General features: G+C 37.5%; 9 protein-coding genes and 1 long non-coding RNA gene across 22 annotated transcripts; 5 read left to right on the top strand and 5 right to left on the bottom strand.

The window, feature by feature from the left end:
- The first annotated feature begins 19,053 nt into the window (after nucleotides 1–19,053).
- On the top strand, nucleotides 19,054–23,514 carry LOC122044953 (probable receptor-like protein kinase At2g42960). Its single transcript, XM_042604984.1, has 8 exons — nucleotides 19,054–19,280; nucleotides 19,800–20,473; nucleotides 20,581–20,685; nucleotides 20,778–20,900; nucleotides 20,983–21,153; nucleotides 21,231–21,360; nucleotides 21,429–21,623; nucleotides 23,031–23,514. Exons 1-8 carry the CDS (start codon nucleotides 19,242–19,244, stop codon nucleotides 23,157–23,159), a joined length of 1,566 nt encoding a protein of 521 aa, XP_042460918.1. The 5' UTR covers nucleotides 19,054–19,241; the 3' UTR covers nucleotides 23,160–23,514.
- An 8,820-nt stretch (nucleotides 23,515–32,334) lies between these two features.
- On the bottom strand, nucleotides 32,335–32,988 carry LOC122048059. The gene has a single exon (XM_042609668.1). The coding sequence runs from the start codon at nucleotides 32,986–32,988 to the stop codon at nucleotides 32,335–32,337; it is 654 nt and encodes a 217-aa protein (XP_042465602.1).
- Nucleotides 32,989–39,872: 6,884 nt separating this feature from the next.
- LOC122044952 (GTPase ERA-like, chloroplastic) lies at nucleotides 39,873–55,910 on the bottom strand. 3 transcript variants are annotated; one of them, XM_042604981.1, is made up of 9 exons: nucleotides 55,466–55,910; nucleotides 48,278–48,423; nucleotides 48,010–48,150; nucleotides 47,825–47,935; nucleotides 47,677–47,732; nucleotides 47,347–47,452; nucleotides 47,158–47,259; nucleotides 40,729–40,809; nucleotides 39,873–40,614 (listed from the first exon to the last, which is right to left on the bottom strand). In XM_042604981.1, exons 1-9 carry the CDS (start codon nucleotides 55,875–55,877, stop codon nucleotides 40,528–40,530), a joined length of 1,242 nt encoding a protein of 413 aa, XP_042460915.1. In that variant the 5' UTR covers nucleotides 55,878–55,910; the 3' UTR covers nucleotides 39,873–40,527. The 3 variants fall into 3 exon arrangements, with proteins under 3 accessions (XP_042460915.1, XP_042460914.1, XP_042460916.1); XM_042604980.1 differs by having other exon boundaries at nucleotides 47,347–47,445; nucleotides 47,590–47,715; XM_042604982.1 differs by having other exon boundaries at nucleotides 47,347–47,445; nucleotides 47,677–47,715.
- A 4,589-nt stretch (nucleotides 55,911–60,499) lies between these two features.
- LOC122048058 lies at nucleotides 60,500–60,817 on the bottom strand. Its single transcript, XM_042609665.1, has one exon. The coding sequence runs from the start codon at nucleotides 60,815–60,817 to the stop codon at nucleotides 60,500–60,502; it is 318 nt and encodes a 105-aa protein (XP_042465599.1).
- Nucleotides 60,818–61,395: 578 nt separating this feature from the next.
- On the bottom strand, nucleotides 61,396–69,347 carry LOC122044950 (DNA-directed RNA polymerase III subunit RPC8-like). Of its 4 annotated transcripts, none has more exons than XR_006129871.1 (10): nucleotides 68,821–69,347; nucleotides 68,613–68,728; nucleotides 68,441–68,536; nucleotides 67,675–67,762; nucleotides 66,165–66,228; nucleotides 65,876–65,942; nucleotides 65,702–65,791; nucleotides 64,524–64,621; nucleotides 61,806–61,930; nucleotides 61,396–61,688 (listed from the first exon to the last, which is right to left on the bottom strand). XR_006129871.1 is itself a non-coding variant. In XM_042604978.1 (8 exons), the coding sequence occupies exons 2-8, from the start codon at nucleotides 68,721–68,723 to the stop codon at nucleotides 64,571–64,573; spliced, it is 567 nt and encodes a 188-aa protein (XP_042460912.1). In that variant the 5' UTR covers nucleotides 68,724–68,728; nucleotides 68,821–69,347; the 3' UTR covers nucleotides 64,364–64,570. The 4 variants fall into 4 exon arrangements, 2 of the variants coding, with proteins under 2 accessions (XP_042460912.1, XP_042460913.1); XR_006129870.1 differs by having other exon boundaries at nucleotides 61,398–61,688; nucleotides 61,806–62,408; XM_042604978.1 differs by lacking the exons at nucleotides 61,396–61,688; nucleotides 61,806–61,930 and having other exon boundaries at nucleotides 64,364–64,621.
- A 5,396-nt stretch (nucleotides 69,348–74,743) lies between these two features.
- On the bottom strand, nucleotides 74,744–75,158 carry LOC122048919. Its single transcript, XM_042610431.1, has one exon. It carries the CDS (start codon nucleotides 75,116–75,118, stop codon nucleotides 74,756–74,758), a length of 363 nt encoding a protein of 120 aa, XP_042466365.1. The 5' UTR covers nucleotides 75,119–75,158; the 3' UTR covers nucleotides 74,744–74,755.
- Nucleotides 75,159–83,816: 8,658 nt separating this feature from the next.
- Nucleotides 83,817–86,249, top strand: LOC122048057 (zinc finger MYM-type protein 1-like). The gene is made up of 4 exons (XM_042609664.1): nucleotides 83,817–84,487; nucleotides 84,539–85,061; nucleotides 85,137–85,371; nucleotides 85,447–86,249. Exons 1-4 carry the CDS (start codon nucleotides 83,817–83,819, stop codon nucleotides 86,247–86,249), a joined length of 2,232 nt encoding a protein of 743 aa, XP_042465598.1.
- Nucleotides 86,250–86,841: 592 nt separating this feature from the next.
- LOC122044949 (general transcription and DNA repair factor IIH helicase subunit XPB1-like) lies at nucleotides 86,842–99,897 on the top strand. 2 transcript variants are annotated; one of them, XM_042604977.1, is made up of 21 exons: nucleotides 86,842–87,005; nucleotides 87,142–87,173; nucleotides 87,255–87,333; nucleotides 87,425–87,593; nucleotides 87,676–87,898; nucleotides 87,995–88,051; nucleotides 88,692–88,790; nucleotides 88,866–88,946; nucleotides 89,158–89,245; nucleotides 90,102–90,439; nucleotides 91,206–91,281; nucleotides 91,387–91,580; nucleotides 95,595–95,758; nucleotides 95,845–95,917; nucleotides 96,149–96,262; nucleotides 97,312–97,392; nucleotides 97,605–97,664; nucleotides 98,374–98,457; nucleotides 98,540–98,682; nucleotides 98,780–98,891; nucleotides 99,574–99,897. In XM_042604977.1, exons 1-20 carry the CDS (start codon nucleotides 86,990–86,992, stop codon nucleotides 98,871–98,873), a joined length of 2,265 nt encoding a protein of 754 aa, XP_042460911.1. In that variant the 5' UTR covers nucleotides 86,842–86,989; the 3' UTR covers nucleotides 98,874–98,891; nucleotides 99,574–99,897. The 2 variants fall into 2 exon arrangements, with proteins under 2 accessions (XP_042460911.1, XP_042460910.1); XM_042604976.1 differs by having other exon boundaries at nucleotides 98,780–98,904.
- Nucleotides 99,898–109,009: 9,112 nt separating this feature from the next.
- On the top strand, nucleotides 109,010–116,785 carry LOC122044948. 7 transcript variants are annotated; one of them, XR_006129869.1, is made up of 9 exons: nucleotides 109,010–109,389; nucleotides 109,592–109,685; nucleotides 109,803–109,863; nucleotides 110,182–111,667; nucleotides 111,810–111,821; nucleotides 111,901–111,979; nucleotides 112,057–112,248; nucleotides 112,359–112,497; nucleotides 116,554–116,785. It is a non-coding gene; the product is annotated as an uncharacterized LOC122044948 (long non-coding RNA). The 7 variants fall into 7 exon arrangements; XR_006129865.1 differs by having other exon boundaries at nucleotides 111,749–111,821; nucleotides 111,944–111,979; XR_006129863.1 differs by having other exon boundaries at nucleotides 111,749–111,821.
- A 23,956-nt stretch (nucleotides 116,786–140,741) lies between these two features.
- LOC122048917 (subtilisin-like protease 4) lies at nucleotides 140,742–143,008 on the top strand. The gene has a single exon (XM_042610430.1). The coding sequence runs from the start codon at nucleotides 140,849–140,851 to the stop codon at nucleotides 142,922–142,924; it is 2,076 nt and encodes a 691-aa protein (XP_042466364.1). The 5' UTR covers nucleotides 140,742–140,848; the 3' UTR covers nucleotides 142,925–143,008.
- The last annotated feature ends 1,171 nt before the right edge of the window (nucleotides 143,009–144,179 follow it).

The following is a 144,179-nucleotide window of genomic DNA, read 5'->3' as shown; positions in this document are numbered from 1 at the left end:
AAAGGAGAAGATATTCCAAAAACTACTTTCCAAATGAGATATGGGCATTATGATTTTATGGTAATGTCATTCGGATTAATAAACGCTCTCGCAGCATTCATGGACCTTATGAATTGCATTTTCAAACCATTCCTAGACAAGTTTGTAGTAGTATTCATCGACGATATCCTCATCTACTCATCAAGTAAATAACATCACCTAGAACACCTCCGACTTACATTTGAAACTCTTTGTGAGAAATAATTATATGCCAAGTTCAAGAAATATGAATTTTGGCTAAAGAGTGAAACCTTCTTGGGTCATATCCTATCAACGGAGGGAGTATTAGAGGACCAAAAGTAGGTGGAGACGATACTAGAATGGCCACGACCGACAACAGTTACTGAAGTTTGAAGCTTCTTAGGATTAGTTGGCTACTACAGGAAATTTGTCGAAAGATTTTCCTCAATAGTCATACCTCTAACCAAACTCACCCAGAAAAATTCCAAGTTCAATTGGGATGAAAGATGTGAGAGGGGCTTTGAGACCTTAAAAGAAAAATTAGCGTCGACACCAATATTGGTTCTACCCACAGAAGGTAAGGGTTTTATCGTCTATAGTAATGCTTCGAAAGGAGGCCTAGGGTGCGTGCTTATGTAAGAGGGCAGAGTGATTGCTTATGCATCAAGATAGTTAAAGTCATATGAGCATAATTACTCTTTCCATGACCTCAAGCTGGTAGCAGTAGTCTTCGCTTTAAAATTTGGTGACACTACTTAAACAGGGTTAAATGCGAGATCTTTATCGACCACCAGAGCCTCAAATACTTATTTACTCAAAAGGAACTAAATATGAGGTAGAGACGGTGGATTGAGCTCCTCAAGGATTACGATCTCACTATCAGTTACCATCCAAGAAAAGCCAATAAAGTGGTGGATACTTTGAGCCAAAAAAACTTGGGAAAGATGATTCTTGCTTTAGTGTCAACCGAACCACGCATACACAAAAAATGAAAATGAGCCAGAACCAAGACCCTAATTTGATTAAACTCAAAGCCCAAACACAAGATGGAAAAGCTTCAGAATTTCAAGTAGATGGTGATAACACAGTTTGGATGAGGGAATGACTATGTGCCTAGATGTTGACAACTCCGACAAAAAATACTGTCTGAGGCACATAAATCTAAATTCTCAATTCACTCTAGAAGCACAAAAATATATAGAAACTTAAAAAAAAAAAGCTTTTGGTGGAGTGGAATGAAGCAAGACGTAGCAAACTTTGTAGCTAAGTGTTTGGTGTGTCAACAAGTGAAGGTCGAACACTAGCGACCTGGAGGACTCTTAAAATCATTAGAAATTCCAGAATGGAAATAGGAACACATTTCAATGGACTTCGTGGTAGAGTTATCAAGATCGTGCCAGAGTCATGGTGTTATATGGGTAATTGTGGGCAAACTTACCAAGTCCACTCACTTCATACCAATCCGCATAAATTAAAATCTTGTCAAGCTAGCAAATCTTTGTATGGATAACATATTGCGATTACACGGAGTTCCAATGAGTAGTTTGTCCAACAAGGATCCAAGATTCGTGTCCAAATTTTGGAAAAGCTTCCAATAAGCAATGAGCTCCAAAGTTACTCTTAGCATAGCTTACCATCCATAATGATTAGGCAAACAGAAAGAACCATCCAAACACTCAAAGATATGCTTATAATAGTAGCTACCATAGCAGTATCTGGATGGCTCCGTATGAGGCACTGTATGGACAAAAATGTCGATCGCCCTTATACTGGGATGAAATAGGAGAGAAAGCTCTTATAGTGCTCGAGCAAATACAAGCCACCGTGGGTAAGGCAGAAATTATTTGAGAGCGACTAAAGATGACCCAAGATCATCAGAAAAGTTGGGCAGATGCAAAATGAAGGTCATTAGAATTTGATATTAGTGAGAAAATACATATAAAGGTATCGCTGATTAAAGGTGTGGCGAGAGTCAAAAAATTATGAAAACTGAGTCCTAGATACGTAGGACAATTTTAAATCTTATGAAGGGTCGGTACCCTAGCATATAGACTAGGCTTACCTCCAGCGTTATCGAGAATTTACAATGTCTTCCATATGTCTAAATTGTGAAAATATGTGGAGGACCCAAGTCATATCCTAAAAGAAGAATCATTGGTGACTCAATGAAACTTAAGGGAAAACCTAAAGTATGAAGAGATCCTGATTCGAATCGTGGATTCAAATGATCAAGTATTGAGACGAAGGACTATTCCGTATGTTAAAGTCCAATGGTCCAACCATTCTACCATGATCTATGAAGGCTACTTGGGAACAAGAAGAGGTAATGTGTGTATTATACCCACATCATTTTGAGGTCTAAGGTAAGCCAAGTTTAAAGAACAAAACTTCACATAAGGAGGGAGGAATGTGAAGATCGATCGAATAATGGAACAAGTGAAAAGGATAGAGTTAGTGGGATAATGGAAGCTGGAAGTAGTGGGGTTAGTGGAAGATCAAATCTTCAACCCACCACTATAAATAACCTCACACCTATCGGAGGGAAGGTTGGGCCGTAAGAAAAGACAGAACCCCAGCAGATTCATTTTAAGCAAGGAAGAAGAGGTCATCGCCGTAGCAACTTCTAAGGAATGGGTAAGTGGACTTATTACACAAATTATGGATTTTTCGGAAGCAATAGTTTTTATTCTCATGAAAATTAATTTGTTTCACTTCTTTGCGTAATTTTGGGCACTAGACTGATCATGAAATAAATAGTAGGAATACGTATTTTGAACATGTCTGACTTCTACAATATATTGTTAGGATCCTTTGTACGGCTAGAGAGGGGGGTGTGAATAGCCGACCCCAATTCGTTCGATTCTTTCTACAATGTCGAGTTAGCGCAGCGGAAATAAAACAATAGAAGCGACAAAGAAAGAAATCAAACCTCAAACTCGATGGATGTAACGAGGTTCGGAGATTAGGGCTCCTACTCCTCGGCGTGTCCGTAAGGTGGACGAGTCCGGTCAATCCGTCGGTGGATGAGTCCCCGGAGAACCGGCTAATATAAACTCCTTATGGGTGGAGAAACCTCGCCACACTCTTTTGCAACAGCAAACAAAGGAGTACAACAATGGAGAAAACAAACAAGAACAATAGAAATTGTAATACACTTGCTTGCCTCTTGTTGTCGACTGGAACCTTGATGAAGCAGCAGCTTCTCGGATCCAGCAGCTAGAACACCAGCAGGAAACTCACGCAGAGCTTCGACGAGTTCAACAGCGACCCAACGTCGGCAAGATACTCGACTGAAGCCACAGGGCAGCTTCCCAAACAGATCTTAGGAGGTTTGACTAACGGAGACTCAAATCAAGTGAGGAAGACTCATGATCAACAGCTCGAGAGCTATGAGATCGACAAAAAGAAGACCAAAAGAAGGTCCCTGATTAGTTTCGATCCTTAAAACTTGGAAGGATAGCCACCCCTCATGAGGATCAACTGGTGGTATACGCCACCATAGCTAATTATGATGTGACTAAAATCTTCATCTATACCAGAAGCTCGGTCACGGCTCTCTTCAAGGTTTTCGATTAAATGCAGATCGACAGACATGAGCTTGATTGATATCGATCGGTCACCGGACCGATCGAGGCAAGCAAGTATGGATCGGTTTGGTGACCGATCCGGAGCTTGGTTTGGCCCAAACCAAGTCCCAAGACTTCAAACCAATATCCGGTCAACCTTGACCTATTGGTACTTCATCCCTAACATCCGGTCACTCCCTTGACTGCTAGAACTCCACCCAGTGTCCGGTCAATCCCTTTGACCTACTTGGACTTTCCAACACAGTCCGATCATCCCCGATCCATGGATTTTCCTTGCACGCTTCACTCACGGGACTTTCTCACGGCTTCACTCACCAGATTTCACATTGCCTAACATCCAGTTAGGACTTTCCCCTCTGGCTTCACTCACGGGACTTTCCACACCTGGCTTCACTCACCGGACTTTCCACACCGCCTAACATCCCGTTAGGACTTTCTCATTCACCTAGCTTCACTCACTAGGATTTTCACCGGCTTCACTCACCGGATTTTCCACACCGCCTAACATCCAGTTAGGACTTCCCATTCACCTAGCTTCACTCACTAGGATTTTCACCGGCTTCACTCATTTTCCCAATGCCCAGCTTCACTCACCAGGACTTTCACCTTCACCTAGCTTCACTCACTAGGATTTTCACTGGATTCACTCACCAGATTTCCATTGCTGCTTCACTCACGGGACTTTTCCGTGCAAACTCCTGTTTGGACTTTCCCCGCCAAGTCTCCATACTTGGACTTTTCGTGCCAAGCTCCTGCTTGGACTTTTCCGTGCCAAGTCCCCATACTTGGACTTTTCGTGCCAAGCTCCCTGCTTGGACTTTTCCGTGCCAAGTCTCCATACTTGGACTTTTCCGAATCAGTCAACCGGTCAACCTTGACCTACGGTTGCCCCATAATCTCCCAAACATCTATTCTTGTCCCACATCAAGAATAGAACTCTCTCTGAGTGTCAAACATCAACATGCAACACAACTAGGTCAACCTTGACCTAAGGTTGCCGACAATCTTCCCAAGTCAAACATCAAAATACAACTCGAGTCACGTCAACTCGAGTCGGGTCAACCAGTCAACCTTGACCTAAGGTTGCACCAACAATCTCCCTTTTGATGTTTGACAAAACCATAATCAAGTTAGGTTAACCCGATAACCTAACTTAGGTTTTCAACCATCTTCCAATGTCCAATGTTCTTTCCTTGAACATTCTCTAGACATTCTCCCTCGGTTAACCGATAACCTAACTTGGGTTCTCTAATAATTCTCCCCTTTTGACACACATCAAAAGTATTCCAATGTTCTTCCTCGAACATTCCTTGACAATCTTCCCTAGCTTAGGTTAAACCGATAACCTAACTTGGGTTCTCAATAATTCTCCAATGAACACTCTCCCTTTTGACACACATCAAAAGAATAAGGAGGGTATCAAGGTCAAGAGTTTCTTCCTAATGAAAGTCCCATACCTTTCATTGAAACTCTTATTTTCCCCTTGATACTAAGCTCAACAATCCACTTAGTGATAATCCCATATCACTAATCCTCAAGGAGTAAAACTCCCTAAAAGTCAACTCCCCCTTGACTAATAGTTAAAACTCCCCTAAAGGCCAACTCCCCTTGACCATTGCACCAACAATGTCTTGGAGAGTTTCAAACCTTTAGAAATCTAAAACCAACTTTCAGCCGAAATTTCAGACATGCAGTCGAATTTCAGCACATTGGCACGCTATCAGACCTCACTGGATCGGTCACCAGACCGATCCACAGCACTCTGGATCGGTCCAGTGACCGATCCAGCCCTCCCTGGATCGGTCCAGCGACCGATCCAGACACTGATCACAGGGATTTCTGATTTTCCTTCTCCCGAAATTCAGAAACCCCTAATAAATTTCAGAAAATTCGAAAAATTGTGAAATTTTGAGGATACATTCCTCATATCATACACTACCATGGAAAAATAATTTTCTATGAAAATAGTTTCCATTTTCAAATCTTGATACAAAGTTCAAAAACTTTGAAATAGTTCAAGTTTTAACTCAACTTTGTATCACAATGTTCAATGATGAATGCTATCACTAGGAAAGCTTCATCAAGGTTTTTCAAATCAATTTTAAAATGCTTTTAAAACCATTTGAATTTAGGACCATAATCTTAGGGCTAAATGTACATGACTTGTACATAAGCTTTCCTATGATCCTCCATTTCTTGAATTAGGGTCATCTAGGTACAAGAATTATGCACCTTGATCCTAACTCATGATCCTAATATCTCACACACATCTAAAGTGTATCAAACCACATTCAAGTCAATTTGATGTGAGATATGGGTTAAGGTCAACTTAGGCTAAGTTCTCATGCATTTTCTAAACTACACTTTGATCTCAATATCAAAATGTGTTTTTCATCCTTAAACCAATTCAATTGATTATTAATGCAAGAGATGATGACATGGCATATAATGATATCATAAGTAAAAACATGTGCCAATGTCATGATGTCATGGCATAAAGTTTGAAAACTTAAATAAAGCATGACATATAAACTAGCCTAGCACTATCATGACATTTCAAATGATGATAAAACTAAACATGATGTCATGACATGTCATATGGCAAACAACCATGGTAAGTTAACACAAATAAAATACCTAGATTACCTATCTAAGTATCCTTAATCTCTTAGTTAACTTAAAATCTAACCCTAGATTGCCCATATATCCCTAAGAGAAAACCAAAATCCCAATTATGGTTTTTCTCTAGGTTTCCTTAAATTGTGCCAAATAAGATTAAAATATTCTCACTTTGGCACACTTTACTCTTCCAAGGAGTGAATGATAAAGATTATCCCCTTTCATTTTCAAAGGTTCCCAAAAACCTTGAAAATGCTCCTTGAGTGTCAATTTCCTCAAAGTTGGGTTAACTACCCTTCTTATTGGAGTTGACACTCTCTAACCCATCTATGGGGTAGAGAAGATGCTCCTAGGAACCCAATACCTACTTGAGCTCATTGGGTTCACTAAAAATTCACTAGGGATGACTTCCTAGCAACCCTCCTAATGACCCTCTTAGGCTTTAAAGCCTTGGTCATTTGGGTCTCATCAAGATCAACTCTAGGGGTGACTCCTTGTGACCTTGGTGGTGATCTTCCTAGCCCTAGGTTTTATTCCATAATCGAATGGAACATTGTGGTAAGTGGGCTTGACCACTTGGGACTTAGGTTTGTGACCCAAACCTTTCTTGTCCTTGGGCTTTGGTTTTTGACCCTTAAACCCTAGAGATGACTTCTCCAAGTTCTTAAGAGCCTTTTCCAAAGTATCAAGTCTTGACCTCAAGACTTGATTCTCCTTCTCTAATACCTCAATTTTTGATTTGTCATTTTTCTTTGAGGTATTCCTAGGCATGTGTCTAGTTGTTTTGGGGTTTCTACCTAGGTTCTCCTTAGCCTTAGATGAGTTAATTCTAGGGTTAGCATTTCTAGAATTGTTCTTATCTAGGCTAACATGTTTGGCACCTAAGCATGTGTATCGATTTCTAATGTTATCATGCTTATCATTATTGACTAGTGCAATAAAATTTCTAGCATGCATCTTACTAGTATTGCACGAATGAGACTTAAATGATACCTTAGGGTTTGCCTTAGCTCCCCTATAGAAGTGCTCGGTCTCTTGCCCTTGTGAGGTTGCCTCCCCTCGGACAATGGCTCCTATAGTGTCCCCTTTGCTTGCATTGGAAGCACACGATGTGCTCCTTGCCCTTGCGTTTCGGGACTCCGGCTTCCTTGACCTTTGGCGCCGGTGGAGTCTTTCTTACCCTCTTTGGACACTTACTCTTGTAGTGCCCAAATTCCCTACACTCAAAACACATTATATGCAATTTACTTGAACTTAAAGTGTTTGAGTTACCTAGGATTGAGGATGAATGGATGTTCTCTTCTTCATCCCTCCCGGAGGTAGAAGCTTCTTCTTCGTGCTCCGAACTTGAGCAAGAGGAACTCTCCTCCTCTTCTTCCTTGGATGTTGAGTAGCCCTCAACTCCCAATTTGCTCCCTCCATGATGTGAGCTACTTGGCTCACTAGGCTCCTCTTCATGGCTTGAAGTGGAGCTCTCCTCATGGTACTTGGCCAAGTTATCCCACAATTCCTTGGCATTGTTGTATTTACCTATCTTACACAAAATATTAGTAGGTAATGAAAATTCAATTGTTTTAGTTACCTCATTGTTGATCGTGGATTGGTGGACTTGTTCCTTCGTCCACTTGTTCTTCTCTAGAGGCTCTCCTTCTTTATCCATTGGAGGAGAAAACCCTTCTTGTACACAAAACCAGTTCAACATATTAGTCCTAAGAAAATACATCATCCTTACCTTCCAATATGTGAAGTTGTCGTTGTAGAAGGGTGGAATCGTGATGTCTTCTCCGAATTGATCCATCTATAGCTTTGCTCCCACGGGTGTTGATCCGACGAAGAGCGTCCTCGCTCTGATACCACTTGTTAGGATCCTTTGTACGGCTAGAGAGGGGGGTGTGAATAGCCGACCCCAATTCGTTCGATTCTTTCTACAATGTCGAGTTAGCGCAGCGGAAATAAAACAATAGAAGCGACAAAGAAAGAAATCAAACCTCAAACTCGATGGATGTAACGAGGTTCGGAGATTAGGGCTCCTACTCCTCGGCGTGTCCGTAAGGTGGACGAGTCCGGTCAATCCGTCGGTGGATGAGTCCCCGGAGAACCGGCTAATATAAACTCCTTATGGGTGGAGAAACCTCGCCACACTCTTTTGCAACAGCAAACAAAGGAGTACAACAATGGAGAAAACAAACAAGAACAATAGAAATTGTAATACACTTGCTTGCCTCTTGTTGTCGACTGGAACCTTGATGAAGCAGCAGCTTCTCGGATCCAGCAGCTAGAACACCAGCAGGAAACTCACGCAGAGCTTCGACGAGTTCAACAGAACTCAGCACAATGAGAGCTCAACCAAAGCTCAGCAGGAAGCAGAAAAGATTCAAGAAGAAGCGGCGTTTGGCTCGCAGCGTAGCCCTCCTTTTATAACTGCGAAAGCGAAGAAAACACGGAAGAAATCTGGCCGTTGCGGCGCGGCTAGTGCTGATCGGTCGGGGGACCGATCGGGACCTATTCGATCGGTCCCCGGACCATCGGCTTTCTGACTGCCCGCCTTATGCGGGTTACGATCGATGCGTGGACCGATCAAAGCCCTGGATCGGTCCACGCACCGATCCCAACCTCAGCGACATCGTCTCGATCGGTCCCCGCACCGATCGGACGCCTGATCGGTGCATGGACCGATCACCGCCTCTCTTTGCCTCTGTTGGCGATCGGTCACCGATCGATCGAAAGAGCTTCGATATCGATCGGTCACCGGACCGATCGAGGGAAACAAGTTTGGATCGGTTTGGTGACCGATCCGGAGCTTGGGTTTGGCCCAAACCAAGTCCCAAGACTTCAAACCAATATCCGGTCAACCTTGACCTATTGGTACTTCATCCCTAACATCCGGTCACTCCCTTGACTGCTAGAACTCCACCCAGTGTCCGGTCAATCCTTTGACCTACTTGGACTTTCAACACCAGTCCGATCATCCCCGATCCATCGATTTTCCCTTGCAGCTTCACTCACGGGACTTTCTCCAGCTTCACTCACCAGATTTCCACATTGCCTAACATCCCGTTAGGACTTTCCCACGGCTTCACTCACGGGACTTTCCACACCCCGGCTTCACTCACGGGACTTTCACACCGCCTAACATCCCAGTTAGGACTTTCTCATTCACCTAGCTTCACTCACTAGGATTTTCACCTGGCTTCACTCACCAGGATTTTCCACACTGCCTAACATCCCAGTTAGGACTTCCCATTCACCTAGCTTCACTCACTAGGATTTTCACCTGGCTTCACTCACCAGGATTTTCCCGAATGCCTGGCTTCACTCACCGGGACTTTCACCTTCACCTAGCTTCACTCACTAGGATTTTCACCTGGATTCACTCACCAGGATTTCCACACTGCCTCACTCCCAGTGGACTTTTCCCGTGCCAAACTCCTGCTTGGACTTTTCCCGTGCCAAGTCTCCATACTTGGACTTTTCGCGTGCCAAGCTCCCTGCTTGGACTTTTCCGTGCCAAGTCCCCATACTTGGACTTTTCCAGTGCCAAGCTCCCTGCTTGGACTTTTCCGTGCCAAGTCTCCATACTTGGACTTTTCCCGAATCAGGTCAACCAGGTCAACCTTGACCTACGGTTGCACCAATAATCTCCCAAACATCTATTCTTGTCCCACATCAAGAATAGAACTCTCTCACGAGTGTCAAACATCAACATGCAACACAACTAGGTCAACCTTGACCTAAGGTTGCACCGACAATCTTCCCAAGTCAAACATCAAAATACAACTCGAGTCACGTCAACTCGAGTCGGGTCAACCAGGTCAACCTTGACCTAAGGTTGCACCAACATATATCTGATCTCTGGCCTCTTCTTTATGAGAGATAATTCTAGAGGGCTAATATCAATTAAGCCATGAGGAACATGTTTTAATTTAAGTGCTCACATGAAATCTGTGTCGAGATTTTTTTTTTTGTTATTTTTACTATTACTTCGCAAGAATTTCAGTATTTGTGTTATATCCCTCGCTTGCTGAGTAATTCCCAAATTACTCACCCCTTTACAAACTGTTTCAGTTAAAGACGAAAGTGCTAACGAGAATAAGATCAAGGATAGAGTAAGTCAAGTTCTGGGGATGGTGAACCGACTCCAATTATGGACAAGAAGACTAGTATTCTGCTGCAACTATGAGTTCCTTACTTTAGTTAGGGAAATGTAATTTAATTCGCCGAACAATAAAAACAGTGTACTTTTTATATTGGGAATATAAAGACTGACTTTATATGACAATTATTATATTACCGAGGCTGGTTGTTTTCGAACTTTGGGTTGAAAGCAACCCCGATGTCAATCCCCGGTTGGTCCCTAGTCTTGGGGCATGACAGGAGGACTTCATCGATATTTACAAAGAGACGAAGGAAGGGAGATTTAGGGCAGGGGAGGGTTGGTTCTTCACTGCTCAGCTACTCGTTGGCTGAATCCTTCACTGGGGAAGGAGGGTTCGCCAGACATTGCTATATAATTGAAGGAGAGGAGTAAATTTAGGGCAGGGGAAGGCTGAGTTAAGGGAGGGTTCGAAGGAGAGGAGATTGGAGATTTAGGGCTAGGGAGCTAGGGGAAGAGAGAGAAAGTAGAATAGAGAGAAAGGAGAAAGGAGAGATGCCGATGAGGGTTGTCTAATTTTTGTGCTGACTTGGATGTGTCCATGCAAGCGTCCATGTCAGCCGAGATGGAGTTTCGAGGTGTACATTCGAGATGTATATCATTTATGTTGTATAAAAGGCTAGCAACTGACTTGGCCATACCTAGGATTGAGCATTTGAACCGAATAAACTTAAATTTTTTTGAACCAATCGAACTCATCAAATTTTCTTACGAAAATCAAACAAACCGAGCTGATTAAATACAGTTAATTCAATTTTTGACCTAATTTACTAAAATTTTAAAACTAAATTAATCAAATTTAGATTTTATTTAATTAATTATATTTTAAAATAAAAAATAATCAAATTATGTTTATTCAGTTTAACTGAATTACGAATTAAAAAAAAATGAATTAACCAAACTGAATTTTTAGAAACTTAGGTATCACACCTAAGGATTCCTAGGCATCACACCTTAGGGACATGCTATCACACAATCAAAGATAACTCTCAAAACTTTGATATTATTTCATATCCCATCATTACATCAGTACATATATTTATATAAGGACTCAAGCAACATAAATATTAGTAGATGGACTTATCGTAAACCCAAAGGACTCATAAAAACACAAAGGACTCGTAAAGATACATAGAAAATATAAAAAGACTCATAAATATGCTATAATTTTCCAAACATGGGAAATTAAAGCACATTAAAATTATTAGACATTTAATGTTGGCTTTTGACTATTGACTTCAATCCTTTGATTGATAAACTTTATATAATCTCCCAAGTAGATTTATCATCTTTCAAAACATGTCTAGTTAATAGTGGAGATTTAGAATCTTTATTTTTTCTTAATATACTTTTATCAAAATTTATCACTTGTCTCCATCAACTCTCCTCAGGTGAGAAAAACTCATCCCAAACTAGTTAAAAATGTGGAATCTTTCATAATAGTCTCTATTCAGCTGTTGAAATTCATCATTAATAATCCATGTGCATTTAGAAAGGGGTCATGTCTTCCATTTGATAAGATACTTTTGATAACCGCTTTCCTTTTAAGACATAATCCGATGATCAATAACATCTTCAACGTCATCTTTCATTATTTGAATTGATGGCATATGGGCATTATGTGCATTGCTTGTCATAACATCTTCATGTCCAAAATATAAAGTAAGATCCTCAATGTTAAAGATGTTGCTAATAGCCATTTCTCTTGCTGGTAGATTGGGTAGTTGTGAACCTGGTACAAATTAATGGCATGCTGAATTTTATGTATTTGCATAAGCTCACTAGCTAATTGTTCTGGAGCCACATTAAAAAAGTCATTTAATAGTATAGTGATATCTGAAGAAAATAAGGAAGCTTTAGGAGGAAATACTTCTTTAACTCCTTTGATTATAAGAGCATATATAGTAAAACTTTCTTTACTGAAAATTTTTCTTGGTCCGAATGTAAAGAGATTTTCCACTAATTGTAAAATATTTTGCCTTCTTTTGCTTATATTTCTTTATTTCAGCAGTCATTTGTTTCAATAATACTTTCTTGTTGTTGAACATAAAAACATATGTGCTCTCCTTGCCATAATGATGCACATCTCGATCATATAGCCAAGGTCTCCCAAGAAATATATGAGTTACTTTCATAGGGATAATGTCATACCAAATAGAGCCATTATAATTTTCACAAGAAAGGGAAAAAGACAGTGTTCTATTACCGAAATAGTTGTGCTATATATCAATCCATCCGACCTTGTATGGTTGGGGATGTGGCTACGTAGGAAGCTTGAGGCGCTCTACCATAGATGCTAAGACAACATTCATACAAGCCCCCGCGGGCTGGATCAACCGGTTAAGCGTGACATCCTTGCACAATGAGTCGTAGGGTCGAAGGTCCACGGACGCGCACCAGATGAATAATCTGGGCCGGCTGTGTTAAATTCTGGAGATACCACGCTTTACCCGGGCCAGCATTCACCGTTGATTTACCTCCTCCTAGGATCCCTGTGGGGCCAGGCCTAGGGGGCCGCTGGGCGGCAGGACCCACCTTTTTGCACAATAAGACAACATTCATACAACTTCCTCCATTAATGATAAGCTTACGTGCTTGATTTCTACAACGAACTAATATATGAAAAATAGATGTCTGTTGCCAATCTTCACCTTAGAATTTTGGAATAGTAAGAATATGTCTAACAACACTAGCCAAAGAAGTGTATTCATCTTCTTCCAAATCATCTTCAATATAAACTCCATGATCAAAAATAATTTTCTTCTCCTTCTATTCTTTGATTTTCAACATCATCTTCATGCTCTCTTTGGACTTGATCACTTTTACATTGAGAAATCACAGCTTCAGCATCATTTAGATGAATTTGCATGTCATTAAATTGCTCCATCATGCGAATAAGCATTTCATCATGTTGATTATCAGTTAACTTTCCTCTAAAGCTCCTCTCGAATCTTGTAGACATATTAAAGCTCTAAAGCTATGATACCAAATATGATGTAGCACAAGTGAAGATTGAGGGTTTAGTGGTTTGGGAAGTAGAAATCTAGAATGAAGTGGTAAAGGGATTGTACAAACTTAGATATTACACCTAAGAATTTTTAGACATCACATCATAGGGAGAATGTATAAAGAAATGTAGAAACTTAGGTATCATACCTAAGAGTTCGTAGGCATCACACTGTAGACAAATTGCATACATAACCAAAGATAACTCTCAAAACTTCGATATCTATTTCACATCCCAGTATTACAACAGTACACATATTTATACTAGGACTCATAAGGATTCAATCAACATAAATGCTAGTAGATGGACTCATTGAAAATATGAAGGACTTATAAAGACACATAGGAAAAACAAAAAAACTCATAAATATAATACAATTATCCTAGCATGAGGAATTAAAGCACATTAGAATTATTGAACATTTAATGTTGGCTTTTGACTATTGACTCCATCCCTTTGGAATTGATAAAATTTATATCATCTCCTAAGTAGATTTATCATCTTCCAAAACATGCCTAATTAATGGTGGAGTTTTAGAATTTTTATTTATCCTTTTATAGACTTTTAGTGGAGTTTATCACTTGTCCCCATCACTAAGGTTGTTAAATATAGCACCGGTGATCTCCATGTCATGCTTGCAAATGAAGATAGACAGGATTGGAGCAGTTCATTAGGACCATATTTCAATTCACATGGACTACATGTATGGATTCCATTTGTTGACATGGATAAGGGAGAATACACCACTATAAGGGCTTTTGGAGCTAAATTTACGTTCAGATAGTAGATGATATGGTCGAACGCCGGCCCGGACCTTTAATGTAAATTGTGAGACAAATGCCTCGGGCCCACAAATTTTAGGGGCACCAAAATTTTAAAAATAATAGATATATAGACCATACTGCGCGTCGCGCAGTATCAACTTTCTCTTTTTTTAAAAAAATTATTTTATTTTAAAGATTTTTATTTCTCTATATAAAATCTTAATACATAGATATATCCCCTAAACATATTACAATACTCCGTAAATATTTAAATTTTTTTTTTAATTTCTTTTAACTAAATACTATAATACAATTAGGAAGAAGCCTGAATCCTATAGGTAAAATTTTAAAAAAGAAAATTAGTTTAAAAATTCTAACCCAATTGGGAAGCCTGAACCCTAGAAAATATATCTTAAAAAATATTTTAATTATTTTTTAATTCAAAATTAAAAAAGTAATAAAAAAATAAAGAAATTTTGAATTTAAAAAAAATCAATATTTCGTTATATAAATCCCTAATACATTAATATATCCCCTCAACATATTACAATACTTTGTAAATACTTAAATTTATTTCATTTTTAATTTTTCTTTTAACTAAATACTATAATCCAATTGAGAAATCTGAACCCTAGAAGTAAAATCTTTAAAAAAAAATTAACTTAAAAATTATCACCCAATTAGGAAGCCTGAACTTTACAAATAAAATTTTTAAAAATATATTTTAATTATTTTTTAATTCAAAATTTAAAAAAATAATGAAATCTGATTTACTGCGCAACACACACAGTTCGCAACTGTGCGCGTCGCGCAGTAGATTATATATATTGTTTTATTTATTTATTTATTTATTTATTTTTTACCCTAAACGCTCTCGCTTCTCCTCTCCGTATACCACATCCTGTTCGTCCCTCTGCAATGGCAGAAGTACTACAAGCCGCCTCCGCCGTTTCGCCATCAGCTCTACCTCTACGGCTCTGCGTCACTGCTATTGCTCCCATCGACGACTCAATGACTGCTGATTCACTTTCTTCTGCTCACCTTGATGGCTTGGCCTCCCCCTCCCCCATTTAATCAATACTTTCACTTCTAAAACTGCGAGGCGAGCAATATTCAAGTGACATACATCGGTTTTGAAGATGAATTTTATATTTTGTTTGGATCATTTTGACTTTATTAATATTTGCTTATGACATATTGTTTTGGATGATATATTTTTTTTATCTTTTATTTCTAGAATTAACAATGTTTTTATATTTACATTGATTGAAAAATATATGAATGTCAAACTTTGAGGGCACCATTTTTTGTGCTCGCCTCAGGCCCCAAAATCACATGTCCGGCACTGGTCGAATGGAGTAAACTAGAGTCACGATGAGAAAGGATGGAATGGAGTTCCACCTAATTTGGTCGATCCATTCAACTTGATTAACCTGTTATTGGGAATATAATCAAAATTTTATATTAAAAATATATGAAAAATATCATGGACTTATAAGATAAAAGATATCTCCTTTGGTATGAAATTTTTTAAGTAAAGTCCAAAAATAAATCTATGAGAATTTATGTTCAAAATGGATAATATCACACAATTATAAAGATATGTAAATCTCATTGGTCAACACCTGTATGGTTCGACTATCCAATAATTCTATCTTTTTAGACCTATCTAATTTGATCAACTCGCCAATTTGATTTTCCTAATTTACTTCATCTACTTGACACACTTGGATAAGATTAGTTATTCTAACTAACATTTTTAGTTTGTTAATTGATCAATCATCTCATTTAGTCTAATCCATCTCTCTTATTTGATTAATTTGATGAGTTTATCTATTTGATCAAGTCTTTCTACTGCACAATCTAATTGATTTGCTAGGCCTAATCTAACCACTTAATTTGTCTGTTAGGTTAATCCAATCCGTCTTGCTTGATTTACACATTTACTCATTTTTTTTTTTCTATTTTGATTTTGATTTGATAGTAATTATATTAGATAAAGGTCAAATTATGGAATATATTGTGATCCTGTCCGAAAGCGGAGAAGATAACTAACTGGGAACAGTGGCTCTGGTGTTAACCAAATGAAGACTCCTTGTTGTCCGAAGATAACTCCGAAGCACTCTTGCGTATCAAAAAGAGCGTTAGTGATCGGACTAGAGAAGGGGTCCTCGCGTAGGCCCTTCGACGCTAAGTCAATGATCGGTAGAAGCCGATGAACAGTGAATGTGTATGTAAAACTATGTAGTCTCGTATAATGTGAGCATACCTGCACCTGTAGATGGAGATCCTCCGTTTTATAGTGTTGTTATTTATCTGTACATGAATGTTAAAGCATTTTTAAAAAAGGACAAACTATAAAGATGTTTTAACACCTTTCCAAAAATGGACTCGTAATTTCTGTGTTTGGCTGAGAGGAAGTTTCTGACGTACAGCTTGCATATAGAATATTCTCTGTTCTCCGTTATATAAAATGCCAAAAAAGAATATGAGACAGTTGGGTTGGAGGGCCCACAATATGCTTACATGGCAAGTCGACCGAGTTCCTCCCATGACCCGATCGACAAACGCTTGTGAGGGCAAGCCGATTGGTCCTTCAGCATGTTGTCGAGGACTCATCCCTCATTAGGCCTATCTATTTTCGCTAGAGAGTTTTATCGCACTAGGCGTCCATTGTGTCTGATCGGACTGTAAGTCCGATCGGCTGGACTACTCAACCAAACTAGTTAATCATATTTCTTCAAGTGGCAAAGAAGTCTTGGTTCTGGAAAGTGTTGACTCGTCTTTACTGACTCATCCACATTGAGCGAATCGGTGTCTGACCAGCCCTCGGTCCAGTCGGATGAACTCTCCGCCGCAACAATCAAATACGCAGACTTTAAGAGTTTTGATCCGATTCGAAGGCTCCACATGATCCGCCCGCCGTATCATTTTGAACGGTATGATTCATTTGAATGTTTTCATCCTAATTGTGATTTCAAATGTTAAAATTGAATCATTATATAGAAATAGATCCGTTCCATTTTGTTCTGTTTCACTCGGTCAAAACTCATCACTGCGGTGGTTGATACTTTTTCCACTAATTCTCCTGGATACGAACGGTAATTTAAAACTAGCAGTTCAAGCATGAAACATAAAAAAATTGTCATCTTTCTCCACCCTGACTTAATGGCAGCGGGGAAGGTAGTGGACTGATGGCACACTGCTATCTTGAATAATACACGTAAGACCAAATTTCCAAATCGACATTTTGTTTTCAGTTCCATTGATTTGGACCACTTCTTGTTTTTTATTTAACTGGAATGAAAAAGAAATTTTTTTTCAGCTTTTCCTTTCCAGGTCACAAGTGGTGGGATGAGGCAGACACAAGTAGATAGATAGCTGCATATGGTTTGTGGGGCTTACAGAAACGTACACTAACTATTTTGAACGTATGTTCAGAGACTTAGGGATGTAAATTAATCAAATGGCTCGCCTACTATTTGGAGCTGGATTCGGTAAAAAATTCATTTGTTTATCTTATCGAGCCGAGCTCGAGTTTGATTTTGAGCTCGACAGTTTTATCGAGCCGAGCTCGAGCTTAAGGATATTCGACTCGTGAGCTCGTGAAAATGTTCGTTTATAGGCTCACGAGTTTAAGCTCAAGCTCGGCTCGTTTAAAGGGCTCAAGAACAAGTTCGTTTATAAGCTCGGCTCGTTTAAATTAATCAAATGGCTCGCGTGTTATTTGGATGGGGCTCGATTCGGTAAAAAGTTCATTCGAGTTTGTTTGTTTATTTTATTGAGCCAAGCTCGAGCTTGATTTCGAACTCGACAGTTTTATCGAGCCGAGCTATTCGACTCGTGAGCTCGCGAAATGTTCGTTTATAGGCTTGCGAGTTTAAGCTCAAGCTCGTCTCGTTTAAAGGGCTCAAGAACATGTTTGTTTATAAGCTCGGCTTGTTTAAATTAATCAAATGGCTCGCGTGTTATTTGGATGGGGCTCGATTCGGTAAAAAGTTTATTCGAATTCGTTTGTTTATTTTATCTAGCCAAGTTTGAGCTTGATTTCGAACTCGATAGTTTTATCGAGCCGAGCTATTCGACTCGTGAGCTCGCGAAATGTTCGTTTATAGGCTCGCGAGTTCATGCTCGAGTTCGGCTCGTTTAAAAGACTTGAGCTCGGCTCGTTTAAATGACTCAAGAATATGTTCGTTTATAGGCTCATGAACTCGAGCTCGAGCTCAGCTCAATTACAGAGCTCGCGAACATGTTCGATATGTTGAGTTTGGAAGTTTAATATAACAATCAGTTGCTAGGTTTGTTGAATATTTATTCAAATGAGTTTTCGACCTAGCTTAATAAGTCTACAAAATGAATTTTAAAATGAGCCTTAAAACGAACTAAAAAATGAGTTCTAAAATAAATCTAAAAATGAGCTCGAGCTCGAAAATGAGGCCGAGCTTGCTTAACGAGTTAGACTTGTTAACTATGATAATCAAGTTAATAACGAGCCGAGCTCGAACTATTTACGAGTTTGATAATTTCAAAATGAACCGAGCTCGAACTTTGTGATAGAAGTTCAATTTGAGCTCGAGCAAAAACTCAAGCTTCATATTATTCGACTCAATTCAATACGTTTACGTTCCTATATATACTATTGTAAATTTAACTAGCTTTCGGATTACTTCATACGATCTTCATGACTCTTCCATTCCTTTCCCTAGCAGGGCCATTAACTCGCGTGTACTGTCACGAGAACTACAGCTGCATGTGAGCCGAATGCCTTTTCCACCTTTGACGACGAACAACTTGGACCATCAGAAGCCGTGGCATAATTGCCACAGCATGCACAAGCACAGAGGCCTGCTATGTGGCCCGTGGCCTCTGTGCAGTGCAGTGTGCAGATTATAATAACCATCATCCTGTTGTGGGGAAATGATGTTAAAGATTAACTAAAGTGGCCCTGCCATGCTTCCTCCCATCTCGTGCAAGCAATCGATTCATCCTTTTTTACAGAGGAAAAGGGAGAAGAAGAGCATCCTATTCCTGCCCAACACCCAGTTACGACATTTGGAAAACTTCAAATCTAACTTGGAAGGTATTACGGAGAGTTAAGATTTGGCCCTGAGATGGAGGCAGTAACGCCAGCCATGAAGTTGGCTTTGGAGGTTTTTTTTTTTTTACTGGTCAGCGCATTTAATCACTTCCAATCCTTGGTGCATGGTCTTCTCTACTCCTTATGCCGACCCTGCACTCTCCGCTAGCTTGCTTTATCTTTACTGCTTTTCCTCTCTCACGCAAAGCTCCATCTTCCCCCTCTCACGTTGAGGAATAGAAAGAGAAAAGGTAAACATTTCACCAAGTTGCTCCCTTTTCTGCTTCCAAACTGATGAAAATTATCTTCATTCTCCATCTGTTCTCTGTTCTTCCATTAGACTTTTTTTTCTTTGCCTGAGGACGAAAACCCTTTACTTTGTCACTCAAGGAAATAGGTACTTCTCTTTCTCCTTGTTGCAGGATACTCTTTGGGTGGTTTTTGAATGTACATTTTCAGGGTTTTTGATTCTCAATTTCCAATTGCATTGTATCAATCATCATTGAAGAAAATTGATGGGAGAAACCCCAAAAGTTTGTGCCAAAATTGTGGATAATTGATGATTTACTGCATTTTTCATTGTCGGTTTCAGGAAGCAAAAATGGCATCAGGTGATTCTTTAAATGCTGAATTATCAGAAAAGACGCCGGTGCTTGGGCTGAGACTTTGGGTTGTGATTGGCATTTCTGTTGGTGTTTTGATCGTGTTCATTCTCTCAATCCTCTCCCTATGGGTCACCTCTCAGCGGAAGACTAGGCGGTCCTTCGATAAAATTGTCGTCTCACAAATCCCCAATGTGTCAAAAGAGATTACGGTTGACAGAATTGGCACTCGTAGCCTCGCCCGGTCGCTTCAAGAGCGCGACGGAGCTTTCCACTCATCCTATGACAAGTTCAGTGAGGACTCTGGAAAACTGCTCACCCATATGACAGTGAGCAAATCTAGTGATGCTGATAACATGAGCCAATGCAGCTCAGCTTACCACATTGACAGGGCTGGTAGTTCCTATTCCGGCGATGAAGGTAGCTCAGGTCATGCCAGGAAACCGTACTCACCGTATAGTCTTGTCACCGCGTCTCCGTTGATCGGTTTGCCGGAGTTCTCACACTTGGGATGGGGCCACTGGTTTACACTTCGGGATCTCGAGAATGCTACAAATTGGTTCTCCAAGGAAAATATCCTCGGCGAGGGTGGATATGGAGTTGTTTATCGCGGACGCCTGATAAACGGAACCGATGTTGCAGTCAAGAAGCTTCTGAATAATCTGTTGGTGTCATTTTTTCATAGTCTCATTGCCATTGTGATTTTCAGTGATCCAAAACATTGTCATTTGAAATTATAGTCTAATTTTGCACTTGACATGAATGTTTCAGAGGCCAAGCTGAGAAAGAATTCCAAGTGGAAGTGGAAGCTATCGGCCATGTCCGACACAAAAATCTAGTCAGACTTCTGGGATATTGCATAGAAGGAACCCACAGGTGAAGGCTTATTTTGTTTCTTGAGCACTAATGCCTTTATCTTGTTTTGAGGATGATTATCTTTGTCAGTAGTACTCAGCTTGTTTTTATAGGATGCTTGTTTATGAATATGTCAACAATGGAAACTTGGAGCAATGGCTTCATGGAGCTTTGCATCAACATGGTGTTCTTACTTGGGAACAACGCATGAAGTCGATCCTAGGCACCGCCAAGGCGTACGGGCTCTCGTTAACTGATTCGTGTCGATTAAGGTGTCCCCGGATGGTAATTGAGTGATTGTATGTGCTTGTTTTGCAGCCTTGCCTATTTGCACGAGGCAATCGAGCCAAAGGTTGTTCATCGTGACATAAAATCCAGTAATATCTTACTTGATGATGAGTACAATGGGAAGGTGTCTGATTTCGGGCTAGCTAAGCTCTTGGGTGCAGGCAAAAGCCACATTACTACCAGAGTTATGGGAACATTCGGGTATGCCACTTTTCCCTCATGTGGATTCACCACCAGAGCTAATATTTTGTTCGCTTTCGCGTTCGCTTTCGCTTTAGGTATGTGGCTCCCGAATATGCGAATACTGGACTTCTGAACGAGAAGAGTGACGTTTACAGCTTCGGAGTTTTGTTACTGGAAACGGTGACCGGGAGGGATCCTGTGGATCATGGCAGGCCTGCAAATGAGGTACATTCAGCTATCCTAAAGCCAGGACAATAAGTTGTTACTGATGACAAGTGAAATTGGACGTGCAGGTGAATCTTGTGGAGTGGCTTAAAATGATGGTTGGAAGTAGGAGAACAGAGGAAGTAGTGGATCCTGTTCTTCATGTTAAACCGGCTGCTCGAGCTCTTAAGCGCGTTCTATTGGTTGCTTTGAGATGTGTCGATCCTGAGTCGAACAAACGACCTAACATGGGTCAGGTTGTCCGAATGTTGGAAGCCGACGAGGTCAGTTTGAACTTGTATAAACATCTTAGAACATCCACATTAGTTTCTCTATCCAAAATACATAATTTATGATAAAAAAATTACTTTATTAAATTTAAATATCCACTTTTCACTATATCAGTTTTCCTATTTTTTTCTCTTATATATAATGTTTACGGTAGGAATAGCAACGGGACGGGTTCGAACCAGGTTTGGCTAATACCAGAATCCGCCTCTCTAGAAAAAAATAGATCCGAATCCGGACCGTCCCGTCTGACCCCACTCAAAACCCGACAGGTTTGGGGCTAGTTGGATCCGTTAACCCGTTAAGCTTTAATATATATATATATATATATACACACACACACAATGAGCGGGTTCATTAAAATTCGTAATTCGTCCCAAATCCACTTTTAAATCCGATCAACAGATTTAAGCCCACCCTATAATCTATTTAATTGGAATGGAACGAATTTAATGCGGGTCAGATTTAAATTCGTCCCATTATTATCCTTAAAAGTAAAGCTAAGGAAGGAAGAGTGAGGTATAACTTTAGTCAGCGTTTTGCGGACTAGAGGATCCGTGCTCAAACTTTAGTATAAGAATCTTTATACAAGTTGTTTTGTTTCAGAAAAAAGATACAGATAATAGTCTGAAAAAGATATTAGTTGTTGATAAAGACCAACGAATGTTATTAAGTGGATTGTAATTAGTTGGTATGTTTTTTTACTTCAGGAATATTGATTGTCCACTCTAGATAGAGATGGTAACGGAGCAGATTTGAGTCGGCTTTGGTCAATTTTAGAACCAGCCTTGTCAAAAAAAAATAGATCTGAATCCGGATCCGCCTCTCCTAATTTTTCAACCTATCCCATCCAGACCCTGTTCAAAATCCGATAGGTCCATAGCGGGTTGGACCCGCCAACCTGTTGAACAAAAAAAAAAATACAAATCAACACTAAATTATTATTATTGTATATTTTATATTATATAATATAAATATAAAACATAAATATTATTATTACATATACGGGACGGGTTCATTGAAACCCATAATCCGCTCCGAATCCGTTTCTAAATCTGGTCAACGGGTTTAGACCCGTCTAGTAATCCGTCTAACCGGGTTTGAACCTACCCCGAACGGGACAAATTTAATATAGGGCCGAATTTAAACTCGGCTCATTGTCATCCCTAGTTTAGAGAAGGGTCCATTCTCTAAATTTAGATAATACTATTCATAAATATAAAATTTAGAGAATGGATAGGGTAGCTAATGCAAAAAAATTTTAATTACCCTATCTAAAATTTAAAGTAAAATTTTTAGATGGAGTAATTTAGGTGGATTCTCTTTAGATAATCTAGTTTTCAGTTTCATCTTGAGGCATAGCTTGAGAAATTTAATGTGCCTTGCGTTTTCTTCCCTAAAAGGATCGAAGAAGCCGATGGAACCATGCAGGAAAAATGGAGATTGAGACTGTAACGGAGAGTAACAATTCAAATGATCTGGAAAGTAAAGAAGCAGGTGGATCATCATCGTCAGAGAGATTGATAGTCTGATTATTATTTGCAAAAAACAATTCAGTTATCAGCTTTGCCCTTTTGTTAGCAATTCAAGGAAGTTGTATCAACAACAACAACAACAACAACAGGGCTTGTGACAATGAAGACATTGTTTGTGTTTCTCGAGCTTTGCTACAATTTCTGCTAGCTGCATAATAAGGAGATCTTGGAGAGTCAAATCAATGTTTTGCAATTTCCAGAGTTCATCCATAGTCTTCCCGTACAGATGTCCATGTAGAAATTACTTTTTTTCTTATTTCTTATAAAGTTATCACTTGGTTTCTTGGCGGAGTTTCTTATTGTCCCTCTTACATTTGTTTTGTATCTTCAGTTCATCTTCTCGTATTTTTCGTTTTTGCTTGTCATCTTACTTTTTGTACTTGTTTGTGTGCTGGAGAGGTTTAACCATGAACGGAGTGGATCATGGAATGAGGAGCTGTAGATAGGACCGTAAATGAACCGAATATTCATGAAAAAACTTGATGTTCGATTTGATAAGAATTTGTTTATATTCGTTTAATACACATAAGATCGATTAAATAAACAAGTTTGAACAACTCATTAAATTAAACAAACAAGCTTAAATATATATGCGTTTGACTCGTTAATGTTGTGAATCATGTTTATTAAAAAAAGTTTTACATGCTAAATAAACAAACAACAAACTTTTAAAATAAACAAATAAATTTGATTTACCAAACTCAATAATCAAACAAGTAAAAGTTTCAAACAATCAAACAAGTTTAAATTGAGAGTTCGATAACATCTGAATGAACTAAATTCAAGTCAAGCTTAATTGATAGCTCGATAACATTTAAACGAATCAAGCTCAAACCAAGTTCAAGCTCATCAAAAATAAACTAAGCCAAGCTAGAACAACTATTTTAAAGGCTTGGATCATTTTTGGCTTGGCTTGGCTTGTGTTGGGATTCAATCAAAGTCCCATATTAGAAATATTTGAAAAAGATCATGGGTTTAAAAGGATGTAAGATATCTCCATTGGCAAGAGGCTATTGGAATCCTGTGGTAATTTTGATGTAATCAACCAAGTTAAGTTAGGTTCTGTTGTGTTTTGATCCATGTGTCTAAGTGTGTAGGAGCTTAGAAATCAAGCGGAAGACGCAGCTAGCGAAAAGGATGGCACAGAAAGGGAGTTGGGCTCGGTGCATTCGAGGGACGAGATGCTACGGAAGATACACCGGTGGATGAGAAGGACATGCACGACGTTCGAGAATGAGAAGCCGGAGCAGAAGCGTGCTAGAGGAAGAAGGCCTGAAATTGGATTAGGGTGAATCCTATTTCGGTTGGTCGAAATCACCCAGACGATCGGAGCAGTGGAAGAGCCAAAATGGAGCTGAAGGTGCCTTCAACAAACCATGGAAGGCACATTCCAACCCATAGAAGGCGCCTTCGACTAAGAATTTAGCTGGTGGCAGTGGATAAACGTTTATCCACTGCTGCCTCGCTAGAGGCGCCTTCTACCCTATTAAAGGCGCCTTCCAGCTACGGATAACTTTTCCCAGAGGCTATAAAAAGACCCCTGGACCTAGGAAATAATTAATCAACTCTAGTTTTAATTTCCTAGCAACTTTCTAAGCTTTCAACGAGTGTAAGAGGCTTCTCCGTCTTCAACGAAGGAGATTTTCTTTTAGTGCTTTAATTGGTCTTGAATTAACAACCATCTAGGTTGTAATCAAGTAAATCTTGTGTCTCGTCTTTTAAGTTGTTATTTTCATTTATTATTATAGTTACTTTTAATTAGAGTTGAAAGAACAGGAAAGGTGTTTGTTTTATTTTGACAGGCAATTCACCCCCTCTTGTCGGCCCCGCTGCGCCAACAAGTGGTATCAGAGCACAACCACCTCAGAAGGACTAATTGCCGACCGAAGCACCGAAACAATGGTCAGACCGACAATCTACCCACCAAAGTTCAAGGGGAAATTTGTGTCTTAGCAGAAACGCATGGAGGTATTTTTTTAAAACTAATTTTGAATTATTGTTAATATTAAAATATGGATTTGTAGCACCGAAAGAAAAGGAGGAGTATCAATAGATCAAAAAGGAGAAAGCAGATTTCGTGGCAAATGGACAAGCTGAATTCCATCTACTGAGCGTGCTACCTCCATAATAAGTCAACATAATCGACACCTACGAATCAGCAAAGGAACTTTGGGAGAAGTTCCTGAAACTACACGAAGGTACGTCCGAAGCTAAACTCGCAAAACGGGACCTACTCTGGAACCAAATAAGCAATCTCTGAATGAAAGAAGGTAAATCGGTTGCTCAATTACATGGAAGAATCAAGGAGCTAATTACTGGCTTTAACGAGCCTCAGAGAAATGGTAACCAATCGGGATACGGTAAGGTATGCTTTAAATGCATTTCCGAGAACACCGGAATGGACATCTATAGTAGACTTCTACTATATCTCCAAAGATCTCAAGGTGAGTACTTTATAAAATCTTTTCTCCACTTTCGAATTACACGAATCTCAGTGTGCAGGACAAAGAAAGGGACCAAGTCAGAAATTTGCCCTAAAGGCAAGAACAGACGATCTAGACTCCGAAGAGTCAATTGATGAAGACGAAATAGCTTTAATGGTAAGGAAATTTAATAAGTTTATTCGATCTAATAAGTTTAAATCATAGACGAAAAAGCATTATCGAAACAAAAGGAAGGTCCGATGCTACAACTATAACGAAGAAGAGCACATCAAGGATGAATGTCCTAAACTAAAGAAGAAAAAGAAACACAAGGGCAACAGACCAAAACACAAGAACTTGAAGGTCACATGAGATGAATTATTATCCTCTGAGTCCGAGATCGAGGCCTTCTCTGGACTAGCCCTAATGGAAAACCATTAAACAGAAGATGAAAGCAGCTAAGAGATGAGCATCGATGAAAAGGGAGGATCATCAGAAGAAAGCTGCGATGAAGGGGAAGCATCGAAACATGAGGTAAGTGAGGTACGTGCACTATCTCCCAAATAGTCGTTTAATTTCATTAAGATTCTTTCCAAAGATCTAGTAAAATTAGAAAAAGAAAATGCTAAGTTAAAATTAGACTTAGCAAAGACATGCCCCTTAGATTTGTTTGACAATTTAAAACTAGAAAATAATAAATTGAAAATGCAAATCGAAACTTTGAAAAAAGAACATGCATGTTTGAAATTAAGCAACTTTCAAAAATCAAAAACTAGAAATTATGGTAGGCTAAACTGGTATTTACGATTTCATAGGGGTCAAATTAGAAAAATCCTCAGAAGTTATATACCTTTAAAATTTTTAATTAACCCAGTAGGAAGGAACTTATATTGGGTTCCAAAAATATATGAGTAAAATTCATTTTAATAGGGTTAAATGTGATAAAGGAAATTAAATGTTAATTTCTTTAAAAGGTTTTGTCTAAGAAAGTGGTTGTTGCTCCAATATCCAAGAAGGTCTAGTGTCTCGCAACAGTCTGAAAGTCTATTATAAGATATTTAATTGACTAACTGTTAAAATGATTTACTGTTATAATCTGTTAACAAGTTAGATTTTTTTTTTGTCAAATTTTTGCAATTGACAAAATGTTTTTTGTTAACCCTTTTATTTTTTCAAAATATAAATTATGACTTTATGAAAAATTTTAACCATTCTGTTTACTATTTTTTAAGTACCCCTCAAAATTAATTTCAAAATATTCTAACTTCTTAAGTTATTTTTCTTTTTTTTTTATGTGATCAAAGGGAGAGAAATAGGTACAAATTTTAGGAGGAGATCTTAAACTTTTGAATTTTTCTAACACATTTGCAACATTATAAAATTTTGAATTTTGCAACATTATACTTAATGTTTCTATCATGTTATTTGAGCAATTTCTTTACAATCTTTATTACACTGTTTTTACTCTAACTTAAACTTGGGTTGATGCATATAAAAGAGAGAGATTGTTGGAACCCCGTGGTAGTTTTGATTTGATCAACCAGGTTAAGTTAGATTTTGTTGTGTTTTGATCTTTGTGTCAAAGTGTGCAGGAGCTTAGAAACACAAGAAGTCAAATGGAAGACGCAGCTAGCGAGAAGGATGCCACGGAAAGGGAGCCGATGGGCTCGGTGCATTCAAGGGACGAGGTGCTGCGGAAGAGTACACCGGTGGACGATAAGGACGTGTGCGACGTTCGAGGGATGAGAAGCCGGAGCAAAAGCCTGCTCGAGGAAGAATGCCTGAAATTGGGTTCGGGTGAGCCCTATTTTAGTTGACCGAAATCACCTAGACGATCGGAGCAGTGAAAGAGTCAAAATGGAGCTATGCTGGAGGCGCCTTCAACAAGAGTTGAAGGCGGTTCTGTGACCTTCAGGCGGAAGGCGCCTTCAACAAACCATGGAAGACGCATTCGAGCCCCATAGAAGGCGCCTTCGACCAAGAATTTAGCTGGTGGCAGTGGATAAACATTTATCCATTGCTGCCTCGCTGAAGGCGCCTTCCAGCCATGGATAATTTTTCCCAGGGGCTATAAAAAGACTTCTGGACCTAGGAAATAATCAATCAACTCTAGTTTTAATTTCCTAGCAACTTTCTAAGCTTTCAACGAGTGTAAGAGGCTTCTCCGCTTTCAATGAAGGAGATTTTTTTTTTAGTGCTTTCATTGATCTTGGATTAACATCCACCTAGGTTGTAACCAAGTAAATCTTATGTCTCATCTTTTAAGTTATTATTTTCATTTATTATTATAGTTGCTTTTAATTAGAGTTGAAAAAATATGAAAGGTGTTTGTTTTATTTTAACAGGCAATTCATTCTCCTCTTGTCGGCCTCGCCGCGCCAACAGAGGCATTTTGGGTAGAGCCCAAGAGCAAACCATAAGAGCTTAGGTCCAAAGTGGACAATATCATGTCATTGTGGAGATATGTGAACATCCTTTGGGCACAACAAATGATATCAGAATCATGGTCCAAACCAGATATCAATGTGGGGTGCCCTTGAACGAAGTTGAGGGTAAGCTCAGAGTAGGTTAGGTTGACCGGATACTCGCGAGTAAACCCGGAGTAGGTCAAGATAACTGGATGCTCGCGGAGAGGCCTAGAGCAGGTCAGGGTGACCAGATACTCGCAGGGAGGTCCGAAGTAGGTCAGGGTGACCGAATGTTCGCGGGGATCCCCAGAGCGGATGCTTGTGGGGAGGCTCAGACAAGTCAGAGTGATCAGATGCTCACGAGGAGGTCCAGAGTAGGTCAAGGTGACCGGATGCTTACGGGGAAGGCACGACGAGTGACTGGATGCTCGCGGGGAGGCCTGGACCAAGAGAGTAATGGTGGTCATTCGTTTAAGGGAAGGATTGTTGGGATACAATCAAAATCCCACATTAAAAAAATTTAGAAAAGATCGTGGGTTTAAAAGGATGTAGGATATCTCCATTGGCATAAGGCATTTTGGGTAGAGCCCAAGAACAAAGTCATGAGGGTCTAGGTCCAAAGTAGACAATATCATGCTATTGTGGAAATATGTGAACATCCTTCGGTCCCAACAATTTGGTATTAGAATCATGGTCCAGACCAGATGCAATGTGGGGTGGCCTTGAACGAAGTTGAGGGTAGGCCCGGAGTAGGTCAAGGTGACCAGATCCTCGTGGGGAAGGCTGGGACAGGTCAAGGTGACCGGATGCTTGGGGTAGGCCTGAAGCAGGCGGGGACAGGTCAGGATGACCGAATGTTTGCAAGGAAACCCGAAGTAGGTCAAGAGTAACCGGGCGCGGATGCTCGCGGGGAAGGCTCGGAGCGTTGACCAGATGCTTGTGGGAGGTCCGGAGCATGTCAGGGTGACTGGACAATGATGCTCGCGGGAAAGGCCTGGAGCAAGTTCATGGTGACCGGATGCTTGTAGGGAGGTCTGGAGCAGGTTAGAGTGACCAGATGCATGCGGAGAGATTCGGAGTAGCTCAGGGTGATCGGAAACTCGTGGGGAATGCCCTGAGCAGGTCAGGGTGACTGGATACTCGCGGGGAGGTCCATAGCAAGTCAGGGTGACCGGATACCTACGGGGAGGGCCGGAGTAGATCAGGGTGACAGGATACTTGCGGGGAGGCCCGGAGTAAGTCAAGATGAGCGGATGTTCGCAAGGAGGCCCCAGAGCAGGTCAGGGTGACTGGATGCTCGCGGGGAGGCCCGGAGCGGGTCAGGGTGACCAGATACTCGCGAGGAGATCCGGAACAAGTCAAGAGTGATCATATGCTCGCGAGGAAGCCCAAATCATGAGAGTAATGACGGTCATTCGTTTGAGGGGATGATTATTGGGATTCAATTAAAGTCTCACATTGAAAAGATTTGAAAAAGATCATTCAATTAAAGTCTTCATTGGCATAAGACCATTTAGTTAGAACCCAAGAGCAAAGCCTTAAGGACTTAAGCTCAAAGTTAATAATATCATGTCTTTGTGGAGATATGTGAACATCTTTTAGGCATAACAGCTTGACTCGGTTACTTTATCAAAAAATCTTAAACATCCTAAAACTTAGCTTAGTTTGATTTATTTACAACCCTAGCGGAAGACTTCCAAATGTTAGAGAACTATTTAACCATGACATCTTTGAGTTCTTGTCTATTACCGTTCTTGTAAGAAAGAATTGAGGTCTCTTTCATAGATGAAGAATATATTTTTAGAGAAATATTTTTTGATGCATGTTTCTAGTTGAACCTAGTGGACAATGACTAAGAGAAATAGATTCCCTCAATGTTAATGGATAAACATTGCTATTAGTCTTGTCTAAACTAGGAGATTAGCTAAGCATATACCATTTAAAACAAGGAAAAAAAAATAGAAATGAGTCAATCAATCAAAGTATTTTGGTAGAATAAATGCTTTTGTTGCAATATCTACATCTTGTTTAAGTTCTCCACAAGAGGAGTGCAAAGGGTTAGACATGGAATGGAAAAGTAATCCAATTATGAGATAATGTATTGCTGCTTGATGAACATAGTCATAGATTCTTCCCATTCTTTTTTAACAGCACATAGGAATGTTAGTTTTTAGCTAGCCAATTCCAACTAATTAAACCTCTTTTGCATCAAATATTCTTGCATCTCTTGTGGTGTCACCATCACCATAGCTAGGGTAATGTTATAGGTGAACTAATGGGAGCATCATAAATATATTAAAAGTTTGATTTTTCAAACTCTTTACAGATTGAATATTCATTTGTATTTGAAAAAAAATGATAAATCCAATTAGTCCTAGTGACAAGTCCATATAACTATTATACTTTTATATATTTTTTAAAATTTAATATCCAGCTATTCGAACCGATTAATCCTAATTCAAGGAGAGGATTTTCAAAAAGTTTATATTTGCTTTCCTACTAATTTAAGAATCCAGGCATCAATGCCTAACAATCTTTTGAATAAATAATTACTACTTATTGAATAACTAATTGAGTTATAATTACTGATGACCCATTTGGTAATAACTTATTATTGCACAGGGCACTATGCACTTAGTTTTACATGATGTTTAGTGTTGGATCTCTTTATCACTGTTGTATATTGCATATATAAGCCAAAGCAAAAGCACCTAAAACTGCTTTATTTTCATGCAGCAACTTTTCTTGATTCATATTTCTCACTTGTTTTTTTTCTCTCACAACTTTGTTATTTAATAAAGCAAAATCAGTTGAAAGAAGTTTAACAAAAAAGATTTATTTAATGCTTTACTTTGTGAAATGCTTCATTTTATCCAGTAGAAGGGAAATGGGACACATATTTGGTGTTGTGAAATTGCTTTGCATGGCATCTTCCAAGTTGAGCAAGAGTGATGATTGATTTATTCTATGATTTATCTTCTTTTATATTTTTTAATAGACTATGAGTAATGTCTGGATGGATGAGTATAATTATTTTTTACTACAAAAGTTTAAAAGATTAAAGATGGATTTAGTGAGTGTTTCACAACCAAAAACTAGAACATGGAATTGATTCCTTTTTCTTCTTTTAACATCATCCAGTATTTCTTCTCACTCCCATCTAAAAGTTTCAGGAATGAATCATGAGTCACACAGCACTTGTAGTCTTCAGAATAAATGAAATTGAATTTAATTTAATTTAATTTGACTCAAATATCAGTTCACAAGATTATGTTTTTGGACCAAATATTTACGGTAGGATAGATATTATTACAATGGATAAGGGGTCGAATCTCAATAAAATAAAATAAAAATATTCTCTCACACTGGCTCACTGTAACTTTTAAATTTATTTCCTTACGGATGACCATAAGACTAAATTTTTATCTACTTTTTATTACAATTGGAACAAATATTTATGGGCTGTAAATGAGCTGAGCTGAGCTTTGAGATGTTCAAGTTTGTTTGATAAGATAATTGAACTGAGCCGAACTTAAAATGAACCAAACTTTTGAAATGATTGTTCAAATTTGATTTGGTTTATTTTTTATGAGCTTGAGCTTGTTTAAACCTTGACTTGAGCTTGGTTCGTTTAGATGTTATCGAGCTCTCAATTCAAGTTTGGTTGAACTTGATTCGAACTTGGCTTGAGCTTGGTTCGAGTTTTATTCGTTTAGATATCATCGAACTCTCAATTCAAACTTGCTTAATTGTTTAAAACTTTTAATTGTTTGATTGTTTATTAAATTTGATAATTTAAATTTATTTATTTATTTTATTATTTATTTAGGATATTAAAAATTTTTTATTAATTTAAAACTTTTAATTGTTTGATTGTTTATTAAATTTGATAATTTAAATTTATTTATTTATTTTATTATTTATTTAGGATATTAAAAAAAATTATTAATGAATATGATTAATGAATATTGTTCATGAACATTAATAAGGGCACCACGACGGCTAGTTACTATGTGCTAATCATTATTCCAAAGGCTAGTAGCGGTCCGTAATTTACCTCCTCCGTGTTAATCTTGGGATGAATTTCGCCTTTTGCCACAATGAACATTAACAAATTGAATAAATATATGTTTAAGTTTTTTTATTTAATTTAATGAACTATTAAGTTTATTTATTTAATTAATTTTTTATATATGGAACGAATATAAATAATTAAAACGGAGTGCAGAAATTTTTATTTCATTGTAAATGAATATATTTTGAACTTGAAAAATAAAAAATTATTTCAACAGAGAGTGAGAAGAACTCTGTTTAATTTCTCCATTTGTAGTAGTTAGTTACTCAAGCAAGGGCACCACGACGGTCTGGTGTTCCTGCGGGATATGATAAAGTGGGGAAGACCGCAGCCTTGCATTCCTCCTCGCGGAGAAACCTAGTTTGTTTCGCGATGAACGCTTCCACAGCTCGCCGGAACTCCTCCTCATCTTCTTCCTCCTGCGCAGCCTCGTCTGGCTCCGTCGTCAACTCGGTTCCCTTCGTTGCCCCCCGCCGCAGTCTCATTCTCGCAGATCGGCTCCTCCGTAGCGCCGGCATCTCGATGCAAACCTCCTTGTCCTCGTAAATCACTTCTTCCGGCGACGACGACGGCGCGAGGGAGCGAGGGAGGTAGCCTCCGGCGCGGCTCTCGACGAACTCTCGGTAGATCATATCACCCGTGGAGGAGGAAGGGGAATGTCGGTGTGATTCGGCGAGGAGGAGAACGACGATGGCGTTCCCGAGGAGGAAGACGAATCGGGGGCTGAGAATGACGGCGACGAGGTGGCGGAGGAAGTCGGCGGAGAGGCGAGCGGCGGCGGGGACGCGGGCGGAGGACCAGGAGAGGAGGAGGACGGCGGCGGCGGCCTCGAGATAGCGGAGCAGTGTGCCGATCTGGCGGAGGCGGTGATATCGCCGCATCGCCGTCCGCTTTTTCGCTTGGATGGCGTCCGTTTCCATTCTGCCCTGTCAGATCGAACGGCCGAAATAAATCAACCAAGATAAAAAAACAGAGGAGAGACATTGACGGGAGGATTTTATAGGCACGCAAGGCCAATTTATAAATGTAGTTGATTAGAAGAGGGTAGTATTATTATAATGGAGCAAACTATCAATTTTTAACAAGCGTATATTTTTTTTAAAAAAAAAAAGTTCTTCTCACTCCTGGATCAATTTGATAACTGATCTCATAATTTATCTTTTTTTATATAATTTTACGATCTCATATTATATGAGATATTTGAATAAATATAATCATCTTTTACTACACTTCATGATGACACTTTGAAGAGAATTGATATTTTATTTTAGCATAAGAGTCTTTTACGTGGGAGAGATCATACCTCTAGCGAGGTATTTTTATATCAGTTGAAAATTGAAAATACTCAGCCAAATACTGATTACATCAATTCATGAGAGCTATAGGTGTAGTTATTATAGGGGTGATAATGTTCATCTTAAGTGCTCCAGTATCATCGAACCCTCGCTAGATACAATTTGTAAATCACGAAGATATTTTGCTACAATAATCCTTTACATGAGAGAGATTAGAAATCGAACGAAATTATAGGTGTAGTTATTATAAAAAAATAATGAATCAGGTAACACCGAACTTGGGGTGACTAGCTCAGCCCAATTAAAGTTTTCCATTGACCGTTAGGGTAAATCGAGAAGTACTTGCGACAGACGGTCCAAAAGTCTAGCATCACATTGTTGCACTCCTCATTTAGAGAAAAATCCCTGCAAATATGTCGTAGTTGGAGATCGAACCGCAGGTGCTTGGGTGATAACTTGGCGCCCTTTCGATGCACCATAGCCCCGAAGGCATAGGTGTATTTCGTATAAAAAAATGATGAACTAAGTAACATCGAACCTGAGGCGATCGACACAGTCTCATGTATGTTTCCCAAGTTACTACAAAAAATATGGATCTACTACATTAGCGGCCCCCAGGCGACCCACTACCATTGGGAGGAAAGTGAAGCGGAGAAACCCAAGTGACAAGTGTATGGGTGGGAGTCTATAGAGACGATGAAATCCTCTGCAAAGATTTGACCCCTAATCACTACGGTCTTATCCCAAGTACTTACCACTAAACCGTGCCCTAAGTTATTATATATGTGTTCACTCACTTCCAACGCCTCTATCAGTCTATTTTCAAACTAATATGAAAGAGGTAAATCATAAATAATTATTAATTTTGTACAATTGAATGAGGTAGGGGGAAGGACAAACACTTGAGGGGGCATGCCCCTAGTGCTATATAATATGGTCTATAAAATTTGAATTTTGATCATTATTTATTTGAGTGCTTCTTTACTCTACCATTAACGGTATAGTTATTATGAAAAGTATTCATATGATTTGAGATTTCATTATTATTTTTATTTTTTTTAATATTTTAAAAAATTATTACTTAAAAGAAATTGGATGAAAAAGTTTCCACAGTAGATGAATGTCGTTATTTTGGTGAGACAATTTTCTTACTGGTTAGAGTTTCTGCAATGCAACTCCATCTCTATAACTTTAGTCCAAATTATAAGAGCATCATTTATTTTCATAAAACAATCTTTTTTTAATATTTAAACTTATATTTTTCATTTCAAAAATACTTTTATTAAAATAAATCCATTTAAATTTTTTATTAAAATTTTCATAAAAAAGTTAAATCCAATTAAAGTAAATCCATTTAACTTTTTTACCAACTTAATTAAAATTAGTATACATAAATTACTATTATATTAAAATAATTCCTATTAATTTAATCAAAATCATTTTAACACTTATGAGCTATGGACATAAGAGCATCCACAATGACGTTAATGCTTGAGGCATTAACGTCGTTAATGCTTGAGGCATTAACGTCAACATGGATACACTGTAGCATTAACGTGTTTAATTTTTTGAACATATTAATGCATGCAAATAAAATTATATATATATAAAAACTTTGGTATTAACGCGTGAAGACGTTAATGGCATTGTTGATGCCCTAATTAATAACACAAGAAAAGAAAGTTACAATAATATTCAAATTTGATCAAAATTATAATACATGGAGTATTATTATATTAAAATTAATTAAATTTACTCAAAATCAATTTAATATTGTTGTAGCAAAAATTTAGTTAAAATCTTTTCAATTTAGTAAAAATAATTTAACACTATTGTAGTAATTATGATCATGGCTTCTAAATATTAAATTAATTTTAATTAAATTTTTAAAAATTTTACTTTATATTATAATAACTATGACCATATGTGTTAAAAAAAATATTAGAATAAGAATATTTTTTTTGGATAAAAATTTGATGAGATACTCTTTTAATATTTTTGAAAAAAAAAAGTTTCATTTGACAATTATAATAATAAGGATGTCCTATTAATTTTTGCCCCTAAGACGAATAACCTATTAATATTAGTATTTTGAATAGAAATATAAGCAAGTGAGGGATGGTTGTCTTCATTGCCAAGACCCGCCCCATTGTTCCTTCTCCTATAGAAGAAACCAAAAGTCGGCTCGAGCTCTCATTTCAATAGAAGCTAGATCCTTTAGTCCAAGATCTTTTAAATCAGGAGAGGCTCTACAAGTTTATTGGTGAGTTGAGTTAGACCCCGCCTGTTTAACAGGTGGGGTATAATCTACCTTATTAATGAATGGACAGTAGTTCAGGATTAATCCAGGAATTCTGAATCAAAGGATCCTCGCCCATTTCAACAGTACCAATTTTGAAAACTGAAGTTACATATTTGGGGGAAAATAGGATTAATCCTTGATCTCAATCTTAATAGCAAAAGTATGTTATTTATAGTACATATATTATTCCTGTTTAAAAAATTATAATCATAGAAGAGTTGAGAAAACTAGGAAAATAAAATATTTTTCTCAATATTTTATTGATAAATAAATAGTCTATTTATGGATTAATACATAATTCATTCTCAATAACTCACTAACTCTATTAACACCTCAACGTTAACCACTAACTTCACATTATCATCATTATTTTATTATTTCTCACCTACTAACTCAATTATATTACCACTACTTTAAATGCAATGAATTTGGACAATTTCTAAGACCACTCACTTTCACCATTAATTAAAATGTGTCAACTCATCAACTATAACACATTAATATTTACATAATTTTATCGACAATCTCTCTCTTAAATTGATATTCTAAGTGCTCTAATCAGTTTAATAAGAGTTTAATCTTTAAAACTCTACGTAGAAACACTAAGTAGATTTATAAACTTTTAAAATGCAGGAAATTTGAAAGACTTAGTTAATATATCAATAATTTAATCGTCACTTCTGCAATAAACAAGATTAATAACTTCGTCATTTGTGAGATTCCTTAAGAAATAATACCTCACATTTATGTGCTTACTTCAACCATGTAACACAGGATTTTTAGAAAGTTTTATTGTTGAACTATTATCACAATAAATATGAGTAGTTTCATCTTCTTTGAAATGTAATTCTGTAAGAATTTTCTTTAGCCAAATAACTTGACAAGCACAAGATGTTGCACCAACAAACTCAGCTTTGGTAGATGATAACGTAACAATTGACTGTTTGCTCCCCAATATAAAAATGTACCTAGATGTGCTTTTTTGAGCATCTAGATTTTTACATAATCACTATATGTAAAACCAAACAAATCTGTCTTCTCTTCCTTTTTGTAAAATAGCCCTAAACTCTTTAGTATCTTGCATGTACCAAAAAATTCTCTTTGCAGCTAAGATGCATTTATGTAGCACAATCCATGTACCTACTAATCATACTTACAACATGCATAATATCAAGTCTTGTCATCGTAAAATATATTAAACTCCCTACTATCTGTTTGTAAAGTGTGACATCAATCTTCTTTTCTTTAGTATCTTTGTGCAGCTTCACTCCAAACTCATATGGAGTGCTTACAGAATTGAAATCTTTCATCTAAAACCTATCCAAGATTTTTTGCAAGTACCTTCTTTAAAAAATAAAAATTCCAACAAAAGCTTGCACCACTTAATACCAAAGAAATAATGCATCATTCCAACAAAAGCTTTCAAATTATGTCATCGTAGATTTCTTAGAATTTCCAAATATAGATGTACGATTTCGAGTCAAAATTAAATCATCTACATATAAGCAAACAATCAATATTTTTTCCTCCATCTTCAATCTTAGTAAAAAGAGTATGTTCATTGGGTAATTTTGAAAACCTTCGTTCAAAAAATAAGTTCTATATGATTATACCAAGCATGTAGGGCTTGTTTTAATCTATATAGAGTTTTCTTTAATATATAAACTTTATGCTCATTCTTGAATTTTATATAATCAGGATGTTGATAGATAAATACCTCTTCTTTCAAATCTTTATAGAGGAATGTTGATTTTATATCCAATTGACAAATAGGCCATGAATTTTGGGTTGCCATCGTTATCACCGATCTAATTATATCATGTCTTCCTATCAGAATAAAAACTTCTTTATAATCAACACCAAATTCTTGTTTATATCCATTTGCTACTAAACGTGTCTTGTATTTGTCAATCTAACCATGTTCTTTTAGCTTTATCTTGTAAACCCATTTTACACAAATTATCTTTTCCCCTTTAGAAAGATCACATAACTCCCATGTATTATTCTTTCCATCACTGTAATTTCATCATCCATAGCCCTTCTCCACTTTCGTTCTTTGATAGCCACTTTAAAGATAGTAGGGTCATAATATGAAAAAAAAAAAAAAAAAAAAAGAAGGATTAACCAGGTCAGGTAATGACGAGCCCAGGGTGACCAACCTGACCCCATGGAAGTTTTTCACCGGTCACCTGGATAAATAGGGGAAATGCACATGGAGGCCTATCCTAACAACCAGCATTCTCCGGTCTGCTACCCATTAAAGAGAAAAATTCTCAATAATACATCATAGTTGAGTCTCAAACTCTAATTCTCTGATCTATCGTTGGAGGGTCTAACCATGACACCCTGCTCCCAAGGGCCATAATATGAAAACAAAGCAAAATGAGTAAGTGGATCATCACCTTTATTAATTCCAGGCACCTCATAATTAGACATCCATGTTGGTCTCCTTTGAACACATTGTGTCCTTTATGATTCGGCTTCAATTGGACTTTGATTTGCTATTGGAATATTTTGATTGACTTCCTCATGTTGCTCATCCTCCATAGGTTGTTGCACTTTCTCATCATCATCAAAATCTATAGGGATATTCTCTTTTACGTTATTTTGATTTCATGACCAAATGGCTTCTTCATCAAAAACAACATAACGACTAATAATAATTCTCTCTCGAATTATATAACTTGTAAGCTTTTGATGTATTACTCATACTAAGAAAAATGTATTTTTCACCTTTGTTGTCTAGCTTCTTTCTCCTTTCATCTAGAATATGAGAATAGGCAATACATCTGAAAATCCAAAAATGATCAATAATAGGTTTTCTTCCACTCCAAGCTTCCTCTGGTGTAATATTAACTTGCATAATTAAACCCAACTTTGCATCTTGAATCTGACAAACTCCTTTAATAGCAATCTCATATCCTTTTTCATGTAATTGGCCCACACTAAGCAAATTAGTCTTTAAATTTGGCACAAAAAGAACATTAGAGATAGTATGAGTAGAATTCCTTTTCGCTTGTATTGTTATCTGTTCTTTTCCCATAATAGAAATTGTAGAGTTGTCGTCAAATTTGACAGAACTATGAAAGGATTCATCTAAGTCAAACAATGTCTCCTCTCCACACATGTGATTGTTGCATCCTTTATCTAAATATCATATATTCCATTGAGTTTTCTCTATCTCATGACATATCATCATAAGAGATATTATTTCTTCTTCTACAAAGTTAGTATAATCTCCATTTTATTTCTTCAAATTAGTATAACATTTTAATCTATAATGACCATACAAGTGTCATCGGTAACATTTAATATTGGATTTGTCTGCTGACTTTATTCTATTAGTTGTTGAATAAAGATCTCCACACCCGTTATCTCTTCTTTGAAAATAACTCTCTTGATGTTGATTTTGTTATTGGTTCCTATGATTATTATTGTTTCTACCTCCTCTTCCTCGACCTCTACCTCTTCCTCATCCTCTATCACTTCTTCCAATTGTAGAATGATTTTCTGATAAAGCCTTCAATACTTGCTCATCTTTTTCATATTGATTGATTTTCAGTTCATAAACCAATAATGAACTTTATAATTTATCAATTGAAATTAAACCTACACCATTTGCTTCTTAAACAGTGCAAACAATAAAATTAAATTTTAATGTTATAGATTAAAAACTTTTTTCGATGATAAGAATATCCTCTGTCTTGTCACCAAGGATCCACATTTTATTAACGATTGTTATCATTTTTGAAAAATAATCTGTAATCGATTATGCTAATTTCATTCGAAGCATTTTGAACTTTGAACAAAGTGCTTGAAGCTGCTACCTCTTTATTTTTGTCATACCTTGGTACTTTTTTGTCATGGAATCCAATATATCTTTAGCGACATCATTGCAGAGAATGGTTTCCAAGATTGAGTGATCAATAATTTAGAAAAGATAATTCTTTTCTTTAGGATCTTTCAATTGTGTATCTATTAGCGTAACACCTTTTTTCGGTTCTGCTATTCCAAAAACATGATAGTCTAATATTCTTTGGACCTTAAAAAATTCTCCATGAGCATACTCCAATGATCATAGTGACCATCAAATGAAGAAATGATTGATTATACAAAACATTCAAAAAGCATTGGCTCTCTTCAAAACTTAACTCTGATACTACTGTTAAGAAAAATAACAAAAGAGTCTATGGACACACAAGGAAGATAAAATAATTTTCTCAATATTTCATTGATAAATAAATAACTTATTTATAGGCTAATACATAATTCATACTCAATAACCCACTAACTCTGCTAACACCTCAACATTAAACACTAACTCTATCTTACCACCATTATCCTGTTATTTCTCATCCATCCACTAACTCAACTATATTACCACTATTTTCAACGCAATGAATCTGGACAATTTCTAAGACCATTCACTTGTGTCAACTCAACAATCCACTAACACATTAATATTTACATAATTTTATCGACAATTCCATATTCCTGTGATGACTCTTTTTGATGACTGCTGGTCCATTTCATCTTCCATCCTTCCATAGTTGCATTCGACCGTACAAGTATGCAATAAGTAAGACAATGAGCCTCAGCAGCAATCGAGTCCAATGAGAACTGTCTCTTTGCCAGCTGATTCCACTCACTCGAGTGAAAATGCTCTTTGTTTGCTAACAATTTGCAGTTCAAATTCATGGTTAACTCCATGGTTTTGGAAAAATGACAATTAACACTAATGATCTAGCAAGCACTCGAACAGCCCTGCGTAGAGCCGTCCAAAAAGTGTGACATACATATTTGGCAGTTTACATCTCATAGAAATTACAAGAAAAATAAAGGTAATTTGCACAGTGAGGCTTTCACAGAGCTCTTATTTGACCGCCATAACCATAGTATCGCAGTAGCCCTTCATCCTGTCGCCAATTTTCTTTTACTTTCACTTCCACCTGCACAAGCCATATAAAGAGCAATTAGACAAGTGTGTTTCTTCATCTTTCTTATTTTCTTTTCAGAAAAACGAGAAAATTTTGCAGCAAACGCTAAATGTCATTGATCAAGACCTCGAGAAAGATTTTCTTTTGCAGAAAGTCTTCAATGTCAAGCCTTGCAGCTGTTGCTAGCACCTTCAAAGCCTTACCACCCTATACAACAAATGGATTGGGAAGTGGAGTTTGAATTGAAATAACAAGTAAACTATTTTGAAATGAAAAGATAAAAAATGGTAATTGAATATTGCAGCAGAAAATTTTCTTGAATAAGTACATCATTAACAACTTTCTAGGTCATATTGAACTACACACATTTTTCCTATCTGAATTTGTGATAAGTCCAATGTTTCTTAGAAGTAATGCTGTGCCATTTCATGAATTTTTCTAAGCAAATAATTTGAATCATATATACAAATAACTTTGCTTCAAAGCATCAACATTCATATAAACTTCGATCAAACCGAGTGGCTAGAGGGTGTTTTGGAGCAAATAATCCCAACTGGCATAAGATAGCTAGACAACGTCATGCATCCACGGTGTTTAAGATATGTCAAAAATGAGAAGATAATTAGACGACTTCACTAGCTTTTAGCCACATCTTTGCTTTAATTTGGTATAATAAATTGCACATAGGCATAAAACCAAAAGTAACACAACCTAGGAGATCAATAGCAACATTCAGATAATCTGGGAGCATTAACACAGGATGACATAATAAACAATTGCCATTTTGTTTGATTGACCAACACTGAAGCGAGAGATATAAGAGATTAAGCAACAAGAAAACATTGTTTAAGTAGTAGTCCTTTAAACTAGAGATGCTAACGAGCCATGATTACGCAGGCACAGGTCTTGTCAGCTGATTTAGGTGTCGGGTTGAGCATGACAGAGGCAGGATTTGTCTATTTAGGTGTGTGGTCGGTTTAGGCACCACACACTTGGTTACATGTGGTGCTAGGCATGGCTCGTGACGCCAAACATTGGTCACCTTGCTCACCCTGCCAAGGTCCAAGTTGGCGGGGGCCTAGTTGACCCATGCCTATGTTGGCCTAGGCCAAGTTTACCAAGACAAAAAACATATGAAAAAAAATTAAATAGGAATAAGAAAAAAGAAAAAAGGGGTATTTAAAAAATTAAGTTTTGGTATTTATAGGAATTATTTTAGTAATTTAAAAATATTTTTTAGAGTAAATTTGGTAATTTTAGATTTGCTAAAGAAGAAAAGAGAAAGGAGATACAGGGAAATGGATGAAAGTAGACACTCCACCCCTTAGTCCTACATTTCTAAGTTTGACTTATTTTTGCATGTAGCTTAAGTACCAGCTTACCTCCCCGCATGAGCTTGGCCTTAACACTAGCAATTTCTCAAATCTTTTTCTTTTGTTTAGTTTTTAAAAATTATGGCTGCTGGTCTTGGTATAGCTACCATGCACTCTTGTTTTATAAATTAAGCTGAATTTTGAGGTACTTTAATATTTTCCATGTTCTTTGTTGAGATGCAATCCTCACCTAGAGGAAAGTTCCTCTAAGACCAAATAGATGCGGCACAACAAAAGGATAAAGATACGATCCTCACCTAGAGAAAAGTTATTGATTCTCACAAAAGGAAATTGTAAATTGTATTAACTTTGAAACTTTTCTATTACATGGGATTCTAACCCCATTTTATACTTTGATAACATGATTTATTCTTTATAAAATAAAGAGACTTTTCTAACAAAATCCTAATTTTTCGAATAAAACCTAATAGATTTTTATAAAAAAAAATTAAATAACTTTTTTTTAAGTCTCAACTAATTATAAAAATTAACAGACTTAGTTTTGACTGCGTTATTCTCCTAAACCAAAGAGAACTTAACTCCGTCAAGTAGGAAGGTGGAGCAGTTATGAAGCGGTAGCGCCTTTTTAGCTAAATCAAGTTTATTTATTCAAACATTGCCTTTCTGATATTGATGTGTCTGCTTATTTTGTCAAGTAGGAAGGTAGAATTGTTGTGAAACGGAGACCCCTTGTTAGCTGAATCCAATAGTTGTTTGTTTATTTCTTCAATCATTGCCTTTTTTATGCCAATATGATTCCTTGTTTGCATTATTCTCCTCCAATGAGGAGAACTCAACTCGCATTGTTGAATTATCTTCTTGGATTGTCTTTTTCGAGTGGATGGAACAATTTCTTTGATAACTCGGGCTCGTAGGATGAGAATATTGTGTCACTGATGGGTGTAGGAGTCAACATTAACGGAATGTGACCTATAGTTAATTCAATAGAGAAAGGCTTGAATATTCTCTGATATGGTAGTAAGTCCTCAACATTGAAAATTAGATTAATATTTAAATAAATTAACAACATATGCATTAACACTAATTTTTGTCATAATTTTAAAAAGTACCAAAAGTGGGTTTTTGAGGAGTTTTTAGGGAAGTACTTAGGGTGAATATGAACAAGCACATAGTCCCCTATATTATATTCCTTAAATTTATAATATGTATTGCCTTGAAATTTATAATCCTCATTACTCGGTATGACTTTTCTTCTGACATCAACTTGAATCTCTCTATTGCACTTAGCTACTGATTTAGATAAATAAGAAGTGGTAGGTAAGAGAGACACATTAACAAGTTGACAAGCTTTTGACCCATACACGATTTTGAATGTACTATGATCGGAACATGGTTTATCAAGTTGTGAGCAAATTCAACAAGTAGTAGGTTAGACAATTGAGATCTTGCGATCAGATCCTTGGTGCCGTTGGCCATATGCATATGTGGGGGTTGCAAGTTATGTTCTCAAGTTTCATAGGGTGCAATTTAATGTAATGGGACATTAATAATACCATTTGCTTTTTCTTTTCAAAAGTGCATTGTGTGAGAAGATGGAGGGATTGTCTCAAGGGTTGGGTCGCTTTGATGAGCAAGTTAGGTTTGGACTTTGGTATGCTGGGTTTGACTGGGTACATCTTGATTTTCTTGCCATTGTGTTTGAAAGAGTAGGTATTTTCTCATCCGTCATGAGTAACAAAGATATCATAAAGCCAAGGCCGATCAAGGATGACATGGGCCACATTCATAAGAAGAATGTGGCACCATATATTATCTTTATATGGATCTATCTTTATGGGAACCAAACACCGTTGTGTAACTGGAAGGGAGGTTTGATTTACCCATGTCATTTTATAGGGGTTTGGGAGTTGTTTCAAGGTGGCTTGAATCCTAGAAAGAGCCTATGTGGAAACTATGTTCATACAACTCCCACTGTCGATTACATTAGTTCCTTTGATCTGTTCTTCAGTTTTCTCATTTTCATGGTGCTTGTCAAGAGGGTCAAATTCTTTGTCGTTTTCCTGTTCTAAAGTTAAGACTTCGTATGGACATTTGGATGCTATATGACCTTTGTCATGACAATTAAAACATTGAATATAAAGATTTTCTACTTTCCTAATGGCTTGGGTATTTGTCTCTATTCGCTTGATGACAAATCAAGGATGAGTTGGGCTTAGGGGCTTGCTAGATTGTGATGACGCTCCACAAGTAGGAATCTTATTTGTTGAGGGGCCTAATGGATGCGTGTAAAGAGGCTTCATAATACGCTCACTCTTTAGCCTTTTGACAAACCTCTTCAATCGAGGTTGGGGCAAATAATTTTATTTATCTTTGAATTTCAAGTCTCAATCCATCAATGAAATAGATCAAAATTTGACTAGGCTCTAATTTGGGGTTACAAAGCATTTGTAAATTTTCAAATTTGCTTAGATATTTGTTTACGCTCGTGTTTGATTGTTCTAGATTGATCCACATAGTCTAAAGTATGGTGGAGCATATTTTCTACTTAGAATTCATTTTATTTCTACCCAATGTGTGATTGGTTCTTCCCCATTTGAGATGTATTGATCTTGAATACTCTACACTTATTTCTTTGCTAAACCTTCAAGTTTAAATTTTGCAAATTGCACTCGTTCAATTTTGATCATGCTATACAAGTCAAAGTAATGTTCAATGTCGGCAATCTAATCATGAATGCATTTGGGTCTTGCCGACCATCAAAATTAAGGATATCTAATTTGACTGGGTGGGCAGTATATTTTTATGGTATAATTTCAAATTTAGGTCCAAGTCTAAACCTAGGTCGGGTTTGAGTGTCCTAAAAGTTATCTACTTTGTCAATGACTGATTGATGATTTCAACGGGGAGGATGTATGGGTGATTGTTGAGCGATGTGTGATATGTGATTTGCAGGCTTCGAACTCATGTCCTTTACCAGTTTCAGTATGGACATTAAACCGTTGTAGGTCTGCCACTCTAAATCGGTGGATTTTAAGCTCATCTTCCAAAAGTTCATATTTAATATCTACCACTTTGATAGTGGAGTTTTCCATCATGTTGATGTGGAGGCTCAACAAGGAATGAGGATTATAAACTTAAGATGCATAGTAATTTAAGAAAATAAGTAGGAAATGAATAATGATGAAAAAAGTAGAAATAAAACAATCAAGAAATAATGTCAAAATAGATAGGTAATAAGATGATAATAAACTAAGCTGGAATAATGAGAAAAATAGATAATGCACAATTAACCTACTCAATTAAACAATAATAATTTTCAAAGAAGAAACAATATTATCAGTTTGATGCAAGCCTTCTTGTTGAAGAATTTGCAGCTTGAAATTAAAAGGAAAGTTTGATCTCCTCTACTTGTGATCTATTTTATAGGTGGTGGTTGTGAGGAAATAATTCTGCAAAAGGTCATACGCTGACCCCGAGCGCTTCACACAGTTGAGCTGGCCCTACAACCATCTATAGAACGGTAAATTATGAAACCGAGTAGGCCACCACGTGGGAGGATATTTTACGTCAACTTTGTCGAGAATCGACCCTTGTTCAATTTTGCAAATCTAGCACGTGGTGACCAATTCGGCTATGTTGCAAGGAACAAAGATGATGGAAGCGACGATGATTGGAAGGTGATGATGCACGATGATGATGTGCAAAGATGATAATAGGGCACGAAAATCAAATTAGAACTAAAGAACATAAAAGAATATGCAATTGATGTTGGTGGTGAAATAAAAGTGGAGATAACAATAAAGCGTGAAGGGTGTGGTGGAAGCCGAATCAAGATAACAATCCATTGACATCTTGTACAACAGCTCAGGAGTTGCTCAAACTAGATGTCCACATCAAAATCCACTCCGATTGGAAGGCGAATTGTGATCGTCTCTGCTCTCAGGCCTACGGGAACCACCTCAACTAAGATGCAAATAAAATTGAGGTGTTCTTTTGTCGGAGTGTCCGTGTGTAGAGACCTGCCAATCTCTGAGCCAATCATACTTAGAATGGTCGTTGACCAATAATCAAGCAGCAGTACATGGATCCGTACCCACACCGGTGAGTAACATAGCTCCTCCTCTGCATACAAGAAGCGCCGAGACATCAACTTAAGGTAAAACAAACTATCAAAAGTGACATATGGTCCACCTTGACGCACCCGGTCCCTGTCAGTGTCAAATTTAAAATCCATCCACCCACTGCGATGACTGTCATATTGGTAGTTGACGCCCCACCGCTTAGCCACTCCTATAATTCCAGACTTTGCCCGGGAAGCAGCCTATGAAGCATCCAATCAAATAATATCCCAAGGAATTCTCCACTGTGTCAATGTCCTTAAATCCCAGCAGCATTCGGGCTGACATTCTGTTCACCTCAGGCTGAGAGGGCTGCAGTTTGCCACTCACCGCACCAGTGACTGCCCCCTCAGCTGCAGGCAGTGTAGCCTCTGCCACGTCCTAGGGGGGGGGCTGCTGTGATTGCTGCATCAACAGGGAGTGCTGACGTGCCTGCCACATCCACAATTTGCTGCGATGTGGCAGTCAGCATGGGAGGCTGGTCCTCTCCATTTGTTGGACTGTTTTCCTGAGACAACAACACCTCCCCTGCAGCTCCACCAACTCCAGAACCCACTGCCAGACTTCAAGTCCTATTGTGATTTTAGATAAAGGATTGACATCTCATGTCCTAGGGAGAGGCTAGATTAATCCTGGTCAATCCTTTTTATGGAGCAGCATTCCAGCATTCACATCAAGTTAGATTTTCCAATTCACTGCTAGTTTAGATGAAATGAATTCATCAAAGATTCCATTCACAGGCCACTTGGTGAAAACATGAAAACTTTCTAAAATCTATGAAAACTGATAAGCACGATATTTTCACTAATAAGGCATAAAGACAACTTTTTATCATATGCTGATATAGTTATTCAAAAAACATTCTAAGGACCACATAGGGTTTGAAAAGAGTACACATTTAACACTTGATTGGAAATTTTTATAAACATATTTGCAGTTTTGGAGGTGCAAACTGAAGTTTTTGGCATATGTTAAAACAATTGTGATAACACAATTCTTATGAACATATAAGCTATGTAGGGGTAGTTCTCTCCAACTGGCAAAAGAAGTATTCTAGAAAATCAAGAGGGTGCCAAACACACTAAAAGCACATACGAACATACCTTGCCAATGAGTATTATCTTTTGTGAGTCCTTCTCAACAACAATTTCAACTTGAATGAAGTCTTTAGATGTAGGTCTACTAATGTAGTTCAGAACATTGACCTACACCAAGTGAAATTGATTCATTTATTATTGTCAAGACAAAAGAAGAACTAGCTTGTATATGATCTCAGAACCTTGGAAACAGACCTGGCATGCATATGGAACTTCATTTCTATATTGCATGAATATTTTCTCCCTAACAATTTCTGCAACAAAGAATCTCTCTGGATGTTCACTAGCTATATCCTGCATGCTAAAGAAAATCGCCTGAGATTTTTTGCATAAGAAACTTTTATGCCACTGAACAATGAAAAATGAAGCACCACTTCAACTAACTGAAACAAGCCATAGTAACTTAACTATTCAATTAAGATTTGAAGGTTTAAAAACCTTGGGATAATAAGCAGGACCAAAAGGGAGTTTTGAAATTATCCATTCTTTTACATCCTCTATTCCTTGACTATATTTTGCACTTACAGGTATGACATCATCCACATCAGTAAACTTCTGGTACCACTGCAGAATGTGAAAGTCTAAGGTGAACAAATAAATGGAAAAACAAGTATTAGAACATGGAAGAAAATAACACAAGGATACTAGCTAGCAATGTTTGTAGAAGTGCAACCTCAAGTCTCTTTGCAATTTCCCCTGGCTTGATCAAATCCTTCTTGTTCAACACCAATAGAATAGGAAGGTTACTCCTGAATGTTCCAATGCCTTCTAGTACATCATCAATCTAAAGATTACAGAAGTAAAAGCCAATACTGTTACTCATATCCTTCAAATAATAAAGATTTTAATAGAAATTACCTTTTGTGGCACTTTACTAGCATCGACAACTACAAGCACACAATCTGCATTAATTGCAGCATTTCTGACATTGTTCATCATCATGGAGTCCAGCATGTGCATCTTCTTTTCAATAACGCCAGGTGTATCATAAAGTATCATCTGCAAACTAACACAATATGAGATCAGAAAATTGACTCGTTTGAATCCCATATACTAATCACTTCTCTACTACATTTATTGAAGCAAGTACTAACTTTAAAACTGTAAATCAATGAAAATATGGTACCTGATATTCAGGGCCAGAGCATATACCAAGTATACGATGACGAGTAGTTTGAGGTTTCTCTGTAACAATTGAAAGCTTTTGACCTATCATTTGATTTGAGAGTGTACTCTTTCCAACATTCGGCTTGCCTAAAACAGCTACATAACCTGCAGTTGCCAAGATTTAGTGGGATGACTGAGTTAGTTGTATTGATTCATTAGCTATAAAAGTCGGCAAGTATTTACTTTCCAAAAAGTATTTTGTCAATAATTGGATATATTAGGTTATGTTGTGACTTCTGACATCAATTGTTTTATAGTTGACTGTAAATTTTTTTTCCCATGAATAGTTTACCCAAGTATGCTCCATTCTGATTCAAGGTTGTGTTTGAGTGTGGTGTTTGGGAGGACGCTCCCAAAAGTGCTTTTGATGGCCAAAACACTTCAAGAATTAATTGGCAAGTTCATGCTCAAAGTGCTTTTACTCAACCCTTGCATTCCAAAAGCAACTCACCAATGCTCGATCCAAAATACTTTCTGAAATTGATATCCCAAAGTTGTTTCTATATGATTTAAAAAGTTTGTCCAATAAACAATTTTGACCAAAACTTATTGATTGACCCAAACAACTCATTTTAACTTAAATAAAATCACAAAACAAGACATATTTGGACTTCTCACACTCCTATAAGTACAGTCTTAGTTTACCAATATTACTAAGTTAACATCACTCATAAATTTAAATTACCACTATTAGTCCTTTTACGTCATTTGAATTAATTGTAAACCATTTCATAATCAGAAAAAAAAAAACTATCTGAGATAAATTACTTTAACTAAATATATAAAAAATATTGGTATGAAAAATGCTAGAGAAACTAGTTCAATTAACTTGAAATAAAATTATTTGAATATGATATTCCGATCATTTCAATACCATACTAATTTAACGCAACTCATAACATACACTTAGATATTGCTATTAGTCTTTTACAACTTTTGAATTAATTATGAAACATTTCATAATCTGTAAAACCCTATCTGAGATCAAATAAACATCAAATAGACAAATATATATAAAAAAATATGGGTCTAAAAAATACTCAAGCAACTAATTCAATCAACATGAAATAAAATTATTTGAATATGACATTCCAATCATTTCAAGTTATCGGCTCAAACTGTCCTACTTCTCTAATGTTCATGAAAGAAAAGTTAAACAGTTCATCCATGAAGGATAGAGGGATTGAGACTACAAGCAGGATGGTTGAAATGAAAAAAATTATAATGCTTCGGTTAGGCGATGTAAACATCAAACAAGAAAGAAGAAGACTTGGTTAACAACAATAAAATAAAATATATTTTATATAGATGATGATATAGTTAGGGATAGAGCCGAATGACGTAGAATGATCTGTATAGTCGACCTCACCTAGTGGGATAAGGTTTGGTTGTTGTTATTGATCGAAAAATTTCTTAATATGTTTGTTCATTTAGTATTACAGGTGTGGATGCTTATGCTTGACATGCTAGATTAGTTTGCATCGAACAAGACAGGATGACTCGACTAATAAAAGGACTATTAGGTTCTCTTTCTAAAGTTGATTTGTCAACTTGTGAGCATTGTCTTGTTGAAAGAATGGTACAAAAGTCAATTGAAAAAGCGATTAAGAATTTTCATTGCAATTAATTCATTCAGATATATGTAGTCCAATAATGAATGTGAAGGCAAGACATGGAGCCTCCTATTTTATTACATTTATAGATGATTTCACTCGTTTTGGTCATGTCTATTTGATTTCACATAAATCTCAAGCACTCAAATGTTTTAGATGTTATTCAAACAAAGCGGAAAATCAAATGAATAGGGCAATAAAGGCCTTGAAAATTGATAGAGGCTGTGAAATGAAAAAGGGCATAATTAGACAATTGACCATTCACACAGCTTAGCAAAATATCGTTGTTGAGAGAAGAATAGGCCATTGTTAGATATGATAAGGATCATGATGGTGCAAGCTAATTTATCTACCAAACCTAAGTAACCTTAGAACTTGGGCATCATATGCTTATATTTATGAATCTACCACTAAATATAGAAAGTTGGGTCCTCAAGGAAAGAAGTATATTTTTATTAAATACTCTACGAAGTCTAAGGGTTATGTGTTCATAAATGAATAAGAAGCTGGAAGCATTACTGAGTTTGGAGAATGATTTTCCTAAAAGAGGTGAAATAAAGGAAAGTGAACCTTTATTTCAGTTACCTAATTCAAATAAAGATTTTGTGCCAGATGATCATTAAAAATTCAAAAAGATGAGTAATTGCTTGATCGTATTGGGAGCAATTCTGGCCACATTGATTTATTTGAACCCCAACTTCTAAAGAGTAATAGTAAAGCTATGCCCAAGAGACATTATAAGATTGAAGGGCATGCTTTTATCATATCTTCAGTAGATAAAGAAGAGCCTAAAAACATAGATGAGACTCTATCTTGTCCTTCAAGGGGCAAGTGGATGAAAGCAATGGAAGAAGAGATGGAGTCAATGGAATCAAACCAAGTTTGGGGACTGGTTCAATTTCCATATGTGCGAAAAGCTATTGGGAACAAATGACTTCTCCAAAAATAGTGAAAGGCTGATGGAACAATAAAGAGGTATAAGACTCAGCTAGTGGCAAAAGGTTATACTCACCTAGAGGGTTTTGATTAAGAAGAAACATTTTCAACAATAGCGAGATTTACTTCTATTAGGCTATTGTTGGCTCTAGCTGCAAATTTGAATTTAGAATTATATCAAATGGATATTTTTCTTGATGGAGATCTTGAAGAAACAATCTATATGGAATAGCCACTAGGTTTTGTTGTTAAAGGACAAGAAAATAAAGTTTGCAAATTAAATAGATCAAACTATGGCCTTAAGCAGTCTTCTAAGAAATGGTATTTGAGATTTCATATAGCAATAATCTCATATGACTTCATCATGATAGATAAAGGTCATTGTGTTTACATAAAAAGATTCTAATTATATCTCTTTATGTCGATGGCATATTGTTAGCTAGAAATGACAAGGAGTATATACAAAGAAGTGATTCTCCTCTGATTTTGAAATAAAGGACATGGGTGAGGCATATTACATTCTGGTATTAAAATTTATCGAGATTGTTCTAAGAGATTGCTTGCATTGTCTCAAGAATCATAAATTGAAAAAAAAAAAATAGAGCTATTTAGGATGACAAATTGCAAACACATTGATACTCCTATGGCCAAAGGCGACAATTCAAGTCGTGAAATGCGCCCATACACTTCTAAAGAAATACAAGAGATGTCTAAAGTATCATATTCTAGACTTCTAGTGTTATTGGGAATTTGATGTACATAATGATGCGTACTCGTCCTGATACTTGTTATGTCATGTGTCTTGTTTGCAGCTAGCAATCTAACCTAGGAATATGACATTAGAGTGTAGAAAGGATTGTTAGATACCTAAAAGGCACCCTCAATTGTTTCCTTTGTTATCAAGCAAAAGATTTAATACTAAAAGGATATATAAATGTTGACTAAGGAGGTGATTTAGATGATCATAAATCCACCTCTAGCGATGGTTTCTTGCTAAATAGTAGTTGTCTGTTTTGGAGAAACAAGAAACAGTCTTGTGTATCACTATCCACAATGGAAGTAGAATTTGTGGCATGTGCTTCTGCAGTGCAAGAAGGTTTTGGGTTGAGAAGATTCTAATGTTCCACGGGAGCTATGCCAATTTATTGTAATAATCAATCAACAATTGCTTACACTAAAGAGCCTAAATACCATGGAAAAATCGATGTTGACATGAAGTATTTCCTCAGAGATATTATTGAAGAGAAGGTGATTCTGAAATTCATGCCTACGCAATTGGTGATGGTAGGCAATTGATGATGGTTCGTCTTTTTACCAAGTCAAAACCTAGAGACATCTTTATAGATCACATTAAATCTCTTAGATTGTGCAGAATATGATTGTAACTGAGAACATGAGTATTTATGATAGTGTCCGTTATTATAATGACATTTGATTATGCATTTTATATGTACACATTTAGTTTATGATATATATTAGTGAATTAAAAGTATGTCTCATAAGTTGAGATTGGCTCTCTCACATGAGCAATCACCTTTGATGCTACGTAGCATGTAGAGATGAGATAGTATTGACTTTGTTGTGAACAAAATTCGGTAATGAATTAGTGAGATGAGATTACTTAATTAAATATTTATTTTTGTAATCAAAATGGATTTTCCCCCAATATATTAAAATTGTCTAATAGCCAGATTAGAGTTTTCTTAAGATTGATACTATTGAAGGACAAATGAGGAAGTGTTGAGATACACTTGAACTAAGATCTATACAATGTGTATTTTTTTTTTCATATGCTTCCAATTAGGAAGTTTCATACCACGTGTGTTGAAGTGACCATTTGGATAATAAGTAGTTGAGTCCCAGCTCATTGTGTGAGATCCACAAGTTTATATAACCTCATTTTATACCCCTTAAGTTAAGACTTTCAATTGCTTCTTTAACTTTATTTTAGTGTTGCCACTTTAGATACTACCAATAGATATGGATGATCCAGTAATGTGATACATGCATAAGAAAGCTAAAATAAAGATTGAAAATTTCTAGTGGAAAAGAAAGATTTATTTTGACACCTGATTTGTATTCACAAGCTGGCTACTCATTTTAATTTAGCTGTTAGAACATATGTGATACAGAAATACATAATCATATATGCTATTTTAATCTCAGGACAAAAGATTGATGTGATCAAATAAATCTAGAGTATAGCAAGTTGATTGTCCCCATACATATTTTGGATTGAACTGCTATATATATTTAACCGGTGTATAACTTTGAGCTTTTATTTAATATGCTCATTAGTCACACAATCCATTTGCTTGTATAAAATTGTTGGTATATAGTTATGATCATATTGGATAAAGCTCTAGCCTTCATGTGCAAGTGGGAGATGAAAGAAAAGTTAACGGGCAACCCATGAGGGCTGACCCAACCCAAATAATTCAAATATTTGATTTAAACTCTAGGAGTGATTAGTTTTTTCTCCGCCATTTAACTCCCATAACTTCCATAAGAGACAAGATACAATTATTGTTGTCATGAAAAAGTAAGTAGAATTTTGGTGCAAAATATATCACAATTGTTGGAGCATTTTGGATTGTGAAAACTGATCCCTTTTTTATTTGTGATTGGCATCGACCAATCGAAATTGTACAAAAAGGTTACCAATTCAAGAACAAAGATCCTTGAATGAAATGTGTTTTTATTTAATAATTACATGCAAAGTAGGACAAGTACTATTACTTTCAACCATGGAAATAATCAGCATTGGTAAAGGAGGTGACTAATTGATTCCGAGGGAAAATTGATTATCGAAAAACAGCAAATATGTGTGAGATTGAATATTGTTGGCACTAATACAAATTTATCAGTAGGAACAACTATATTTTACATATATTTTCATCATCCGCATGATCAAACAAACTTTTGTAATTGGGAAATAGTAAAGCTAATTGAAGAACAAGCCAAAAAAGAAAAGAAAAAAACAATGGAATTTATATACCTCGGGGGATCCACCGTGGCCAGGTCACACTTTGGGAACATCCCCGACAGGGAACATCCCCGCAACATATCGCAGGAACATCCCCGATCGAGAACATCCCGTAGCAGCGCACTCACTTTGGGAATATCCCCGATTGAGAATATTCCCGTAGCAAATCACTTTGGGAACATCCCCACAGGACCACACTCACTTTGGGAACATCCTTGTAGCAAATCACACATTGGGAACATTCCTATTTGGGAACACCTCGCAGCAACACACTCATTTTGGAAAGATCCCTGATTGGGAACATCCTCACAATAGATCACTTTGGGAACATCCCTGCAGCAGCACACTCACTTTGGAAAGATCACTGATTGGGAACATCCTCGCAATAGATCACTTTGGGAACATCCCGTTCAGGAACATCCCCATAGGAGCACACCCCTCCTCTATATGGGAATATTCTCTACCTAGAACATCCATACTTTATCCCTCCATTCTTATCCTCTCCCACGACCTCAGTGGAATAGAACTTCTCTCCCCGGTTTGCGTGAGATCGAATTTCCTATTTTGTCCTCTCGACCTCAACGGGATCAAACTTCTCTCCTCGGTTAGTGTGGGGCGGTTTCACATTCTCTCTGAGGACCTCAACAGGATCGAGCTTCTCTCCCCAATCGGCGCGAGATCATGTTTCTTATTCTGTCCTCACGACCTCAGTGGGATCAAACCCCTCTCCTCGAGCGATGTGGGCTCTCTGATTCAGCCTCCCAAGTCACTCTTGAGTGTTCAGCAAATATAGTCCTTGTCAATCTCAGTGACTCGGCTACTTGATTGGACAGTTGCTCTGATAGCTCAACAACTTAGGCAGTCCACACTTTCTAAATCAGACTTCATTCTACTTCGCTCCTCAATCCGACTTGGAGGGGGAATTGTGATACCAGGGGATATGATCCCCTTCCAGCCCAGCAGATCCAACCCACATGGCACAGATTCAACCCAGTATATCGGGGCAGGACCCGCACACTACTAACAATCCACAGACCTGACACCCAATAGCTTGTTAGGGTTTGAGAGCATGCCTCTATAAATAGAACAGCTAAAGTTGGTAAGAGGGGCCATGAAATCAAGCTCTAACTCTACCTTTCTTCTTCTACTATTCCATCATGATCCAAGCCTGACTTAGGCATAGGAGGGGCCTCACAGGGGGGACTTCGGCGAGCCCTCTAACACATATTGATCTATGCAGGCCACGGGAGAAGGTTTAGGTCATCCGACAGGCAGCAGATTCCTCATTCCCATCAGGAATTGAAACGGAACAACAACAATTGTAGGGAATCTATCAGTTCTGCTATTAAATAAGAATAAACATCATCGCGTCCAATCCTGGATGGAGAACCGTACTCTCTAAAAGTAAACATCATTTGGAATTCCCAACATAACCTACGCTAATAAATCAAATAAACCGCAAAGCATCTCCAGCACAAGCGCAGAGAAAATGTATCCAGAACAACACGTTTCGAACATCAGCGCTCACACTTGGCAGATAAGGTTTCCGGGAAGCAAAAGAACCGAAGGAACAAGTAGGGAAAACATACGAAATGCAGGAAAGAGAACTGACCGGTTCGGTGGTTTGGGCAAGTGGAGCTCTCAGAATCGAGCTCCTCTAGCTCGTATTCGTCGAGTAAGGCGAAGTTCCTGTCCGGCTTCTCGCTCAGAGAGAGAAGCGATGCCGAAGGATAACCGGAGGAAGACGACGACAACGTTCCCTCCTCCAACTCCTCCTCGTCACTTGCTCTTGCACAGCCATTCCTCTGCTCAAGCTCCAAAGACGCAGGTAATTTGGCAACGTAGGGACGAAATTGGCTTCTCGAGGAACGGAAAGAGGGAAGAGAGATCTCACAGTGAAAGAAGCGAGACGAAGAGGAGGGTAAATATGGAGATAAATAAAGCACGGTGGCGCATCGATCCCTCGACGGTAGCGACGGCGGCGGCGGCGCCGGGGAGATGCGGTGCGCCAAATCTAGCTCCATGGGATAAGATAAGAGGCAAGACTTGAGAGGGATCGCATCATTATTCATTTGTAGTGATGGGCCGGATTCATGACCAACTATCCATTTTGCATCCGACTAAAACAGATTTTGCCCGCGCCACGCAAATAAAAAAAAATTAGGGCGAGCTGAGCTCGAGCTCATGCCAGCTCGAGTTCGAGAAAATTATATAGGCTCAACTTGAGCTCGAGCTCGAGTCGAGCTCAAGTCAAGCTCGAGCCTAATTTGGAAAAATAAATTAAAAGTTTGTTCAAGTAGGAATTCGAACGGTAAATCTTAAATACACCAAATGGCATACTCTAATCACAAACTCCAATTAGACCCATGGTGATTTTGATGTGAACAATTAATTAAGTTAGGTTAGGTCCTGTTTGATTTTGATCCTTGTGTCTAAGTGTGCAGGAGCTTAGGAGCACAGAAAGTCAAGCGGAAGACGCAGCTAGCGAGAATGACGACACGGGAAGGGAGCCGACGGGCTCGGTGCGTCCGAAGGACGAAAGAGCTGCGGAAGAGTACTCAGTGGACGAGAAAAACGTGTGCGACGTTCGAGGGACGAGAAGTCGGGACGGAAGCCTGCTCGAGGAGAAGGCCGAAAATTGAGTTTGGGTGAGCCCTATTTCGGTTGGCCGCAATCACCCAAGTAATCGAAACTTCAGAAGTTGAAAAGAAGAAGAAAGAAGTTGGAAAAATAGCTGGAGGCGCCCTCAACAGTCGTTGGAGGCACCTCCAATATCAAGCTGATGAAGGCGCCCTCAATGGCATTGAGGGCACCCTCAACAACCTTGGAGGCACCCTCAACTTGGTCAATCTGGTCGTTTGTAATCGGATAAAGTTGTATTCATATATCCTCTTGGAGGCGCCCTCAACCTCATTGGAGGCGCCTTCAAGACTTAAGATAAAATTTTCAAGAACTATATAAAGGCCTCTGCAAGTAGGAATTTCTTAATTCAACTCTGTACTTAATTCTTAGCAACTCTTGAACTCTCTAAGTGTATAAAAGGTTTCTCCGTCTTAAGAGAAGAAGACTTTTAGTGCGACATTCAACCGCCTTGGATTAACAACCTTCTTGATTGTAACCAAGTCAATTGCTGAGTTCTTTTTCTTTCTTTTCTGTTATTTTTTATTTTATTTGTTGCTATTTTTTTAGTTGAAAGCACGAGGAGGGTAGTTATTATTTTACAAGTAATTCATCCCTCCCCTCTTGCCGGTCTCGCTGCACCAACAACTCCTTCTTAACTTATTCTTTATTTTAAAAGTAATAATAATTTTAATTATTAAAATATTAAATTAACTTGGCTTGACAAGGTTCGACAAGCCCTCGAGCGAGTGTTAAGTGTTAAATGAGCTCGAACTCGACTCGAATGTTAAACGACTCAGATCGAGCTCAGTCAAATTCGAACTCGAGTCGAGCTTTGATCGAGTCGCTCATGAGCGGCTCACGAACGACTCAGCTCATTTACATCCTTGAAAAAACAACGGGATTTTACCCAAGAAAATTAATCCTCAGTCCACAATTTATGAATCAAACGATAATTCATTATATAGATTTGTCTATTTTAATAGACAACGAATTTATCATAAGTTATTTAATAAAAAAATCATTTAAAAATAATAGATTTAGCCATAAATTAAACTTTTTAATATTAAAATTAAAAATAATAATCTTAATCTACGCTGCTAATTAAATTTTAAATTTGAATAGATAACATTAGCAAAATGTCTAAAATACTCCAACATTAAAACACGATCTTATAGAAATTATCAAATGGCCAATTTTAAATAGAATTATCATAATTTTTATTTATACTAGTGTGACCGTGCACACGCGTTGCGTGTGTAATATAATAATATACAAATTATTTCGGTCTTTGAAAATCTGAATTGTTTAGATTTTCTAGTGTCACCCTTATAAACCAAGAATTAATTATTTGGGTAAGATTCATCAGACCCATACAATAGTGACACTAGAGAATCCCAGCAACAAACTACTGTAACGGGTTTCCCTATAAAAAAAAAATATAATATTATACTTGTCTTAGTAAAAAAACTAAGAAAAGTATTTTTTTTAACGTCGTCGGCCTAAAATATTTATAAAAGTTTTTTTTATCATATTGTTGTCAATTCTAAGATATAGGACTAAAGAGAACTATATTTTTTTATATAAAACAACCAGAGAAAATTAATGATGAGAAAAATTCATAATAATACGCTGTAGCTGAGTCTCAAACTCTAGATCACTGATTGTTTCGCTTGTGGAATTACTAATAAACTTTGAAATTATTTTTAGTATAAATAGAAAAAAGGACTTATTTTTAGTATAAATAGAAAAAAGGACATTAACGTAAATGTATTTTAGACTTCACCAAAGTTAGTTAGTAAAGGCGGGAGATTTTTAATAAAATAGTAAGATTTCACTATTTTATAAAATAATTTACTAAAAAACAAGAGAGAGAATACTTAAATAAGTTTTTTTTATTATAAGATAAATGAAACCTAAACATTAAGGCTACGTTTGGTTGGGCGTAATGTAATTGAGCTTGTAATGTAATAAAATTTGTAATGTAATGTAATGTAATCTTGATTACATTACTACGTTTGGTAATGAAATGTATGTAATCTTTGATCATAAAGGTGATTACATTCTTTTGTTTGATGTCCATTATTTTTATAAGGAATGTAATTCGTATTATTATAAAATGACAAAAATATCCTACGACTTCTATCGGCGGGCGCTACATCTCTGTCGGAGCTTGCGGTGGCCGTTGCCGCCAGTTGCCGGCCATCGCGCGGGCGTCGCCGGCCGTCGGTCGTCACCGGTCGCCGACCGCCGCCGGTTCTCGGCCGATTGCCAGTCGCCGGTCGGTCGCCGGCCTGCCGCTGGGGGGCGGTGGCAGTGGCGACGGGCAAGGTTGGGCGGCGACAGACTAGGGGTATATTTGACATTCATATTTTTGTTAGAAGGTGGCCTCGTAATGTAATCGGATTACAATGTGTTTGTTTTGTAAACCAGATTACAAAACTTCATTACATTTTGTAATCCAGATTACATTACATTACAAGTTAAAAATGAAACCAAACAAAATAATCAGCCTTGTAATGTAATCTGGATTATATTACAAGGCAGATTATACTACCAAAGGCAGCCTAAAGCGCACAAAGTTTTAAAATCTTAATTTTTTGCGAAGTAAACGTGGCCATGGTAATTAAAATTAATACGAGGAATAAAGGAGGTCCAGAGTCATGTCAAAGCTAAGAAAGTCGATTGATATGATAGTTCAAGTTAATGAGAAGTCAATACTCAAGATTAATACGGTCATCTGTTCTAACTAATCGAATGACTGATCCGATTAGACCCCAAGTCCCTCAAGATCAATGAAACTGGGAATTGTGTTAATGTCATTCAGACCGGGTCATAAGTCTCTTCCAAGTGACTTGGCCGATCGGACACACTATGTTACACTGAAGACTGATCAATCTTCAGACATATTGGACCATGACACCAAACTCTTTGGCCTAGTGAGAGGTCAAGCAAAGGCCAAGTTCTTAAGAGTGATAACATTACTCAATCTAGCCCGATCTGCAAACAAAAGTCGATCGAGCTATAAAGAAAATTCTGTTGACTTGCTAACAAAGCATATTAATGGTTTATCAATCCAATAATTTAATATTTCCTTTTAATTAATATTTTAAAAAACAGTTATCAGTAAAATAAAGGAATATTATTTATGTTATTTTTACGAAGAAAGCTTCTATATGCAAATCAGAAAGAGTGGACCCCTTTCTAAAAAAGTGTTAGAATATTAGAAGAGTTAACACTATATAACGGGATCTAGGCTTTAAATTCAAAACTGTTTTTTTTTTAAAAAAAAAAAAAAACAGATACAGATGTATATGTAATATGCGTTGATAACCCTGTTATTCTGTCTTTTTTTCACAGCATGCTGGATTTTGTTTTTTTTGTTTGTTTTCTTTTTTTGTCACCATTGCCCTCAATCAGCTTAAAAAACATACTATCAAAAGTCACACGTTGTAGGCAAATCAGATACAGCTTCCATATATGGAGAGAGATTTATAAAAAAAATTTAGAGGATAATTCATCCATAATTATGATTGGATTGTAGTCATCATCATATCACAATTGATTATGATCCTTTTCTAAGTTTATTGTCCTCCTCAAATTATAATTTGAATTGGACATGCTGGAGGCCGTTCCTCATTCGACGACTAATAACTTGGTCACTTGTCCATCTCCAGCGGTCTCCGACCTTCTGTCCAAATTCAAACTATAACATGAGAAAAATAATGAACTCAGAAAGAAATTACAATCAATTATAATCGGATCATGACTACAATCCAATCATAATAATCATAATTACGAGTGGTTCATTTTCTACTCTATTTTTATATCTGGATCAGGAGATCTGATCTGCCGTAGAGATCATTTTGCTTTGTCCTGATTCAACACTTGGTTTATACAGTACATCTATTATTCGATTATCGGCTCGAATCGGCCTAACTAGCTAAAAAATGTATTCGAGACGCAGAGAGAGGGGAAAAAAAAACATCCATGGCAAAAACATGGAAATTAAGAACACAGAGTTGGTCTACTTGAAGTAAATGGTGGGCTTGTCGGAGGTAGGATCCCACGAACCGGCCTCCCTCACGTACTCCAAGTACCTCAGGAACTCCGGCCTCGCCGTCTCCTTCTTTGATGGTGCCTGCAGGATCCTCATCACCGGATGCGCCTTCACGTCCCTAGTAGTCTTCGACCTCTTCAGCGTCGTCGGAAAAGACGTCGTTGGAGTCGTCGTCGTCGTTGCCACCGTCGTCTCGGCGTTTTCCGCCAAGTCGAAGGAGTGCTGCCGGGAGGAGAGGCGGCGGTAGCCTCGCCGGCTCCAGCGGAACTCCGAAGCATTCGACATGGCCTTAGTTAGTATTGAATTGAAGAAGGAAGGCGCTGATGATTAACTGAGTGGTTGTGATGCTTTTAAAATGATCTGGAGTGGGTGAGGAAGGTCAAGTATGGTTGATGAGTTGGATTGGTTGGTGTGCTGGAATCTTGTAATTGACGAACGTCGTCAAAGGAGAGGTTGGTGAGTCGACCAAACATGCTTAATTTATTATTTAGTTAAGAACGTTTCAGTGTGGACATTTGACTTAGTTTGTCGCTGGATTTATGGATAATCGATCCTTGTTTTTTTTTAATATAATGAATCAGATAAAAGACAGAAGAAGAAGACAAAGGCTTCTTTAAATTAAAAAAAAAAAATTATTATCTAAATAGGTAAAAAGTAATAAAAGAGAGCAGGCATCCCCAGTTCGGCCTCTACATCATGACATTTGATATGCCAAGACCCAAAAAAAGAAACCCAAAAAAATCAATTATTTTAGAAAACTTCCCTTAAAGACAAAAAAACTTAAACGTTAAAGTATTCAAAGTTCTAAAATCCATGATCCCTACGTAATTTTCTATCAAGTAAACATGCCCATGGTGGTTACAATTAACCGAGGGATTAATTCAGTTTAATTAAAGCAAAGGGTACGTTTAATGATGAACAAAGGAAACTCCTCCTATCATCAAGATTGAACAAGGCCGGTTTTAAACTTAATACTGCATTTTAGGTATTACAAAAAAGCTGTGAGATACATTCCAACGCAAATGCACTGCATCTGTGCACAAAAAATGCAAGCTTTCAGAAGCCTTGTCGGAAATCTGTTCAATATGAATGCATGTCAAATAAGATTTGATGATCTGAAGCCACTAGCAGCTAAGTATCAGATGTGTCTGTTGACCTACAAACCCAGAAACACGTTTCTGTTAAGTTTTGTTGGTTTACAAACCCAAACTATATCACTTTTCCTGTCATTGTTTGATACTGAAAAGGAACAACAAGAGTTAGTTTAACAAACCTTGCGTGTGGCACTGCGCACATTTGGTCTTAAAGATCTTCTCCCCGGCCTTGAGATCGCCAGGCGGAGCTTCCCCAAACAACGCCATCGATCGATCTAGGGTGACGCTCCCCTTTCGTTTGCCCCTTTTATTTTCAAAAAACTTAGCCTAGCAATTTCACTTAAGCTCCAACAAATTGCAATCATAATGAGAAAAATGCGGGTGGCATAAGGCTCATTAAAGAAACCAAGCTTGAGAAAAACCCTTTGCCGAATCTATCTGTGAACGCAAGCGACAACTTGGTAGATGCATGGTAGAACCAAAATATGGAGCAAGATCACAAGAGAAATGGTCAATGTGCCAAATGCATCGACACTGAAACCGGTCAGGAGCATCACATGGAACACCAATTCCTCACATACTCTCTCCTGGCATCAATACTGAGAGCCCAACAAAACAACAAAAAGATGCTCCCACAAAGAACCAGGGCTAATACTGCCAGCAGTCTTCAAGATGGCCAAAACTGGTCTAAGGTCTATTATAAAAAAACTTGAGTCCTAGAAACTTCAGGAGGTCAATATAACTTGAACACATGAGAATGTCTTTGTCCAGGGTCACATCACCTATGATGGTTTAAGCTTCTAGGTAAGTAGAATGTCAAGTAAGTTAACATAATTAAGTATATCAATGAAAAAAAATGCATGTCGAGTCTTCTAGAAAAAGTCACAAAGTAAATACAACTGAAATAAGCAAGAATTTAGATAGCACATAAGAACATTTGCAATTAGTTGGACATACAGACAACTAAGAGGCACAGTCATTCAATCCATTACATAAATATCCAAGGACATGGCACCTAGAAAAGTTTTAAATCCTCAAGGTCATGGCACTTAGGAAAGTTTATGTTCTTTAGGTAAGTAGAACATCAGATAAGTAAACATCATTAAGAATATGAATGAAAAAAAAAACAAAATTCTAGTTTAAGCTTTTAGATTAAATTTCAGGAGCATTTAAGTAGAATATTTAATCAATAAACGCCATTAAGAATATGAATAAAAATACACTATAGTTTAGTTGTTAGATTTAAGTTTCAGAAGCATTTTGTGAGCATCGCATGCCTTATAAATTTAAAGGAAAGAATTTATAAGATTGTGGTAATGTCCTGCATACTTACAGAATAAAGTGTTGATTTACTAAAGAAGAACACATAAAGTAAATATGAATTAACCAAAGATGTGTGAGATTGCTAAATAGAGAATTAAAAACAACAGAAATATTTTATTCAAGAATAGATAGACAGCTCCATAAGATGAAAAAATGTGATAAAATATAAACATGTTCAAAAGAGGCCGACAAGTACTACAACAAGACGAATTAAAACATTTAGAGTGAAGAGTTGAGTGAAGCTAAAAGAAAAGTTTAGTTAAGGTAATAAAATGCATTTAATTAGTAGAATATTTCTAATATAGTATTGGATAGAGCTCAATGTAGAATACAATCTAAGTACTAAATAGTTGGTATAGTTATGTCTTTGCATCCCTTTCAAGATTATATACGTAATGCATTAATGATAAAAAAAACATCAAAGACTAAGGAATAGCTAGATAGTATGTGGCTTCCACTGTTTGTAATACTAGGTTGTGGATATACAGCAATTTGGAAAACTAACCTTATAGAGATGCTTATACTAGCAAAGCGTCCAGGAAGCTCACTAGAGAAGAATAATTAAAAAAAAAAACAGCAATAACTCTATCACAATGTTAAACAGTGATAAGAAATAGCAATATATTGACTGAAAAATTAGGTAGTATCTGCATACATAATTTGACAAAAGGGAAGTGTTGAATTTCTCTCTATTTATGGCAAGCGTTAACTAATAATTAATTTTGAGTTTTTAATTAAAATCAGACTATAAAAAGTTGCCCCAAAGTCTTAACCCATACAGTGTGATTAGATCAGGATAAATCACTCATCGTGATGCAAAGGATTAAAACCAAGCTAACACATGGTGGTTTGATAGTGGTATAATTGTTATTGTTGCTAAGACCTTATAAGAGCATCCACAATAGGAAATATTTGGAAAGGGTATTTCTCTATATATCCTCAAATTCCAAATCTCCACCATTAGAAAGGGGGGTGGACCCCAATATTAGAAATCACAGGGAAAAAAGTTTTTCCCGGTGATTTCAATTTTTTTTGTTTAAAAATAAATAAAATGAGTTGTGCAACTCACGACTGCAGCACAGCACGCATGGGTGGGCCGGCAGGAGCCCACCCATGCTGTAGCTTTCTCTTTCTTTTTTTTTTTGGTGGATTCGACTACATTCATTGGCAAGCTCAAGCAAACAAGTTGGCTTTGTAAAAAAAACCACGAAATCAACATCACAGTAACTAAAGTCAAATCTGAACAAATATCACAAGACTAATCACAGTAACTTAGGGAAAGGAACTTTTTCAGCATAATCGATTCTTTTAAAATTCAATGAAGTAGTTAAATATACAAGCTACAAAAAACAATCTTTTTCAATCAATGGGAACTGCTCAACTAACAATTAGATCAAAGGATTACATGTGCAAATGAAAACAAGATGTCTTAAAATCCTGGTTTAACCGGGTTCTGCAAGTTCCCAATAGCACAGAATTTAATTGCTATTGCAAGAGGGTGCATAAACTACCCTGAAAACAAAAGGGGAAAAAACTGTGCAAGTAAAATTTAGAGTTTAGGATTTAAACTTTACGGTGCAAAAACTGATGTTGGCTATGGTATAAGCGATCTTCTTAAACCTTAATCTGCCCACCATGAAATAAGACCCAAGCCATCTCCATAGATCTCACCCTGAAAGATAAGCACACTAGATAAATTAAAAATTGAAAGGAACCAAAATAGAAAAAATAAAAAAAAGGTTTGTCAACTCTTATGACAACCTCTATCTCCGTGATAATATTTCTATGACATTGTCAACATAAAATCTTTAAATATTTTTGGTTGCCGGGCGTAGCACAAAGGGTAGGCGCATGACATCTTTGGCGTAATGGCCAAGGGCCGATCCCCCGGGGGTGATGACCGGCATTTTCGACCCCACCATGCGCTCAATGTCTGCGTACTTGCATAAACCTCCCTCTATATCTGTGGGACTGGCTTTAAGGGGGTCATTAAGGTAGCGGATCTACCTTTTTTTAAATATTTCTAGTTCTTGAAGTCGAAGATGAAAACAAAAAAAAAATAGAAAAACACTATCAAAATATTGGAGCTATTTTAATTATACTATAAACAGTGACTCAATGATGTACACCAAGTTGGTTGATCTTTTGATAGAGCAAGGCATACTGGTATTCTCCATACTTTAATCATGTCGAAAGGATTCAACTTTTCAATTTTCACATTATCCAATTTTTAGTGGGTAATATTTGCAAAGAAAGATGATGTTTAATTTCACGTTGCTCAAAGACAAGTATCATGTGACAAACAATAACTTTTCTACTCATGTCCCGTTCCTATTCAATATAATATCATTATTTTACTATTTTAGCCAAGTAGGCCTATGAGAAAATAAATACAAATTTAAGAATATATTTTGAAAATAAACAAATAGCAATAAAGTGATTCGTACTAAAAAAACAATTTTGCCAAAAGTAATTATTCCATACAACGATGGTTCAAAATAATATATTAAAAACTAGAAGATATGCTCAAGTTAACATAATGAAAATTGAAAATGTCGTATATTGTGTAATATCATCTCTTAACTTTCATTTACATCTGAGAAGTTACAATCAAAATGAGGTGCCACGGATCAATGTACAAAAGAAGTTAATGAATGAATATAAACTACAAAATATTTGAGGATTATACCATCACGGGCATAGAAAGCATATAAACAATATATCCGGGCGTATTTGAGGAAGTGTGGCTTACTATAATTTGCATAGGAGCGAAAGGTTGTGCATTGGCATCTTGCTCCAGAGGGCTGGAAGGATAGTTAATTTTTGTCACTCGGACGTTCACCTGCAAGATGATTGAGAAGGCTCCTCATGTATTCCTTTGAAAGCAAAAGTTTAAGAACTTGAAAGATCAAAACAAAAGATATACCTCCTCATCTAAATCCATAGCTAAGTCTCCAAATTCATGCTTCCACACCCATATGCCATCTTCTCCCCTGTCTCCGCCAAAGAAAAAAAATCCCCTTAAAACAGAAAAAGTTCATCATACAAACCCACATTTTATCATTGAAGACCAAAATGTCCATTGTACTAACAGTTTTTTTATCAATCAAAATATCAAGATAGAAAAAAACTTGAGATAGTGATTGAAAAGACATAAAAAAATGTAAACAAAAAATAAATATAGAATACTGTTAAATGATATTTAAAATCCTTACACTTCGCTTTCTTTTGGCAATAGATGCACAGGAACATGTATGTCATTGAAAAATCCAAGAGTTACTGCAACAACAAAAAATCATATAAGGCATCATACAAAAGTTTGCCAGCAATAATGTCACAAAATGCATACATAAGTTTTTCTATTTTCATATGCAACCAGGTAAAAAATAATCCTATTTATAAAATATAAAACTTTCCATCTGTGTGTAATCTTTGCATCTGAGCCTTTGCTTTGATATTTTCCTGTCGGCTGACTTCTCTAATATTAAATTATTATGTAGATATCCATTTCAAAAAGCAACCGTTCCATATTATTAGATTAACTAAAAAAGATAACAAAGTAGGATAGTTGGATCATAGGCTGGATCCAGGCAGTTCCATTCACTTCTGACCTATAGTCTACATGCAAACATGGTGTGAGTGGCAACATGAGTTATTGGTTGTGGGTTAACAATCAAGTCTTTTTTCTACAACAATCAAGTCTCGACTTTATGGATCCTCCTATGGACTTTATCCCCTACTATATCATCATCTATATTTAAATAAATTTTATCCTATTTTATCATTCCCAACTAAATTTTTGTTTGTCTTTCTCTTCTTAATTTAATATATGTATTTGTCATAATTTCACATTGTCTAACTGGAGCATTTATTAGTTGTCTAAATGCATGTTCATATTATTTTAAAGGCGTCTCTTAGAATTTTCCCTCAATAGGCACAACGTTGACTTTATCTCTAATGTTCTGATTTCTTATCTTGTACATCCTTGTATGTATACACATACACCTTAACATTCACATTTTTATAACTTTTATCTTCTACTCATGTGCTTAAATCATAGCCCAACATTCAATGCAATATAATACAGCAAATATAACTGTCATTTTATAGAACTTTCATTTAAGTTTTAAAAATACTTTACAATCATTAACAATTGTCTTACTACATCTAACACTTTATTTTTACTCTAATAAGCATAAAATCTTCCACTTCCAATGTTTCCCGCCAAAAATCGAGCTTAGCATTTACTCTTTCATGTCTCATCTATCAAAACAATATATGCAAACAACCTTCGTCATGTTAATGTGTTTTGGATATGTCTCGTGAATTAATCGATGATTAGTGAAAAAAGATATAGACTTAGAGCTAATCCATAATGTAATCCTATTTTTGTAACAAACACTTCAATTAATCCGTCTAGGTCTTCACTCTTATAATCAAGCCTTTTTTTTTCTAAAAATAACAAAATTGAGAAAAGGGAAATTCATAGTTCTGGCTTTGTTTGAGATAGTTGTGAATAGATATGTTTCGCAATGTAACAAATGTAACAGGATTCCTCTAAAGTAACAGAGATAGGTCTATAAACATTACAAAAAAGAAAAACAAATAAATATTCTCCATGTCATATATCACAGTTAGGTTGTTATAATGTCAAAGATCAATATAGAAGAATAAAGATATATTATTATGCATCATCCAATAGAGAAATTAGGTTGTGCAACATACAATGCAAACCAGTAGCATCGGATGCTTTAAGCTTTGCGCAAATAACCTCCCCAACAAATGGTCGAAAGATAAGTAACCTAAACACAACCTATTAGAAAAAGAAATAACTATTAACTCAATGAATTGAGAATTATCAATATCTCAATACCAAGCATCAAACCAAAGACAAATACTAAAGTTGTAGACGATGAACAAAATAAAGTTAATGCAAAGGTTTAAAAAGTGCATGCACATGATATGCGTTTAACCAATTGTCCATGACATATTTGGTACAAGGACAAATATGTGGTTTATATTAAAACAATACTAAAACAATTTATATTGATAAAAATTGCTTAATATATAGAACCAAGTATATTTATAAACCTATTCAATCCATAATTCCAGGTAAGAAGATGCATGAGACCTTACAACACATAACATATTGATAATTTATACAATTCAACAATGTAGGACAAATCATAAACATAAGTAATATCATAAAATTGATACCTAAAGTGTAAAACACTCGAAACTATGAGGGGAAGTTTCAACCATTCTCAGCCATGTTATTGCAACCCTTAGTGATCCATCCAATTTCTTGACAAACCTCTAATCGAGCAAGATTGATTCAATCTAGATCCATAATCTGAAAATACAATTTATTGATTCCACAAACTGTGGCCTAAATGCTTGCACCGGTTTGACAATAGATATGTTTTATATCAATGAGCAAAAATTAAAAAAAAAATGGTGTAGGAACTGAAAAGTAAGACAATGTGAAAACCTTATATGTGGAGGAACCTTCTCCAGGGTAGATAAAACCGCCTTCTAAAGACTGAATGTCATAGACAGAGATACAGAGACCCAAATTTGTGATAACCTGGCATGTGGCAACCTGACCATTAAATTGATGTGTGCCGGAATCAATAATACTATTAGGTATAGATGAACTGCACCTTGTCTAAGTACAGCCTCTCAAGTTCATCCTTGATTGCATCAACAAGAGGACGGTTAAGCAAGTGAGGAGGCAAACGCAAGTTATGCTCGATTAGGCTGAGGCAAAACATTCTCCCTACAAAATGAGAAGCATACAAAGAAAAATTAAAGTCATTGACATTTGCAAACCACCTCAAAACAAAGTGCTTAAACATATTTGTAACTAACCAAAGTGCTAAGCTTTTTTGCTACCTCGCGCCTGAGCACCTGGACGAACGGGGCTTCTCCGAACCAAGAGGATGACCGTGGGAACTTGAAGGGTAAGGCCCGAATGACGGTTGCGGGACGGGAAGTATTGTTGTCGCCGGCGAAATACTTGGTGATCTTGCTCTAGATAACGGGGCTTGTCGCGGCAACGTCTTGCGGCGGATGCTCGCAGCGAGGGAATAGGGAACGAGTGGTGCGACGCGTGGAGACGGCGGCTCTGGCGATCTGCTCGCGGTGGAGGGGCGGAAACCTTTTGTTCTTCGTGGGCGACGAACAAAATCGTGCGAGCAGAAAGGGGGCGCGCGAGCAGAGAGGGCGTCGTTCCCTTCTCTCGCCGATCTGGGGAGGGAATACAGAGGGCGGCGGAGCGTCAGCGGCGTCGGGCGGAGGAAGGTGCGGCGTCGGGCGGAGGACGGAGAATGGGTTGCGGCGGTGGTGGGAGAAAAGCTACGGAGGAGAAATAAAAGAGAAGAAAAAAAAAACTTAAAAAAATTAAGGTTTCTTTTTTTAAGAGAGGAGAAATAAAACTATTTAGGTTTTTTTTAAAGAGAGGAGAAATAAAACCTAAAACGTATTTAGGGTTTTAATTCCTTTTGGAAGGAAAAAAAAAATAATCAGCCTGGTAACGTCGAGCTTGTGACCTGAGTAACCTCGGACATTGGCTCGAGGCATTTCCTCTACCCTTTCTTATCCTGATAAAGCAAGGTCACCTTGCGTCTTGAATCGATAACCATCCTTCGACTAACCTAGCCTCCTCCATCCCTCGGGACCAACAAGGGGTAGTACAAGAATATTCACCTGTTGTCCATCGATTACGCCTTTCGGCCTGATCTTAGGCCCTGACTCACCCTCCGTGGACGAACCTTGCGGAGGAACCCGCTTGGGGTGATCTGATCTGAAGTTTTCCACTGGCCACAAAAGTAAATCGGGAAATTTTCCACCGACCAGGGTAAATCGGGAAGCGCTCGCAATTTCCCACCGGGCAGGGTAAATCGGGAATCGCAAGTCCAAGAGCCCAACATCCTTTAGTTGCGTGCTCCATTTGGAGAAAAATTCTTGTAAATTCGTCATAGCTGGAGCTCGAATCACGGGTACCATGGTAACAACCTAGATATCCTATCGCTGCACTATAGCTTTTGGAATGAACCAAAATCGTAGCTCTAGTAGCATGTTCAAATAACTAGACGAGAGAAAAAATAATAAAGTAAATTTCTAATGTTCCTGCCAACTCATCCCAGCGCCAACATGGAAGAGATAATAAATTGACAAAGTAATAATGATACAGAGAGACAATCAATTGACAAAGTAATAAAAGGAAACTAATAAATTAATTTATTTTAATAATTACTAATCCTAATATTAATTTAGTTTGTTGAATAATTATCTTTTATGCAATAATCTGCCTTCTAATCCACCACGAGCGTAACCTGACGACAACGGAAGGATGAGAAGAGGCTTCTAGCGACATGGTCATCCTCTCCCAGCTCTCGCGGCGGTGGCTAATTCTAGCGACGCAGTCATCCTCTCCAAGCGCTCGCGGCGGTAATTAGGCTACGATTAGAGTAAGTAGAGATAAAAGTTTCGGGTTCGTACCGGGTTTGGTTCCAGATATAGCCCAATTTCAAGTCGATTAGACGAACAAAAATATTTGTTAACTTTTTATTATTATTCAGTAAATCAATTCAATGATTAAGGAAAATTAATACGTTATGGAAACTTAAAATGTGCACTGTTGTTGGATCATCATCCTGGGGTAAAATATAATCATATATATTCCATAAGAGTTTTCTATCAGCTACTAGATTAAAAAAATTCAAATCATATTAAATCTATTATACATAGTATTATCTTATATTTTATAAATGATTATTTTCATCAAAACATCACATGATAATAATTTTACTGGTAGACTAAATTGTATATGTTTAGTTTTTAGAGCATAATTTTATTGGAGATATATATTTTTTTCAAAATTTTAATGGATTTTCACCTGTCGATTAGCTGAGCAATGGATACGCCAAATAATAGATTAAATAAAAGAAAGTAAATTAGGAATGGGAATGATAAATGAGATCTTCTAAATATGTAAAATATGGATGAGTCTTTCTTCATCATTAGTGGAGAATGTTGACTTCATATGTAAAATAAGTGGGGTCATCCCTCTCCACCAATAATAGAGAATGACCCATCCTCTAGCCTATATTTTACGGATAAGAGGATCTGTGCTCGGTAAATGGGGAACAGGATCTCCTGAATCATTTTTTTGCGATCCAAAGGATAAACCACTCATATTTACGGTCGGATCGTGGTCGCAATTCGACCTTAATTGGTTGCGATCCCTTTCTGGATTCACAGTCCCCATTAAGTTATAATTTGGTTCAGAGCGGACGGTCGGAGGTCGTCCGGAGGACACCCTTAGGCCACCGGTGGTTGATAAGTGATCAGGTTGTTGGGCGCCGAACGAGGGTGTCCTCCGGACGACCTCCGACCATCCGCTCTGAACCAAACTATAATTTGATGGGGACGGTGAACCCAAGAAGGAATCGCAACCAATTATGGTCAGATCATGATATCCGATCGTAAATATGAGTGGTCCATCTCCTAGACTATAAAAAAGTGGTGCAGAAGATATGCTCTTAATAAATGATAGCAAAAAGCGAATACGCTCACCTCCAACGTCCCTGCTAATCTATCTCAGGGTCAATACGAAGGAGATAAAATCTGCTCTCGACAAATGATCCACGTGAGAGAGGATATGATCACATAATTTTACCAAAATTTGACCTTTACTTACCTACTCAATTAATTCTATTATTAAAATTAATTTGTCACATATTTATACGCTCCACATGAAGATCGATCCTCTCCACAGAAATTTCCACCTACATATTCCACTTATTGACACAATTTAGGTAACACATGTAATGACAAAAAAAAATTATTATTAACGTGGGAGGAGAAAACTAAAAACAAATAGTAGAAGAACACTCCTTTTATCTAAAATATCAAAAGGACACTATTGTTAATTTTACATCAAAGAGGTGTCCCTATTTCAAATTTACCACCCCTTCTTTCTCGAATTTGCACAAGCATCCTATTGGATCACTGGGTCATTATGTAGGCTATTATTTATGCTTTTAGATTTATTTTAAGGGTCGATAAAAAAAATTTTATGAAACTAAAACAGTCATTTCATGATAAGTTGGATCGTAAGATTTAGATTCTTGGATTATTTGTTAAAACTTACGTGTGTAAGGTTACGATCACCTTATTTAAAAAACAACGTGGTCAGATTTGTAATTTTTTTTTAATCGATGTCAACTATCCAATTTATATCAATTAATTTTAGATATATCGGTTCGGCTCGATAAAAAAATTTTCTTGATCATCAGGATAAATCAGAAAATGATCGTAATAGACAGACTATCAACCTAGCAATATTCTTAATTAGATCAATCATCCAATAAAACAATTCATCCATTAATCCATCAAAATTATCATAAAAAATTGAACAAGGCGGGTTTTTAAAATTTAATTGGCGTAAATTCAACACTTTGTTTATTTCAAAAAAAAAAAAATATCAAAAACATCTACTGTGGTGCTATATGGGTTGATAACCCTCCTTATTTAATTTTTTTTTACCTCCTGCTGTTTTTTTGGGGGGGAGGGGGGAGGGGGGAGGGGGGAGGGGGGTCTCTAATGATCCCTATATTGAATGGGATGATTTGAATGAATCTTATCTGTAAATAGGTAGGGTCTATCTAAATTATCTAATCCCATATAAAAGATCATCCTTAGTCCGTAATTTATGGACCAGAGGATCCACTCTCCATTGTTAAGGTGTGTTTGGTTCAGCGTTATCTTTGATAATCCTGATTATCTATCCAAGATTATCAACGAAAATCTTGTTTGATTTAGGTAATCGATGATTTCCGAGTAATGTTCAATGACCGACACGTCAGCAAAAGGACATGCAACCCAGAATTGAAAAACTAAGATTTTTCTTAATTTCCAAAATATCCTCGAAAAAGATAAAAAATGTGATAAAAAAGAAAAATGTAAATAAAAAAATAAAATATTTTTTAAAAAAAATAAAAATAGAAAAACGTAAAAAAAAAGAATAATAAAAAGGGAAAAAACATAAAAAAAAACCGTAAAAAAATAATTAAAAACGTAAAAATATATTAAAAAAAAAAGCATTAAAATAGAACAAATGTAAAAAAATTTATTTTTTTAAAATAAATATAAAAATTAAAGAAAAATGTGAAAAATAAAAAATAAAAAAAAATTAGGGTTTAAAATATAATATATATATATATATATGATTAATTTTGTAACTAACGGTAATATAGTAAAATATTAAAATAAGTTATCTATTAAAACTTTCAAATAAATGAATTTTATTATATTACCTAAGTTGAACCAAATAATATTTAATTATATTTTATTCCCTATAATCAAGATTATACATGATAACTTGAACCAAAGAGTTAATTCAATCCTACCCCTGATGGCATTGCCCTCGTCTCTTACAAAGATGATGGGCCCCATAGATCTCCTTGTGAGGGTGAGGACAATGCCGTAGGGGGCAGAGTCGAATTAATTCACAGTTAAATACATGTAGGTAAATAAGATATCGGATAGATCTTTATGTCATTTTTCACACTTTCAGATTGATTTTACACTTGCCTTATACGATAAGTCTATTAGAGTATCAATAATACTTCTATTAATGAAATATTATAAACCTTTAAGGGTGCGTTTGGTATCATGTATAATTTTGGTTATGTGATTATCGGGTAATCACATAATCAAGGTTATGGGGAATAAAATATAACCAAATGTTATTTAGTTCAATCTAGGTAATGCAACAAAAATATGTTTGTTTGAAGGTTTTAATGAATAACCTAGTTTAGTATTTTACTAGATTACCCTTATTAATGAATAACCTAGTTTAGTTACAAAACCAGCTATACATAATAATATTATTATTATTATTATTATTTAAACTCTATTATATTTTACTATATTTTCATGTGTTTTTTTTTATTTTTAATTTAAAATTTTTTAGGTTTTTTTACATTTTTCTATTTTTAAATTTTTTAATGTTTTTATTATTTTTTACTCTTTAAATTTTTTTACATTTTTTCTAATTTTTTTAATATTTTTTTGTATTTTTAAAAATTTTAAATGTTTTTTCTATTTTTTATTTTTTATGTTTTTTTTGTATTTTTAAAAAAAAATTTAATGTTTTTCTATTTTTTTTAAAGTTTTTTTACCATTTTTTTTAAATATATATATATTTTTATTTTTTTTAAGTTTTTTAAAAAAAATTTATTTTATTTTTTATATTTTTCATTTTTTTTCTTTACATTTTTTTTATCCGAGGATATTTTGGGTAAAAAAATTCGATAATCCCGAAATTAAAAAAAAACTTCAGTTTTCCGATTCCTGATTGCATGTCCCTTTTGCTGACATGTCGGGCATGAAATATTACTCGGAAATCATCGATTACCTAAACCAAACAGGATTTTTATTGATAACCTTGGATGGATAACCAAAGTTATCAAGGATAACCCCAACCAAACGCACCCTTAGTATTAATATTATTGCAAAAGAGTGTTATAATACCCTTTCATCTTAACCTTGATGACATGGGATGGATCAAGGCTGGCCAACTGTGTATTATTATTATTATTTTATTAATTTTAATTATTAAAAAAAATATTTTTAATATTTTAAAATGTATTTATTCAATATGATATAATTTTAAAATAATTAAATGGATCATAAAATCTATAGATAATGAATATTAATATTAAAGAAAATATAAATAAAATATATATATATATTTTGTTATAATAAATATATGTATCTCGTGCTTTTTATGGATGGATTATAAATGCACGGTAAAAATATGGAACTTAAGAACACGAGTTGCTCTACTTAAGTAAATGGTCGGCTTGTCGGAGGTAGGATCCCACGAACCGGCCTCCCTCACATACTCCAAGTACCTTAGGAACTCCGGCCTCGTCGTCTCCTTCTTTGATGGTGCTTGCAGGATCCTCATCACCGGATGCGCTTTCACGTCCCTAGTAGTCTTCGACCTCTTCAGCGTCCTCGGAAAAGATGTCGTTGTTGTCGTTGTCGTCGTTACTGCCGTCATCTCGATGTTCTCCGCCAAGTCGAAGGAGTGCTGTTGGGACGAGAGGCGACGGTAGCCTCGCTGGCTCCAGCGGTACTCGAAAGCATTCGACATGGCCTTAATTAGTATTGAATTGAAAAAAAAAAAAAAATTAATCAAGTTGGGTAATTAGTCTTGAATTGAAGAACGTGTTTGCGATGGTTTTAAAATGATTTGGAGTGGGTGAGGAAGGTCAGGCGTCGTTGATGTGTTGAATTGGGGTTTGCGTGCGGTAATCTTATAATTGATGGGCATCGTCAAAGGAGGTGTGGTTGGTTGGTTGGTTGGTTGGTTGGTGAGTCGACCAAACATGCTTAATTTATTATTTAATTAAGAACGTTTCATTAATGTTGACTTGGTTTGTTGCTAGATTCATGGAGAATCGATCCTTATTGCACGTGAGGAAGAACTTCGAATTGAAGAAATGCAACAAACATAAGTAAGCTAAATTAATTAAATATGAATGGTCCAGACCAAAAATTACAGAGAAGCTAGCGCGCACCAGCAAATGCAAAATAATCCGTTAAAAAAAAATAATATTTAATCCTTTGACTAAAGTGAACCATTTCGTCCTGACTTACATCAAATCGTGGAACCAGCTAAGTGGAGTTATGACATAACATATTATATTCAAAGCGGAGCTCGAATAGGGGAAGGTTAGCCGAGCGATCATCTCGTTCGACCCGAGAATGATAGTGTCCGGACGGCTGATGCTTAGTCGAACGACCCACTCACTCGGCCCAGTAACGGACAAAAGGAGGATCTGCGATATCCTTTTGGGAGTCCATGCCGCTGACAGACGGCATGATCGATGGCGTGGTTAGACAGTGGATTGTACGACGGAAGCTTCCATTGCCACGTTAGAGATAAAGGGTCCAAGCTTCAACGGAGCCCTATATAAAATGCCCCAAGCTTCAACGGAGGTCCCTCCAGCTCGAAGTCCACGCGCGGTCAACAGGAGCGCCACGTCCCTCGACATCCATCGCCTCGACAATCGGACAGGATCAAATTTGACGCAGTCTGTGGGAACGCACCTGCATCCGAGCCGAGAATATGGAAAAAGCTGGATGACTTCACACTGTGACGCTCACTTAAAAGAAGCTCGATATGCTTGTGCAAGCTCGAGCAGCCAAAATAGTCAAGCAGCAATAGCAGAAGGCGTTGACTGATCGATTGGCGCAACATGCCACGTCAGCGTCAGCCCTGAGTGGACCTGAAATTTTTCATATCACGTCCAACGTTGGAAGTATATTTACTGCATAAAATTTATTAGCGAAGTCAATTATCATATATTACTTCGTAATTATAATTACTGAAGTAAACAGGGACGAAGTCTATTGCATATTTTCACATAGTGACATGCATGATATGGACAAATATTAGACTTAGTATGGGCATGATATGAAAAATATCATGCCCAGAGTATGGGAAAATATCAGATCCAACGATGGATCTGATATGGGAATATATCAGATCTTTTTTAATTTTGAAGAGAGGAGATGCATTAGAAATGATGCGAGAGGGAGGATTTAGGAGGTTGATGGAAGGAATAAGAAGGAAATAATATTGGTTTTGATATTGTTTTTGATAATTTTAAAATTAAGATGCTCTTTTTAGATAAAAATAAATAAAAAACAATAACCGCTTATTTTGATTAAAAAAAAAACCGTCGTATATGAGACGCATCACGTAGTCACATGCTTAACTATTTATGGCCCATCGCGTCTCACATACCTGGGGTTGACCTTAGCCAATCTTGACCGTCTATCCAAGTGTGGTTCATATACTGTGAGGCTCCATAAAAAAAAATCTATTATTTTAAAAAACTTCTTAAAAAATATATACTTTAAATAAGTTTTTTTATTTTGAGATAAATGAAACCTAAACGTTAAAGTATACAAAGTTCTAAAATCCATGATCCCTACGTAATTTTCTATCAAGTAAACATGCCCATGGTTATTAAAATTAACCGAGGGATTAACTCAGTTTAATTAAAGCAAAGGGTACGTTTAATGATGAACAAAGTGTTAGGAGTCAACTAAATTACCATCTATATTTTAAGATTGTTACATAATCTTTGTTTCACAAATCTATCGAGTCTGATTTACTGATAAGATGACTTGAACAATTTTATCTAAAGTTACCGGCTATTGTAAGTCTATCACCAAGTTTGTTCGAGAGCTGGCCTTTGCTTGATTTGAGTTGAGCCCAAGCCGCGAGTGGAGATGTTGTTGCGAGTTGGCACTTGTGCCGACTATTGTCCTAAGTCAATGAGGAGGAAGATCACCTGAGCAATTTGCCGAATTGAATTGGCTAAGTGCTCGGTGTGTCTGAGCGAACGCCGAGTGGATGCCAAGTTGAACCGGGAACTTTGCCGTAACTGTACCGAGTGGAGGCCGAGTCTAGTAGAATGAAGTCTCCTTAAAGCATATTTGTCCCCTTCAATAATGCTCGGAGATTTATGTGGAAGTTTATTTTCAAGAATAAAACGGTAAAATCACAAACTCAATCGAGCACTAATTATCATGACGATATGAGCTGATACCCGAGATGCTGCGTAAAGAGAGGGCAACACCTCTCAATCTCTAAAATGCGGAAGAAGAGGAAGACAGAAAGAGATCGCGCGGAGTAACAAGACAAAGACACACAAAAGGAGAGCAAACATGAGAAAGGAGAAGAAGAGAAAGAAAAAGAGTTACCGTGGTTCGACGGCTTGTCTACTCCACAAAAACGACCTAAGCTTTATTATAATTCTCTCTACACAAGAGAATCACATCTAATGATTCTTATGTTTGTTGTTGTACAATAGGGTTACAATGATCCTTATAAATAATGCATAAACTCTAGACCCAGTAAAATCATAACAGAATTTTGTTAAATCGCAACAGAATTCTGTTATGAAAAAATGTAACAAAATTCTGGTATATAAAATCGTAACAAAATTTTATTATAAAAAGTTTTAACAGATTTTTCATTCATAACATTCATCGCATTAATCTCATCCAAATATGAGTCACCCGTCAATAATCTCCACCTTGGCGAATATTCATCCATTCGAAGAACACGAGTATCTGAAAATAATCTTAATAAAAAGGATTATAATTCTTTGGAGCCTCTGAAAAGGTTTTTAATGATGTTTATTTAGCCTAAGACTGCCCATTATGGGTTACGCCCGGTAACAAATGTAGATATTTACATAACATCTTAAAGCTCAGATCCCCAACATTAGTCGCTTTGGGTTGAAAAAAATCTTATCCTCGAGTTTAGAGTGGTGCCATCAGAATCCATAAAACAAGAACTGAAGTGCTTCACATTAAAGGTAGATTCGCTATCTTAACGGTCATTCTAGTGCTGGCTCCACGGATATGGAGGGAGGTTCATGTAGGTACACAGGCATTGAGCGGATGGTGGGGTCGAAAATATCGGCCATCACCCCTGGGGGATCGACCCCTGGTCATTACACCAGAGATGTCATGCGCCCACTGTCTGTGCTATGCCATGGGGGCGAAGTGCTTCACATTAAAGATAATAGAAGTCTTCAAGTGACTAGGAAGACACAACTTATAAGCATTATCATTAATCTTCCGCACTATCTCATAAGGTCTAAATGTTTTATATTTAAGCTTATTATTGTCATCAATAGGAAAATGATCACGAGTTAATACAACAAAAACAAAATAATCAACAAGAAAAGGTAATTGACGATATGATTGTCAACCCGAATCTTGTACTTGTTATTGTTCTCATGAATAGCCTATTCACTTGCTCATGAATACACCGAAGATATTTTGTCTGCTGGAGGACTAAATGTAATGACCCGCCTTCTACTGGCTAAGCTGTAAGGCCGGACCGTCACATTATGCTGTGCTAAACTATATCCATGACCATCACTAAATCTAGATGCGGAAGCTGTACTAATTAAAACTTTGCTAAGCTATTATCATTTCTTGATTCTATGTGTGCTAAGGGGTGTAATCTAACTATTCATGACATATTTTACATCCCTCATGGTCAAGGAACTGAACTAAGGGTCTCCCGGCTGTTATCAGGCCCCCCAATCGATCCACGGATCGATTGGAATGGTCTAATCGATCCAGTGATCGACTCAGCATGCTACTGTATGCGGAACTTAGGTTGGATCGATCCAGTGATCGATTCAGCACGCTACTGTGCTCGGGCAATATTCTGGATCGATCGGCTGATCGATCCAGACTGGCCAATCGATCCAGTGATTGATCCCAGGGCTTTCTGTTCACAACAGAAGGCATCCGGATCGATCGACTGATCGATCCAGGAGCTTACTGTTCGCGGTACGAACTTCTCAATCGATCGGCTGATCGATTGAGGAGCCTCCAATCGATCGGTCGATCGATTGGGGTTTCTGATTTCGTACCAGAAGTCTGATTTCAGCACTGTTTCATGCCTCAATCACACATACAAGTTCTAAAATGACTAGGAGACGATCTAGCATCACATAACTAATGTTCTAAGCATAGTAGAGTGCATAATTTACTAGTTCATGACATTTAACATACCAAGGTGCGTAATAATAAAATGTTAGAAAGTTCTAATGTTCAAAACAAAACTCGCTGAGTTTCCCCTAAGATCTTTGTTCCAAGTTCCATCCACACACATCTTCATCACTGCATTGACCTCCAGCCTCCACTAGTCCATCTTCCCTTTACCTTTATCTGCAGTATAAGGAAAATAGTATCTGTAAGCTTGAGAGCTTAGTAAGAAACCATCTACCTCACAAATCATGTGTACGATGCAAATTATGTTTTTAAAACATGCTATTTGAAATACATACTGAATATGCTAAGCATGGCATGACATACAACACATGGAAAGCAAAACTAATTATAGAACTATCACATGTATCAATAATGAAAACTAAGCTGAAGCATGAACTGAGCTAAAACTAAAACTAAGCTAGAACTGAGTTTAAACTGTATACACAACTGGTTTGTGAGTTTTGAAAATTATTTAACCATAGATAGATGAAAATACATAATCATGCTGCTGTTTGGGCCCGGCAACTGTACTTGCTATGCGCGCATCCCTAACTAAACCCGGGTTTGCAAGTCCCGAATTCAGTAGGGTTACTAGGTTATCTAAACCTAGGGACGACTATGGGAGCCCAACCCAATGGATATCTAATCCGGTACAGTGCCATTGCTAAAAGTAAAATACTGAATATAGCGAATTATTACTTGTCTTGCTCTTTCTAGGTTATCTGAACCTAGAGATAGGTTGTCTAAACCTAGAGGCGACTATGGGAGCCCACCCATTGGACATCTCGTCCCAGGATAGCTGTAGCAAGACTAAATAAGCTGTGAAAATGCTTCTATTGCATTTATCTAAGCTAATAAAATGCCTAAGTTGCATTTTAACCGTGTTATTAATTTAATCGAACACTTGGTATGCGCTAGTTCGCATCCTTTGTGCCGAAAATCTACATACTGTTAAACTGAAGCATAAAATTCATACGGAAGCTACTTATACTGCAGGTGAGGGGTTTCTTACCTCCTGCTCGAAGTTTCTTACGATTCTAATCGCTAGATTTCCAGAGAAGACGATCCTTTCGACGATCTTCTCGCATCTATGCGTTCCTCTCGCGGAGGGGAGCGTCCTCGTATCCAAGATGTCGCTGGAAATTCCTCCTATGGCCCTAGGGACGGAATCCCTAGGTGTGCTTGTGGTTGGCGCCGAGAGAAGAAGAGGAGAAGGGGCGGCGTGGCTAGGGTGAGGATGAGGAAAAGTTACGTTAAAAAAATAACTCTTCACTTATTAATTCCCTATTTATAATAAGTGGGTAATTTCGCTCAACTCTAATATAAATTTAATTGCCTCCCTTTTTTTTTGACACGGCCCTGCTGGGTTCACTTGGTTACTAGAGTCTGATATAAGTCGTAGGACCCAATATGTCTCGGGTTCAATTCCCGCGTAGGCTATTTTACGACTCCATTTATTTTTGCTACTTCCGCTACTCTAAAAATTTCATAAAAATATCCTAAAATTCTAGAAAAATACTAGGATATTTCTAATAATTATTTTGAGAATTTTCGGGCGTTACACTAAATCATCTAGACATGGGAAATGGGCTAAGTCCAGTACCTCGAATGCGTTTCACCCATAAACAATCTCAACAAGACTTAAACTTGTGGTTTTGTATTTTGATCGGTTATAGGAAAATTCTACTTGAGGTGATGCCAAATCCCTTTTTTTTGGCTTAGTTTGTGTCAGACACCTTAAAAGATTGTCCAGACTCTGATTCACCACCTCGGTTGGGTGGTAGACGTAGTTAAAGTTTAATTGTGTTCCAATATCTCATTTAAGTTGTTACGAACTTAGTATCACAATTTAAAGTGATGGATTGAGGTCTCCTTGATGAAAAGATAGGCAATTCGGACTACATACATAGTCGTCTAGCAAGTTACAAAATCGGCCATCTTGAAAAACCTGTCAACCACAACTAAGATAGAATCTAAGGCTCGTTGGGTACGGGGTGGCCAATACAAAATTCATACTGTCATCAAACCAAGGAGTTTTAAAAATAGGTAAGGAAGTGTACAAGTCTACATTGGCGAGAACTCCCTTACACCGCTGACATACATAATATCAGTTTACAAATGAGCTATATTACTCGTCAATTTGGGTCAATAAAAATTTGAAGAGATAAGAGCCCTTGTCTTATACCATAGCTATTTGAGGAGTTAGGTACCCAAAAGCGCATAGGTGCTTTGGAGCTGAGGCGCTAGCGCAAAGTGAGGCGCACAACTTACCTAAGTAAGGTGCTTTGGGTATAAATTTTTTACAAGTCAAACATATATAATAAATTTTTGCCAAAATATTTCATTAACAAAATTCAAATATTTCATCAACTATTAAATAATAATATAAATATAAAATTCACTAACATTCAAATACTAAAATAGTTTATCTTCATAATCAAAATCAAATTTCAAATTAAAGAAAAATCAAAATCGAATGAAAAATTCTAAAGTACTAATTTGCAATTGGAATTTGTGAGGAACAAAAAAACAAAATCATCAAAATGTAAATTCTGAACTAATTTACAATATGTGAGAGAAAAAATAAAATCGATAAAAAAACTTATGAAAATAAATCTGTGTGCAAAAAATATATCATATGACGAAATAAAAGGGGAAATTAAAGTAGTCAAATCTAGAAAACTGATGTTGATGTTGTAAGCGAGAGAAGAGTTTATATTTGAGAAGTGAGAGGAGGGGGGAGGGGAGGTTGATGCTAATTTTTTATGGGAGAGGAAGAGTCATGCAAGAGAAAATCAATGAAATAAGTTTGCAAGGGACTAAAGGAGGTTGATATTCATTTTTTAGGAGAGAGCAAGAGTCAAATAAGAAAAATATGTTGCATATATGCAAGTTAATGCAACCAAATTAATTTAAAGAGTATTTAAAGGTATGAGTTGATTGTTTTTTTTTAAAAAAAAAAATTAAAACTTTAATAAAGTGAAGGAAAGCATGCCTTAAGAGCGCCTTAACCTCTCAAAAGGCGTGCGGTTAAGCACACTTCATTTAAGTATTGTGCCTGGGTCACTGTGCATTTGGTTGCTTCTTGCGCCTAGGATCAACTAGGCGCTTATTTTTCACAACTATAATCACGGCGAAAGTGTGCCTCATTATGAAGCACTCACTTACAATCTATTGTCTCAATGAATAATCTAAAATGCACAACTTTAATCCACGAAATAAATAACTATTATGCAAAATACAATCATGGTGACCATCATTTACCTTCTTTAATATCCTTTTGGTCAGCTGCACATATGTCTACGAAAACATCAGTAGAGGTGTAATTAAATGAACTAAGCCGCTCGTGAGTTATTCGAAACTCGATTCGATAAAAGCTCGTTTGAGCCAGGGGCGGAGAATTATATGGGCAAAGCTGGGCACAAGCCCAGCAGAAATTTTAAAATTTTAAGCCTAGGTATATATATTTAAAGCCCAATTGTAATTATTAAATCAAACCCATTCATTTTTAAAGCCCAATTCATGGCCTAGGTTATTAATAACTGATTATTAAATCATTATTAGATAAAGCATTAAAGCCACCTACTAAAGTCACTAAACCCTAAAATATTCACAAAGAAAGTGACGGCTTACAAAAAAGTGGCGGCTTGGAAAAGTTTGAAGAAAATTCTCTTAGGTTTGTATTTCGATTTTATTTATATATAATAGTATAATCAATTACATAGTATATAGATTATGTTTTTTTAATATTATGTGAATATATTAAGATTTTTGTTTTCTAGGGTTGAAATTGAACATTGGGGATTTTAAAATTTCTAATATTTAGGATTGAAAATGTAAACATTGATATCTAGTTTATATTTGTTCAAAGAAGATAAATTTGTGAAAAGTTTTAGGGTTGAAATTTGAAAATGTTGTGTACGGTTGAAATTTTTATCTTCATATTTGAAAATGTACACAAATTTGTTTCATTTGTTAGCTTCCCACATGTTCGAAGTGTATTTTTTAAAAAATTATTTTTGAAAAATGATTTTACTTGTTATTTTATATTTATAATTGTGTTGTTCGAAGTGTATTTTTTAAAAAATTATTTTTGAAAAATGATTTTACTTGTTATTTTATATTTATAATTGTGCTGATTCTTTTTAATTGAACTTATATTATAGGTTAAAAAAAGTAAAGAATTTGCAATTTGAATTGAATTAGCTTAAATAATTTAGACTTACAAAATTTATTTTGATTACAGGTGAAATATTACAATGAAGAATCAAAACATCTTTGATTTCTTCATAAAGAAGAATGATGAATCAACAAGTGATTTAAATGGGTCAAATAACATATCTCCTTATATTTCAGAACCAGCATCTACTAAAAGACCAAGACTTGAAAATGAGACTCTTGATGAACTGCTTCCGAATTCGAGTAACAATTTGCAATATGTTTCTGATCCTGGAATTCACATCCCAATTTTACAACATCCCATTGAACTTCAAGATGAGGTAAGAAGAGCATATATTGATAAAGGGCCAATTCAACCTATATATGATTATCCTTTTACTGAATGTGAAGGTCAAAAGCGTAGATTCCAATCTTATTGGTTTCAAAAATATCCTTGGCTTGAATTTTCTATTGAGAAACAAAGTGCATTTTGTTTCCCTTGCTATGTTTTTGACACTAACTCAGCACAATTTGACACATTCACTGTCACGGGATTTAAAAATTGGAAAAGAGTTAATTGTAAAAATTGTCCATTCAAGAGACATGAAGGAGATGGGAATTCAAGACATAGCTTTGCCATGCGAAAATGGGGAGATTTGAAAAATCTTGATCAACATATTGATAGAAGATTAGAAAAACAATCTTCTAAGCAAATTGAGCAAAATCGGTTGCTCTTAAAGGTGTCCATAGAAAGTGTGAAGTTTCTTGCTATGTAAGGTTGTGCTTTTAGGGGTCATGATGAATCAATTGCCTCTAAAAACAGTGGAAATTATTTGGAATTGGTAGCTTTGTTGGGAAGAATGAATCCAGAAATTGGTAGTACTTTGGAAAAAACATCTAAAAATGCAAAGTACACATCACCAGAAATTCAAAGAGAGATTTTGAAAATTATTGCTGATATTGTGAGGGATAAAATTCGTGCAGAAATTGGAGAAGCCAAGTTTTGTATCCTCGTTGATGAAGCAATTGATGAGTCAAGTAAAGAACAAATGGCTATCATTTTAAGATATGTTGATCGGGATGAGTTCATTAGAGAACGATTTTTTGAAGTTGTTCACGTTGAAAATACAAGTGCATTAACTTTGAAAAAAGAGATATGCAATGTATTCAACCAATACAATCTGTTAACTGAAAATCTAAGTGGGCAAGGCTATGATGACGCAAGTAATATGCGTGGGGAATGGAATGGACTCCAGGCTTTATTTCTTAAAGATTCTCCACATGCTTATTATATTCATTGTTTTGCTCATAGACTACAACTTGCTTTAGTTGCAGTTTCTAAAGAGGTGCATGATGTGTGGCTTTTCTTTTCAACATTAACTTCGGCTATTAATTTTATTGGTTCATCTGCTAAACGTTAGTTTCAATTGAAATCTATCCGAAAAGCTGAAATTAATGATTTGATAAAATTGGGAGAAATTGACACTGGTACTGGATCTAATCAAGATTGTTCTTTGGTACGAGCTGGAGCTACTCGTTGGAGTTCACATTTCAACTCTGTTAAGAGATTCATTAGTTTGTTTGGTTCAGTGAGTACACTTCTTCAAGATCTTGTCGACAAAGGTCCCAATAGTAACATTCGAGGAGAGGCTAAAGGTTTGTACTTGGATATAAAATCATTTGACTTTGTATTTGTATTATTTATGATGCATGAAGTTTTGGGAATATCAGATAAGTTGTGTCAGACATTACAGAAGAATGACATAGATATTTTGAATGCTATAAATTTGGTTTCTACTACTAGACTAAATCTTCAACAGATCCGAGATGATAGATGGGAAGGATTTCTTTGGAGTGTGTTGAAGTTTTGTGAAAGCAATGATGTTGAGGTGCCAGACTTTGATGATCGCTACACACGAGGTACAAAACGTTCTTGCAAGCAGAAAAACAATATAACAGTCCATGATCACTATCATTTTGAAATATTTAATGCAGTAATAGATTTTCAGTTGATGGAATTGAATGAAAGATTTCCAGAGGGCACAATAGAACTTCTTACTCTCAGTAATGCTTTGAGTCCCGTTGATGGATTCAAATCATTTTCTTTGCCTGACATTTGTTCTCTTGTTGATAAATTTTACTACTATGATTTCAATCTAGAAGAAAGAGGAGATTTGGAGAGAGAATTAGATCATTATAAATTTGATATACCGTGTCATGCGCAGTTTCAGAATCTTAATTCTTTGCATCATTTGTGCCAAACATTGGCCAGAACGACAAAGTCAGTTATCTATCCTTTGATTGATAGGTTGGTTCGATTGGTTTTGACTCTTCCAGTTTCTACAGCAACTACAGAACGAGCCTTTTCAGGGATGAAACTCATTAAGACGTCACTTCGTAATAAAATGGAAAATGACCTTATGGCCAATACCATGGTTGTTTATATAGAGAGGGATATTGCTTCAGGTATTGATACAGAATTTATCATAAACAATTTTGATGTATTGAAAAATCGCAAAATACGGCTTAAATAAGAATTCAGTATGTTTACTTAGTTTCTTTTATTTTTATTATGTGAAGTTCAAATTAATATGTAAAAACATTTTGCCCAGTGCCCACCAGGAAAAATATTGCTGGCTACGCCCCTGGTTTGAACTCGTTTAATGAGGCTCGTTAAGATAAACAAATCAAGCTCAAGCTTCGCAATACTTGACTCGTTAACTCGTGAACACGTTCGTTAAACTTATGAATCAACTTTTAAATTAAAAAAATAATAGTTTTGATATTAAATATATAGATTTTACACTCTACTTATGAAAAATATAGACAAATATATTAAATTTATTTATTAGAATAAAATTATAAATTTTAATAAGAATATTATAATTTTATCTAAATATATAATTTAATTCTTAATGAATATTTGAATTTATAATTTATACTTATTAAACTCGTTTAGACTCGATAAAAATTCGAATAAGCTCGTGAGCATGAATATATTCGTTAAATAAAGTTTAAACTCTGTTCGATTATAAATAAATCAAGCTCAAATATTTAAGAGTTCGACTCGATTACACCCCTAAATATCAGAGCCTATAATTTTGGTACTCAGGATAGTAATTAATAAAGAACGAGGGCTCAGGCATCTGCGAGTACCCGACGTTAAATATACGCACGTCGGTGGAACGGTTTATTGTTTCTTTTCCACCGTGATTCTTCTCCGGCTCTCCTCCGCCCGCGACGAACCTCGGCGAGAAGGAATTGCTTCCCAATAATGACAGGCGGCGACGGTGGTTATCCCAATCCAAACCCCATGCAGTTTTAGTTTCTTAGGGTTTAGCTTATAGCCCTACTGCCATCGTTTTTTTTGTTTTTTCCCACTGTTTCTCTAATTTATGAAAATCCGTCTCTGCAATTCCCTACTAGGAGAAAGAGGTCGCCCGATGAAGAAGCTGAAGGTGAGGCGAATCATTTTCCTGTACTGATCGGAGCTTTTCTTCTTTTTCTTCTGCTCCTAATTACTAGCTCGCATCTTTTAGGCGACTCGTATTATGGAAGAAGAGGATTTCGATGACTATGGGAACGATTTCGACGAAGATACCCGAGACGGTGTTAAGAGTTAGAAATTTGGGGAGTTTTTAGTTTTTTTTTCGGTGAGTTTTTATTCCCATGCTCTTGCTTTGACGAATGTGGATTTTGTGGTTGGTAGGTGAGAGGGAGATTAAGAAGAGGGATTTCACCCAACTGGAGCTGAAGCCTGATCACGTGAACAGGCCTCTCTGGGCCTGCGCTGATGGCCGGATCATTCTGGAAACGTTCTCGCCTCTCTACAAGCAAGCCTACGATTTCCTAATCGCTATCGCCGAACCTGTCTGCAGGTATTGGAATTTGTTTTACGGTGGTCCATTTTTTGCATTTAGGGTTTTTTTTTGTACGTGCTGCGAGTATGTTTGCTTGCAGACCGGAATCGATGCACGAGTATAATTTGACGCCACACTCTCTCTATGCTGCGGTTTCTGTGGGTCTGGAAACTGAGACCATTATTAGTGTCTTGAACAAGTTGTCGAAAACTAAGTTGCCATCTGAGATAATAGACTTTATCCATGGATCGACGGCTAATTATGGAAAAGTTAAGCTTGTGTTGAAAAAGAATCGATATTTTGTTGAGTCACCATTTCCAGAGGTAACTTTGATCCATGTGGAAGTTCTGGTTCATCTTTGTTTTGTTCACATCACATGGATTATTTGTGGGCGACAACATGCAAATTCATGAATACAGGTATTGAAGAGATTGCGCAAGGACAACGTTATATCTAAGGCTCAGATTAATTTTGAGGTACATACATCACTTGGATGCTTGAGTTTTGAACAATCACATTGACATATGACATTCTTTATTCTTTGGTAACCGTATCTGCATCAATTCATATGTGATGGTTGAATACAATTGTTTGCAAGTAATCAAATACGATTAAATATTAATCACAATAATAATTATATAAAAAAGTCAATCCTTGGCCTCATCGTAATAGATTCAAGAAGTGGGCAATTGGTCATTGCCAAAATGCCACCACTAAAGCATATCCTGACTTTTTTTAACTCAATTTTTATGAGGTATGGAATAAAGGAGATAAGGGATGAGAAATGGAATGGAAGGATAATGAAAAGTAGATCTTCCATGGTTTTTTAATTCTTAGAGAAGGTAGAAGGTATCAAAAACATAAACGCTAGGAAATTAGTCAGCAAGCTTGTTTCATCTCCTCTTTCATCTTTTGCTTGAATTTGGTCAGGGAAAAATTGGTAGGAAAATTCTCACTGTACTTTCTTCTCTTTCTGGTCTTCCTTCTTCCGTTTCCCCTCCTCTATTCCTCCCTATCTACCTAAGCAAGCAGTCCTTTAATGCTAATATTCTTTTATAATCTAGTGGCTATTATGTTTCCATCTTTACTTCTACCGACTCATCTAATGTGTTTTAGGATTCACACGGTGTCCATGAAGACTTATTGAATCAGGCTGAGTTAGCTACTACAATAGAGGAGAAGGAAACTCATTCCTTTGAGATAGACCCTTCTCAGGTGCCATATGGTTCCACCTCCTACAGTCAATGCATTTAATGAAAGTTGTCTAAAACAGTGTTATTTTTATTGTAGGTGGAAAATGTGAAGCAACGATGTTTGCCTAATGCACTAAACTATCCTATGCTCGAGGAATATGACTATCGAAATGATACAGTGAGTCGTATGTTTGTTTATTTTTCAAATATGCCTATTGGAATTCATTGAATTTTCAAGTTATACTATCATTTTATTCAAGTTCAAGAATCTCCATTCTAGTTATAGTGGATATAATTCCTCTTTAGAATTTTCTTTTGAATGTTTTTCTTTCTTGTTACATTTTCCATTTCATTCCATGTTGCTGCAACCGAAAGGAAATTTACCACAGGTGAACCCTGATTTGAATATAGCATTGAAACCTCAAAAACATGAAAGACCGTATCAACAAACAAGTCTCAGTAAGATGTTTCGCAATGGTAAGTACATTATCACCTGCATTTTCTTATTGTAACCACAACGCAAATGTATTGACCAGTATTGATGTGAAGCTCAGATGAAAAATGTTGAGGGTCACATTAGGGTTTAGGGTCACCAATACTGATCACCCATATTTTAACCACAACAACTTGATACTGACACTGATGGACACATAAGAATTGGTGACTTCCTAAGTTTTATACTTGCTATTATGTTTCATCTACCTTTTTTGTGATTTTTATGCTTGTTTCCTTCCTGCTATTAGTTGTTATTTTGCATGATTTCTTGTGGAATTTGATTGGAGAGAGTTATTATAAAAGAAGCTCCAGGATAAAAAATCTAGGAAAGAACTTGTGCTAACATAATTGTTCAGCCTTTGTACATTTTGCTGCTATGTATATCTAGAAATTTATACAAATACATATTATTTTTTGTGCAGTGAAACTTTGTGTTATCTTATTATTTTTTCTTCTAATTCCTTTCCCATGTTTCATAGCAAAAGAGTTACAGCTAAATTCATTTTCTTAGACATGTAATTTTGCTCTATCCACATTACCATTTTTTGTCACATTCAATGGGCTTAAGCTCGTCTTCATTGAACAATTAAAGCCTCTTCTCTAACACTATTACAGTAGAAATAGTAGATGAAAATGTAGATGATCATTAAGGTTAGAAAACAATGTCATACTATATCCAATAATAGAGTTGAATTTCCATATATGTGTGATTAGAGCTGCTGCTGTTGCTGCTGATATATCTTACCTGAATTGGGTATGCTACAATACACATTCTAGATGCTCTTAAACAATTAGTTAACTAAGAGTGATTTTGCTTTACTTTCTGGTTGTACAATAGGACGAGCCAGGTCTGGTATCATTGTGTTACCTTGTGGCGCTGGGAAATCTCTGGTGGGTGTTTCTGCTGCTTGCCGTGTAAAAAAGAGTTGCCTTTGCTTGGCTACAAACGCCGTTTCTGTGGATCAATGGGCTTTTCAGTTTAAGCTCTGGTCCACCATAGAAGATGATAACATAAGCTGCTTCACATCTGATAATAAAGAAAAATTTCGTGGGTTGGCTGGTGTAGTTGTGACCACCTACAACATGATAGCTTTTGGTGGGAAGAGATCGGAGGAGTCTGAGAAAATCATTGAAGAAATACGAAATAGAGAATGGGGACTACTACTTATGGATGAGGTACTTTATTTTTTTTTAAATCCATAACATATCTATTTTTTGGATAAATTAGTTTCAGTACATGCATTCACATTCCAATAGATTATATAATTAATGGATTGCAGTTGAGGGTGTTAGAGTAAAAGCCAAAGGGAGTCCAAAAAAAAGTATAGTTAACATAATTAAAAGTTCAATTTGGATATTGCTAGATACAAAATCTTGCTTAAATTCAATGGAGATATGAGATTCATGTAGTTGCCCCCAAATAATTGGGGTAAGGACACTTAATGTTGATGATTCTATAATAACATGCTATTTTAGAAACTTGAATGAAATAAAATGAAATTTCCCTCATTGATCAGGATTTTAATACAATGGTCCAGATGTAAGCTTGTGACAGAATGACAATGGAGATTAAGACCATGGAATGCAATCATCTCGATGACTCGGGTGAATTTATATTCCTTTGTTTAATGGGTCATAGAATTTCATGATGATTGCACCATTAAAGCTATTTCAGACTGAACATGTAAGAGAGATGGCTTCAGGGATCTGCAATTGATATTCATTGAATTACCATCTAAAATGATTCAGTAGCAGGAAATCACTGCCATCAAAATCAAGAGTGAAAAGAAAGTGTCACCTACCATTCTACATCCGAGAATTAAATTTTTCTTGTCATAATATATCTAGTAGTTCGTTGTCCACGTAAAAACTTTCCTTTCGATTGAACAGAGTTTTCTTTATATTACAGATTCACTTTCTGTTCTTCTCTTTCTCCTTACAGGTTCATGTTGTTCCAGCACATATGTTTCGTAAAGTAATTAGCATCACCAAATCTCATTGCAAACTTGGACTTACTGGTCATTTTTTCTTCTATTGAATTGCTTTTATGATTACCTGTACTGCATAAGCTGCCTGATATTTCATGTTTCTTTTTACTGAATATTGTTTTCTTGTCACTTCAGCAACACTTGTGAGAGAAGATGAACGAATCACAGACTTGAATTTTCTTATTGGACCAAAGCTGTATGAGGCAAACTGGTTGGATTTGGTAAAAGAAGGATTTATTGCTAATGTTCAGTGTGCTGAAGTCTGGTGTCCTATGACCAAGGAGTTTTTTGCAGAATATTTGAAGAAAGAGAATTCAAAGAAAAAACAGGTATTTCATTTATTTGGAGATGTTAAAATTTTTTATAGTAGATTATCTTGGTTGCCATGATGTAGCTTGCATAAAGTTAGATTCATATTTGGCCACTACTACCTAGAGAAGGAGGTCAAACAGGTTGGGAGTCGATTGCCATTAGATCATGAGGGTGATGATAGGAAGGATGGTAATTAGTGTAAGATTAACAAGGTAGGTTAGTAAATAGCGGATTCAAGTTATTAATTAGCATTTTAGATAATGAAGTGAGGCTTCCTGCTTTTGCTCACCCTTGATGTTTCGAAGTAGCCGCGAGGTGGTGCTACAATGACATCTATCAAAGATGAATCTTAAGCAATCAATGGAAAGCACCTACGGCAAATAGCACCATGTTGAGGTAGTTATTGTCCCCTCGGGACGGTCTAGTGGCTAGCACATGAGGTGTTGCCATCATGAGGTATGGGGTTCAAATCTCGGCAAAGCCGAGGTAAATGTCTCCCTTATGTTCTAGTCACTATTCCAAAGGCTAGTAGTGACCCCTGATTTACCTTCTCCAGGACGGGTTGGCGGGGGCGAGCATATTCGCCTTTTGCCACCATGTTGAGGTAGTTATTGACTTATTGTTCATGCCTACCTTATTTTGATTTCGAACCTAATGGTAGTTTCACTTGTGTCCACAAAATTGAATGACACTTTAATCCACAAGCCAACTATCATCCTATCTCACCGCATAGGTGTTGTTGGGGAAGTATTATATTTGTTGATCTAAATACTATCTTTTTTCCCCCACAACCATGGTTTGAAATTTCCTACGGTGTTGGCGGTATAGTCACAACTATAACAAATTTCTGGAACTTGATACTTCTCGGCACATCATGTTGATGAGTATCATATTATGTTGACATTCTACACTACTAAATATGCTACAAATGTTTCAAGATGTACTAAAATACAATTTATTATTCTTTTTACTTGTGTCAGTATAATACAATTTTAAAATTGTATCGTTCTAAATGGGATATGAAGGTTAAATTTTGATATACATAGTTAGGTTTTTTTTTTTTTCTACTTTTTGTTTCTTCTTTCCCTTCCAATTCTCCATTGGCGCTATACATTGAAACACCATTATGATATCAAAACACAACATAAAACAATCAGTGATAACACTAGTTAGGGTCGATTTGTAGCTAGAGAGGGGGGAGGGGGGGAGGGGGGGTCAATAGCTCGTTGCATTTTGTTGCTTGCTTTGATGATGTTGTTGCAGCGGAAAACACTCAAGCAACTCTCACAATGCTAACACAAGGAATTTACTTGGTATCCACCTCAAGAAGAGGTGACTAATCCAAGGATCCACACACGACACACTCCACTATGAAAATACTCCTTCTCGGTAACTACCGGAGGTGGAGAACCTCTTACAAACTCACACAACAAGATACAACTCTAAGCAAGAAGTAAATACAAAAGTGTACAAAACAAAAACCTCTTCTTGCTTGATCTCTTGTTGATGAAGATGCCTCTAGACTGGAACAGTAGCAGTGAAGGATCGTATGAGTTGGAGAAGAAGGGTTGCAGCGTTTGAACGCTTTGTTGCCTTTATATTTGCGCTTCTAGGGCTTCCAATCGATTGAGACTCCTAATCGATTGCCACGTCAGATCCCAGCGATCTCGATCGTCCAAAACCTGCATCCTGCACAACGGTCGTATCCCAATCGATTAACCAATCGATTGGGGAGGCTTGAATTGATCGACTGATCGATTCAGAACGCCTCTGTGCTCTCGATGGGAAAGTCTGAATCGATCAGCTGATCGATTCAGCCTTTATCGCGACGCGCACGATTTTTAGCCCCCAATCGATTGTCTGATCGATTGAGAACCGTTCCGTGCTCGTGATTCAAGCGCCCAATCGATCGACTGATCGATTGGGCTGCTGTTTGTCGCAGCACTGTGCCCAATCGATCAGTTGATCGATTGGGCTTGATCCAATTTGATCACTTAATTAATTTGACCAACCCTAGCTTGCCCGAGTCACACCTAGGGCTCCCAAACCCAACAATTGGTCAACCGTGACCTGTTGGGACTCCTCGTGCTTAGCATCCGGTCAATCTTGACCCGTTAGGTCTTCTTCACTAAGTGTCCGGTCAATCCTTTGACTCACATGGACTTTTCTCCTCGTGCCAAGTGTCCGATCAACCTTGATCCACTTGGATTTACCGTCTCGTGCCAAGTGTCCGGTCCTACCCACTTGGACTTCCTTCTACCAGATGTCCGATCACCCTTGACCCATCTGGATTTCCTTATGCCAAGTATCTGAACCCTCCTTTGACCTACTTGGATTTCCCAACACCAGGTGTCCGGTCAACCTTGACCCACCTGGATTTCCACGTGCCTGGCTTCACTCACCAGGACTTTCCATCTGCCTGACTTCACTCACCAGGACTTTCCATCTATATAGCTTCACTCACCAGTAGAGCCGTCAATTTGGGTTGGGCCCGTCGGGTTGGCCCGCCCCGCCAAATAATTTAAGCGGGTTGGGTTGGAATTTTATCAACCCAAGTCCGCCGTGGGCCGACCCGCCTAGGCCCGCGACCCGCGCGGGTCGGCCCGCTTGGGCTTGGGTTGGCCCGCGGGTTGGAAAACATACGTAAGTTAAGTTTTAGATCAATTTATTATCTTTCTTTGTTATAATTTTAAAATAAAAATAGTACTTTTCATCCAACATAAGTACTCGTTTATGTTCATTTATATTTAAAATACATGTTTATGTATACATTTAATTGTAGAAAACTTTTTCGAAGTAAAATATTGAAGATATGAAATATTTTTTAATTTTTTTCAAAATTTTTGATGGGCCCGCGGGTTGGCCCGCCAAACCCGCAACCCGCCTTAGAATGGGTTGGGTTGGAAATTTCCCAACCCGCTAATTTGGCGAGTTGGCCCGCCCCGCCCCGCCAAATGATTAACCCGCCACGGGCCGACCCGCCCCGCCACGGGTTGGCCCGTCTGACAGCTCTACTCACCAGCACTTCCGCTCTGCTTAGCTTCACTCACCAAGACTTTCCTCTGCCTCTCTTCACTCACCAGAAATTTCACCTACCTTCACTTACTAGGATTTTCACCTGGCTTCACTCGTCAGGATTTTCCCACTGTCCGGTTTCATTCACCGGGACTTTCATCTACCTGGCTTCACTCACCAAGGCTTTCACCTAGCTTCACTCACTAAGATTTTCACCTGACTTCACTCACCAGGATTTCCCAACTGCCTGACTTCACTCAACAGGATTTACACTTGTCTAACCTCCAGTTAGGACTTTCCCCAATCAAGTATCAGGTCAACTTTGACCTATTTGACTGTTCTTCTCATCAAACTGATCAAACCTCAATCAGAGGGGAATTGCACCAACAATCTCCCCAATAGGACTATTGCACCTGCAATCTTCACATATTGTCAAACATTGAAATCCAAACACCAAGACTCAAGTTTGAGTCAACTCAAGATTAGTCAACCTGGTCAACCTGACCCAAGGGATATTGCACCAACACTACTTAGTTCAAGCAAATGTTTGAAACTATGACCATGTCACACAATGCAAGAATTAATTTACGTGAAGAATCTAAAGACTAGAAGAACAATTTTTTTTATGTGAAGATGGATATCTTAAAGAGTTATTTAATTAATTATACCTTTACCATGTTCATATCTATAAATTCAAGTTTTCCCTTGATAGAGCCCAATGACTTAGAAAGCTGTACATGTAATCTACTCTAATATTGCTTGGAGAATTAGATAATTTGATTTCTTAGTTATATAAAATTGTCATATATTGTAATTCTATTGCATGCTTGACAGTTCAGTTTACCTAAATAAGATTTAGACTTCTTCCATTGTCTCCAATTTCTGTACTAATTTATTTTAAGATTTAATCAGTTTTTCTTTCCTTTATTTACTGCTATTTATATGTTTCAATTCTAATTTTATTTCGGTTCATATTCTCTATTTGTTTTCTAACTAAGTAGATTCTCTCTTGCTAGGCACTATATGTGATGAATCCGAATAAATTCAGAGCTTGTGAATTTCTTATTCGCTTTCATGAGCAGCAACGCGGAGATAAAATTATTGTTTTTGCTGACAATTTGTTTGCACTGACTGCGTATGCAATGAAGCTCCGAAAGCCCATGATCTATGGTGCAACCAGGTTCTTTCTGGGAGCTTTGATGAAAATTTTCATATAGTGGCCCTTGTTCTTTTATTTAATTATTATTATTTTTAAATTATTTTCAGCCATACTGAGAGAACTAGGATTCTTGAAGCTTTCAAGATTAGTCGTGATGTTAATACAATCTTCTTGTCCAAGGTTTGTGAATTATTATCTTTATACTGCATATTTTAGTGACTTCTAAATATTCTTTTACTAGATTATGAGGTTGAGGTCATATTTTTTTTAATCTTGAAAAAAAAGGAATAAGAGGTTGGTGCTAAAGCAGTGAAAGAATAGAGTAGCTCATTATTTCTTTAAAATTTATATCATTTTTGGAAGTCAAGTACCATTGGTCACTAATCAAGATGTTTTTACTTTTTTTTTTAGGTTGGTGACAACTCAATTGATATTCCAGAAGCCAATGTGATAATACAGATTTCATCCCATGCTGGTTCACGACGTCAGGAAGCTCAACGTTTGGGTCGTATTCTTAGGGCTAAGGTAATTAAATAATGTAATATATGTAGGAAAAGAAACTAGAGGACTAGTTTGTACATGATATGATTCATAAAATTGAATAAACTCATTTTTTTGTTGCGTCATATTGAACCGTCAAATTGGCTAGTATACTTGGGATAGCTTGAGTTAGCATTAAAAGATTCAAGTTATTGTATCTGCTTATTTGTTTCTGACAGAAGAATCTCTCTAACTGATGATTTTAGGCAGAAAATTATCTTGCAAAAATTTGTATTATAATTATTTAAAATTTCAATTGTGCTAGCTAACTCCATGTATTATGAACTTTACTTTTGGGTTGGGCAAGTAGAAACCATTTCAAGCTGGTAAGCTTAAAATCCAAAAGATCTGGTTAATCCTTGACCAATGGATCTGCAGTAGGGTCCCAATGGAATTGGCAGTAAAGAGCAGATTGTTCTTGAGGAAGATAGAAAAAAAAAAGAAAAAAAGACAGTCCGGTGCACGAGGCTCCCGTCATATGGGGTCTCGAAGAAAGATCCATTGTCTTGAGGAAGACAGAGACAAGATTAATTGATTTTGCAACATAGATTAGTTTACTTTCTTGTATGGTTGATTGGTTCGAATCCAGGAACCACTATACTAAACCTGCAAGCCTAAAGTTTTTTGGATCTGACTACCTAGAGGATAGTTCCCTTTGTCTTGCAAGCCAACATCTAGTGCTATTATAGATTGCTACAACATTAGGTCACTATCATATGAAAACAATGAAAATTGTCTGCTTAAGTTTCTATTATCAATTATCTTTCAATTAATTAGATAAATAAATAATTTGATAAGCAGTGTCTTACTACTCTTGTTTACTTTAATGTTTTTACTACATATAGCTATTATGGCTTGACTTGATTTTCTGGAGCCACTTTTGGATTCGACATAAAATCACTTTGTGCGATTTATTTTGGCAGAAACATGTCTGTTTCCTAATACTTACATAAAATAGGCTTGTGTATTTCATATTTATGTTTGTTTTTTTTTTCATTTCTTTTTGTCATTCCTGGGCATGGTCTGCATTGCAGGGGCGACTGCAAGATAGAATGGCAGGTGGAAAAGAAGAATACAATGCTTTCTTCTATTCCCTTGTTTCCACGGATACTCAGGTGCAGTATTCTTTTCTTTTCTTTTTTTTTTAAAGAAAACAATAGACATTGTGCTCGGCTAGTTCCAAAGTTGTGGAGCATATGGAATTGGAATAATTATTTCATCTGTTGATTGTAGTAGTAATTGTTCCATCTATTGGTTTTATTAACGCTCAACTCGAACAAAGTTGTGAAGCATACGGTCTAATAATTGTCCTCTCTACTGGATACAGGAAATGTATTACTCTACTAAAAGGCAGCAATTCTTAATTGATCAAGGGTATAGCTTCAAGGTAAAGCACATTCGTTGATCCTGTTTTTACGAAGGTTAACAAATACTTCTCCGAAGTTTTTGTTCGGCATGCTTCAAGTGTTTCTTGTCATCTCATGAATTTGGCTCATGCGGACTCGCATCAATTACAAAATTTGTTTTCTTTAGTTGTCATCTCCGTGAAATTTTTGAGGTCAATACATTGACACATTTTCTTCTATAGGTTTATTTCCAAAGTTATTTAGAAGCATGGATGAAATTGTAAATGCCTTTTTATATGGGATGTGATGAATTTGTAGTGCCTCAACTAAGAGTGTTTTGTTTGATATGCTATACAGAAGATAATTTTTATTAGGCAATATACTAGACATGAAGAGGTATGGGCATTTCCAATCTTCCCTGTCTTTAGATTTATGGGATGTGTACTATAACTAATGTCTGGTTGACCTCATTCCATTAAGTTTAAGAAGGTCAAGATGTGCATTTGAACAATTGTATATTCAGTTTAGAATTGGAACACAGTTTGAGAGATTATGTGATTGCTAGTGAATGATGAAATTTTCTTCCTACTTCGGTGAGATAAACCTTAGGACGACATAGTAATGCATTACCATAAACAAGGTCTTTTTTATTCTATTTAATTCTTTGCAGACTTTGTAATATTTTTAGACTGGTTTTGTATTCTATTTCTTATGTACACATCTAATAAATGAGAAGCAAAATTATCACAGGTAATCACCAGCTTACCACCTTCTGATTCAGGCGCTGAACTCAGTTATCACGGCCTTGATGAGCAAATCGAACTACTGAGCAAGGTTTTTTCTTTTTTGACACTTATTTGATCTTTCTGAAATTTGGGTGAATGTTTTCAGTATTGAGCTTTTCCTTTTTAAACAGGTGCTGAATGCTGGGGATGACATGGTGGGTCAGGAGCAGTTGCAGGAGGATTCAGATGATATAACTGCTATCAAGAGCAAGCGTTCTGCGGGCTCAATGAGTGCTTTCTCTGGAGCAAATGGAATGGTCTATATGGAATACACGTATGTCTTCCTCACATGCCTTTTCCCTTTTGCAACATTTGTTCATGTTTGAATTATTTAACATACTAATGATTTGCTTCATTATTGGATTTTTCAGCACTGGGAAGAACAAGCAAGGACATGGTTTGAAATCGAAACCAAAGGACCCATCAAAGAGACACACGTTGTTCAAAAAGCGATTTGCTCCTTGAATGTTCATCCAATAAATGGTATTCTTCGTTGGTAAGAGATATATTATGGTATAGCCTATTTGATGCTACGTTAGCTCCCTTTAAGAGGTTATTTGTGTGATAGAACCACTTCAATCTTTTAAAGGTCAAACAAATAACCCTTTGTAGCTTTTCAGTTTTCAGATTCGATCAATATAGGAATAAATCTGATCTTGTCTATTGAGGCATTTGGTATAAAATGACAATTTTTGACAATCCGAAAATAATAGCCAAGCTCAGTAAATGGGCAAGCTAGTTTTTAGGATTACCTGCCATTGGGAGAGGATTTATTGCAACAGTGACGGATAGCAAATATAATTGGGGTCCTTTGACCTCTATTCTACAGGCCAGTAAACTAAAAGGACTCTATGATTGTTGAGAAAAATATAGTGAAACTATATCTTATGCTTGTTTTAGTAGTCAGATCACAAATTTCTTTATGAAAGATCAATGACAAATTAATGCCTAAAGCATTGATAAAAACTAAAGGCACAAATTCTTAGTCACAAAAAACAGGAACCTCAAAGGATATGTTAAACAAGAATATTGTGAGTCTATGATTTGCTACAATGTCTTTATTATTATTATTATTATTAATTCATAGATCATTGATTAGCACCTTCTAAGTTCTAAATTGTTTCTGACAATATCATTTTTCTTTCATTTGTCTTGCATATTGTAGGTTTAGATGCCATTGCTTCCGCGAGTAATTTGGGCACTCGAGCCTCATATTGCGATTCCGGCTAGAGAAACTTGGAATAGTGAAGTATATAAGCAGTAGTTATTTATGGGTTCGATTCCAAAGCTTCAAGCCAAGTGAAAGGTGTGTTCTGAGAGTTTATACCAGCCAAAAGAAAATAATAGCATCTTTTGGAAAAACTTGTAGTGGTGTCTGTATAAGGATATCTTGGAACCAATGCGTGCAAATTTTATACATTGCGAATATGTAAAATTTCTAAATCGACGACTTAATTTTTAGAATGCCTCTTTTTATACACTTCAAAAATGCCGCCATTTTATAAATTATCTTCCTTTTATTTTTGAAATGTAAATATTATCAATTTAGTTAACGATGGATACTATTAAATTGTAAATTTAAACTAGTTGACAACCTACTAATCCATAATGACATTTATCTTAATCAATTCATTTACATACATATAAATGGGAAACCAAACTTAGGAATTATTTATCCACCATTGGATTGGATTGGATGTAAATCCGAAATCGAATATTTAAAATCTTATTTAAACGAAATGAAACTCTTCTTTAAAATTTTATTTAAAATTATGAGGGTTTAGATTAAAATGAAGAATATCATATCATTTATAGAGATATCTAAATAGGCTTAGGGCTTAGATCATGATCTTTAATTAATTGGTCATTTTCTTTTCTTTTGGTTCCTCTTAATAAAGGGTTAAAAATAATTTACTAAATTATTATATGTGATTCTTTTTGAATTAGTCGGTAGGCCAAGCAGGTATTGTGGTAAATTGTTGTGTGACCATACCTACAAACATGGAGATCAACATTGGGCATGATATATTGGCAACCAATCCAGTAACAATTATTCTCATGTTGTGCAGTTGAGCTAACTAGAGGCCTATTGCAATCATGTAATCAACTAAATCCCTAAATTAGTTTAGGTTATAAGCAAAGCTAGCGGAATGTGTATGATTGTGCAGTGTTTTAAAAGAAATGCTAAGCTTTAATCGCGTTAGAATAGTCTAAATAGCATATTAGCTTATGTGTGTTTTATGACTCCCTTCATATCTGTGCGATCGACTGTAAGAGGATTGTTGATGTGACGATCTCATATTTTTTTTATGCGTGTTTTATGAAATTTATCAAGATAAAGAAAGCAATAACAAAGCAATTAATATTACTAAGCATGCAACATGCTATTTAAAGCAAATAATAAGTAATAGTAGATATGCATAGTGTATATATACAAAAGAAACAAGAGTTGACAGAGAAAAACAAAATAAATAATCAAAAAAAAATCTGATGGTTCTTCCTCTATCAACTATAATTTCCAACCAAGGTTCCCTAACATACCCCTACCCACAAAGAACTACAATGACACTGATCCTATTCAAAATCTAAGGAGACGGTGATCCAGTGACGGAGCTCACGACTTGACTTGAAGAAGGCTCCATGTGGATCCGCTGCTCCAAAGAAAACTCCTTGCGTTTCCTGAAAGCAAGGGAGAACGTCAGTGTTGAGTTGGAAAGAGATTCTCGACGTTGACCCTTCGACACTTAAGTCAATTCTTGGTGATGAATAGTAGAAAGATTGTAACTAGAGTGTGTAAGTAAATGATGTTTTTAATACCTTTGCCGTGAGCTGAAATCCCATTTTATAGTGTCACTATAGCGTTTAGAGATGCATCCCAAGGCACGAGCACACTTTCCCATATGTCCTATGAAAAGACGACTCCAGAAAGTGTCCCTGTCATTATTCCTTAAGCAAGCCAAACCATCTTCTGACAAGATGGCTGGAAGCTTTTAAAGTACTTTATGCCAGTTGGAGCAATCGTGCTGTCAGCGACACTTACTTCCAGAAAGATATGATAAGATACTCGCTTGAGCCGTGCGGAGTCGATTGGGTGATCTGCTCGGCCACGTCCACTTGGCCTACTTCTTGCTTTTTCAAGACTTATCCTGTTCTGACCAGCTGCTAAGGCTCGGTCGGTACTACCAGCTGCTATTTTTCTGTCATCGGAAGATCGTTTACCTGACCAAGAAGTACCTGGTCTCTTGTCTTTGATAACGATGGCCTGCTCGGCTGTTCCCCTGGTCGGCCAGACACTAGTCCACTCGGATGCATATTGATCCTCTTGGCTATACTGCGCTTTTGTTGTATGCCGGTCCGCACGGCCATATACTGATTCGCTGGTCCGTTTGACCATCTCGGCTATTTCATTTGACCGTGCTTTCCACGTCATCCGATCTTCATGACTTTGACCTTCTTGGGGTGGGGCCCGCTACCATCACCGGAACAAGCACAATTTTAGTTTATTCATGTCTACTTAAGGTATAATACTTAGCATTGTACCAGCCAACAACCCTGTAATCTATTCTACTCTTGCTTTAGAATTCAACACTTTAGTTTATTCATATCCAATAAGGCTTCAAACTATTTCGGCATGAACAGACTACTGATATTGTATCATTTTAGTTTTGTAAAAGATTGAAATTCATTTCTAGCACCACAACCACTGCCCACGAGCATCCAAATAATGACTCTTAGAACCTTACTATCCATTTTAGGCGGTAGCTATACGGTTTGAAATGGCTAAGATGTTACCTATAACATTTTGTAAAAAAAAACTTACCTCTAAGATTTATAGAGATATGCCCTAACATTTCATTTATAATCATTTTGTTCTTCTAAGCTAATAATTTCATTCATTCATTTTAATTACCATTTATCATTAAACCACGGTAATATATTTATGGACGAGATTGACAACATGGAGAGATGTGTGGCATTGATGGACTATTTGTAGATCTGGCTCCCATTGAGTTTGTGCCCACTCTGTAGGTTGGTGTAATAAAAAAAAATATTTACGTATCTCCATAATAATATATGATTATCCATTTTAAATCTAAACTTTTATGACTTTACTCTTGAGTTATACCCCAAATGTCTTATGCTAATGGAGATATCATATATTCTTTTAAACCCATAATCTTTTTCAAATCTTTCCAATATAGATTTTAATTGAATCCCTAACAATCCTTCACTTAAACGAAGGACTACAATTACTCTCATAGTTCGGACCTTTCCGAGAGCATCCAGTTATCCTGACCTATTACGGGTCTTCTCCGCAAGCATCCGATCATCCTGACCTGATCCGGGTTTTCTGTGAGCATCCTGTCATTTTGACCTACTTCGGGTCTCCCGCAATTTCGTTCAAGGTCACCCACATGACATCTAGTCTGGACCATGACTATGATACCATTTGTTCTGATTGAAGGATATTCACATATTTTTACAATGACATGATATTGTCCACTTTGGATCTAAGCTCTTATGACTTTTGATCCTGTTCGAACCAGGAGTCAACGGACACTGGACACGTGGCGCTCCCTGCTGGATCCTCGAGTGCTCCGGCGAACCTGCAGCAAAACCGAGCCGGGAGGGGTGTCCCGGCGACGGCCCTCCGACGCTCAAGTCAGGCGAGGAATAACAAAAAGATGGCCTCAGGATCAAGATTCGCGTACCTCCGGTGAAGAAATGGAGACCTTATATAGACCTCTCGAAGGAGCCTGGGCGTGCCAATCAAAGCAATCAACTGCTTTCGACCATGCCCAGGTATGAGTCTGTCAGAAGGACCATGCCCAGGTATGGGTCTGTCAGAAAGACGTCCATAAGGCTATACCGCTACTGTACCAACCTCTCCATGATGTGACGGCGAGATCCTCCATCGTGCACTCTTGTGTACGGCGTAATTATCAGACATGCCTTTGCTGACATCCCATATCCTGAGCCGAACGAATAGGCCGCTCGGCTAACCTTTGTACCCTCGCCCTTATCCTGGCCGAATGGACCACCCGCTCGGCCCTTCAGTCCTAGCCGGGCAGACTCCCCGCTCGACCATTCGGTTCTCCCGCCTTAGCGTCGGAAACCCAAGCCCATGCCTGGGTTATCTTTGGTTCCGCTCGGACCTACTCAGCTGCTCGGCGCGGCCATTAACCGCTTAGTCAACCCTCCATCTGTCCTCAAGCTGAGACCCTTCAGGAAGTGGGTCCCCCATTCTTACTGCCGGATCAACTTTGCTTTTAGGTTTTACCAAAAAACATTATGCCAATAGAGATATCTTACATCCTTTTACACCCATAATCTTTTCTATATCTTTCTAGTGTGGGACTTTAATTGAATCCCAACAATCCTTCCCTTAAACGGAGGACCACTATTACTCTTATGGTTCGAGTCTCCCCGCGAGCATCCAATCACCCTGACATGCTCTGGGCCTCCCCATGAGCATCCGTATCCGGTCACCTTGACCAATTTCAGGCCTCCCCATGAGCATCCAATCACCTTGATTTTCTCTGAGCCTTCCCCCGTGAGTATTCGGTCACCTTGACATGCTCCTAGCTTTCCCCATGAGCATCCGGTCACCCCTACCCTGCTTCGGGCCTCTCCATGAACATCCGATTACCCTTGACCTGTTTTGGGCCTCCCGCGAGCATTTGATCACCTTAACCTACTCCCAACCTATAGGATTGGAAAGACGCTGAGAGGGGGGGGGGGGGGGGGGAGTGAATAGCGTTCGTCGAAAAATCGAGAGCGAATTAAATCGAAGTACACAATAGAAGAATAAAAGAAGAAAAGAAATAGAGAAACCAAGTGTTAACACAAGTTAGTTTTACTTGGTTCGGAGTCTTCGACGACTCCTATTTCAAGGCCCGCACTTATCGAGTGCTTTCGTTAGACAATTCACTAATAGCTCGAACAATTACACAAGTTAAGTACAAGAACTTAAAGCAATGTTACCGACAACAACGAAAATAAGAAAGTCTTGATCGTCGGTTGTCAGAGAAGCTTTACAATGTCGTAGGAGCTTTTTCAGAGCACCGCGCTAGAGTGAAAGTCGTAACAGTTGATATTTTAAAGCTCCTGGTTGAAGACCTTTATATAGGCCCATTCTGGGCGCTTGAAACCCCTTCGGGCACCTGGACCACGTGGCTCGGCTAGTCGACGCGCTCCACCTCAACTTCTGGATGAGTTTTCGGGTCCAGGCGCCTGGACTGACTCCGGGTGCTCGACCCGCTCTGGTGCCCGTGGTATCCTCCTGGGCGAGCTGCTCCGGGCGCTCGGACCAGCTCCGGGCGCTTGGATCCCTTCCGAGCGTCCGGACTCCTCTTTTCTTCAGCAGTTTCTTCCCTACAAAAAAATTAATCCAGACAATAGAAAATATATTTACCTTGCAAAATAGAGTTAGCACAGCATAATAAAATAAGTGCAGTAATTAGATCCCGTCTTTTTGAGACCAGATCTAGTCAAAGTCTCAGTTTAGGTTTCCCAAATAGACCTAAGCTGGACCAATGCCTACAGTTCCCTTAACGGGAAATACGTTCTCACTGAATCTCTCCTCTAGTTGCTTACCTTCACTTACCACTTGCAGTCGCTTGACTTGCCTTTAACCCACCAGGTCTTCCTGCTAGTGGTCAGGTCCGCAGACCCAATTGGAGTTCGATCAGTTGTCAGGTCCTGTAGACCAAATCAGACTTCTCTTCAGATATTAGGCCCCGGGGACCTATCTGGACCTCCCACTAGCTGTCGGGTCCTATGGACCTAGCTGGATTTCAGGCTGGTGTCAGGTCCTTTAGACCTGTCAACTACTGTACACTTGGTAAAGTAGTTAGACAAATAACATATTTAACTTTAATATAGTTGTCATACATCAAAACAGATCATTAGTACAAGCTGCACCAATAGAGCCTTTCTCGCAAGAATTTAGTCATCCTTGCTTGCTCCGGGCCTCCTCGTGAATATCCGATCAACCTGACATACTCCGGGACTACCTTCAACTTCGTTTAAGGCCACCCCACATGACATTTGGTTTGAACCATGTCTCTGATACCATTTGTTGCATAAAGAGGTGGGGACAACACCTCTTAACCTCTAACTCGAAAAAAGAGGAAGAGAGAAAGAGATCGCATGAAGCAACGAGACAAAGACTGTAAGTACCCTGGGTTGATTTTTATGTGGTCAATCAAGTCAAGTTAGGTCCTGTGTATTAAATCCTTATGTCTAAGTGTGCAAGAGTTTAGGAACACAAGAAGTCGAGTGGAAGACGTAGCAGATGAGAAGGATGACATGGGAATCGAGCCGACAGGCTCGGTGCATCCGAGGGATAAGAAACTGCAAAAAAGTACATCGATGGAGCGAGAAGGATGCACGCGGCGCTTCTGAGGGACAAGAAGCCAAAGCGGAAGACTGCTCGAAGAGAAGGCTGGAGTTGGGTTCGGGTGAGCTTAACTCTGGAAATTCGGAGGATCACCCAAGCGACCGGAGAAGAAGCCAGCGACCGGAGAAGGTGCTGGACTATCAGCGCGTGGCTGACAAATCCGAGTGCCTGAACTACTTTGGTGTCGAACTGACACCTCGTCGCAATGGATCACCTCCAAGGCCATGTTAGCAACAGTTCAGACGCTTGAAGTGGGTCTGAGCACCCGGGAGTGGATAAATACTTATCCCTTTACTGTTGCGAAGAAGATTGAGATGACCAACTAGGCGACCAGCTGGGGGCGCCCAGATCGAGTCCAAGGGCCCTGATCGTGCCACATCATCAAACGGTCACTTCGACCAGTGAGCCTATAAAAGGAGACCTGGTGCTTGAGATTTAGCTCAACCCACTTTGTAATCTTTTTTGTTTCGAACTTCTGTACTCTCAACATTGCAAGAGGCGTCTCCGCCTTCAACAAAGGAGAACTTTCTACTAAAGCTTTGACTGCTTTGGATTAGCAATCTTCCTGTTTGCAAACTAAGTAAACTCGGAGTCTTCTCTTACTTTTTATGTTGTTATTTTTGATTAACTAATGTGTGTTTGTATTTGTTAAACAGAAAGTAAAAAAAGTGTTTAATTCTAACTTGCAAGTAATTCACCCTCCTCTCGGCGGTTGCACCGGGACCAACAAAGACGATCAAGAAAGATCAAACATGAGGAGGAAGAAGAAGAAGAGGAAAAAGAAGAGTTGTCGTGGTTCGACGACATGTCTATTTCATAAAACAATCTAAGTTTTATTAAAATTCTTTATACTCAAGAGAATCACAAGGTTCTATTCAATGCAAAATATTCTTGCAATTGTATCTTGTAAAAGGAAAAATATACAAGCACAGATTGTTAGGATCCTTCGTACTCGGCTAGAGAGGGGGGGGTGTGAATAGCCGCCCCAAATCGCTCGTTTCTTCCTACAATTTGTTAGCGCAGCGGAAAATACAAATAGAAAGGAAAGGAAGAATACCAAACCTTAACACAAGGATGTAACGAGGTTCGGAGATGAAACTCCTACTCCTCGGCGTGTCCGTAAGGTGGACGAAGCCTATCAATCCGTCGGTGGATGAGTCCCCGGAAAACCGGCTAATACAATATACTCCTTGTGGGTGGAGAAACCTCGCCACAATATTCTTGCAACAGCAAGAAAGGAATACAACAAGAAATACAAGAAGACAAGAACAATGAATGTAAAAACACAGGTTTTCTTGCCTCCTCGCCGACTGGATTTCGTTGAAGCAGCCTCCTCAGAACACCTATCCTAGTCGAGAAGCTCACGCGAAGCTTGCGAAGAAGAGCTCAACAAAGCTCAAGCACGACAGCACTTCGCAAAAGGAAGAGGAAGAAGTAGCAGGAGCCCTCGACCCCTTTATACTTGCGAAGAAGACAGTGAAGAAACTGGCCGTTGCGTCGCGCAGCTAGAACCCGATCGACCGATCGCCCTAAGCGCATGAGGCTTTTGTCACCGATCGGTCCCGATCGATCGGGTGCAATCCAATCGCTGATCGACCGATCAGAACCTCTGATCGGTCCATAGACCGATCGAACTCCCTCCTCCCATCAGTCGATCGGTCCGCCGACCGATCGGGTGGATCGGTCGCGACCGATCCACGGTTTCTTCTCGCAGGTTGCGTTGCCTCGATCGGTCTCGGACCGATCGATTGTCGATGAGCCGCGATCGATTGATCGGTCACCGACCGATCGGAAAATGATATCCGGATCGGTCACCGACCGATCCAACTCCTCGATTTAGAGTGCCTCTCTAACCTAGTTCGGAGAACGAGCTACCGAGCCCTCTCCGACTCCATATGCCAAGCTTCACTCACTTGGACTTCTCAACACCAGATGTCCGATCACCCTTGATCCATCTGGATTTTCCCTTGCCCGGCTTCACTCACCAGGACTTTCCACCTGGCTTCACTCACCAGGATTTCACACTGCCTAACATCCCAGTTAGGACTTTCTCATTCACCTAGCTTCACTCACTAGGATTTTCACCTGGCTTCACTCACCAGGATTTTCCCGAATGCCTGGCTTCACTTACCAGGACTTTCACCTTCACCTAGCTTCACTCACTAGGATTTTCACCTGGATTCACTCACCAGGATTTCCCGACTGCCTGGCTTCACTCACCAGGACTTTTCCCCGTGCCAAACTCCCTGTTTGGACTTTTCCCAGTGCCAAGTCTCCATACTTGGACTTTTCCAGTGCCAAGTCTCCATACTTGGACTTTTCGCGTGCCAAGCTCCCTGTTTGGACTTTTCCGTGCCAAGTCTCCATACTTGGACTTTTCCAGTGCCAAGCTCCCTGCTTGGACTTTTCCGTGCCAAGTCTCCATACTTGGACTTTTCCCGAATCAGGTCAACCAGGTCAACCTTGACATGCGGTTGCACCAATAATCTCCCAAACATCTATTCTTGTCCCACATCAAGAATAGAACTCTCTCACGAGTGTCAAACATCAACATGCAACACAACTAGGTCAACCTTGACCTAAGGTTGCACCGACAATCTTCCCAAGTCAAACATCAAAATACAACTCGAGTCACGTCAACTCGAGTCGGGTGAACCAGGTCAACCTTGACCTAAGGTTGCACCAACACAGATTTCACAATGATTCACCCTCTAAATCACTACGATAGAAGTGTTGAAGGATGATTGATAATCATTATTTGGATATATTATTTTAGTACGATTTATCGATGTTTCTATCTTCTTATGTATCCAAATTCGTGCTTTAGTTTTATAAGTTTGGGTTGTTATTAGTCTTTATTTCAATTTGGGTACCTTTTATGAATATTTTAAATTTTATTTGATTTTATTTTATTTTTGTAAGAATGGAGAGAGATAATATTCGAGAGGAGGAATACTGATTTAATTAAAATAGTTCAAATTATGATTTATTTTAATTGTTAGATAAAGAAGAGGAGGACGAGCCTAAATTTAAACTCTCATCCCAAGTCTAATTTTTAAAGGGCAAGAAGAATGCCTAAATCTTAATTTGGTTCGGTTCAAGTGAAAATTAAATAATGGGTTTCGGTTCGATTGGTTCAAAGATTTCAGTCCGGTTCAGTGGAGATAAATAGGGTTTTCCGGTTCAAGAAAAAGGGACTCGGGCTCCCCTCACTGTGCCTTTACTGTGCGCGTTTTTTGTTCACTGTTTTCCGCATCCCCCGACACCGCGTTTCCCCTCTTCCGCGATTCTCTTCCGTCCGGCGACGACGGCGGCTCCGACGACCCCTGTGAGCGGCGACGACATCTACTCAGTGTTCCATACCGGCGGAGTGGTTCTGCTCCGGCGCGGTGGATTCCCCTCATCTCCCGATCTTGTTGAAGAGCGGCGGCTTCAGATTTAGGGTTTTCACCGGAGTGGTTCTGATCCGGTGATTCTTTCCCTCTCCGTCCCTACCTCTGACGAAGCTCCCTGCCGACGTTGTTGCGAACGCATGGAGATCTCAACAGAGGAGGACGCCGGCTTCACTCTTCTTCTCCGGTGAGTTTGGCTCTGAATCCGACGCTGAGGCTGCTGTGGACTCCTTGCGGATGTGGTTGCAGAAGCAAGAGTCTCCAGCATATTCAGTGTTCGTCACAATTCCAGTAGAGCATTCAGCATCTTCACTCCAATTCCAGTAGAGCATTCAGCATCTTCACTCCAGAAATGCAAGTTACCTATGATAACTGACAGTTTGTTTCAGGATGTCGATGTTGGAATTCTGAGCTGGGAAAATGTTTCTTGATGGCACTCGAGTGATACCAGACACTTGGAGGGGTCTTGTACGCATAGGAAGAGTATGATTTACTATTGGATCAGTTATTCCTTCTTTTTTATGTTCAATGACTATAAAATATTTCTTATTCTTTTTCTTTTCTAATACCAACTATATTTTTCATGTATTGAACTGATAGGGTGAGGAAGGGGCTAGTTCACTTCCAGTGGCTTGATCGGACCCAAAATACTGTTGAAGATGTATCCTGTGAAAACAAACATCATATGTTGTTTCCATGCCCAGCTAATGGATTATGCAAATCCATCTCCAGTTTTCTTTGTCTGATCAACAATGTCCTTAATTTATTTAACATTTATGAAGGAAATCATTCCCACTGTCTGCTGTGCAGCTATTCAAACATCCTTAATGTTGATAACTTCTCTAATAAAAAATGTTTTTTTTTTCAGTCCAGTTGCCTTCTTGCTGCTTATCTGTAATGTTATAGAAATTTACTTGTTTATCTTGTGTTAGGTTTTGTTGTGTGGATATTATTTCACATTTCCTTGACCAGATAATAGGATCATATTATCTTTCGAGATGAAGCAATTTTTGAAAAGGTTTTCAACTCTATGTACTAGAAGAAAATGAAGTCAATTGTTTCTTTCCCTAAATAAATGACAATTGAGACTTGAAACAGATAATACAATGCTAAAATAGAATGCAATAACAACTCAAAAACTTTGCCAAATGCTGAAATGGATAGTGTTAGAAAATTAAATTAGCCATTTCTCATACTAAGAAGAAGCTTTTTCAAACCAACAAAGTGAATCAATTATTTATGAACAAAGGAAAACTCCATTTCTTTGGAGATTCCTACACAGTCTCAACCTCTTCTCAATTAAAAAAAGTTTCCTATGCACTTCCGCACGACACTGCTCAACTAGAAAACCTAGCGATGACCAAATAGAAAAAAAGCCTTGAAGGCAACACCAGCGACAAAGAAGAGTAAGAAGAAGAGCTTATCTGTTTTCTTATTTTGTAACTCTTCAATCTTAATATCAGTTTCATTTTTTAACTGTATGATTAACTCTTTCTCCTTCTTTAGTTGATTAATTTCTGCGAGTGAATTCGTATTTTTCTCATTTGCAGTATTTAGGTCATGACTCATAGTATCCAGATCACGTTTCACAGTATCCAGCTAATGACGCAGCTGTCGGATCTGCCGCAGCTGGTTGACCAAGTCTTTGTGAAGACTTCTCAACTTAGTCTTGCTTCTTTTTCAACATCACTTCCTGCGCTGTGAAGAAGAATTCAGGACAAAGTTGAGGAGTCTTCACGAAGACTTAGTCAACCAACGGCGACAGATGTGGCAACTGTGCCGTGATCTGGATACTGCGAGACGTGACTTGGTTATTACTAGTCGTGACTTGAATACTGCAAATGAAAACAATATAAAATCACTCGTAGGAATTAATCAATTGAAGAAGGAGAAAGAGTTAATCATATAGTTAAAAAATGAAGCTGATATTAAGATTGAAGAGTTATAAAATAAGAAAGCAAATAAGTTCTTCTTCTTACTCTTCTTTGTCACTGGTGTCGCCTTCAAGCCTTTTTTTTTCTATGTGGTCACCGCTAGGTTTTCTGGCTGAGCGATGTCGTGTGGAAGTAACCAGGAAACTTTTTTTAATTGAGAGGAAGTTGAAAATGCGTAGGAACGTCTAGAGAAATGGAGTTTTTCTTTGTTCATAAATAATCGTTTCCCTTTGTTGGATTGAAAAAGCTTCTTAGTATGAGAAATGACCAATTTATTTTTCTAATAGTATCCATTTCAACATTTGGCAAAGTTTTTGAACTGCTATTGCGTTCTATTTTTAGCAATGTATTATTTGTTTTAAATCTCAATTGTCATTTATTTAATGAAAGAAGCAATTGAGTTCATTTTCTTCTAATGCGTAGAGCTGGAAACCATGTTGATCATAATATGACCAGCGAGCTAAGCGGAGAAGTTACTTCTTCTAGTGGACTTATGTGGTTGGAGGATTCTAAGAAGCATCTAAACATCAGGTATTGTTGAATAGTGATTTTCTTGTTAAGCTATTTTATTTGAGCTAGTTGTTGATGTTATTCAACATAATATGTGTGTAGATGATATTGTTGAATAGTGATTTTCTAAGAAGAATTCAATTATTTCTCGGTGTTGTTGAAGATCTCGATGCAGGTAAGTTTCCGACATGATTAGGTGTTGTATGATTAAATTGTAGTGCTTCTCACAATCAGAGTTTCAAAATTGGGCTTAGCCGACATTTTAAAGCCTGATTTGATTTTGCCTGTTGTTGGAAGCTTGCTAGTTGAGCAACATTTTTCACATTGCCTGAGGTGCCTCCCAATCAGTAAATTTTTTAGATATGGTGATTTTTCTACTATTTCTTTTTGATTTTGGGATTCTATTTCAGGGCTCATGGACTCCGGCTGATCTCATGGAGCTGTAGCAGAGTCCACAAGTTCACCTGCAAGGAGACACATTCACTCGTGTAAGTGACGGTTTCAGTTGGAAAAAGAGATAAAAGACTGTCTCCTAATTTGTAAGCAGGTGATTTGAACAAGGTGGATAGATCTTTCGCAGTTCGGAATCAACCTGAGCAAATGTACGTATCTTTGTTGTATTGACTGCCATCCATTAACTCAGTGAATACGACTAAGTTTAAGCACATCATATGAGTTGGTCGATTAAGATTCCTCTAGTTTTTTGAAATAGTTGAAAGCATCATCTCGAGGAGGAGGAAGTAATGGAGAAAGGATGTTCATGTTGCATCGCCATAGGTCTAAAAGATTTGGGGAGAAAGTCGAGTTTAAGCTCTCCAATCTGCTGGTTACCAAGGCGAATATTCTTCCCTGTATGATTTGATTCGGTCTTCTCTTCTTGTTTAATATTTGCTTGTGTGCATTTGTCAAAAGTTATACTTGGTTTGCTGGATTTGTTGGATCTTTTATTTGACTCCACTATGAAAAGAGATGCTCTTGAGGTAGTCAAGTTGAACTTCGATGAAATTTGTGCTACCTGTTGTTGAACAAAGAGTCACCCCTTCATTTGAAAACAAGAACTAGATCTGTAAATCAAACTAGCTTGAGAAAATGCTTGTTCTTGATATCATGGTGGTGGCCTCTAGAAAGTTACTGGTAAAATGTTTGCATTCCAGTAAATTCTTTTTTGCCATAGTCTAATAGTATGTCACCCTAGACACCTACAAGCTTTTCAATATTATTGACTTAACAAAGTTGAATAGAATGGTTGGATGTTCAATAACAATAACCAATTCTTATCCTACTAGGTGAAGTCGGCTATATGGATCCTTTTACGCCATTGAACTTTATCCCTTACTATATTATCTGTACTTAAATAAATTTTATTTTATTTTATTGTTGCTAATTAAGTCTTTTTGGATCTTCCTCTTCCTCCTTTGATGCGCGTGTTTGTCATAGTTTCATATCGCCTAACTAGACCTTTTATTGGTCCTCTAAGTATATGCCCGTACCACCTTAAACATGTCTTTTGGAGTTTTCCCTCAATAGATGTAATTCCGACTTTCTTTTTAATATTCTTATTTCTTATTCTCTCCATTTCGTACGTCTATATATCCACCTTAACGTCCTCATCTCTGCAACTCTCATCTTCTGCTCATATGATCGAGTTATTGTCCAACATTCAGCTCTAACTGCTATTTTGTAGAATTTTTCTTTAATTTTTGGAGGGACCTTACGATCACATAAAACATCTGACGTTATCCTCTATTTTAACCTTCCTGCTTGTATTTTATATAAGATATCTCTCTCAATCCCTTCATCGTTTTACAAAAATGATTCTAAATATTTAAGCGTTTAGTTCTAGACAACTCGTCATCTCCTATCTTAATAATTATCTCATTACGTCTAATATTGCTAAATTTAAATTTCATATATTTTGTCTTTATTGTACAGTCTCAAATCATCTCTTTAGTATTTCCTGCCAAGATTCTGGTTTAGTATTTATTCTTTCACGTGTTTCATCTATCAAAACAATATCATTTACAAACATGTACCACGGTACTGTGTATTGAATGTGTGTAGTGAGTTCGTTTATAATTAGTATAAAAAGATAAGGACTTAGAGTTGATCCTTGAGGTAACCCTATGTTTATTGGAAATTGTTTAGTTACTCCTTCTGAAGTCTTTACTCTGGTCGTTACATCCTCATACATATCCTTAATTATTTTAATATATGTTACGTTAATACCTCTTTTTTTTTTGAATTCTCCACATAATTTCCTACTTTATTATAAACTTTTTTTATATCAATGAATATTATGTGTAGATCTTGTTTTTGCTCCCGATATTTTTCAATTAGTTGTTTAAGATGTATAACTTCTATTGTTGACCTTCCAAGCTTGAACCCAAATTGATTTCGGTCATCGTAGTGTCATTCCTTAATCTTTTTTACATTACTCTTTCCCAATGTTTCATGGTATGAATCGTTAATTTAATACTCCTATAGTTTATAAAATTTTATGTCTCTCTTGTTCTTATATAAGAGAACTAGAGTACTTATCCTCAGATATTTTTTTTTTCATTTTCAATATCATGTTAAATAATTTTGTAAGTCATTCAACACCTTGTTTCCCTAGGTACTTCCATACCTCTATCGGAATGTCATTTGGTCTAATGACTTTTTCATTGTGCATCCCATTTAAAGCTTGTTCTACTTCTGAAATTTGAATTCTATGATAAAAATTTAAATTTCTATACTCATTTGACATACTTAAATTACCTATGTTAAACGTTACCTAAACCTTTATTAAAAAGTTGATAAAAATACCTCTTCCACCGCTTTTTTATTTCTCCATCGTTTACTAGTATTCTATTGCATTCATTTTTAATACATTTTATTTGGATAAAATCTCTTATTTTTCTTTCTCACTTTAGTTATTCTATAAATGTCTCGTTCCCTTTATTTTGTATTCAATTTTTGATATAATCGTTCAAAAATTTCATTTTTTGCTTCATTCACTACTTCATTAGCTTTTTTCTTGGATATTTTATATTTTTTTTAAGTTTTTTTTTGTTCTTACAAATATATAATTTTTTATAAGCTGTTCATTTTTTCTTCATTTTCTTTTGTACTTTTTGAAGGGGAGCCTTGGCGCAACGGTAAAATTGTTGCCATGTGACCAAAAGGTCACGGGTTCGAATCCTGGAAACAGCCTCTTGCAAAAAGCAGGGTAAGGCTGCGTACAATGGATCCTTCCCCGGGACCCCGCATGGCGGGAGCTTCGTGCACCGGGCTGTCCTTTTTTTCTTTTGTACTTTTTCATTTCACCACCAAGATTCCTTACTTGGTGGTGCATATCCCAACTCACTGAGTATACTCTTAGCTATTATATTCAACTTTAATGCTATCTTATCCCATGTCATATTAGAGATCGTATATTTCATCGAATGCATGTACTTCACTTCCACCATTTAATTCTAGGAGTTGTATATATTTTCTTTTTATTACTATGCTTAAGACGTATATCCAACACTACTAATTTATGTTAGGTAGTTAAGTTTTCTCCAGGGATTTTTCTATCATTCTTTCTTACCATAAGAAAGTCAGTCTGCGATTTATTGTTCCCACTTTTGAATGTGACCAAGTGTTTTTTTTAAAAATGTATTAGCTAATATAAAGTCATATATTATCGCAAAATCCAATATAATTTCCCTGCTTCATTTCTCGTTTCAAATCCATAACCCTTATATACCCTCTCATATTTCTTATTTTTCATTCCGATATGTCCATTTAAATCAGCTTCCATTAAAATCATTTCATTTGACGGAATACTTTATAATACTTCATTTAGGTTGTCCTAGAAATTTGATTTGGTAGCTTCATCTAATCCTATTTATAGTGTATATATGCTAATTACGTTCATAGATTATTTCGCCACTATTATCTTAAAGGCTATAATTCTATCTTCTTTTCTAACTATTCCTATAATTTCATCCTTTAATGAACTATCCATAATAATACCTACTCTATTTCTTGTTTGACTTTTTCTTGTGTATCATAACTTAAAACCCGAGCTCTCTATCATCCTTGCCTTCTCGTCTTCTCATTTTGTCTCTTGTATACACAAAATATTAATTTTTCTCTTAATCATCGCATCTATTACTTCCATTGATTTAACAGAGAGTTCCTATGTTTCATGTTCTAAACTTTAGATTATTAATTTTCTTATAATATTTATTCTTATCCAACTTATGGTGTGAGAAATCTTGCATATTTAACACTACACCTAAGTTCTCATGGAGATGTAGTGGTCATTGCCGATATGTTACAGTTAGATCCTACAACGCGAACTCTTGCATGTTTAATACTACATCCGAGTTTTGGAGATGTAGTGTTCTTTGCTGAGACATTACAGTCGGACCCTGCAATGTATTCCTTTCGGGGAACAACCTAGCATTTAGCACAATAGCTTAATAGATCAATTCATTGAAATTTGCTATAGTTTAACTGACAATCTAACGCAACTCTCCTCCTATATCCAGATTTGGGACCGGCCATGATTGGTTTGTTGTGGGAGGAGTTAGCATGGCTGGATGTTCATGTCCTTTAATTCATTCCTCGAGGATGAATCAAGGAAAGCATAACAATTGACATTTGAGTCTCCTGATCGAAGCTAAAGAACCTTTAATGTTCCTGCTGTATCCCAATTCGTTATTAGGGCACCCAAGTTTTCAGATTCTGACTGGTGGCCATTCTATCCACATCTCGTAGTGTAGCTAGATTCCTCTCCTGTCTAGTTTAATATCACTTATTCTGCTGTGTTTATATGAATTTTGCATCACTTGTTTACTTTATGGTATCAACATACATCCGATAAAATAAATAAATGGACTGGAAACTAACTGTTTGTTTTTATTTTTTACGTACAGATTCCTACAGGATGGAGCCGACTTCTTTCTATTGTATCGGTGGAGACTGGAAAAACAATTGCTAAACTGATGCAGAGTCTATATGGGTGTCCCAAGATAATACATCAAAAGAGCTTCGATAAAGCCATTTTAAGATTGTTGTTTCGCTGGTCTGATACAACAATCACTATGTTTCTATATGTAATTGCATATGCTATTATTAGATAAAATTTTTTGCTGAAAATTAGTAGTTTATGCTGGTTAAAAGCTATGACTAGGTATGTTAGAATGGATTTCTTGTGCAGGCTTCTGCTAGTTCTGTGATCATGGTTGAGGTTACCTTAAACCTAGCAGCTTATGCCCCTCTTTGAAAAATTGTGATTCTGGGACAACTATACTAGTGCAACATTATGCCCCTAATGTTGTTATACTACTGCACCATTTTCCCGATCATGTTAAGTTTTTTTTACTCTAGGTCCTCAAGCTCGTCCTTGGTTCATACTAATCAATGGGACGATACTGCTGTACAACCTTCTGGAAGTGGAGTGAGGATGTCTTTATTAAGGCCTTCTGGTTCTTCTAAGAGCATCTTGGTTATATTGTATTGCTTGTTGTTATATTTCTTCTATTGTTAGTGATTGATGTTTTTTTTAAAAATATTTGTAGTTGATTTAGAGGGATTTGTGAGCTTTGTATACAAATAATTATTAGATGAATAAAAATTATATATTCGTATTTAGATTATATTTTATAATTTTTTATTGATGAAGTACGATAAATTTAAATTTTAAATTTGAATTATATATTTAAAAAAAATCCAATGGGCATAGGATATTCATCTTTAGACCTATTAACGGATATTTTCTATACTACTAATTTTATTCTTTTCATCTAATTATAATTTAATAAAAGTATATTAGAATTAGTATCATATTTAAAAAATATAATTAAAAAAAAAATTAAATATCTATATAGGCTACTTTAAATATCAACAAAATATATGAAAATGTTAAAAAATTTAAGTTTGAATTGCGGATTCGATGGGTTAACTCCACAAACCCATTAAAATTTCCATTTAAATTTTAATTTTTTGTAAATTTTTTTTATCAACCCATAAGTCAACCCAAGTGGGTCGAGGGCGCAAGTGGGCCAATCCGCCTGAACCCATCTTAAAATGGATTGATAAAATTTCAAACCAATTCATTAAATTATTTTGTTTATTTATTTAAATGTCAGTGGTTAATTACTAAAGATGATATGACTTTCATATAGAGATGTAACATCAAGAGTTGCTTCGGTTATGATACAGTGAAAGAATGCTTAGTTGTCATTCAAATATTTATGATTTAATTTATAGTATGATATATTTATAGAGTTTTTTTTTTAAATGGGATATGTAATTAAGGGATATTGAGCTTTTAGACTGCCCATTATGAGCCCATTATGAATAAATATATGGACCAGCATGGGTAACGATATCAAATAATCAAAGGGATAAAAGGTGATTTTGGGCGATAAGTGGTCAACATATTATGTAGCACTTTAGCAATAGACATGAATATATATCAAACAAAATATATTAATATTAACATTCAAACTAATATGAATATCTATCTAATAAATAAGTGACAATTGATAAATAAGACATAATAATAATAACAAAATGCATTATATTTCATGGGTTTTACCTAAAAGATATGAATTATTTTGGGGTAAAAACTAAAAAGGCGCACTTTTTTTGTTTTTATATTTTTCTAAAAAATTCAAAATAGTGCTAATCATATTTCTGAAGACACCTTACCGTATTTCAATAGTATTACAGTAGTATACTTTATAAAAATATTAATTCAGCTCGGTCATTAAAAAAAAAACAAAAAAAAAAAAAAAAACAAAAACAATTACTTACCTTTGACCCACTAGGTCTTCTCGCTAATTATCAGATCCACAGACCCAACTGGACTTCGGCCGGTTGTCAGGTCCCGCGGACCCAACTGAACTTCCCACTAGATATCGAGCCTTGCGGACCTATCTGGAATTTCCACCAGCTATCAGGTCCCATGGACCTAGTTGGATTTCAGCCTGGTGTCAAGTCCTTTAGATTAGTCAACTCCTACACACTTGGTAGAAAGGTTAGACAACAAAACACTCTATCTTTAGAGTCCTTGTTATTCATCAAAACGTGAGTAAGATTATTAGTACAAATTGCACCAACACCTTATCACTGTGCAGTTAATCAAAGCTGGATAAGGGGGGCTATCCCTTATCAAAGGTGACTGCCACATCATCTTGACTTTGACTGTCCAGTCATCTTAACTTTAACTTCCATGTCACATCCTCGGCCCACTCATCATAACCCGTATCAACCCCATATATTTTTATAGTTATTTATTGAAGAATACAAAAGTGAGGTATTCTCTTTTAGAGAAGTTGGCATTGGGGATGGTCTTAATAGCTTGGAAACTAAGTCCATATTTTCTGGCTTATCCCATTATTATTCTCACAAATAGCCAGCTCGGTCGGGTTCTTATTAACCCTAAAGTTTCTGGACGGCTTGTTAAATGGACAACTGAGCTAGGAGAATACAACATTTTCTATCAACCCTGAACAACCATTAAAGCTCAAGCTCTGGAGGACTTTATCTCAGAAGTATCTAGGCTAAATGTTGAAGAGACTTGGAAGATATATGTGGATGACTCTTCCAACCGGCTAGCTAGCGGAGTATGAGGTTTATTAATTTCACCTCAGGGAGATATTATACAGTTGATCGTTCGGCTTAACTTTCAAGCATCTAATAATGGGGCAGAATATAAAGCTCTAATGTCCGGTCTCCAGATGGTAAGAGAAGTAGGAGCCACTCGGGTTATTATATATTTTGACTCACAACTCATGGCACAATAATTGGATGGTACTTTTGAAGTCTGGAATGAGTGGTTTGAAAAGATACGTGGAGGTGTTTCAGCAATTTAAAACTAGCTTTCAAGAAGTAATCCTTCAAAAGATATCCTAAGCGGAGAATATGAAAGCAGATGAGTTAGCAAAGATGATAAGTACTTTAGCCTCATGGACGTTGGATAGTTTGAGCTCTCATACTTTATACATATCTCAACTACAAAATGCTACTGAACGAGTGAAAGATTGACAAATTCCTATGATTTCCTTCATTCAGAATGGGACAATACTAGCTAACTTAGCCAAAGCTTGGCTACTTAAGAGAAAAGTTGCTTGGTTTACCCTAATAAGGAAAAATTTATATTGTCAAGCCTTTGCCCACCCTTTGTTTAAATGCCTTGGACCTGACGACATTAATTATGTCATTAGGGAAATTCATGAAGGTATTAATGGAAATCATACAGGAGGAAGATCAATGGCTCGGAAGGTGTTATTAGTTGGATACTATTAGCCCACATTGCCGATAGATGTAGCTAAATTTGTAGCCTCTCGTGAGGATTATCAGAAACATCATCCACTATCACATCGCCCAACCGAGCAGCTGAAAGCCTCCATTGTGTTATATCCATTTGATTAGTGGGGAATGGATATAGTAGGCCCCTTCCTGATTAGTCCAATGCATAAAAAATTCCTATTGGTTATTGTTGACTATTTTTTCCAAATGGGTAGAAGCTAAGGCTCTTGCTCGAATCACAGAAGACACAATTATGAAAGTGTTATGGCAGAACATTGTTTGTCGATATGGAATTCCTCACAAAATAATATCTGATAATGGTTAACAATTTTAAGGACGTAAGCTACGAGAGTGGTGAGAAGGACTGGGTATTCAACAAACTTTAACTTCTGCAGCTTATTCTCAAAGTAATGGGCAAGCAGATGTCATTAACCAGGAAATTATTTTAGGGCTCAAGATAAAGCTATATCGTGTAAAGGTAGTTGGGTTGAAGAATTACTAAGCATCCTATGGGCCTATCGAACCACTATGAGAGAAAGCACTAGTGAAACTCCTTTTCATCTAATTTATGGTGCAGAAGTAGTGGTACCGATCAAGGTAGGGGAAGAGTCAGTTCGGCAGCAAAACTATGATAAAGAAGAAAATGCCGAGCAACGTCTCATTGATCTCGACTTAGCGACAGAGGCTAGAGAAAAAGTTGTTGCTCGGCTCATGACATATAGACAAAGAATGAAGTAGGTGTACGACAAAAGAGTAATTCCTTGCTCATGTCAAATTGGAGATTTGGTGTTGCGAAAAGTCAAGCCGGTTGGGGATGTTAGTAAACTTGACCCATAATGGGGAGACCCTGTAGGTCCCTTGGTGGCCGACTAGAGGGGGGTGAATAGCCCTGCAAATAAAAAATGAACTTTTCTCGATCTTTACAGCTTGATTAAACTAACATTTGCATAAAATTTATAAATAAGATAATTAAAGAAAGAAGAGGCACAGAAAGAGTTACTTGGTTTGTAATCAGGGGATTGTTAATCCAAAGAAGTTGAAAGCTCACTAAAATCTCCTCTAGGTGGAGAAGCCTCTTATAGCAATCAAATCTCACAATTACAAAGCTAAACTAAATTAGAATTGATTACAAGTGTTGTATTTAGCTTTTGAATTATGACTGTATTTATAGCCCTGATCGGGGCCCTTGGAAGGGTTCCAGACTCTTGGAAGGGGATAAAATTTTATCCCCATCACATTGGATCGTGATAGTGCGTGTTTCGATAAACTTTCAATTCTGGGCACCCGGACGGTGCTATTCCAGCTCCCCTGGGGCGAGGCACCCCAGGAGTGTCCAGGTGATCCGGGCGCTCAGACCAAGTCAACTTCCCAGTTGACTTCTCGGTTCGGGTCTTCTGCTCCAGTTTCGCTCGCTTAGGTGATTTCGGCCATCTAGAATAGGGCTCACTCGAACCCATCTTCTGACCTTCTCGAGCAACCTTCCACTCTCGCTTCTTATCCCTCGGAACCGTCGCACGCTTCCTTCTCGTCGCCAGCATAGTCCGCTTGCTTGGGTTCGAGTGAGCTCTATTCCAGATGGCCAAAATCACCCATCTTTTGGACTTCTCGAGCAACCTTCTGCTCTGGCTTCTCGTCCCTTGGAAACGCTCCACGCCTCCTTTTCATCCATCAGCGTACTCTTCCGCAGCACATCATCCTTCGGACGCACCGAGCCCGCGACTCTCTCCCGTGCCATCCTTCTCACTAGCTGCGCCTTTCGCTTGACTTCCTGTGCTCCTAAGTTCCTGCACACTTGGACGCAAGGGTTAAAACACAACAGGACATAACTTAACTTGGTTGATCACATCAAACTATCACAGGGTACTTACAGGCCCGTATGAGGTGATCGCTAAATTAAGCTCAGGGAGTTACTATTTGGAAGAGCCGAATGGAAAAAAGCTACCCTGACCTTGGAATGTTACCCATTTGCAGCTTTATAGAAGCCATTGATGTTTGTATCCTACATAAATAAAAATAATAATGCTTCTTTTTGAGAAATATAAGTTACTCAGCTTTTATTGCGGACTGTTGGTGTTGCAAGGTTACAAACATAGTCTCACATTGAAAACACATGGAAAATATCATGGGTTTATAAAGATAAAGATATCTTCATTGGAATGAGGCCTTTTGGGGAGAACCCAAGAGCAAAGCCATGAGGGCCTAGGCCTAAAGTGGACAATATCATACCATTATAGAGAGATCTAAATTCTTTTCGATCCTTCAATTGGTATCAGAGCCCGGACTGCCAGAAGGTTTAACGACCGACTGTGCATAAGAGCTATGATCTGACTGAGCCATGTGAGTACAATATTTACCTCGAACAAAGAAAGTGGGGGCTCCTATATTCGGATCAAGAGGACCAGACACCAGGCAGGAAGTCTTAGTTGCGGCTAGGCAAGGAAGTCCTACTAGGTCGGGTGGATCGAGGGGCAGGAAGACTTGGTGGGTCGAGGATCGGACATGGGAAGTCTGTGGTCCTTTGTTTGAGGGGGGGATTGTTGGTGTTGCAAGGTTGCAAACATAGTTCCACATTGAAAACACATGGGAAAGATCATGAGTTTATAAAGATAAAGATATCTCCATTGGAAAGGCCTTTTGGGGAGAGCCCAAGAGCAAAGCCATGAGGGCCTAGGCCTAAAATGGACAATATCATACCATTGTGGAGATATCTAAATTCTTTTTGATCCTTCACGGACGTCCTATAAACAAGGGTTCAACCTTCCCGAGCGGAAGCTAACCAAAGTCATCCTCTAAACGAGGGTTCAACCTTTCCGAGCGAAAGCTAACCAAAGTCATTCTCTAAACAAGGGTTCAACCGTCCCGAGTGGAAGCTAGAATCATGCAGGGCACAAATTTTTCTAAGTGTTACCCTCCCAGGATGGCAGTAGCAATCTATTGGCGAGACTCGGTATCTTCTCTCTGATTAAACAACAGACATATAGAAGTTAAAAAAATACCGGCCTATATAATTAGAATGAGTTAAGTAAGCAAAGGTTTATATGAATTCCAAACACTTGAAGTTCTAAGGGCTACAAAAGATAGAGAGCTGTACACTGATTAACTGAGCTACAAATTTTACTCATAGAGTCTTTTCAGACTCGGATAAGTCCTCCCACACTTTTTCCAAATCTAGGAAATCTAAGTTGGTGCCTGGCAGAACTAATCCCCTTAGAGAATTTGTGGAAAGGCTCGTTGAAGCCTTACTTTAATCTTTTAAAAATATGAGCAACTAGTAGATAGAAATATTCTAAGATTTTAAGATATCTACTTTGAAAGCCGCTCGCCGTTCTTCTTCTTGGGCTTTATAAGATGTCAGCTCCAATTGGGCATCTTCCAATAGAGTCACCATCTTCACTTCACTCTGAATGGCATTAGTTGTCTGCTCGCGAAGGGTAGCAGCTTCCTCATCAACCTGTGTTAGCTGGCCTTGCAGATTAGCTACTTGTTTATCTAAGGCAGCAAGCCAGACCTCTTGTTCATTGAGCCGGGAAGAGAGCTTGACCTGGCTAGCCTCTAGCAAGACAACTTGGGATTGCGAAGATTTTTCTCTCTGAGTTGCTTCCTCTAGATCAGTACTTGAAGGGAGAACACTTGTGCACAGGAAAGTTCCAGTTCCTAACGGAGACTAGCAACCAAATTTCTTTAGAAGAGACATTCTTCTCTTGCTCGAGTGGCATCTGCTCTAGCTTCTTCAGTCGCTCGGGTAGCTACTTCTATACGCGCTTCCAGATTGGTGATTTATTGCAATAGTTGACCGATTTGCATAATCAACGTGGGAATTTGACTGTGGACGTGCATGTGTTTTGACCATAGCTACACAAAGAACTTCCATCTATTGATCTACATTAGTGGATTACATAAAGAAGTGAAGGCACAAGTGTAAAATGTGTACATTAAGCTTGGTACCATTCGTGTGATGACTAACTTCTAGTAGGTCCAGTTTTTCTAAGGACTTGGTGTAATCACCAGTTTTCAGCAATTGTAGAAATTGGCGTAAATTCTCGGATTCTCTTGCAATAAATAAAGGCCGATGCTATCTCTCTCTCTCTCTCCATGTGGCAGTAATAATCGGTTTATAGCTTAGTTACATCTCCAGTTAGTCAGCTGTACACCTCCTTTGACAATACTAGAAGGGGGACTTATGCTGTGGCAATCCACAGGAGGTGCCATGTGGCATCAGTAGGTCAACATACTCAGTGTGACAGTCAAAATTAAGGTTAGGGAGAGACGAAGCTCCTCTCGGGTGATTAATGAGTCAAGCGGTATGGTTCAACTTACTCACCGCTCGGATTAACTCGCTGCTAAATCATTGATCGAGATGCTTATGGTCAAATACATTAAATGGACAGGGTCACTTTCATTAAATATTCATCATTAGCTCATAAATGCATAAGAAATGTGAATAGATAGAAGGGGCAAAGTAAACATTATGCACATTTAGTGCTACTTCATTAAATAATCTTTTGCATTTAATCCCATAACTCCCTTATCATAAATGTAAATGATGAGGAAGATGAAAGATTCAATGAGAATTGTATAAACGTATAGCAATAAGAAATAAGAAGGGATATGAATTTTGAAAGGACTGAATCTACTCTTTGTGCCTTCTTCTTCTTCTTCCCCACCATTATTTGTTCAGGCATCGCTGCAGTCGTGTGAACTCTCTTATGAGCATACCGGTGAAGTCATCCTCTATTTTCTCGGAGCAGGATCACGTTTCTCTATCCTCTCTCGACCTTGCTATGACGCCGTAGGGCTTCACATTGTGCACGGTGCCCTTGGGGAAAAAGTTGCTGGATGGCAGCCCATGGACGAATGAGCGACACACCTGCGACCTATCCTAGTCATTTCGCATGTCAAAACTGTCGGGGCACTGTACCCAGTCAGCGAGGGCTTTCAGCTGTTCATTGGCGGAGACAGAAAGAGAATTGGGGTGAGCTCCATATTTACCTCCCAAGGGCGCTCGAGCTCGGAGGCGGCGGCTTGCAACTCTGCCCACTTGCGCATGTCGTAGAGCTACCGCTCGCGACAAAGGCGGGCCTTGAGGAGCTTCTTCGATTTCTAGGCTTGCATCTATTTCCACTGCCACTTGGATACGTTCGTTGTCCAGCCCATGTGGATCACGAGCTCTATCATGAATCAGTTACTAATTGGACATAGCGATTGATTAAAATGATCATATATTTCTATCGCCAAAAAAATGAGTTGTTGACATCTTTTAGCTATGAACACTTATTTCATCGCTAAATTTAGCAACGTAATTAAAATTTCTATCGCTGAATTTAGTGACAGAATTAAAATCTCAAATGCTAAATATAGCGATAGAATTTTTGTTTTCGTCGCTATATTCAGCAACGAAAATTTAAATCACGTCGCTAAATTCCTAAATGAAATAGGCATTTTCCATCCCCATTTAGCCACAGAATTTAAATTTCTAAGTTTCATAAAAGTTTGGGCAAACCTCCCTGTTTTCACAATTTACTTGTTTACATTCAAATATTAATCAATACAAATGATGATTTTCACAACACATTCACATTATAGACAAACAAACTAGCCTAGTCACTCATTCAACCTTTGGCTATTGGCACAGAAGAGGCTACTTACCAGAGTCCGACCAGATTATATAGAGGATTGGAGTTGCACCTGTTGGTCCTGGTGAGACTGACAAGAGGAGGGACTTGTTGGTCCTGATGAGTCCGACAAGAGAGAGGTGAATTCCCTAAAAAATTAATTAGTAAATCTTTTACTTTTGCTAAGCAAGGATAATCAAATTAATTAAAAAAAAACAATTAGCATAACAAAAATAAACATAAATAAAGATAAGAGGCACAGTAGTTACTTGGTTACAACCTAGGTGATTGTTAATCTAAGGCAAGTGAAAAGCTCAGTAAAAATCTCCTTCGTTGAAGGTGGAGAAGTCTCTTACAGACTTTGAATGCTCAGAGAAGGTTAGGAAAATGAATATTACAATTGATGAATAATTCGTAGCTTCAGGGAGCATTTTATAACTTCCTTGAAAAAGTTACCGTTGCTTCGAGGCGCCTCCAAGGGGATCTAGGACGCCTCCAAGAGGATAGACTTTTATCCTCTTCTCAACAGTAGTCTAACGAATACTATTCATTGGAGGCGCCTCCAAGCTCCTATGAGGGCGCCTCCATCAAAGAATGAGGGTGCCTTCATAAAGGCATGAGCACGCCTCCATGGCTCCATCAAAACATGAGGGCACCTCCATCCTCCAAGCTCCAATTAACCTTTAATCAGTTAATCCTGCCTCATGCTTCTTTGGGTGATGCTTTGACTATTTGAAATTAAACTCACTAGAATCCAATTTCGACCTTCTCCTCGAGCAGGCTTTCTCCTCGGCGTTTCATTCATTAGATACGCCACGCGCACCCTTCTCCCCGACTTTTTCTTATGGTCGAATAGAAAAATCCGGATCAAGAAATTTCTTTTTATAAAAAAATATATTTTTATTTTGACCAGAATAAATATTTTAATTTGATATAATTATTTTAAAATTTAAATACTTAAAAATAGAATTTTTTATCTAAAAATCTTGCTGATTATTCTAAAACATTCAAAATATAATGACAATTAGTTAAAAAAAAAAAAATCATGTTTTTCAAAATTCATCTTTGAAAAAAAATTTCAATTTTAAATTATATTTTTATCAAAAATTCATATAACATTATATAATTTTCAAAAAATCTCAAAAAAATTTAATATAATAGAAAATACATTTTATTATCTCAAAAAAATATTTCAACAAAAAACATGAATAGTAGGTATATGAAATAATTAATTTTACTAAACAATAACAAGATTAAACTAAGTTTTATTTTAGCATCCATAAAAATTAATTAAATAAAATTAAGAATGATTTGGGTTCCAAATATAAATTTTTACCTACTGCATTAATAAGATATTTCTTTTTGAAATATATTTTAGTATTACTTTTCTAATTTAGTCCTTATAAAATCTAAAATATCAATTAAACCCTTCATTTTTTTAACAAAACTGACCATTTGATCATGCATAATTCTTTTCTAATGTCTTTATTTGATCTCTTAATTTGTTATTTTTAATTTTCAATTTATCATAGTCTTCTAATAAACATGCGTTTGCTAAGATAATCTTTAATTCAGTATTTTTTTTTTTAATTGTGCATGTTTTGTTTTTAATTTATACATACTTCTAAACAACATTTTTATAAACTTGTACAACTTTTCAGGAGGTAAGGAACATACCTTTCTTACCGTATTTCTCATAGTCCATTGTTTCCCCTTTATCACTGCTTTCTTCTGACGTATCTCCCCTTCATCGTTGCTTATTTTGGATGAGGTTTCGATGTCTTCTTGGTGATCTACCATTAGTGCTAACCTAGCGTATTCTTCTAGCTCGAGTTAGGATGAAGACTCATCCCACATTGTTTTCAAGTTCTTGTGTTTGGATCTGCTTGACCCTTTGTCCTTTCCTTTGCTTTTCAGCTTCCGACAGTTATATTTGATATGCTCTTCTTCTTGGTAGTTATAATACCAAACTTTTCTCTTATTTCAAAAGGACTTTGTTGCCTGTCTCTGGTTAAAATTGTTAGATTTTAAAATTTTTGAAAACTTTCTTACTAGAAAAGCTTCTTTGTCTTTGTCGAGAGAAGCTTCGGAGTTTGGTTCGTCCGTTTTTGCCTTTAGAGCGATGTTCTGACTCAACTCCTTTCTTACTCCTACACATATAGATTCATGAAGTTCTAATATAAAAAATAAGTTTTCTAATGTACTTACCTCTAGATCCATAGAGATGCAATAGGAGTCAATTATTGATGCCCAATCCGGGGTCCTCGAGAAAGGATTAAGAGCATACCTTAGGGAGTCTCTGTTCGTTACCATTTCTCCGAGATTTGTGAGTTCGGTGATCAAGTCCTTTAGTTTGGCATGCAAATGAGCGAATGACTCTCCTTCTTTTAGCCAGAGGTTCGTTAGTTGATTCCGGAGCATGTCCCATTTTGCGAGCTTGGATTCGGAAGCCCTTTCGTGTAACTCTAGGAACTTCTCCCAGAGTTCTTTCACCGAGTCGTAGCTGCCGATTTGATTGACTTCTTTGGGTGGAAGAATGCTTAGCAAGTGAAATTCAGCTCTTCCATTTGCCACGAATCATTTTGTTCTTTCTTATTCCATAAATGCTCTTCCTTTTTCTCTCTATGTTGGTATTTAGGTATTACAAAATCATATTTTATTATTAATTTTTTTTTGAAATGATCAGTTTTTGAAAAATACATCCATTAGACATTTCTAGAGTAAGAACTCCCCCTCGAACTTTGGTGGATGGATGCCTAATACGACCATCGTTTCCTTGCTTTAGCAGGTGGTTAGTTCTTTTGAAGCGGTTGAGCTCTGATACTACTTGTTGGTCCCGATTGAGCTCATGGGCCACCATACAAATGCCTCCAAGTCGCGCTAGTCTCCAAATCAGGTTTATAGGTATATTGTTTTTTGACCAAGGGAGGTTACTTGCGGTTGACACGGTGTTATCCCCAAGTAATGTCCATGCAACCAAGATTCCTACTCGCGATAGATAGACCTATCATGGGCACCGCTACTCCAACTTAGGACAACTACTAATGCCTATCCACAGTCTCAGTTAAGTAGGTGACCGAGGTCAAGTAGTATGCTGAAGATGCCCCAAAAGTGGCTAGGAGTCTAAATTTAAGACCACTGTGTATGCATGCTTACTATGAACTAAAACTGCATGCTCTATATGTTGGCTATGCCTAATCAAATACAACTCTCGCTCAAAACCAAAAATGCATGCTCTATCAAAATGCATGCTTCATGAACCGAGCTAATCAACATGTATACTATGAATGTGTAATGTATGAGGAGTGCATAATAAAATGACACTCATGCGTTGATCCTATCTGAAAATTGAAGAGATGGCATGCTGCGTAGGTGACGATGTGACTGACCGACAGAAGATTTTGTGAAGGATAGAGATGATGAACTGGAGTGGAAAACGAGCTTCCTCTTCCTCTCTACACACACTCAAATGAGCACACAAAACGTCAGTGCTCAAAAATCAGGGAAGGGGTCCCTGGAGAAGGCCCTCCGACGCTCAAGTCAATATGATATCGGAGCGGGAAAATGGAGAGAAGAATAGTAGAATGCGTGCATCTAAGTAAGACTATTGTAAGACATGCACATAAGTAAGACTGCTGTAAGGTGTGCGTACCTTGCCAACGGAGAGGACCCATTTTATATATCACCTCTCATAACCTTTGCAATCATGAGATGGCAGAGGATGTCAAAGATTGTCAAGTTAGGGAATATGTACAACCTGCGAGGCATATAGTCACCATATGAGAAATCTTTCGCTACTCATGGCACCTCTTTTGTCTTTTTTAACTTACGCCATTAATGAGGCGGTCGGAGGAATATGTCTGTCATAAGTGTTGGTGCGGTTAGCACTAACGGTCTAACTCAAGTTTTGATGAATGACAAAATATGTTAAGTTAGTTTCGTTGTTATATAACACTCTGACCGAGGGTGCAGGAGAAGCCCAGACAGGTCGACGGGTTGACCTGATGTCTGGCATGAAGCTCAACTAGGTCGATGGGCCGACCGGATAGCTGGCACGAAGTCCAAACGGGTCGACGGGCTGACTGAACATTTGGCACGAAGTTCAACTAGGTCGGCGGGCTGACCGGATAGCTGGCACGAAGCCCAGACGGGTCGAAGGGCTGACCGGACGTCTGACAGGTAAGTGAAGGTAAGTCACTGGAGGGGAGTGACTGTGAGGACGCGTTCCCGGAAAGGGAACATTAGGCGTCGATCCGACTTAGATCCATTTTGGATATCTAAGTCGAGATCGTGACTAGATTCCGGTCTCGAGGAGACGGAATCTAATTACTATTCTATTTTATTATAAACTATGCTAACACTCTGTTTTGCAGGATATATATAATTTACATTGCCTCGGACTAACGTTTTCTTGCAGGAAGGAAATTACTGGAAAATAAGGGTTCGTGCGCCCGGAGGTAACTTTTATCTATATCGTCGCTTCGCCACGTGGAGATCGCTGACTGACTCAGTTACTTCACATTCAGGGCGCCCTGAAGGGATCCGGGCGGCCTGAACCTCCTATATAAGGAGGGTGAAGGCTAAAGCAAAGGAACAACTAACGATCTGCTCCCCTGTGCTCCTGCGACGCTGCGAAGACTCTCTGACAAATGATATTTATTTTCTGTCTTTTCTTATTGTTGATTTTGTCTTCTCTAAATAATTCTTGTACTTAATTTGTAATAACTGTTCGAATTATTAGTGATTTCCCAACGAAAACACTCAACGAGTGCGGACCTTGGAGTAGGAGTCGCCGAAGGCTCCGAACCAAGTAACTCGACCCTTGTTAGTGTTGTTATTGTTTTCACTTTTTCATTGCTTACTCGTTTAAAGTTTTAAATCGCTATTCACCCCCTCTACCGAAACTCATCGATCCAACAAGTGGTATCAGAGTAGGTACCGCTCTGATTTGGTTCAACCACCAATCAGACAGGGGGTGAAACTCATTTCTCTCTTTTTCTTCAATTTTCAATTTCTCGTCATATTCCAAACTGGTATTGTTCCTTTTTGGAATTTTTTTCGTCACAATTAATCTGAATTGGTGCAACACCAATTCAGGTTTTAGTTTCCTTTTATTTTATTCCGTACTACTAATCCAAGACCTAGTCTTGGGATCTTTGTGTCTATTTGTTTACTTGTGTGCAAATTAAAATGTCTCAAATTGAAGGCTTCAGCACAATACGTCCTCCCCTATTCAACGGGGATGATTTTTCGTACTGGAAGAAGTGGATGGAGGTCTACTTGAAGACCGATTTTGACCAATGGTTCAGTGTCACTAGAGGCTACAAGGTGTCGGTCGACAACTCCGGAATTCCACTAGACCCGGAACAGTGGACTCCGGGCATGAAAAAAAAATCGTCAACAGACTTCAAAGCACTCAACACGCTACAATGTGGACTGATGAAGGAAGAGTTGAACCGAGTAGGACTGCACCAAAATGTGAAAGAACTATGGGACAAGTTGATCGAGCTACACGAAGGAATGAGGACGCCAAGGTAACGAAGCACGATCTCCTTTTAAATAGGTTGTTTAATATTAAAATGCAGGAAGGAGAAACCGCAATGCAATTGCATGCGAGGATCAAAGACATCCTTAACGGACTCCATGCGATAGGACACCAAATGGAGAACCGTGATCTAATCAGGTACGCATTGAATGCCTTTCCACGTAACACCTTGTGGGCATCCATCGTGGATGCCTACAAGATTTCAAAAAATTTATCTAACTTAAAATTAGATGAACTATTTTGCGAATTAGAATTACACGAGCAAATTAACGCCGGGACTGAGAAAGGTGTTGCCTTGTTTGCAGGTTCATCCAAGGAGTGGATGAAAAACAAGCCTGAGGTTGAAGATGAGTCTGACCAGGATTCTAAAGACGAAGAGTACCTGCTGAACCTGGTAAGGAAGATATTCACTAGGAGGAAGAAGACCTTCAGCAAGAAGGACCTGCAAAAGATCAACTCCCTAACCGAACCAAGGAATGTGACCTGCTTCGGGTGCAACAAGAAGGATCACTACAAGAATGAGTACCCAAGGTTGAAGAGCGACAAGATGAAGACATCCAAGAAGAAAGCTATCAAAGCAACCTGGAATGACTCCTCTTCAAAAGAATCGGAGGCCGAAGATCAGAAGTACCAGAGTCACCTCGCACTGATGGCTCGCGAAGCAGAATCGGAGGATGAATCGGAAGACGGGTTCGAACCTGAATTGAGCCACGAGTCCGTACTCATTTCCGAAGGTCTCGAAGAGGTATACTCTAGTTTGAATAAAAAGTTTTTTAAAATTATTGCGTGTTTAAATAGAAAACTAATCATAATAGAAAATGAAAATAAATTGCTCCTTGAGGAAAACCAAAACCTCAAGGAACAAATCATAAATGCTAATCCAACTCAAGACTTAACACTTGAGGAGGAAAATTCAACATTAAAAATAGAAATTAATAAATTAAAAGATCTTTTAGAGAAATTTACAACAAGATCCAATAATTTAGATCTAATTTTAAATAATCAAAAGGGCAGTTTACAACAAAATCAGACTTGGCTACAAGTCAAGTTCGAATAAAACATTTAAATCGTTAATAACCCAACATAAACAATCAAGTAAAGCTTGGGTTCCGAAAGCATGCTTAATCTCGCAAGTAGGACCTAACCAATATTACATACCTAAAGAAAAAATATATTATGTAAAGTCGAATAAATCAAATAAAAAAAAAAAATACAAACCTAGACCAACAAATTCAAAATCTAAATATTTTAAAATCCACCAAAACTTAGAATATCTTCAAGTCAATTATAACTATAAAAATAACAAACACAAACCAAGAACTAAAAATCAAAAATAAAAGCTAATAATTCAGGGAAAGACTTCAGAATAGCTGGCACCTCCAAATATAATCTACCCGACAGGGTAACCAAACTAACTTACCCGACAGGGTAATTAAGACTAGTTAAAAAGAGACAACAGTTTAACTTGACCTACGGTACTAGTGAAGTTTTGAATGATAGTACGTTAGGGAAACTATGTCTATGCATGTCTAAGAAGATATAACTTCGACCTGGTACATTTGTCTTAGTAGAACTAACCGAAGCTACCCTTTATGGATCCTAACTAGTTAGAACAAGGTTTTGTATTAAGTTCAGTGGATAGGACTCTTTGGAAAACCTCGAAGGCATGATTACTTTAATGATGTCCAAGTGACTCACCATAGCCCAGAAGTTTATCCGAAAAATGCCTATTTGTTGAACCCAAAGTTGAACCTGAATCTAACACAAAGTTAAACCAACCATAAAATTGAACTTAACTCATCTCACAAAATTATAGGATTCCCTGATTAAAAACATAGATCGGGTGAGATGACTAAGGACTTACATAAATTAAATTAAATAAAAATAAAAATAAAAATAAATTAAATTATATTAAAATTAAATTAAATTAAAATTATTTTTAAAAAAATTCTTTAAAAATCATTTTAAAAACTTCTTTTTAAAATCATTTTAAATTCTTTAAAAAATCCTTTAAAAATTATTTTAAAAATCATTTTTAAAAACTTCTTTTTAAAATCATTTTAAAAAATTCTTTAAAAATCATTTTAAAAACTTATTTTTAAAATCATTTTAAATTCTTTAAAAATCTTTTTAAAAATTCTTTAAAAATCATTTTAAAAACTTCTTTTTAAAATCATTTTAAAAATTCTTTAAAAACTCCTTTAAAATTATTTTAAAAATCATTTTTAAAAACCTTTTTTTAAAAATCATTTAAAAAAATTCTTTAAAAATCATTTAAAAAAATTCTTTAAAAATCATTTAAAAAAATTCTTTAAAAATCATTTTAAAAACTTCTTTTTAAAATCATTCTAAATTCTTTAAAAATCTTTTTAAAAATTATTTTAAAAACTTCTTTTTAAAATCACTTTAAAAATTCTTTATTTTTTTTAAAAAAATTCTTTAAAAATCATTTTAAAAACTTCTTTTCAAAATCATTTTAAAAATTCTTTAAAAAATTTCTTTAAAAATTATTTTAAAAATCTTTTTAAAAACTTCCTTTTAAAATCATTTTAAAAATTCTTTAAAAATTATTTTAAAAATTTCATTTTTAAATTTTTTTTCTTAAAACTCTTTAAAAATTTTATTTTAAAACTCTTTAAAAATTCATCTTTAAAATTCTTTAAAATTTTTAAACTCTTTAAAAATTCATTGAAAAAAATCATTTTAAAACTCTTTAAAAATTTCATTTTCAAACTCTTTAAAAATTCATTTTAATTTTCAATCTTTAAATTTTTTTTTTTTACAAATAAATTTTTTTTTTTAAAAAAATTAAATTTTATACCCGGTCAAAAACCAGGGGTGGGTGCCCCTGGTATAGCACGTGCCCGGAAGGGACTCCGGGCGCCCCGCCACAATAAAACTCCGGGCGCCAGAACCTCTTTATAAAAAGGGGGGCAAGGCGCCACTCTCCTCTTGCACCTCACTTATTCATCTCTTGCAAAGGCTTTCTTCGAGCCTCAACGAGAGAGGAATTGCTAATTAAAATTTTTCCTCGTTTCTTCGGTTATTATGCGGCTGCGAGTCGACCGAAGTCGTCATCTCTAAAAATCTTATTCACGATACCTGGGTAAATTTCTTTTTCCTCCCCAAGTTTTTAAATATTTCATAATTTATGCTTAGTATATTTTTTTTTATATAATTTAGGAAATGTTCTAGATCTGGTGCTTGACCCGCTACTACTAGTGCTGACCCTAGGTCCCCTACCGACGAATTTATGATTAGGTTTGCGTCTACCATCTATATGCCTATTAGGACTAGGTGCTTAGATAAACAGATTTTTTTTGCGTTCCTGTATTCCAACTGTAGAGGTCATTAACCACTATAACTTACTGAACCTTGTTTACTATACCAGTTCAGTAAACATAAGTTTGTGTGCTGAATTTTATAACAACTTAGTTAGGGTAGATGATCTTACTTATACTACTAGGGTAGCTGGTACAGATATCACGTTATCCCCTACCATTATCCATACCTTTTTAGAGTTACGACCATCTACGTGCACTTTTCAGTGCTGCCCTTTTAGGGATCTACCATTTGGTGATCCTTACTCGCACATTACTCTGGATACGATTTACTTGTATTTTTTTAGAGGGGGAGCGAGTACCCACTGTGACTATATTTAGGTCAGTATCCCTTCGAGTTCACGACTATGTATTCTATAGAGTTTTAGTCTTCTGTATCCTGCCGTTGTCCACTCGCGACATAGCGATGATGCGTCCATTTCATTCCTTTCTCTTATATGCCCTTTAACATAGATTAGAAATATATATTAGTTTACATATCTTTCAGACCATTATTCACTCAACTAGTGTCACCACCAGCGCTCGAGTTCATATGTCGTATTGTCATATTTTGACGGTATATTTCGCCTCTCTATGCATTGACGTCGCCCGAGGCAATATCCGAGTCATTATTGAGTTTGACGTCCTAGGATCTAGGAACTTCTCTTTAGGAGGTGCCCATATAGATGATGAGGGTGTCCTATCTTGGCGGAGGGGGGCACAGCACCAGCCAGACCTAGACGCCCAGGAGGAGGCAGAGCAGGATGAGTTTATGGTCACACTTTTCGACGAGGACGCTCCGACCCCAGTAACACCTCCACCTCCAGGCCGAGTACCTCGTCCCGCTCCTCGCACTCTAGGCGACCGAGTTGTCGGACTCGAGCTATCCATGACGAATCTCCGTCAGGAGGTCTCCGATTTTCATCGAGGCATGCGACAGGAGGTCACCGACCTATGATGGGAGATGCGGTAGGAGGTCTCCGACTTACGACGAGACATGAGACAGGAGATCTCTGACCTTCGACGTGATCTATCCAGCTCCCAAGAGGATAACCAAACCCGTCATACTGAGCTGATCGAGATGTTATGTTTCTTGGGGTCCGGACCACCCTCCTCCTCATCCCGATAGACTTGATCATCACTATGTATATTTTATCATGACCGTTGTTTTTTGACCTAGACATTGACTTATGCTATTCTGATTTACTCCGACTTAATTATATCTCGACTTTGACAGTGATTCATCTTGATGTGTTTAATAGACTAGGATAGTTAAATTACAAAAACTATTTTCAAATAGTGCTTTCAAATTCTAGGATAAAACCTTTATTTTTTTAAAAAAAAACTTCTAATTTTTAGAATTTCAAAAATAGTTTTAGCCTTAGACTAGATTAATCCCTTAGAAAGCATGTACCTATAGGGCTAGTACTTGAGCATCTCACCAACACCGTAGGATTCCCTTGTTTGTGATTGCCAAACAAAGTAACAGGTGAGATGCATAGGCAAATTGCCTGGACTTAAGATGCTTATTTCAGTGCATCGACATAAGTCTGGGCGTTAAATACAAAACAGACATTAATCAGGTTAAGTTATTCAGTCAAATACTAACTGATTACAATTAGACTTAACTTGACTAACCAAGTGAAAGCTGTTATCCTCTAATAGTCAGTAAGTAGCTAACTGGTTAGATTTTTTTGTAATGTCAGGTTCAGGGGGGGATTAATTATTTTTATACTTATTTTGAGATTAATTGTTTTGAAAAATATCTCTTTTAAAATCAGTTTAACACTAACAAGTGTTTAATTTTTTTTTTTGATTTTTATCTCCCTATCTGGATTGTTTTAAACTTAACCTTGAAAAATTGGTTTTATCTTCGAACTCTAAAACTTTTCAAACTTAATTCTGAAATTCATACTTTTTAAACTTAGTTTCGAAATTTAGACCTTCAAAACTTAGGTTTAAAAAGTCAATTTTGAAAAATAAACTTTATTTCGGGTTTGTAACTTAGATCTTTTATACTTCGTTTTGAAAATTATATTCCACTTAGGTTACAAATTTATTTTTGGAAATTTATCTTAAAAATTGGAGGTTACAAACTTAGGTTTGAAAATAGATTTTACTTAGTTGGATCTTACAAACTAAGTCTTGAGAAATAAAATCTTATTCAGTTTTGAAAACTTGGTTTGAAAATTGGACTTAGCCCTAATAATCTTCTTTTTTTAAAAAATGCTATATTTGAAAATTATGTTTTAAATTTACAAAACTTATTTCAAAAAATTAGGTTAAAATTACAAATTTTAAAGTTAACTATTTTTAAGTCATCTTTTTAAAGTTAACTATTTTTTAAAAAGACTTTTTGAAAAAGATAAAAGATAAAAGCTTAAACTCCCCCAAGTTATCTGACCTACATTTCTAGACTTCCTTGCATTTTTAATTATAAATTTGTTCTATGTTGATTTTTGATGAATGCCAAAGGGGGAGGGTTAGGCGGTTTAAGTTAGTTAAACAACAAAATTTAAAACAAAGCTAACTTAACAACCTTATAAATGCTTATTTTTTACTTGCATATTTTTTTCACTAACTTAACCAGGTTGTCATTGCATCAAAAAGGGGGAGACTGTTGGTGTGATTAACACTAACAATCTAACTCAAGTTTTGATGAATGACAAAATATGTTAAGTTAGTTTCGTTGTTATCTAACACTCTGACCGAGTGTGCAGGAGAAGCTGAGACAGGTCGACGGGCTGACCTGATGTCTGGCACGAAGCCCAACTAGGTCGACGGGCCGACCAGATAGCTGACACGAAGTCCAAACGGGTCGACGGGCTGACCGAATGTTTTGCACGAAGTCTAGCTAGGTCGACGGGCTGACCGGATAGCTGGCACGAAGCCCAGACGGGTCGAAGGGCTGACCGGACATCTGGTAGGTAAGTGAAGGTAAGTCACTAGAGGGGAGTGACTGTGAGGACGCACTCCCGGGAAGAGAACATTAGGCGTCGATCCGACTTAGATCCATTTCGGATATCAAAGTCGAGATCGTGACTAGATTCCGGTCTCGAGGAGACGAAATCTAATTACTATTCTGTTTTATTATAAATTGTGCTAACACTATGTTTTGCAGGATATATATAATTTACATTGCCTCGGACTAACATTTTCTTGCAGGAAGGAGATTGCTGGAAAACAAGGGTCCGAGCGCCCGGATGCAACTTTTATCCATATCGTCACTTCGCCACGTGGAGATCGCTGACTGGCTCGGCTATGTCATATTCAGGGTGCCCTAAAGGGATCTGGGTGCCTCGAACCTCCTATATAAGGAGGGTGAAGGCTAAAGCAAAGGAACAACTAACGATCTGCTCCCCTGTGCTCCTGTGACGCTGCGAAGACTCTCCGACAAGTGTTATTTTTTTTTATGTCTTTTCTTATTGTCGATTTTGTCTTCTCTAAATAATTCATGTACTTAATTTGTAATAACTGTTCGAATTATTAGTGATTGCCCAACGAAAGCACTCAATGAGTGCGGACCTTGGAGTAGGAGTCACCGAAGGCTCTGAACCAAGTAAAGCGACCCTTGTTAGCGTTGTTATTATTTTCACTTTTCCGCTACTTACTCGTTTAAAGTTTTAAATCGCTATTCACCCCCCTCTTGCGAAACTCATCGATCCAACAATAAGCCATTGGCTGATCGGAAGTGTAATCATCTTCGAAGACTGTTCTAGTGAATGTTCACATTACAATAGCGGAATATTCTCTAACAAAATGGTTGTTATTCTAACAGGTTATTGTGATTCTCTGATCATGTTATCTCCTGAGTTATCCCGACTGGATCTTTAAACCGATCGACTGTATAGACATCCTTCCCTTAAGATGCTTGGTTATGCACTGGGTGGCGCTACAGATCTGCTCTGGAAGTTATATAAAGCTAAGTCTCATAGGTCTGGTCGGTTCTTTATCCGACCATCCATATACCAGGATACTTGCCTCTAAGAAATGAGGGATTGAGTTCCAGGAGATTCGATCGGTACTTTAAGTCGATCTTCCATATAAGAGAAGATCTACCTTTGGAGTGAGAACATGAAATCTGGAAATTCGGCCATGTTTATAAGGGGAGCTGCTTTTCTATATGTATGAGCAGTAAGCATGTGTAAATCTGATCAGAGTTATTACTGACTGGTTATATGAAGGAGGACTGACATATGAGAAAATCCATACGTTCAACCGACAGTGGGGTTGACCGATCATATGCTGAAAGACTTGTACTGAGTGGAAACTGAGTCTCTTTATTTTGGCCGGATGTATGACTGACTGGGTTTGTGATAGGTCAGATTTCCTTTAAACTTGGTTGGCTATCGACTGCTAAGATATATAATAGATGTCTTAATACGAGAACGGGACGCTAGGTTCCTTGAGTCCGACCGGCTCATAGGCTGCCCGCCCTCATACTATAGGCCTTAGCGTTGTGCGAATAACAAAGCCTCATAGAGAGCGATACGCTAGTTGCTACCTCCCATTGACTCTGTCACTGCCACATCACTTTGACTTTGACTGTCATGTCATACTTGGGTTTGCTCGTAAAATCTCGTATCACACATATTAGCCATGTCTAAGTGTTTGATTCGAGTATGCATCGAGTGACTTGTAAACATCAATCTATATCTTCCTGAAAATCAACTCTGCATCAATCCTCATATATCCCCTTAAACAAGTTGTGGTTACTCACCCTCCAAATATGATGTACCTTAGAATACATGATCTAGGGTCTCCTCCTCATGTCGACAGAAGGTGCATCACTTGTCCTCCTAATACTCCTACTTAGCACGGACAAATAGCCTCCCATGTATTAGGAACCATAGCGTTTTTATCAAACTAATTTTACCCATGGTTTCTTGGCCCTATTATTTTTGAAGTGATTATATGCCTTATGTACACTCCTTCCCCCTACGAAATTCCACTTTGTCAGTGTGTAGCCTATGACTCATTGCTTTTCTATAGGGCTGAGTCGAGCTCGACTCAACCGTCCTTCTAATCTTCTTTACGAGTGCCTCTTTTCAGCTCACCTCTCATTGGAGCTACAATGAGACGATCATTCCACCAAGAAAATAGAATAAAGTACTACATGACAAATACTCCAATCAATCGAATGTCGTTCCAATAAAATTTGTTCCATTCGTCGACTTCTATTGGAATATTCTGTATGAAAAATATGATATACTATTATTTTTGTCTTTTTTAAAATAGAATACCCTTTTTTACCATTCTAATAATTAAGGATGTCTTTTTAAAATAGAATATTTTACTTCTTTTTTATGCACCTAATTGGGCAATAACCAATAAAAATTATTAATTACTAAACAACAATAATAAAAAAATCAAATCTTTAATTTATCAAAAATATCTTAAATATTTCTTATATCCACCTTTAATTCATTTTATTTAATTTTAATATGAATTTATTTCTTTCTCCCTTAAAAAAGCACAATCATCCTTAAATAATATTTACAACATATTTCTTTCATATTTAAATAAAAAAAATATTAATTATTCACTCAACTTTATAATCCGGTAATTATTTATTACACCCGATGACATCCATAAAATTAATAAAAAATATATAATTTTACTAGGCAAGTGGTATGACATGGTTTGACTTTTATTAAAAATTCTGCCAGGAATTTTTTTAACGTTATACAAGTTAAATTTCTACAGAGGTAGCAAAACACCGAGATCCACTGGACCATAATTCTTAATTCATTTTTGATCAGAAGTTACTAATAGATAAGATTTCATGGATGTTACTTATATAACAAGTAGAGTCTATAAATTTTTATCTATGAATAAAATAGTCCATCCTTTGAATCGTATTTTATAATCCAAAGAATAGATGAGATCTCATGGACCTATCTGTATAATAGATAAGATCCATAAATTTCCACTTATAATCCACCCTCTAAATCATATTTTGCGATCCAGAGTCGTAGCAAAAGGGTTTGATAAATGATGTACCAAATGTGAATGTAATTACTATCTGACAAACACGTAATTTAATATTTGCATGAATATCATAAGAATACAAATGCAGCAAGAGGATTCCAGAATTAATTCACCAAATGTCAAATGTGAAAGTAATGACTATTTGACAGACACACATCGTAATTTAAAATTTTCATGAATTATCATATAAATATATATTATATATTAAATAGATTCTAAAACGGAGGAATTATTATATTTTAATCATACATTGTCTCTATATCTCGCACCGTATACGGCTCTGCATGTATAGAAGGATCTTTGTTTAACAGAAAATATAGCAATTTAGATTCCTGACATGAATCTTGCGCCATGGCTGCTCTTTCTTCTCCTCGCTTTCTTCTCAAATTCCTCCGTCGCCTCTCCTTCTTCTACGAGTCGTTATATTATTCAAGTGGAAGAGCCGATGGAGCCGCTGACGGAAGGGAGCCTAAAGAGCTGGCACGAATCTTTCCTACCACCAGCCGTCGATGCGTCTGGCGTCGATCGACGGCTGCTGCACTCCTACAGCGACGTATTCAGTGGGTTCGCCGCCATGCTGACAGAGGAAGAGCTGCAGGCGATGGGGAAGAAGAATGGCTTCGTGCGTGCGTTCCCCGACCGAGTGTTGCGCTTGATGACCACCCACACGCCGGATTTCCTCGGGCTCAAGGTCGGGAGCAAGGGGCTGTGGAATGATTCGAATCTCGGAAGCGGAGTCATCATCGGAGTTCTCGACACCGGTGTGACGCCCGGCCACCCTTCCTATGACGACGAGGGGGTCCCGCCTCCGCCCTCAAAGTGGAAGGGTTCGTGCGACGACCTCAAGACCGGTTGCAACAACAAGCTCATCGGCGCCAGGTCGATGATCGCCGGTGGGGGTGGGAGTCCTCCTATCGATGAGGACGGCCATGGGACCCACACTTCCGCCACCGCCGCTGGTAACTTCGTCCGAAACGCGAGCTTCTTCGGGTTTGCCGAAGGCACGGCCGCCGGAATGGCCCCTCGGGCTCACCTCGCCATCTACCAGGTCTGCAGCGGCGAAGGCTGCAATTCCGCCGATATCCTAGCCGGGTTGGATGCAGCTGTCAAGGACGGCGTCGACATCCTCTCTCTCTCGCTCAGCGGCCATTCCACGCCTCTCGACCAAGATGTCGTCGCCATCGGTTCGTTTGCGGCGGCCAGGAAGGGTATCTTCGTCAGCTGCGCTGGCGGCAATAATGGACCTGAGTATTACACCCTCTCCAACGAGGCACCATGGATCCTCACCGTGGCGGCCAGCAGCGTCGATCGAAGCTTCAGGGCCTCCGTGAAGCTTCCCAGTGGGAAGGTGATCCCCGGAGAGTCTCTCGACCAGCCTAGCAACTTTCCTGAAAGTTCTCTTCCTCTGTACTACTCCATCGAGTCGCCATCCTGTGATATGGATCCTCCTGATGATAGCCATAGGGGCAGCATCTGGGTCTGCGAAAGCGGCAGTCTTGAACGTGTGGCAACGTTCGCCAAGTCCCATGGCGCTACGGCATTGATCTCCATTTCCTCGAAGACAGAGGGCGCTACCATCTCGATCAGGAAGATGGACTTTCCCGGAGTAGTGCTCACCATCCAAGAAGGTTCCGACCTCATATCGTATTTGAACTCTACTTCTAACCCCTCCGCGTCGATCGTCTTCAACGGGACAGTTCTCGGCGTATCCCCTGCCCCTGTTGTGGCTTACTTCTCCTCCCGGGGGCCATCTCAAGCAACACCGGGAATCCTCAAGCCAGACATCTCCGGCCCTGGCCTTAACATCTTCGCAGCGTATATTCATTCCAGTGACACTCCGGATCAGTACTATATTATATCTGGCACGTCCATGGCGACGCCTCACCTCAGCGGCGTCGCCGCGCTCTTAAAGGCCGCACATCCTACTTGGTCGCCGGCAGCTATCAAGTCGGCGATCATCACCATGGCAAACGCTGACATCTCTGACGAGTTACTTGAGCCGGCACTCTATTTCGCCAAGGGTGCAGGACACGTCAACCCTAATAAAGCTGCCGATCCCGGTCTTATTTACGACATCACCGACGATGACTACGTCTCCTACATTTGCGGCAAATTCGGCGAAGAAGGCGCTAGAAATATAGCGCGCGGAGTCGTGGACTGCTCAAAGAGCGTGATGGAAGAGGAGCTCAACTATCCGTCGATTCTACTATCCCTCAAAGGTGGGGCAACGGCCAAAGTGACCCGGACGATCACAAACGTCGGACCGGCGAAATCGAGCTACATGGTGTCGGTGAGCATATCAAAGACCGTCGTGTTGGCTACTGTCACCCCTAAGATGTTGACGTTCACCGAGCTGAATGAGCAGAAGTCGTTCACCGTAAGCGCGGAATGGGGCGTTGACGGACCTCCCACGTCCAGCAATCATATCGTGGAGGGAAAGTTGACTTGGACCTCCGATGATGATAAATATGCAGTGACCAGCCCATTTGTCGTCTCTGCACTACAACAAAATCGCTCATAGACATCAGTGGAACAACAACGGTTTTAGGCTAAAACCGATGTCTTTGAGTATTTTACACCGGTTTTTCTAAAAACCGGTGTCTATGAGAGTAGATTTTAGCTCATAGACATCGGCTTTTTAGGCGATGTCTATGAGCGCCCTTTTTTTCGTTAATAGACACCGATTTTAACATCGGTTTTTAAAATCCGATGTTAATGAACCCAAATAAAATATTTTAATTTTTCCCACAAGCCAAAATCTGCACACTGTGAAATCCCTCCAAACCTAAATCTTTATCCCGCCCCTTCCTCCGCGCGACCATCTCTCTCGCGATAACCTAAACCGAGACATCTCTCTCAGCCTAAACCTAAACCTCCGACCATCTCTCTCAACCTCATCTCCCTCTTCCCCCCTTCCTAGATCCTCTCCTGATCAGGATCAAGACACGACGAACTTGCTTCTCCGTCCAACCACACCACATCTCCTCCAACTCCTCCATTTGGTTGAGAAGAGGAGGCCTTCTTCGCATTCCGATAGTTTTTCCTTCATCCATCTCCAGTCCAACATTCACTGTCATCGTTGGAGTCCTTCTTTACATTCCAAATTTTTTTTTCTTTATCCATTGTCGCTACTGAAGTTCTTCCTCATCTTCAATAGTTTAGCAGGTGGGTTAAGTCAAAATGGGTCGGCGCCACAATTATCAAGGCTATAAATAATACGCTACCTTCGTCCTCGAGCGAAGTGGCAGTGAGCGACGCCTCGCCATCGACGAGACCAACCTCTTCGAAACCCTAGGCGGAATCCAGCCCTTCATCGATCTCTCAACCAATTTCTACAACAGGTGAGCCGATCTACCTACCTCTTCCTCCGCGGCCCTCTCCGTCCGTTGTAGATGCTCGATTGATTATGACCATCTCTGATTTTGTTAACACAGATGGTTGGTAGGGTTTTCGCTGATGAGGAAGAGTGGGGTTCTGATCTATCTTTTCGAATTCGAAGAAGGAGGGCGCGATTTGGAACCAGTACGAGTTCTTCGTTCAGAGGATGGGAGGCCCTAATCTGTATTCCCAAAGGAAAGGTGAAGGGAACTTGTTCTTTTGATGTCTGATAACTTCTTTCTGAAACTTGCACTATTTGTTTCACCTTTTAAAGTAGCAAAATCATTTAGCATCTGCCAAATTTATCATTTTATATTTGTTTTATATGATCAGAATCTTACACAAATTGATTATTGTGATGATATTCGTATCATTGTAATTTCATATGACCTCTTAAA

Source organism: Zingiber officinale, chromosome 2B (assembly GCF_018446385.1).
Source record: "Zingiber officinale cultivar Zhangliang chromosome 2B, Zo_v1.1, whole genome shotgun sequence".
NCBI classification, from domain to species: domain Eukaryota; kingdom Viridiplantae; phylum Streptophyta; class Magnoliopsida; order Zingiberales; family Zingiberaceae; genus Zingiber; species Zingiber officinale.
This window is presented reverse-complemented; position numbering and strand designations above follow the sequence as displayed.

Bases quoted from the DNA above. Each gene is read 5' to 3' on its own strand.
- LOC122048919 (XM_042610431.1), bottom strand. From the start codon at position 75,118: ATGTCGAATGCTTTCGAGTACCGCTGGAGCCAGCGAGGCTACCGTCGC.
- LOC122044953 (XM_042604984.1), top strand. From the start codon at position 19,242: ATGGAGGCAGTAACGCCAGCCATGAAGTTGGCTTTGGAG. The intron at 19,281-19,799 runs GTTTTTTTTTTT...TGTCGGTTTCAG, and splicing joins CCATGAAGTTGGCTTTGGAG to GAAGCAAAAATGGCATCAGG. The intron at 21,361-21,428 runs GTACATTCAGCT...TTGGACGTGCAG, and splicing joins ATGGCAGGCCTGCAAATGAG to GTGAATCTTGTGGAGTGGCT.
- LOC122044949 (XM_042604977.1), top strand. The intron at 87,174-87,254 runs GTGAGGCGAATC...CGCATCTTTTAG, and splicing joins GCCCGATGAAGAAGCTGAAG to GCGACTCGTATTATGGAAGA. The intron at 97,393-97,604 runs GTGCAGTATTCT...TACTGGATACAG, and splicing joins TTGTTTCCACGGATACTCAG to GAAATGTATTACTCTACTAA.
- LOC122048058 (XM_042609665.1), bottom strand. From the start codon at position 60,817: ATGTCGAATGCTTCGGAGTTCCGCTGGAGCCGGCGAGGCTACCGCCGC.
- LOC122044950 (XM_042604978.1), bottom strand. From the start codon at position 68,723: ATGTTTTGCCTCAGCCTAATCGAGCATAACTTGCGTTTGCCTCCTCAC. The intron at 65,943-66,164 runs GTAAGGATTTTA...TGGCGGAGACAG, and splicing joins TTGCCAAAAGAAAGCGAAGT to GGGAGAAGATGGCATATGGG. The intron at 65,792-65,875 runs GTATATCTTTTG...ATCATCTTGCAG, and splicing joins CTATGGATTTAGATGAGGAG to GTGAACGTCCGAGTGACAAA.
- LOC122048917 (XM_042610430.1), top strand. From the start codon at position 140,849: ATGGAGCCGCTGACGGAAGGGAGCCTAAAGAGCTGGCACGAATCTTTC.
- LOC122044952 (XM_042604980.1), bottom strand. From the start codon at position 55,877: ATGGAGCTAGATTTGGCGCACCGCATCTCCCCGGCGCCGCCGCCGCCG. The intron at 48,424-55,465 runs GTCAGTTCTCTT...TGGCAACTGCAG, and splicing joins TTGCCCAAACCACCGAACCG to GTTATGTAGCTGTTTTAGGC. The intron at 47,446-47,589 runs GTTTTTAAACCT...TTTAGCATGCAG, and splicing joins GTCCTGCTTATTATCCCAAG to GATATAGCTAGTGAACATCC.
- LOC122048057 (XM_042609664.1), top strand. From the start codon at position 83,817: ATGAAGAATCAAAACATCTTTGATTTCTTCATAAAGAAGAATGATGAA. The intron at 84,488-84,538 runs GTAAGGTTGTGC...CTCTAAAAACAG, and splicing joins AGTGTGAAGTTTCTTGCTAT to TGGAAATTATTTGGAATTGG. The intron at 85,062-85,136 runs GTGCATGATGTG...GCTAAACGTTAG, and splicing joins TAGTTGCAGTTTCTAAAGAG to TTTCAATTGAAATCTATCCG.
- LOC122048059 (XM_042609668.1), bottom strand. From the start codon at position 32,988: ATGGAAACGGACGCCATCCAAGCGAAAAAGCGGACGGCGATGCGGCGA.